A 130,626-nucleotide genomic window follows, 5' to 3' on the forward strand; every position below is an offset into this window, starting at 1 on the left:
AGGTTTCATGAGGGGGAAGTACTGCTTGTTGAATCTGATTTCCTTCTGCAACAGGGTAGTTGATCTGGAAGAGCCAGCAGATGTACACTTTTTGGGCTTCAGCAAAGCCAGTCCAGTATCCTTCTGGACAACATGTACACCCTACAACTGAATAACTGTGTTACATGATGGGTGAGCATCTGGCTCACAGGTCAGGCACAAAGAGTTATAGTGAATGGGGTAACACCAGGTTAGCAGGGTTCTGCAGGGCTCCATCTTCAACCCAGTTCTCTTCAACATCTTCATTAACAACCTGGATGCAGGACTTGAAGGAATACTAAGTTTGCTAATGACACTAACTTGGGAGGAGCTGTCAACTCCCTCAAGGGTAGAGAGGCCCTACAGAAAGACCTCAACAAATTAGAGGGCTGCGTAATCACCGACCATATGAAGTTTAACAAAGGCAAGTACCGGATTCTGTAGCTGGGGTAGGGAAACCCTGTTTGTGTGTATAGACTGGGGAACGAGGACCTGGAGAGCAGTGCTTTGGAAAGGGACCTAGAGGTACTGGTTGATGGTAAGTTGAATATGAGTCAGCAGTGTCCTGGCAGCCAGGAGGGCCAACCATGTCCTGGGGGGCATCAGGCAAAGCATCACCAGCCAGTTAAAGGAAGTGACTGACCCAATTTACTCCCCAGTGGTGCTGCCTCACCTTGAGTCCTATGTGAAGTTTTGGGCATCACAATATAAAAAAGACATAAAGCTATTAGAGAGAATCCAAAGGAGGGACACGAGGATGGTGAAGGGTCTGGATGAGAAGCTGCATGAGGAGCAGCTGAGGTCACTTGGTCTGTTCAGCCTGGAGAAGAGGAGACTGAGGGGAGAGCTCATTGCAGTCTACAACTTCCTCATGAGAGGAAGCGGAGGGGCAGGTACTGATCTCCTCACTCTTGTAACCAGTGACAGAATTCAAGGAAATAGCATGAAGCTGAGTCAGGGAAGGTTTAGGTTAGATATCAGGAAAAGGCTTTTCACCCAGAGCATGGCTGAACAGTGGAAAAAGCTCTCCAGGGAAGTGGTCACAGCACCAAACGTATCTGAGTTCAAGTGTTTGAACAATGTTCTCAGGCACATGGTGTGATTCTTGGGGTGTCCTGCACAGGCCCAGGAGATGGACTCGAAGATTCTAATGGGTCCCTTCCAACTCAGCATATTCTGTGAGTCTGTGAAGGCCCACCAAGCAAAAAAAACTGACAGAGAACAATAATCCAATTTTTAAGCAATGGGTCCAGGAATAATCCAGGGAAAAGCACATCCTAGTCTGTATAATCTCAAGATGGTTTTCAGAAGTATATGGTTCATTACAGCAGAATGTGGTAACAGTTTACCTGCATTTTTTTTTTCTTGTCTTGGTTCTTCTCACAAGGAGAAACAGAAATGGTGCTGTTGACTGCACAGAAAATAGAAGTGAATATCACAAGAGATGCTACAGCAGCTTTACATTTCTCAAAAGATTCCACAGTGCAGGAGTAACTCCTTTAGTAGTGAGTATAATTTCATGGAGAGGTGTGCAGTATTGCCCCTTAAAAGTAAAAAAGCTGACCTCCCTATCTGTCCAAACACACCTCATCCGGAGGAACTTTCCTTTTTTTCCCCCTCTCCTATGTGTTATCACGAAGCACTATATCTCATCCTGATTGACAAGGTATTAATGTACAGTCATCACTTCTGATGGATACTGGGAGCTTCAAGAGGAGCTGGAACATATGGTGCCAAAGAGAAATGTATCACTTGGCAGCTTGATTTGCCGTGTTTGACCTGCATTTTGAAGTAAATAGCAGATTCTGTACAGAGTTTTTATGATTTACTCTTTCAGAAGTATAATAAAAAAGCAAATGCTAGAGACAGTTTTCATTGGGTCTTCATTAGTATCTCTGTTAAAGTACAGTTGACAGAAGCAAAATTTTGATTTCATTCAACAGCTTTTGTAAACATTTCCACATCTCTTGTCTATATCAGCACTCCTTAGCTCTGGAACTGGGGACTTCCAGAAACATTGTGAAGTGTTAACAGAGCTGGTGTAATCTGCCACACCAGCTGCAAGAGGCACACTGAGGATCTGGTAAGTAGGAATGAACCAGAAATTTAGCTGGAATAGCTCTGTGGTTTCAGGGTCATGGTACAGACTTCGGGCTTTAAGGCATTCTGGGATCCTTTTGGTTCCAACATAAGAGGGGGAAACCAGCTACAAAGAAACAATAAGGAGCAGAGCTTGGTGAATGAAGGTTGTGCTGAGGATACCAGCACTCCCTGGATGCCCAATACAAATACAGGGAGGATGGGAAGAACACAGAAAGGATGAGCAGCGGTCTCTGGTGGCAATCTCATTGGATTTGTGCACCAAAGAGCACCATCGCCTCGTCCACATGGGAGCTACTTCCTTTGGGGGCCCCTCTGCTCTCCACCACTACAATAATTCAGAAGTTTTACCTTCCCCGTGTTCTCAGGTCTCTTTTATTCCTCATTCAGCCATCCCAGAGTTGTCACGGTTCCCAAATTCTGTCCTTTGAGGTCTCCTTAAAAATAGCAGAAGGGCCCCAAAGTATGCCACTATGACAGTCAGAGAAATCTGGACAGGAGAGTTTGTAAAAATATTTACTATGTGAACACCCTTCTGTTGGTCTTCATAGGAACTGAACCAAGTGACCAAGGGGGAAATTTGAAACCAAAGCTTCTAACTGAACCCATAATTAAATAGAAAATCAACATGCTCTGTAATGACAACTGAAAAGCCCTGTCAAAGGCAGAAGCCTTCACTGTCTTCATAGCTTTACAATTTGTTTAAGTATGCACTAACTGGACAAAAAACACAGAAAGATGCCTCTGGTGCTCTGCTGACAGCTTAAACTACCTCTGTTTAGTTCAGAGGTTTGACTAGCTACTTATTGCCAATTCTGGCTGTTAGTCACTTACTTTGATGTAGTAAAGTTGGAAAATAAGAAGTCAGTCCTTTAGTCCAACAATCCTCTCTAGCTGAGATCATAAGAATATGAAAATTTGGCTGTAATACATTTTATTTCTTCAGCCATTTCAGCATTAGGAGATAATGACTTTATTGTAGGGAAAAGGTGCACGTGATTGATTTTTCTAATAGATGGGTAATCACTTTTGAAATAAACAAGTGTGAATTGAAAAGTGTAAGTTTGATTCTTTTGACTTAGTTTTTCACACTCCTTTCTAATTTTAGATAACTGACATGGTAAGAATGATATTATGGGTGAGGCAGAGTTAGTACAGTTAGATAAAGTGATAGACAAGCTACTGTGGAGCTTTACTAATCTGTGACAGAGTCTCAGCAGTGTGGGAGAAACCCAAGAAAGTCACTGCTTGGCACCAGTGAAAGTTGCTTGGATGATACGTGAAAGCCCACTTTAGTGGTTGCAGGTACATGGAATATCCATAAAAGAAACATCCAAAATTGTTCAGAAGAGACTCCTGAGGCTATCAGATGACTTCAAAGAGAACTAACAAAGTTTTCACCAAAAACAATGAATGTCACAGATTTAAGTGGTCAGATTTAAAATGTGGAGGAGAGCAAAAAATATGGAGTATTTCCTCCTTCATTCCAAAGAGTGGAAAGTGAGGAATGCAAACAAAAAATTCTCTCATGGCAAATATTTACCCACATGTACAGGGACATGTGAATGTAGATGAGAGAGTGAGATTACGAAAGAAAATGCAGTTTTTCTAACCAGCCCATCAAAGGATATTGTCCCAAAATTTCATGGTTTTAAGCTGTTGTAAATCAGAGAGAATACAGTTTTTGAGAAATATGTAAACAGGCCAGTATGACACTCATCATATGTGAATGGATAGAGTCAAAAGCAGTAATGCAGTTACTGCTCAACTTACATGTTTAATGGTGCCAGTATCACTGAATGAAAACACAGTTTAATATATTACAATATCCAACTACTGGCTTAGTGACCACTTCAGGTCAAAGATTCAATCTGCTTTCTCCTTACAATTTAATAGAACACAGGTTTGAAGCTCAGAAAAGAAGAATTCTTTTCCTCAGCCTGCCAAGTGACCTTCAACAAATCACTTGAGTGTGCCACAATTTTCCTACAAATTAAACAGAGCACAATACTTGCAATTCTTAGCAAAGTGCTTTCAAAGCAACTGATCAAATTTCTAAAAACTGTTCAAGTGCCATTAGTTATGTATGCTTATTTGGATGCAACAGTTGGTATGATAATATTATTAAGACCATTATTCCTGTGTAAACCCATACATGTTTCATGTTCTCAGTTTAATGAGTACATTCATGTATGTTACCACAGTTGTCTTTCTGGTACGTTTTTGAAACTCATGAATGATGCAGAGTACACTGCTGTCCCCGTCACTATTTTCCAAGCAATCTCTATTTCTCAATTTAATGTTCATTTAAACTAGTTTCCTGCACACAAAGGGAAGGAGCATAACAGAGAAATACTGATGTAGCTACAACAGGCTATTTAAGATGCTAGCCCTTTCACCTATCCCTCTCACATTTCTGCTGGAAGCCTAGCAGACTTGGTAAATTGGAAGATGCATGCACTTTTCAACTACTGCTGTGCACAGTCCATCAACTCAGAACAAATTCTCCCTCGCTTCTGTTAAAGCCAAGCCTCCAGGCTGAATCTGAACAGCTAATTACTTTCTTTTTCTGTGAACTCTACAAGATGCAAAGGGAAAACTAAGGCACAACATGTAAATACTCTGGTGTTCATCAGTGAGTTTACTGGCTCATTATTTTTTATATTCATTGGATCATAGGATATTCATATTATGACAAGATATCTCAGGCTGGAATGGACCTCAGGAGATTTCTACTCCAACCTCCTGCTCAAAGCAGGATCAGCAGGATCAGACAAGATTTCTCAGGGCTTTATCTTTTCAGGCTATGGAGAAGACACAGCCCCACTAGGCAAATTGTTGCGAAGTCTTTGATTGTCCTCATGGTAAAAAACTTTTTCCTTACATCCATTCTGAACCTCTCTTGCTTCATCTTATATCTTTGTGCTCCTCCATGCAGCCCTGTGAAAGAGTCTGTCTCTGTTTTCTTTATACTTGGCCATGGCAAAGGCAAGGCTGCTGTTAGGTCTCCCCAAAGCTTTCTCTCTTGCAGGCTGAACAAGCCCAGTTCCATTTCTTCAGCCACTCTTTGCAAGGTATCCCAGCTTCTTGACCATCTGGATTGCCCTCTGCTGAGCTTGCTCAAGTTTATTCATGTCTTTCGTAAAACGGAGGGGCTTTAAACTGGAAACAGCCTTCCAGATTTCATCTCCTGAGTAGAGATCTCATGAGTACTGAGCAAAGGGGGCTAGTTACTTCTCTTGATTCTGTTAGCATAGCTCGGGAAGCTGTTGGTTTTCTTTATTGCCAGGGCATGCTGCTGGCTCACGTCCAGCTTGCTGTCTGACAATAATCCTTTTTTGTAGAGCCTTTTTGCCATCTCTGTCTAGCAGTTCCTACTGTCCAAAATGAGTCATGCTCATAAAAGCCAAAGTCCTATCAATGATGTCAGCTGTACAACGAGACATTGACCCATGAAACCTGTCTGCTCCTCTCCAAACCTTTCCTCTGCACTGGCAGGACTCAATATAACACCACCTGGGTCTCCATACCCCATTCCCATAGCTGTCCTGTCACTCCTGATATGTTCAAGGTTCCTCCTCCAGATGTATCAGTGCTGCCAATATAATTAAATAGCAAGAGAAATAGTGCACGTCAGACAAGCCCTGGCAGTTTCTTTGCAGCATGCTGTATCTGAGTTCCCAGCAAGTACCAGACTTCCTAGACAGAAAGTTGGGTCAGCATATTGGGCCTTCTGTACCTGTAGAAGTGAGTCCTATGCTACTGTCAGTCACGGCTTCCCCTTGGTGCTAATGCATGGCTCACCGGGAGGCTGTGTTGTTTCTCCAGGGATGGTTTTCTCTACCTTGCCTGCTACCAGCACACTGAGACAGTTTTGCAACAGATCTGCCATCCTCCCCTGCCTTTATACCAAGAGGAGTCACAAGATACCTGTGTTTCCCAGACTGGGATTCTCCATTTCTCCATTTAACCCCCACAACTGACTGCTGTGTCTGGCTGCTCTCCCTCTGTGCAGTTAAAGATTCAGGCTTTAGTATCTGCAGGATCTCTATGAAGATGCCATCAAGATCTTTCTTATGCTCCTTGATGCTGCACAGTTTGTCCCCTTGCTTCCACAGCTTCTTGGTAAAATATTTCCCTATTTAGCGCACACCTTGTGTGGGCAAGGACACGGTTTTCTCCTGCTCCAGCCTTTGGGAGACACATCAGCTATGCTCTGCAGTCTGAAATCTGGAGAGCTTTATGCTCCCACTGGAGCTGTGACTTGAATAGAGGCCTCTGCTGTACCACGGGTAGCTGCTCTATTTGGTGCTGGGAACTGTGTCCTGTGGTGCAACATTGCTGATGATGAGTCCCACATGGCCTTCTGCAGATTTCTGGCCCTCTTCCATGTGCCTTTCTGAGCAAACTGCTTCTTCTGAAAGCTGTGCCCTGGGACCTGTGTTTATGACAGATTTATATTTTCTACTTTCCAACAGCAGCTGGTTTTAAAGAGACTATATGGTATTGTTAGCAGGTGTTTCATTCTTAATTGCCTAAGACCTTTTGAGTGGAAAGTGAGTATAAGGGTCTAGATATTGCTAATTTTTAATAATTATTATGTTATTTAAATAAAAAGTGGACAGAAAGTTCCTTAAAATATCACTTTCCCTTTCTCTACACTTAAAAAATATCTCAGCTACCCAAACAAGAAACTATGTTATAAAAGCAGGTAAGTTTTATATATATAAGGTGTCATTCAGTGTGCACATACTGTTCCCACTTCAATGCAAATGTTGCATGTGCTCTGATGGGTTAAAAGACTGATACCCCGTTTAGACTAAAACAGATATCATCAAAAGTGATAGGGTAAAAATGTGACCAAATATTTTTTTTGTGTCTTTTTACAGTGTTCATGTAATTCTCTGGGCAAATGGGTAAAAAAAAATATAAAACTCAACGTTTCAAAGCTCTGCTAATAAAACAAAATAAATGCCAAAACTCCTAAATTGTAACAAACTACTATGAGATAGAGAAAATACTGTAAGAAAATATTTCTAATCCGGAATTCCAAATAGACTCTCATAGATGACAAGGAGGAAAAAAGATTTTAAACACAAGAATCTTCTTTAAGATAAAGTAGAATAAAATGAAAAAATAATAACAAAGCAAGTAAGGCCTAAGATTAACTAAACTATGCCATGTGAAAGGTTATGAAAAGACTGTGAAAGAGGAACAGTTTGACAGGGACATGTGCAGTTCTCATTCCTACTGATAGAATTTGTACATATATCAGAGGCAATGTGGTTCATTGTATATAGCAGAATTCATAAATAATGAGGAACACTCCACAAAAATGAAGAGCAATGATATATCATTACCACATCTTCAGCCCTCTGACTTCACTGGTAGGCATTGCCTTCTCCAGTTTACATGGGACTGAATATCTGTGTGATGAGACTGAGCTCATATTCTTTGTATACCATCAGGAGGCACGTCTGGAGTCATGAATTGCCCATGACAGATAAAACCATTGCCACAGCATTCTCTCAGGTTTCAGAATTAAACTGGAAGCTTCAATTTGCACTCAATTTCATTCGATTTCAGCTTGCATGAAAACTTCTTTCTCTAAAACAGGGGGAGTTGCCCCAGACAATAGAAGCAGTGAGTATCTGCTATATACTTCTTGCCACTAAAGGATTAAAAACTTGAATTTAAACATCCAACAGTTTTGAATTTACAGTTCTGACATATTGTGTCCAAAGCAAAGTATTTGAGGATTTTGGTGGGAGTTTAGTTCTTCACATCTGAGCACCATCTTGACATTTTGTCCCAACATGCAATGAAAAATATTTCCAAATCTTGACATTTTTCATGGAACTGAAATCAGATTTGCCAGCTTGCACTAGTTAGCACAAGAGCCATTTCAAAAGAAAATGCAACTATTTGATGTAAGTAGTGACAAGAACACATATTTTAGAACACAAAGGGCTAAAGTAAACTTCAGTTGTTGATTTTAACAACAAACAAATATTTCTGTAGTCACAGGGAGTGAGCCCAAGAGGCCTGGACACTGTTTGCACGTACTGAGCTCAGAAGTGCATTGAGATGCGGTGCTTGGAATTGCTCTTGCTTGTTCAGTACACAGGGGAAGGAAGGAAAGAAGAAAGAAGGTCTGTGAAGGCCAATGACATCTTACATCTCCAAAATCACCATCATATAAAGTGAAAACCTTTGCCCCACAGCTTATAAGAAGTTTCTCAAATTCCAAGTGTGTAAAAGATACTTTTCTATGGAAGCTGAGCTGCTTGTTGAATTTAAGTAGATTCTTGGCACAATGCTGCACACAACTGAAGTGTTTGAAACATTTCTACTTCACAACTGCATTGGCTGTTAGCCTGTCAGCACCACAACAGTTACATATTTTCTGCCTTCTGCAGCACACCTTGATTCAGCTAGCTCACACACTAACACAGAGTTTTAAGCTCAGAAGAACGAGGCGATGCCTTTGCCAGGACCCTAAATATTCTAATAGGGCTTAATGGCCTTGACCAACCTCACCTGGGGATTTCACACATCTCCTCTACCCATTGGCTCAGGAGCCCCATCTAAGTTCAGGCTGTGCCAGGTGACCTGGGCTGGCTCTGGCTGATTGATTCCTTTTTCTCTTCCCTCCCTGAAGTTGTCAGAGGGTAAGTGTTTTTAACCTCATGGTCCCTTTGTATTCTGCATATACCTGAAGGGATTCACTGTAAAACTTGAAAACGGAAGTCTTGTAATATGTCACACTCTCAGCCTTTTAGGGTGATTTTTGTCAAGAAGCATGTTATGTGTGTAATGACATATTTGTGGTGATAAAGGTCAGTATGTTAAGAGTAAGATTAATTGAGTAACACAGCACCACGAGGTTTCATTGCAATTCATGAAGTTTTCTTAGCTTGTGAGCTGTGAAGTTTCTTAGTAAGTCAGAGAATTAATATTATTACTATAAGTGGTCATTTGATATTGCTATGGTGTCTGGTTATTAAGGTACATTATAAAATATTAATGACCAGCTTTTTCATTCATCTAGTGAAACTTATTGCATGTAGCACTACTTAAATGATGAAGAAAATTTTTTTTTTAAAACAACCTTAGTAAATGGTTTTAAAGTTACTCTTTCTGTCTGAGATCCTGAGAATGGAGCAGAACAGCTTATCTGCAGAAGAAAAAATATGAAGCAAAATACTTGATGCTTTCAATTTCCTCCCCAAAATCACTGAAAATAAGTAGTAATAATTAAAAATCACAAAGTATTATTGTATCTGTTTCTTTTTCAGTTTCTAGGTTGCAATTGTATAATTACTATGGACAGAAAGACATGACTTATCTTGTGGTTTTTAAACTCTATTTGCAAGTACCAGTGGGTATAAAAAGATGACCTTCTACTTTTCTTCCGCAACAGTTATTTTTCCCATTAGCAACTCAGAGTAAGCTATATAGCTTCAAACTATAAAATCTAGTTCTTGGTGTACACAGCTAAAATTTAGCACCCACTTGTCAAATTTGAAAATGAAATTTTGCAGATAAGCAACTTGGTAACGTACGACAATAAAACACGGGGTAAGTATTAACAGCATGTACCGTCTGCTGTTTAGGTTTATTTTAAATGTGCAACACCAGAGTTCAGTTAACACAAATGTGCTCCAGAAAACCTATGGTGGTAGGAAATAATTCTGTTTTACTAGCAGTATTTATGAGAGTTCTATTGCATCATGGAAATGCGAAGAGTTAGTCTAACTTTGCTTACCAAAATCAGTACACAGTTCCTTGAGAACAAACAATCCCAAACACTACACGAAATTTTCTCTAAAAATCAGATTTAGGATATAGCTGGAGACATTCTTCCCAGTGAAGCACAGGACTGAAAAGCTAAGCTTGTTGCTAGAGCCTAGAAGACCAGGCAAGCTGGGCAAGAGGCCGGAGCTGGCAAGTGGGCTTTGGCTCACAGTTCATCTGGCATGGTGTATGGGTTGCTGGCCTGCACTTAAGGCCGGGGTTCAGGTTTGATTGTGTCAAGTTTTGAATTGATGACAGTAGGGACTGAAGACCTATGTTTATCCGGGAAATTGCAAGGAATCTGGTGCTGATGCAGGAGCAGCAATGGTGGTCACTAGGCTGTAGATAGCTATGAGTGTTATGCTTAGGATTTAAGGCAGCAGAACTCTTTTTTTGCTTGCTTTGTTGCACTACGTGAGGTTTAAATCTCTGTAGCAGTTTTCCGATTTCCTTTTAATAAAATATTTGTGATTTGGACTTTCATCTTTCACTCATAGGAATGCAAAGTAGTCCAAATATGAAGACCAAATATGGGAGCAAATACATCACTAATGCATCTTAGGAGACAGCTAAGGAGAAATATTCATAAACCTGTTTATGAAGATTTTGTAAAATCAAACAATGGATGAACTTGCACCTGGAATCTCTTTCTGATATGAAAAATTTAACAAGTAACAACAGTGGCAAGATAGCATTGGATTGATTCACCACTGTCTCCAGTATTAATGAAGACCTAGTCTCACCTCATGCTCAAAGTGGGCAGAAGCAAAGTCATTATGACTATTTTTAAGCTGAAAATATTTGATCTGTGTATTAACTCTACAATGCTTTCCCTCCTCATGGTGCTAGTTTGCCTTGGGCTGCCCCAGGACAAGAAAGGAGAGGGAAAGAAATCAACTCAATCCCAACCTAAAACCCAGAGAAAAACACAGGAAAATCAGCCAGTTTTCATCACTTCGTAGACTCTCTGCAAGCTACTCTCTATAGCATAGTGTAGAAGTCTATAAAAGAACAAAGTTCCACTTAAACTTTTATTCAACTTTTCTATTTGGTGCATTTTGAAAGTAGTAAGTGGAAATTATTATGATAATCATGAGAAAATGGGACACAAATGGGAACTCGCTAAAGTGATCAACACACTTTTGTTCAGAAAATAATAATGTAGCACTTGAGAAGGGTTGGCATTTAAACAAAAGCTGATGCATATGAAGCAATGTTTTAAATTTGTAAAAAGGTGGCAATCCTTTGCTTGATTGCCACACATAGAAGTTGGAAATAAATTGCCTTTATAAACAAAAAGGTATTGTATTTTTTAATTATTGCTCATACAAAACTCTAAGTACACAAGAGAAGCAATGTTATTTTCTTAACTTAGACTACTACCTACTACTTCTGAATAGGATCATTACTTTTATGATTTTTAGCTTCCATTCAGATTATAACATTTCGATAAAATCTATTTGCTTTTATTTCAATACATTAAAAAGATTACATTACAAAGAATACATTACTACATTTGGAGAAAAACTCAAACAGAAATGTCAAAAATAGTGTCCTTTGGATGCTCTGTTTAGAGCATCTGATTAGTTGGCAGAACCAAGATTTGAAACCAATGGAAAATTTCTTCCATGATAGAAATTGTAACCCAGTTGTTGAAAAAGCTGCACTCCCAGGCACAGCCTTCCTAAGTAAGAACTACTAATTGGAGTAGGAGTAAGAAAACACACCTCAGTGTAAATATATACTTGCATATTTCCTGTAATCATTAATCTTGGCAGTTATTTTAATAGAGATGAATTTCAACTTCTCTGTTAATGTAATGCAGTTTGTTGTCTAAAAGGCAGCTGGATAGTTCTAGACAGATCTAATACTTCATTTATCAACAAAGAAACACATGCTTACACTGGCTTTTCTGTGTAAATGAGCATGACAGGTAAGTTTTTAGAACTTTTGCACACAAGCTCATTTCACCACGTAATTTTTCTATATTATATACATTTGAGGACTAGTTATTGTATAATAATTGCACGGTAATTAAGAATGCACTTTTCTATTGGCTCTTTGTAACAAATACACGTGATCATGAATGAGAAAATGATGGAGGTAAGGGTATGCTTGTGTTAAGTGCATCTGAATCACAGCTAGTCTTATTCCAAGCATGACACCTTAGCAAAAAAGAAAATTTTACCTTCTGCTACAAGAGTTTGTGATTCTGTACATGTCAAATATACGGGCCTCAAACCAAACTTGCCCCCAGGTTCATTCTGCTCTTCTCTGTCTCACCTTGACTTTTGCTAAGCTATCATGTAGAGTATTTCCATTTTCTACGCCACAAAGAAAAAGAAAGATGAAGAAAATCATTCTATCAGTCACAGGTTAAGGAAAAAAAGCAAAATTCCCTCAGGCAGCTGGATTCTTTTACTTTTCCCTTTCTGGCTTTGAGACCAATCCAGGCTCCTGAAGCGGTAAGGAGAGAGCATGGCCTGTCTTTCAAGGCAGCACTGTCACCACAAAGATGTCCAGCAGAAGCCTGGCCTGGGGCTAAGGATGCTCTTTCAAGCAGCTTGAAGGAGACACCGAACAGGCACCACAGTTTCATCTGAAAGCCATCAATTCATTAAAACATTGTGACAGTCAGCAGTGCAGATAACAGCAGGTTAAACTGCTATCCCTTATTGGTCTTGGACCAGCATGAGGCTTGTATGATTTGAGCACGAAACCTATGAAATGTCTGACTAAGTGTGAGAATATTACCAGTTAAACCAGTTTGACACAAGGGCTCAAGACATCAATGTCTCTGTCTTCCAAGCTGCCTTGTCTCAGCTGAGTAAAACAGGTGGGGAAAAAATTAAGAAAAATAGAAATTCTTTCAAGTCCTTTAACTGAAAAGAGATAATTATGTAAAGATACAACAAAAGCAGTTTAAGGGAACAGGGTGTTTTTCAGTGAACAACCCCTCCCTCCCCTTTATTTCTAATATATTTTTTATATCTCTGTGTTACCGAAAAAAAAAAAAAAGCAGTGCATTTATTGGAAAAGTCTGACCTTTTCCACAGAGAGAAACTTAAGTCTGAAGCAAGCAAACGCTGTCAGCTGCAAACCACTTAATAATCATTTAAGTTCCACAGCATGTCTGGGTCACCGGAACAATGGTATGTACTAGGGGATAATTTAGTCCTCCTTTAGATCTAAGAAACATGGTGATATTTTGCACCAGTCTTTTTTATTTTTTTTTTTAAGAGTAAAGAGGACTGCAAAATTGAATTATCTTATCTTCAGCCATTTGGGGTCTACAGCTAATTCACTTTTACATAAGTTATCTAACAAATTTTCCTTTCAAGGTGCCTCCAAAAGACATGAAGCCAACTCTCTTCCACCACAAAGAAGGCTTTGTGTAGCTGCAGTGCAGTGGTTACAAGAAGGCAAAGTATGCTTTTGGAGTTCTTTTTCCAGCAATTATTAGACTATCAAACAGTAAAAATTAGAATAATATTCAACTCCTTCAAAAATATCTCAGCATTCAGACTTTGTGTAAGAGAAATAGTGTAGTTTAATATTACAATTAATTTAAGTCTATAATTGTGATTCAGCTATATGTAAAAATTGATACTTTTTAAGAAGGTAACATGTAAAAGACTAATTCTGTAAAACAAGCAAGAAAGTCAGTTTACTTGAACCAGCAGAATTTGACCCAAATTATTATTTGCTTCTAACGTGGATCTTGTGTTGTGAAGTGTATGAAAAGAATTTCCAAATCAGCAACCCACAACTATAATTTGCCAGTATGTGGCTTCATATCAGAGGCTGCAATGAAGTGTTTGTTTTTATTCTGTGAAATATGGATGTCTCCCACAAAACACAGAATTGCACATTAATATAAACTTGGAGTAAAATAATCACTTGTTAGTGCCAGAAAATTAAGCAAAATAGAAAATCAGAAGAAATTTTCTTAGATTATTCTTAAGCTTCATAACATTTAAGAGTTCAAAGGACCATTAAATCATCTAATCTGATCTTACCTATAGAGGTAAGGGGCCTTTAGATTTTACCCAGGTATCTGTACGTATCCCTGTACGTAAAACATTTCCATTCTCAGGTGATTAAGCTGTACGTCCCAAGCAAAGACAAGGGGTTGACTCTCAGTAGAGAAAGATGCTAGCTAAGCCAAGATGAATGGTATCAGCAGGCAAACCATACCAGTAGCTGCTAAAGGAAGCAAAAGTTCTTGCCAACCCAAGTGAGAGACAAAACTCTTTCCCATTTCCAAAGGTAAGTATTAGTATGAGCCTAGTGAACACCTCAGCCTTGAAAGTAGTTCAGCACACATACCTCATCAAAACTTTCTTTCTAATAAACAGAATTAGTCCTCCTTGTAACTCTTCTGCAGTTCTGTTTTTGTGATCCTTCTCTGAACTGTCTCTAGGAACTTCCAAGGCTGGGCAAGGACAAATATAAAAGTGTAGGGGAAAGATTAAAAGCGTTGTTTGGAAATTATCTAACCATCAGTTTAGCAGGAGCTCCCATTAAAAAAAAAAAAAAATCATGGAATGAGTACTCAAACTACATGTCAGCATGACTGACGTAACACTCATCATAGTTGTGTTGAAAACAAATTGGATTAGATCATAGTTTCTGTGAAAGAGTAACATGCTTTGAAAGGATAACACTTTTGTGCATAAGGAAGAGACAACAGATATCATACACTCATCTTTTGTAGAGTTTTTAATACTTTTTCACATCTCTGCTTATGCAAGTATTGCCTACTCCAGAGAAAACATGCACATTGAAGGTATAAAACTGGTGGAAAACCTATTCAGAAGTAGCTATCGTTAATTCACTATCATTTATCAATAAGAAAGACTGTATCAATGTGACTTTAGCAGGAGTCTGTCCTGGAGCTCATACTATTTGATGCATTAGTTCTTGAACTGGGTTGTAAAGCAAAGAGGAAGCTTTTTAAACTGGCAGTTACACCACTCTGTGAGGAACTGCAAGTGTTTTGGGCAGAAGGGCTATAATTCAAAGAGACCTTGACAAACAGGAAATAAATCTGAAAAAGGAGGCTGCAATTCAGTAAGGATGAGTGCAAGACATAGATGCACAGCAATAAGAATGCATACAAGTTGGGAAATGTTTAGCTCACAGCTGTGCTGAAAAGGATCTGAAACTACAGGGTTGACAAGCTGTGAGTCAACAGTATCAATGCCATTGGTAAAAAGCATGCATGACTATCATGCAGAAGACTGGTAAGGCTATTATTTTACCTTTTTCAACTTTAAGCCCTTACTTGAAATACTGTGTTTAATTCAGGCACATTTTAAAAGAGATTTGGACCAACTCTGGAGTCTAACAAGGAGCAACAGGCACGGCTGAAAATCTCTAACACACCATCTATGTATGAGGAAAGACCAAAAGCACTGAGATTGTTCAGGCTGGAGAAAAGATTCAGGGAAAAAATTGTTTTACTGTTCAAATTCTGAAGAATGTTCCTCTTGACTGATGCAAAGAGGAAGGCAATAATCTACTCTCTTCGCAGGGAATAGGGGTAATACGGATGGAAGCAATAGAGGCCTTATTAGCAGAGACAGACGTGTGAATGTCCCACTCTACTCAGTGCTTGCCAGGCTGCACCTGCAGTACAGTTCTGGTCCCCACAATTAAAAAAAGATGTGGACAGCCTAGAGAGATTTCAAAGAGGGGCCACAATGATGATCAAAGACTGAAGGAGTTAGGTCTTTTTCCCCGGAGAAGAGAAGGCTCAGAAGGAACTCATCACTGTGTTCCAGTACTTAAAGGGTGGCTACGCAGAGGCCAGAGATTCTCTCTTCACAAGAAGCCACATGGAGAAGAGAAAGGGCAATGGGCACAGGTTGCACTGGGAGAGGTTTAATCTCTATATAAGACAGAAATCGTGAAAGCAGTCAATCACTGGAACAGCCTCCCCAGAGACATGGTAGAAGCTCCATCAATGGGGATTTTCAAGATGTAACTGGACAGCATGGTAGACATGCCCATCTAAGTAGACTCCCTTTCACATGAAAAGTTGGACCAGATTATCTTTTGAGATATTTTCTGACATTTTTTTCTTCTTTGAACTTTCTCAGACCACAGGTAACAACACAGCAGGACACAGTGAGTGAAGTGGCTGTGGAAACTCCAGCTTTGGAAGATTTTTATTAACAGTCTATAATGATATATGTTATGGTTTGCCTTATATTAAAAAGGCAAAAGAGACTGCAGGTCACTTCAGAGTCCTGTGTTCTATGATCTGGGGCAAGCACATCAAAATAGACTTTTCTTTCCACAGCTCATTTGATTAGCACAAGTTGCTGCAACTACTAAAAGTGATAAGTAGAATTAATTCAATGAGCTAGGCCAAAAAAGGCAAGTTCTATCATCTTATTAAAAAAAAAGTTTGGGCAGTGTAAACAAAAGATGAGAGCTATGAAACATCAGAATTACACAGTAATGCAAAGTACGCTAGGAAAAGTACACAAAAAAGAATCATGAGAAATTAATTTCCTAACCATTCACTAGTAACTGGACTTATATATGCATGTACTCCAGCTTTATCTAATAATAAAGAGAAGTGAGCTGCAGTGGGGAAATGGAAAACAAAAACCATTTAGATTGGAGATGATTCAATAAACACTATATGAAAGCTTCAGAGAGGTAGGGTAATACAAAAGTAATCTTCTAATCATGTAAGGATCTACAGGCCCAAGTAAGGGAAATAATCAACAGACCAGAGACATGTAAAAGTAGAATAATTGAACCAAGAGCTGAAATGCTAAAAGGGACAATAATAGAAAAACACTGTATCTGATAAGCAGAAACAGACTATGATCTTAGGAAAAGCCTGCTAGTAACATAATGACCATAGGCACGAAACAGTTTGCAAAATCATAAAACACCTTGCAAGAAACCTTGCCTATCAAAATACCAAAGAGATGAGATAAATAAAAGTATCTAGTAAATATTTCAGGAGTAAATCAAGTAACCCTGATCCTGTTATTTTCCAATACATTGGTATTATGAAATAGATTTTCCATTTGACTGATGGATTTATTTACCTGCATCTGAGATCTTTGTCCCTGATGTGGTCAGGTTGCTGTGTCCTTGCTTTAAAAGGCCTTTTTACAGTCACAAGAAGCCAGTAGCAAAACACGTGGGTATTAAGTTCTGCATTCTGAAGCAAAAAACTTACCTCTATTCTCTTGCAGCAACAAGAAAGAGTTGCTGGCTTCAGATTACCTATCTTAGCAGCAAGAAGATACAGAAAGACCATAAGAAGCAGCTGAATCAGGAAAGAAAAAAAATATTACAAACACAGAAAAAGGAGGTAATACTATGTTAAGTACAAATTCTGACTGTGTTCCAAGAGTAGACAGAGAAAGCCTGACAGAAAAACAGAGTATAGAAGGAAAAGAAGAAGGATCAAGCACAATTCCTAGACTTCTGGTTTCAGAAACAGAAGAACTTAGTATAATGAAATGAGAAACAAGGAAAAGAAAAACCTTTTGCCAAAAATTTATTTCTAAATGATGTCATGCCTGTACCTCAGGCAGGTAACAGAATCAAGACAGGTATGTAAGTAGGAGTTAGAAAATGTAGAATTGATAAAAAGGACAGAGAAACAACGGCTAAAATAGATGCTCATTATGCATCATGACAGGAAAAAGATATATAAAAAAGACCTGTCAAGACAGGATTCTTAAAGATCCCTAGAGACAGCAATAAAAGGTTATAGAGCTAGTCAACACTGAAAACTGAATGGTAGAAAAGTATCTTCAGTCTATTCCTGCTTTCTTTCTCAACAGAAAAGGCAGAACGGAGACTTAGATCTTGTCCATATTGAATATTTGAATTGCAGGATTTTTTTTAAACTACAAGCATCTTTACAAGTAATTTGTAATTACTGTGCACAGTAAGGAGGAACGTTTTATGAAAAATAGTGTTCTGTTCATTTTCCTCTCAAGCATCAAACCATTTAGATGCTTAATTAGTAATTTTCTTCACTAAGTTTAATTTTGAGTTTGTTTTATACAGAAATCAATCTGAACATCAACTAACACTGACTTCTAAAGCATCTGTATAAACCTCATATATAACTTTGACAGAATGGTGCATTTAAGTAAGACAAATTAAAGCTGAATTTTTTATTTTTGCTGAGCAGATATCAAAACTGACTACAGCACAGTACCAGCACATCACCCTAATGGAGGCAAAATCATCAAATAACTCAGTGCTCGTCACTGTAGAAATAAACTGCACATTAGGTTGCATGCAGAATTTCAGAACAAAACTGAGATTTCTCATGCTATTTAGGTCCAGATTGTTTCATGACAAAATGACAGTCAAAACTTCTTTCATCTTTCTTAGAGTTCAAATAAATTTTAAAACTCACTGCAAGTTATCTCAACTTTGACTGATATTTATACAGCTCAAGCACAATGTCCTCTCTACAAAAACCAGCTCTTCCTATGCATTGGCCAACTGTAACACATTCAACTGGATCACCTAGAGTCCACCTAGAAAGGCAGACTCTTGGACTTCAGTAGAAATCCAAAGTTGTGTTTTCCCTTGGCTAATCACAAAAGGATGAAAAATTTTAATGGCTTTGATATAAAAAAAATAAATTTCACAACAAAACTAATGTTTTTGATAAATATGGCCTGATAATTTGTCATGAAGACAAACTCACATTGTTTCATTTACCTCTCAGATACCTTCAGAGAAGGTCTAGCAATACTCCACAACAAATCGATTAGAAACAAATAACATCAAGGATACACAATAGAATATTTGCAATGAAACTATTAAAGTATTCCCCAAGTAAAAAAATGGCAACTTTTTTGCTGACAATAGTAGTGATTCTTACTCAAGAAACCAGTGGGAACATGGAAAGAAAGGAACCTTAATACAATACTAAATAAAATATCCCAGTGAGATAAACAATAATATTTAAAAAGATAGGCTTGAAGGCTTTGAAAAAAAAAGAGCTATGAGAACCTTGTAAAGGACCATGAACTAAAATCTTCAAACTGACCTGATAAAAACCCCAACCATTTAAAAGAAAGAAAAGATACCAGATGAAGCACATCAACAATTACATTCTAAAACAAAACAAGTGCATTTTAAAGAATAAATTACTTTTCTGAAAAACATTGTGGCAACTAGTCTACAAATAATATACTCTTAATCATAGGATACAATAGGGATATTCAGTAGATTCATTACTCTTTATTAAAGCTTATTGTATAGCTAATAACACAAAAGGAAAACAATTTCATTAAAACTTATGCAAAGATGCACTAGACATACAAGCAGAACAATGGTGTTTTGAAAAATCAAAAAGCAACAATGCTGCACTTAGTTACAGACAAATTCTACTTCCAATACCCAATGTTTCCAGAACACTTCAGAAAAATTAAACTTGATGCGCTATTACACTGCCATCCTGTGGCAAGGTATCAAAAGTTTTCTGCAAACACTTTCCAAATGATAATCCACTTTCAAAAAGACCGAATTCTTGTTCTGAAGACAGGAGAACATCTGCAGAGATTTAGCTATACCACAGGAGATGTTGTGCAAAAACTACTAACTCCACTGAAAACACAATAAAACTTTCCTTCAGAGGGTTCATGACTCGTTGTCTGGAAAGACAATTTGAATGTATGGTTTCTGAAACACAGTTTTCTGGCAGTTAAACAAAAAGAGTTTATCTTACTCTTTTCCTCATGTTGTATAAACATAAAAAATATTATAAATAGATAATCTAATATGCTGAACATATTGGTACACAATCTGAGATACGAGGGAGTATTGATGTGACTCTCCTATTAACTTCCACCCATTTAAAATGAAAAATAAAATTACTTATTACATTTCCCGTTAATATGAGATCCTGGGATTGTGCCAATTCATAGGTCCAGCCTTGCTCCAAGTCTCTGCATTAAGATGACAATTAAGGCTTGATTTTCTTAAAACATTTCAAAGTCCTAAACTGTAAACATGTTCAAATAGAGGAAAAAAATTAGGTTTCTTTAAATATTTTACTGAATTTTAATGGAAGAATTTTTTTTTGCTCTTGCCTAGAAGTAAAAAATGTACTAGACTGTGAAATAAGTTTTCTGCATTACAGAATTTTAGTTTTGGAAGAGTTATCACTCACAAGAAGGCGATAGAACACAAGAAAATCCATACTCCAGAAAACACTTTGAGATGGTGACTATGACTCAATAAAGTCAGTGAGGATAAACACATGCAAAAGTTCTCTTCTAAGAAAGGACTGTTTATGTATCTACCTGAATTAAGGGTGCTCACTTCAGGATTAGAAGATAAGTCAAGGATTGAACTAACATTGAAATCTTTTCAGCTCAAAGAGTTTCAGGTCTCTGAAAAGCAGCCACAGAAAGGCAGACTGCCAAATAAACGCATACAGACGTCTATGCTGCCATATATAAAATCCACATATTTGGGGAACACCAGCTTTCCAGTTAGACCTTATGACTTCCTTTCAAAGCACTAGAAAATGACCATGCAAGATGCAATAATCTCAGGATGCAAAACATCTTGCACAATTGGTCTCTAAGTTTTTTAAAGAAATAGGTGATTGATTTAGCTTTTGTGACACTTCCTTTTCCTATCAATATCATATAATTAAAATTCTTGTTTCAGTTGCCTCATAAATTACTCAGGCTTAAACTTGTGTCAAACAATCAGACTGTTTGCTTTGAATACCCAGTACCAGAAACTCAATTACTTTTTGCTATCAAGAGAAAAATAACGCACTGATCAGTTAAACAATTAACTTCTGCCAAATACCACTGCATCTTTAGAGCTGTTACCCAACTGCAAATCTTGTTTCTATTTTGTACACTGAAGTGACACCTAGAGGTTGTCCCTGCATGTGACAGATTCTACCCTTTTGCTGAAAGTTAGGCTCTGATAAGAACCTTGATCCATTCTTCATCATTCTGAAATTTCTGCAAGATTTTCAGAATATATCTGATATCAACAAACTTTGTATCTGTACACTACAGTATGCTATCATTTCTATTTCCTACACAGACCAAATGTAAGATAATGGGAAGCATTTTTCTATGCAAGCCCCCTGCAACTGAAAAATCAGGTGAACACAGTGAGCACAAGCTTTTCAATCCATTGAAAAACTCCATGCATCCATAATTGCTGTTCTAACTTTTTCAAAAGCCTTGCTTTCCTCCTTCTAGCAGAATAGGAATTGCACACTTGTCTCTGCTTTTGGGCAGGATGTGTTGTGTTTGGAGTGTGCTTTCTTTTCTTTGGTCTGTTCCACAGGCTATCAAAGTACAGACAAAACTCATTCTATTATTCTAGGTGCTGTACAGGTTCCCAGGCTGGATTTCTTAGGTACTGCTACTGACTTCTATTCCCTTTGTAATAATGAGTGAAGTTCAAATATTGCAAAAAAATTTTCACTATCAGAAAATGGAAAAAAAAATAGATCCATGACACTGACATTGGAATACATATTGCAACATCTTCAGCTGTAATGAAAGTGTTATTAGCAACATCAAGAACTGCTTAATATCAGCAGATCAGGTTATGCACTATGTAAAGTAGATCAGAAGAACTGATGATATAGGACCTCATAAGAAGTAGCATGGGGAGAAGAGTCTTGTTTAGATAGCACATCAAACCTTGGCTTACAGTAGCTTTCTATATGGAACATTCTTAACTCCAGAACAGTGATTTTTAACTGTCCCAGGATGAAGGTACCAAATTTAACAGACTTATTGGCTTTATCACAGAATCTATTCTTTATGAATAAGAGCTGCAGTGTTTTCATCTGCCTATAGCCCAAAGAATCCAACCAACTAAACAAGTCAGCTGAAGAGGTGAGATGTATTCTCCTTTGACATGGAAAATGGGCCTGACCACTACTTGCTTATAGAACTTAGAGTGCACAAATACCTTGTGTTTTTCATAGGTGTAGTGGCCACAGAACTCTTTAAGACATTCTCATGAAACAAGTGTTCCTGGAAACTTGACATAAGTTTGTACTAGTAATAGGAAAACCTGTTGATGTCTAGTGCCAAGTTTATTTAGAAGGCTTTGTAGCCCATTACTACTGCTGACAGATCAAATATCAGACATCAAATCTGCTTTCTATGTCAGTGATTAAAAATGACTGGTTTTTTAACCAGAACTGAGCCTCCCAGCTGCCACAGGCCACTGTCATGGTTTAGGAATGGTACTCCCCAATTTACTGTTCCCACTGAAAGTGCAAAACCACACAAAGCTCAGTCAATCCTTCCCTTCCTTTTTCCTCCCCCTCCCTACCGCAGTAAATTGGAGAACTGGAGGCACAAAAGGCAAAGATCACAGGCTGAGGTAAGAAAAATTTACTGGAAACAGCAATGAGATAATAAAATGAACAGTACCAGCAATATTAATAACAAAAGTGTACAAAAGAGAGAGTGCAGAGCTTGACCTGACCACAGCCACTCCACCCTCACTGCTCCCTCTGGCTTGGGATCAACATTAACCCACCATTATGTCCACTCCGGCCTTGCTTGGCCAGAAAGGACCCCTTCTCCCTGGGAGAAGAGTCCCTTTTCCCCCTCCCCCAGCAATGATGTGAGGTGGTACAGAATAACCTCCACATCCTAGCCATGTCCCCTCCTGCCTACTGCAAAAACTACCTGTCCTAGCCTGAGCGAGGACAGCCACTCACTCTGCCAGGCTCAGCATTTATCCAAACTCTGGGGAGTTCTGGGATCTTACATTTTAACAATTTGAAAAAGTAGGATCTTTCTTCAGTCTTCCTCTCAGAAAAGCCATCTAGCAATAGCCTCAACATTTACCATCTAAGAATTACAACCCTACATACCCTGAGGCTTTATATGGTGGACACCAATCCACATCTTCGTCCTTCTTATTTAACTCCAATCCTAATCCTCGGAGGAAGCATAATTTCAAGGATGATAGCACTCTTCAGAATTTACCATGAGACACTTTTCATTTCAACCTGCCTTGCTTTCCACATTGGTTTGCCATACTCAGCAATATATTCTACTGCTGTGCCTGCTGTCCCAACTTTAATCATGATGAAGAGTTCATTGAGACAGCACTGGAGACTGTGCTAGAATATCTGTGTACATGCACAGTATGTAGGTTTGCGTTTGCTGGGGAGGAACAGTGCTTATGCATATTATACCAGTGTTGCAACCCGTCCCAGAAAGGGGCGGGGTGGGGGGGACACAGGGCTTTGCTGGGTGAGCTGCTGCTTCTTTTCAGTTTGCAAAAGTCTTATGGTGATCTCAGAATGTGTAAATCATTAACCGTCCCTTACAACGACATAACTTGCAAAACTGTGCAAGGGAGCTCTCAGGTTACTGTGCAAGCTAGTGTATTGAAAGCTTTCTGGAGTCTGTCTTCACAGTCACTGTCCTGTAACAGATTCTCAAGAAAATGTCTAGTTTTTAGTACAACTTGTCAGATTGTGGCTGACAAGTTAGGTATAAACCTTATCTGTTTCTTGACTGCTCACTTAAGAGTTGGACCCAATGATCCTTGTGGGTCCATTCCAGCTCAGAATATTCTGTGATTCTGTGATTGACTGTACTGGTGTCGTCAGGATCGGTACTGATGTTTACAAACGAAAACATTGAAGATGCAGCTTTTCTGCTGCATCCTAAACAATCTGTGGATGTAACATAAGGCTTATCAAACAGAGGTAACATATCACAATAATCAATAAATTAGTATTCTCTTGGGGAACCATTTTGTCATTTTGTCTACACTGGAAGTTGGGGCTAGGATTTGGATTAGAATTTTTCTGAACCTGCTAGGTTACAGACATACAGTGTGGCCTTTGATTAGGATGTTTAACTTATGACTAACCCTGAGACCCTTTGAAGTGTCTTGGCTACTGTGAAAACTAGCACTAGAACTGTCATCTAATTATACATCAAATATAGACATAACAAATAATGTCACAACCATACAACTTAGGAAGTAACATCTGGATTTCTGGTCCTGTTCAATATAAGGCCAACCTTAAAGTGAAATCAGGTTGTTCAAAGCCATTATTTAATGGAGTTTGGGGGACTACCAAGGATGGAGACATACAAGAATGCAGATACACCAAGGATAAAAAAGAAGTACAAGAAATTCTGAAGAGTTGGTTTTTGTTTGTATTATGCCAAGGCAACCCAGGACACCTGCCATATAAAAAAAGAAATACCCCTACCTATCACATGAAGGCATGCAAGCATTTGAGAAAGCAAAGGACAAGTAAGTACCAGAAAGAGATAACAGCATCTATCACTAGTAACACCTGAGAAACAAGGAAGCAAGGTTTCAGAATGTGCATTCTTTTGGCAGCCAGTGTAAATTCATTCACATAATCTGAAAGACACTATGGGAACTGTGTCACAACCATAGAATCACAAGCAATAGCTCACCTCTAGGTGGTAAAAATTGCTCACTGTCAACCAAAGGCTAATTCTACCCAACTTTGCTTCTGAAAATATCTGACCATATTCATTCAAAACCTTTCATTAATTTCTCAAACTTTCTATGCGCGAAAGAATGATCTACAGTTTTAACCAGATTTGGCACAGAAGAAATTTACACAGATTTCTTTCATTCCAGTAATGAGTTATTATTCCTAAGAGGAAAAAAAAAAACCAAACTCAACACTGCTTAAGTTAGCTACTAAATCAGACAAAAATAAAAGTTTCTCCAGTATCTGCATAGCTTAAGGACATTCACTCGTGCTGCCGTTTGCAGAAAGCTGATATCCATTTCAAACGCTTGACAGACGCCCTCCTGACTCCAATAGAGCTCGTTACCCTGAGACTTCATTCTTCCGCAAGCAACTTCTGTTAGTGTGAACTCAAGAGTGCTATTATGGACTTCTGACGCATTTTTCCAATGGACCATAAGGCATCCCCGAGACGGTTCCCGGTTCTAATGCTTTTTACAGTCTCTCTCTCTTTTTTTTTTTTTTTTTAAATTAAATTCCAACCTCGCGTTTCCAGAAAGGTTTTCGTAACCAACTCATGACGCATGAGAGGCAAACACCACTGTGAACAGATCCGGAACTCAGAAGACGGTACCGCTCAGCCAAGCACCGCGACTTTGTTGAGTAAAATACAACAAAACAACCCTAACCACCCTCAACAGCCCCGCCTCCGCCACTCGCACGCCCGCCCCTCCTCGCCCCGCTTCCCTCCGCGCCTGCGCCGTTTCCTTGGAAGCTGGGGTTGTTTTGGGCAGAACCACCCGCGCGGGGCTGCGGAGGGGGGACCGGGAGTGAGTTCACTGGCGGGTGGGGGAAGGCGGTGGGGGAAGGCGGGGCGGGAAGGCGGGGCACCCGCAGCTGCCGCCTCGGGAGCGGACGGGACCGACGTGAGTGATGTCGGCGGGGGCAGCGGGGCCGCGCCCCAGGCAAGGGGAGGCTGCGCGCGGCCGGGGTCCCACCGGGCGCGTGCCGCCGCTCGCCCCGGTGCGCGCCCCCCAAGGCGGGTGGGGCTGGGTCCCGCCTCCCCTCCGCTGTGCCCTCCCCCGGCTCCTCTGCCCGCCGCGGGGCGGGGGGCTCAGCCACGGGCGCGCCGTGGCGGGGAGGTTGGCGCGGGCGGGGAGCAGGAGCCGGGAGCGGGAGCGGGTTGGGCGGCGGCCAGCGCGGGCCGGTAGCGCGGGGATGCGTGGGAGGCCTCGGCGCGCTTCGGGAAGCAGCGGGAGCGCTTCCCGCTCCTTCGGACGCCGTGGTTGCTCAGGGTAACCCCGCGGGTTGACTGTCGGGGCAGGCGGCCTAGGGAGACCTGTTGCCTGCTGGTCTCGGCGCTGCGTGGTGGCACGAATCAGTGCCGCGGGAAGCCGTAATCCCTTGAGCAGTATTATTCCCCCCCGTCTTTACAAGCTTTGTAGTTCACTCGGGTAACATTGCGTGGTTAGTTTACGTCCCGCGGCACGTGAACCCCAGTGCTGCTCCGTGCCTGGCAGGTTGAGCTCCAAAGCGGGGATGCCTCCGTCCCATGAGGAATGTGCATCTTCACATCGCACGCTCATTAAATAATTCCGTTGGTTAGTCCAGTGGTGGTGTGTGTTGTGAATTTTCATTTATAGCTGTTTTATCTACCACTGTTCTTCTAGGCAAAGCAAAATGCCGCATTGGAAATTAAAATACCTGGTGAGAAAGCATTTTCATGATTATCAGATAAGGCAGAGACTTTAATAAACAGTAGAAGTCAGCTGTATTTCCTTACATAGAACTGAAGTCCGTAGTTTTGTTATCAGAGTGGACCGAGTCTGTTTGCAACTTTCTCTTGACTAAAGCTGCCAAATTTCTGGGGGAAAAAACCCCATCCCGACAGTTTCTCTGAAGCTGAAGCTTTCTGATACTACTAGAAAACTGAGAGTAGCACCAGCTTTTTAAAACATCTTTTTAAACTAGTTTGAACACAAGGTTTTTACAGGCACATCTAAACTGGAAGAAGGCTACTGCACTTCTGGTAGTAGTGTTTATTGATATGCAAGTACATAGGTGTTTATATGATAATAATAAAGCTGTCTATCAGCTTTCTGGACTTAAATACTAGATTTTCTTTAATAAAACCAGGTTGTTTTTTGGTGTCACATTTATCAATGGTGAAGAGAAACAGATTCAGTTCAATGTTATTTTGCTCTATAATTCTGAGCTGAAGGTCTTTCGGATTCAAAGTAGTGATACGTACAGGTAGCAGCATTAGAAACCTACTAGTAAAACCTAAGATTTCTAATTATGATCTAAAAGATAAGTAAACAAGGCCTGATGTTCTACTTGTTTTCAGCCACTGAAGTTTACACTCACTTTCTGTGAAAAAAGGAAAGTTGAGGATTTTAGTTTAGGAAAATCCTGAGGTATGCAATTATATTTTGTCAACTCAGTTTCCTAAATGGTCCTAACTGGGTAGGAAGTTTGTCCCGTAGCGATATGTAGTACAGATTCTGTATGTTCTACTCATTATAGTATAGGTTTGATTTATATCTTTTTTTATTGACCAATGAAAGTGGCTTTTGTGAACGGTGGCCTTTTGGGCATGTTTAGCACAGAGAATTCCTGTATTACAGGTGTAGCATATAGGAACTCAGTATTTCAAAATATTGTGAAAAGAGCAAGAATTTAATGTGCAATCACTTTTATAAATACATTCTGTATGCATTTTTAGATATAAATATATATGTATATATGTACATGTAATATTAGAAAAGAGCAAACTAGGTGATTTTTGGGAAAGTGTATAATAATTCTTGAAAGTTTGGACTTCATTAATTTGTTTCTCTGGTTATTCATGGTGGCTGGAATATGCCACTGTTCCAGGTATGTATTTTTGTCATTCCTGAATTGTCTTTTGTTTTCTAACATGGAAGAGATCCAATCTAATTAGGCAAAAATGCATTTTACAAAATTGCTGATAACTGAATTTATTCAGATTGGGGCACTGTGGTTGCTGAACTTTGATACACCATTAAATCTCTCCTATTTCAAGGTGAGATTACACTAAGTAAACAGCCTTGATCTTACCCCTGTTGATTAATGATCTATATTTACACAAGTCTAATAGTTGCTTTAATACACTATGTAAAATGTCATGAAATTCTAAATTGGAAACGTATATTAAATAATAGCACTATCAGGAGGACTTTATCTCTTAATTTTGTTGCCACAAGAGTATAGACAATTACTGAATAAATAGGCAGAATGATGGTAGCTGTGAAGTGAGCCTGGCCTTTGGAAAGGTGTTTGTTTCATTGTAAGCAAATGTATCTGCAAAATTAATTTACCTATAGGTTGGGTTTTGGGAGTGTTTCTGTAATCTGATTTATTTAACCTTTGACCATAAAATTATTTCTATACTTGGAACAGGTATGTACTTTACTCATTTTGCTATTGTGTTCTATATTATCTCTCATTTTTTATTTTAAGAGCCCTTTAGCATTTCATTTGTTCGTAATTAGTTTTCAAGGGCTGATTGTAATCACTCAACTAATCATAAGAGACTTTTCCATGTTCCTGTGGTCCTCAGTGAATGATTAAAGTGATAGAATCTGCTGTATTTATAAACATGTCTAGTTTTCTACTTTTCTAAATTATAGGAGTTTTCTAGACAATTGGGAGTTGATTACTTGAAAAGCAGCACTTAAGAACTGTAGTACTTTTAAAATGCCCGTTTGATGTTACTAAGTATAAATTGCAAAAGCAGTTTTATTTTCCAGTGGTGTTTTCTGGTACCATTTCTTGTAATAAGTGTTGCTTTTAATTGTTACTGGTTTAGTTGTGACAGTAAAGCTTTGCTTTGCGAGCCAAAACATGTTTCAGTGAGTGAAAATATTGCAACCTCATGAGTGTCGTGGTGAAACATATAACAGAACTAAACTTTTTTTTTCTTCCAATAAAGTCCCTTCTGGGACCACCACACCATCCTTGCTCATTTCAAACATCCTTAGAATGCTGGATACTTAATGTAAATGCTTTGCTTAAGATATAAAGTAATGACACCTGACTTTACTGACTAATCAGCGCTTCTAGAATCCCAAAGCAACCTGTACACTTCTTGCTTTTTTTTTCTTAATTTGGTTTGGTTTGGCTATCCAGCAGGCCACAGTACTCTAAGTAGCAAGTGTGGAATGACCTGAAGGTATGTAGCCTGTGCAAGTAACACTATGAAATAAAGGTGAGAGGGATCTGAGGGTACGGTGGTGCAGATTCTTGGGGACCCAATATAGCCTCAGCTCTTCCCTGTGCTGGTATAAGATGTGTGTGCCCAGGAGTGCATGTTGAGGCCCTGTGGTATGTTTGGCTCACTTTACTGCTATTAAACTCTCCCAGCCTCAAGTCAGAGTGGCTACATGCAAACCGCCTATTAATAATAATCCATAATAACTCCTAACCCGTATGTAGATGAGTGTTAGGTGGCTTGGACCAAAGTGGTACAAGAGTAATGCAACCATATCCTGGCAGTATTTAATGCTGTGTCTTAATTTGTTAGGATCGATGTAGTCTGGGTGCCTATTCAATTTGAGTTCCTGGTGTTTAACAGGACATGTTGCCTAGGGAGAACTTGGAGCTGTTGCTGAATGGGGTGTCAGGGAGATAGGTACAATAGTTCGTTGTATGGAAGGCTAAGGGGAATATAACACCTTCAGAAATCTAAGTTCCATTAGTTCTGCTGTTTACAAAACAGCTTTTTGTATTAAAGTTTTTTGTAAAACATTCTGAATTTTCTTGATGAAAAGATAAAGCTGTGTAATATTTTTTCTTGCCTTCAAGCTTTGTTTGGATTGCATTTCTAGGCTTTTCTCCACAACCAGTAGGGCCTAACATTTTTCTGTTTAGAGAAATGAGTTTCATGTAATTGCTTGTCTGCTTTATGAAAAATACAAATGCTTTGTGTAAACATAAATACTTAGAGATTTGTAGTAAAGTTAGATTTACTGACAGATACTAATCTTTGCTTTGGAAGTTATGAGCTGACTACAATGTGACTTCCTCAATGATGCTGTCAGGATTGGAACCTGATTAGAAAGGCTTCAATATAAATGGCTTTGTGGGTCATTATTATTTAAATAAACTGTTGGGGTTTTTTGAAGACTGTAGGACTATAGTGCTGAATTATTTGGCTATTGCCAGTTGTAGTGTTGTTATTTATTTACTCTCAAATAATAAGTATCAGATGCTGAGAATCCTGAGCTGTACTCAATATTAATCAGCACATGTTCAATTGTTAGCTTCAAGTCTGTGGACCAGTTGTGTTAATGAAAATTGTTAATTACTTTAAACAGAACGGTGAATTCTGAGGAAGAGGCAGCTGGTGTTTTGAGCCACTTCTAACTGAGGACTGAAAATGCCAGCAGGTAAGAATACTTTGTGTTTGATTTCCAGTACATATTTTATAGTTAGAACTGGATGCAAATGACAGAAGTTACTTCTGTCTTATATAAATCTGTAATGCTGCATTGGCTTCTTTTTGAATGCATGATTATAGTTGATTTTTGAAGTGTTTTTTTTTTTTTATTTTATACTTAGGGAGTCTTGTAAAAATTGTAATGGCAATGATAAATATACTGTAGCTGAGGATTCAACAGTCTTTTTCTTAACTGAATACTAAGTGAATTTTTTGGTAAACTTTCCCTGATAAATAATTCTCATCCTTTGCAATTTTAAATCATGATTATGCACTTTTTTAGCAATGGTGATTATTGAGATAGTGAATCATACTCTAGATTTCTTTTTACAGTTGAAAGTGAGGCAAAGGCAAAAACCAAAGTCCGCTTTGAGGAAATCTTCAGACGCCATGCAGGCCTAACAGATGCAAAGAAATCAAAGAAAAAGAAGTTTGACTCTCCAGAGAGTATTGTGGTGAGTTAGAACACTTGTGAGTTTTGTTTGATTGCCTTCCATAATGAAAAAAAGATCAGGAAAATGTACTGTAGAAAGGAGCTGTAAACATTAAAAAAAAATTAAGTATAAATTATGTTTCTGCACGTATCCGTTGTTTTTGATGTGGCTTTTATTTGTTGTTTGTGTACCAGCAATGCATCCTTGTAATTTGGAGGTATAGACCATAATACTGGTAAAAAGAAAGTGGCACATGCAGGCATACATTTACCTAATGCCCACCGGTTCTTTGTTTTCAATTCACATTTTTTCTAAAATTTTTAAGATTTTCAAATTCAGTATTGACTTTACTTGGAGTTAATTAGATGTTTGAGGACTAGTAGAATTATGGCTTTACAAGTATTTGATTTTGAGAGCACTACATCTGTGTAATACAAGTATGTCCATCTAATACAGCTGTGAATTGAAAACTGATGAGAAATTGTAATAATATTAGAGATAATAATTAACTTTATTCAATTTTCTACTTTTTTCTTTTGAATTTGATGTCAGTGATCAGAATATTTCTGCATGTGCTGAGCTTTGTGTCTAAGTGGTCCTGTGTTCACATGTCAACTTTTTTTAAAGATTTTGACCTTAGCTTGTGACTTGCCTTTTAGGAAGGATTTTATCCTCCTGACTTTATGGTTAAATGACATTTTCGTTTGTGGCATATCTGTCATTAAAACAGCCTCAGAAATTCCTCTGAATTATGGTTCAGATTCTAGTCTTTTTCCTGAACAGGAGAATAAATGTCTAATATGAGTCCTATATATACTTGATTATTGACTTAGAAGATTTGGAATTTAAAAAGAAAGCAATTTGCTTAAGAGACGAATGTTCTGTTTTTCTGCTTTCCTCCTGTTAGGTTTTATGTTTTCAGTATTTTTTCTTGCAATATCCTTATCAGGTGCTGGAAATGAATGTTCCTTCTTTAATATTAATTTAAGACAAAGAAGTGGTATTTTGTGTAATATCAAAATGCTACCTGTATTTATTATATATATTAAATATATTCAGAATAGTTATATTAAACTTAGTATTGCTATTTTGTCTTATATTGGCAATTTGAAGTTTAATTTTGTGTGGATTTTTTTATTTATGTTCCTTGAAGTATATTGTATTTAGTCAATAGTCTATACAAAGAATTAACATGATGTCTAAAATATATCACAGAGAGTTCAAGGGTGGGTTTTTTCCTTTTTTGCTCGCATTTGTCTAAATACAAGACTAAATTCTTCCTCAGTTAGGTTAACCTTCTTTATGAAATGTGAATTTTTAATTGTTATTTTTAAGTATTTTTAAGTACATAATTATGTGTTCATATGCAAATAGATATTACTCATAAATATTTTACACTTACTTTGGTTTTAAATTTGGTTTCCATTCCAGAAGTCTCTGACATAAAACACTAGTGTTTTGGAGTTACCTAGAAGCACTTAAAATCACAATGACCTGAATCAAAATTAGTGGTATGCAAGCAAATTAGGAAGCATTTTTAGGATCAATGTGAAACCTAAATTTATGGCTTTGTTGAAACTAGATTTTTACCAATCAAAGCAATTAAAAACCAAGAACTTTCCTTAAAGTGTGGCAAAGTTGCAAGAGCTCAGGCTGGTATTTTCCATGCTGGTTGCTTTCAAGTAGAAGTTTCTGTAAAAGCTTCAGCAAATAAACAGTCATTTCTCTGTAAGAAATAAATGTGTGTGGGAGTGGAGGGAGGAGGAGGTAGATGGAGGAGGTTTGCTGTTTTTGTTCCCGTTTTCTTCAGTTCATGTGATTTAACTATATAGAGTTTCACATATCTTGAAATAATGTGAAATTTGTCAGTGATGGTTGCCTTTATGTCACGCACTTGCCATAAATGGTATCCTAGGTTTGATCAGAAACGGGTCATGGGTTGAGAGCATATTTCAACTGGAAATGTACCAGTCTGCTTCCTTCCTTTGTCTTTGCTCTAGCCTTTCTTGGATTAATAAAACCTTTTCCCTCATAGTCCACTGTTTCTTTGAAATCTGAGTTCTGAAGCTGCAGGAGGCTGCTGTGGTTTTAAATGACAGAATTGAGGATAAGCCCGCTTGCCTGTGCTGCTCTGTGTGCCCATTGCCTGGAGACCCTGCCTGGGGAGAAGGGAAACAGCCTGGCTGGAAGAGGAAAGGTTGATGTCTGTAGGGCAGGATGAGTTTGAAGTCACAACTAATAGGAATGAGGGGCTTGTAATGGAGATGGAAATAGGCATCAGCTGTGGCCAGTGAAAGCTCTGTTTTGCTGTTCAGTAGCCACAGGTGCAGTGGTGTGAAGCCTAAAGGCATGGCTGAAGATACAAGCAATTGAGACACACTCAGAAAGTGAATTTGCTAGTATCTTTTCTAGGGCAAACAGTCACCATAATTTTTTTTACCAGTTGTTCCTCCTCTTACAAGTTGTTAGAATGAGGCAAGCTTCAGTTCAGGCAATATGCAGATTATTTTGCCCAGCTATTTTAGTCTGTCTAAGGTCAGCAGGAAAATTAAGTTTATTTGGTTCAATCTAAATTTTATGGTAGAAAAGAGCATGTTTAACTCTGAAAACGTAAGTGAATTTTTCTACCAGATGAAAAGCAAGATCCCATAATGGAGGCAAAAATTTCTTTCCTAGACTGTAGTCTGATCAGATTACAAATTGGGGTGGGCGTACATTGGTAGTAAGGTTTTATATTCAAGGCAGGACTGCAACAGATTTACCTGTTTGAAGCTTTATATTTCCTGCTTCACTGAACCTGCTCCTTCTCTTTCTTCATAAGGCCCTGAATGACAGGCTGGAGTCTGGAATTTCATGTGGGTACAGATAGTAGGAGTCCATCTTCAGGCTTGACAATTATTGTATTCTTTTGGGTAAGATGGTGGTTTTACAGGTTTCTTCTGACCAATTCAGTACTTTAGCATCTGTCTCAGATGTAAAACCTGCAGAGCTTTAAGGTTGTAGAATTTTCCCAGGTTCTGCTTTTTTTGGGTATGCTGACAGGCACTGAATAATTATGGAGATTTCTGCTGGGTTTTATCCATTTCTTTCTTGTGTTTCTTGTTTGTTTCTGCTTTGTTTCCTATGTTTCTTTGTTTCTTATCTTTAAAATAATAGAACTGCTAATAGTTGACTGTATAATGTATCTACACATTTTCTCAATGTTTTTTGTTAGAATTTGGTGAAACTTGTCCAAGCCCATCTTTTCTGTAAATTAAAGGTCTTCTAGCTTAGTGTGTCTACATTTTATAGTCTTATATGAGCAATGGCAGTAAAATTGGTCTCCTAGCACATGAAGATTTTCTTAAACTCAACAAATCAGCATCACAAGTACGTTCATTACCAATTCAGTTGTAAGTAAATGGTCTTTTACAACTGGTACATATCAGTGCTTCAATTGGCTGGCATTGTCCACCCCTAATTTTTCAAGATGTGCCTGTGTTAGGGGAAGAAGTTCAGGTACCTTTGTAAATCTGGTTATGTGAGTTTCCAGATACTCGTGACAAACTCACTCGATATGTTGCCAACTTCCACTCATGCATATTTGAGAAGCCTTTTTAAAAAGGCGTAAGATTATTAGGTGTTGTCCCTTTTGTCAGCTCTGGGACACAAGTGGCGAGTGATGTGACCTGAGGTTGGCTAATTGTGATATGAGCCTTGAGTGTTAGCCCACCTGCTTGCATCTTGGCTGGCACCCATCTCTCTCTCCTGTCAAGCCAGCAGTGCAAACAAGGCTGTTTTCAGGAAAGAGTTTTTCCTCTGTCCTGGTGTTGTCATGTAGCCATGGAGCTGTTTTGAAAAAAAGCCGCCTTATTTGTTCCAGATTTTAAGCTGAAGTCATGTTCAGGTCAGAGGCCTGTCTCTGGAGTTACTCCAGAGGGTCGATTCTCTGAGCTGCTTTTCCAGCCTAACTGCTTTCTCTAACTCAGTTCAAGTGTGTTTATGTATTGACAATTACTCTTAGTTGGTATTTCTCAGTCCTGCATTTCAGTCAGAGAATCTATACCAGTATCCCTGCCTTTGCCTGAGTCCTAATCTGATGGCTTTTACTTTATTGTTTTATGACTCCTTTGCATCTTTCCTCTCTATTTAATTACATCATACAACTACAACATGTGGAAAAAGTGACCTGAATTAAGATCATACAGGCTGTGTATCTGAGGAATTTGCGTTTGAACTGTGGAAGCAGCCTTGTGCTGCCTGCAGTGTCTATAAATGTGCTAGGAATTTGCTGTAGTTTGTGATTGTGTTTTTTTTCATTACAAGGATAATCTGTGGTGGGGTTTTTTTCCTATAAGTAAATTTGCTATAATTGTGTGCTTACTAGTTGTGACACATATTTGTGTATGTACGTTTTGTTCCTTCTCACTACAAGAAACACATTGAGGGGCTGGAGTGTATCCAGAGAAGGGCAGTGGCACTGGTGAAGAGTCTGGAGGACCTGTCTTATGAGGAGCAGTTGAGGGAGCTGGAGTTGTTTAGTCTGGTGAAAAGAAGGCTTGGGGGGGACCTTATCGCTCTCTACAACTACCTGAAAGGAGGTAGATTGAATATGAGGAAAAGCTTCTTCACTGAAAGGGTGGTCAGTCATTGGAACAGGCTGTCCAGGGAAGTGGTTGAGTCACCATTCCTGGAAGTGTTCAAAAGGCGTGTGGATGTGGCACTTGGGGACATGGTTTGATGGTGAACACAGTGGTACTGGATTAACAGTTGGACTCAATGATCTTAGTGGTTTTTTCCAACCTTAAAGATTCTATCATCTATGGTTTTTGTTTGTAGGCATAATAAATAACAAGTTCTAGTAAATATTTCAAGCCAGTTTTTGCTAGATTTCTTTAAGGAAATGATTTCTTTAAAGAAATGATTCTTGAATATCACAGTTGTTTTAGAAACTCTTGAGCAGGTCAAAGATGAGAACTGTTTGTTTAGGATTCCTTTAGGAATTCTACTTCTTGGGCTTAATGGATTAATGTTCTGTCTAAGGCAAAGCATGACCTCAGCTATTGGCCACTGTTGGGTCTTAATTGTTGGTGTGTTTTAATCTTCATTCCTCATACTCTGCAGTTAAAGCCATTCATAGAAACAAAGGTAAGGAAGTAAACTATTGGAAGTTTTTGTTTCTGGTTTGTTTGTTTGTTTTTTTTTTTAGTTTATACCAAGCTTGATGCTTTAATTGTTTTCTTTCCCTTACTTTGTTCTGTATTTCAAGTTATCTATATGTGATTTTCCACATCTTCTTGAAACATTGACTTATGAATAAATAAGATGTTACTGCTTTGTTTAATCAAGTATAAGATGAAGATACAAGGACAGTTTTTTCATTATTTGGTGTTTAAACTATTTTTAGACATATGAACTAAAAATAAAGATACCTAATGAAAAGATATATGAATGACTTTAGATTTTATGATGTCTTAGATAAGCATACTAGCATGACATTCTAGGTGCTTTTTTTGTTAAATTTATGCTTTATTTGTGGAGTGTTGTTTAATAATTAACATTAATAAATCTAGTTATTGCATTTTTAGGTCTCTAGTTGTCTATAGTTTTAGACGTCAGCTTTTACTTATGTGTTAAATTTTGTCTTTGTGTATTTTTCTTGTCGCACTGCTTTTATTTATTGATTTTCTCATACAAATAGTAAACTTCCTTGTGTTTTTTTCTTGTGCTTTTACTCATATACTTCAAATTTGCCTTTCTTTTTCCTTCATTCTCCTTCTTCAGTTCTTGTAATATTTTCCTTGCTCACCAAGTTCTCTCTTCAAGTGTCAGATGTGAATAAAACAAGATAGTGAGGAAGGTTTGCAGGCTCATATAATTAAGGGCCTAGAATATGAATGTAGATGATTTGCACATTGGATATTCTTTCTAGTCATAGAATACTGTTCTCACAGGTGGGCCTTTTTAAGTCAGGATCTATTCTCCAAAGCATGATTGCCATTGCAATTTCAGTCTCTCTGTTTTCTTATAAGCTTGTATGTTTTGGTGATCACTTATGCATATTGTCCCTCTTTACAAATATTTGAGGCAAACATGATTCTGTAACTGGGAGAAGTATCCCAACTAGAAAGGGACAGTGTCTGTGTTTATTGAGGAAGAGTCTTGGCAAATAAAAGATTGTATGCATATACATATATTTTCTCCAAACTTTTTTATTTTTAATTTGCTTTCATTGGTTTTTAAAGTCCTTTCTGATGTTTCATGATGAGTCTCTAGGGGATTTTTCTGGAAGACAACAGAGTAAATGAACCTCAGCAACTTTATAGAAGTTTTGTCGAGGATCAGAGGTCTGTGTGCTGACCTCCTTACAGAATTAGACAGTTACTTGCTGTGTTCTTTGGTGATATCACGGAATCATAGTTTGGATTGAAAGGGACTTTTAAAGGTCGTCTAGTCCAAGCCCTGTGCTGTGATTAGGAACATTTTCAACTATATCAGGTTGCTTAGATCTCCTTCCAATCCAAGGGAGGTAACATTATGACCTTTAGTAACCCGGAATAGAAACTTGAAGGGAAGAGGAAAGTTTACAATGTGTTTTCTATAAAACCTCCAAGAATTAGAAGTGGTGCACAGGCAAATGCATTAGCTGAAATTCATCTTTGCTGTTTTTACAACACTGTTCTCTAGATTAACTCTCTGCCATTCCACTAAGAATAATGTGGGGTGGTTTTTTGTTGGTTTTTTTTTTTTTTTTCCAACTTATATTGGTTTGGGCTTTTTTAGAAGTCTTAATGGAAGTCTGTTTTTCCGTTTTAGCCTTTCTTAATATGATTTCATTGATAAATTTTGAGAAGCAAAACATCTGAGCTAGAAGTCTGTCTCTTAACTTGCATTTTCAATGGATAAAAATATTTGGTTTTGTGCTGCATGTAGTCTTCAAGTCTTCCATAGTGTAAACATTGGCATCTGTTTATGGAGTAGACTTGATTTCTTTTTTTACTGGGTATACGTAAAAGTTATTTAAAAACATACGAAACATTGAGGATCAGGTGGCCAAACACCAAATGTTTTTTTCCAGTGTGAATTTTCTGTTGACTTTCAATCTGTCACTTGTAAAATCAAAACAAGAAAATAACTAAATCTTTGATTTCGTTTTACTTTGTGTAAGATTGCTGAAGGAATAACATGAAGTGCTACGTTTATCTTTAGGACGTGATTTTTAGTACAAATGTGTTTTATGTTCTTTTCATTTATAGCTTGATACCTTTAGAAATAAAATTGATCTATCTAAGGAAAGTGTGAATGATGAAGCAATTATAAACAACACATATAATCCTGAAGAACAGAGTCCGCGATTTACAAAAAATAAATTGAGAGAGAAAGCATCAATTGCAGAGAAAATAAACAATGATATTGTTAGTGGAGAGAAGAAAAAGCAACCAAAGTCAAACAGGAAGAAAAAGAAATCACTGTTACAAGAAGAATTTAATGAGGAGGAAGATTTATATGAAGCTAAATTGGGGAGTTTTGAAAAAAAGACTAATGATTTTCCAAAGAAGAAAACAAGAAGTAAATCACAAACAGATGTACTTCCTCAAGAAGCAGATAGAAAGATTAAAAATTCCTTGACTGAAGTGAGAAATGTAACTGAATTAGAAGAGGAAGAGCAGCTAATTCAAGCCTATCAGCTGCATGTGGCTGAGGATGAGGCAAATGCAATTAAAAAGAAAATGAGAAAGAAACTTAAAGAACAGATGTCTGAATCTACCTCCACTGTTCAAAGCCACGAAGTTGCATTGAACAATGAAGTGGGCAAAAAGAAAAAAAAGAAGAAAGAAATAGCAGTTTTAAGTGAAGCTGAAACAAGGTATCATGATAAACTGTACACTGTGTGTCTGTGAATCTTAAGCAAAATGTTTCATTTTAAGATAGACAGAAGCTTTCTGCTAAATTGTTCATATTTCCTAAATGATTAATTGGATGAATCTGTCATGGAAAATTATTACCAAATACTTTTTCAAAATTGTCTCATGATTAATGTTTAGCTCACAGATTGTTTTTAACTTTTTTTTTTTTTAACATCCTCCATTGCTATTTGATCTGTGTTTTCTGTGGAACTCGCTCTTAAGTAACTGAAGATAATTTTATGCATGATTTTATTTTTTTTTTGTGGTAAGTGATGGCCCTGATCCAGCAGAATAGCATTAGCTTCTCTCTAGTCACATGAGCAGTTCTGCAATTGTCTGGAAATTAGGGGGAGGTGAAGGAGGGAGAGCAGTGAGAAAGGCAAGACACTAACGTGGGGGGTGAGGAGTGTTGCATTTTCAGCATAGACAGATGATAAGTTGCAGAATTCCAAGTGGATTGGTAATGGTAATGAGCAATTGTATCAGTATATGCAGTGGAGTGCAATTGCCCTGACAGTAATTCATTACTTTGCAGTGCAATGTCCATTTCTGAGCTGCAGCATCATCCGGAAAAAGATGGCAATGAAAGTCAGTCACCTGAAAGACTATTTACATCAGAAGGACAGACACTCAAGGAAAGCATGGATAAACAGAAACCTAAAGCCAGGAAGGTTAAAAAGAAAACCAGAAAAGGTCTGCCAGCAAAATAGTGTAACAGTGTATACTTTGCTACCTGTTTTTTTTGTGCTGCTACAGAAATATTTATCCCTAGTGGTAACACAGAATTTGCTTGTTTCTCTAGTTGCTTAACTGTACTTTTGTTCTTCCAGTTCTGAGGCATATTTGTGAGGAAGTTTGATGTATCAATCACTGGTGACAGTTTATTTACTTTGTTCCTATTTCTAGAAGAAACCACAGAAGTTGCTGCAGAAAATGATGAGGAAAGGAAGAATTCAGAAATGTCAACTCAGTCTAAATTTGGTTTTGCTGATGATCTGATTTTGGGTGTTTATATCCATCGATCTGACCGACTTAAAACTGATCTCCTAGTATCTCATCCTGTAGTTAAAATCCATGTTGTTGATCAGAGAAGTGGCTTATATGTCAAGAAGGATCACAGGTGACTTTTAATAAACTGTTTCTATTATCAATGTTTACAATAAATAGGTATACTCTTCCCTATTACCTACAATAAATGATGGTGGTATTTATCTTTTCCTTCTGGCACTTTTAAATGCTCTGCACTGCTGTATTGCTCTCGAGGTCCCCATATTTGCAATGCAGTTAATTCTATATTCTTTCCAGAGAGAAAATTTCCTAAGTCCTAAAAATATGTAAAAGCCAAGGTTAGAATAAGTAAGCAAAATTTTTGCAGTAGAAATAACACCTACCTTTTTTTTTTTATTAAAGAACTTCTAAAATCCTGAAATAAAGTTTAGTTCTTCGTATTTCTAATTGCTTGAGTTACTTGTTTCCACTGTCATTATGCATGATTTTCCTGAAACCCAAATTTTAACTGTGTTTAAGCAGTAGGCTCTACCATGACCATTATGCATAAATTTGCTAACAGTAACTTAATGGTTAGGATTTTGAACTTTAGCCTACAGCATTTCTATATACATTGCAAATTGTTTTAAATTTTGGATGATTTTTTTTCTAGAATCAAACAAAATAGTTTGCTTTCAGTAATTGAAAATACTGTTTTGCTTGAGGTTTTTTTTTAAGTGCTCTAACAATTGCAATCTCTGGAAATTTTCAAACAGCAAGAGGGAAGTTTCATCTTATGAACAAGAAGAAATAGAGCACATTCTTCCTATTATGACTCAACCATATGACTTTAGACGGTCTAAATCAACAGTTCCAGAGTGGGAAGAACAAGTAATATTTAATGAGCGTTTTACTTATTTTACCCAAAACACTGAAGAAAACCCTCAGGTTATCCTGTTTTTTGAGGTAAAGTTAAATATTTTGCATCCAATTTATGCATATTCTAATTTTTGGTTTGTTTGTTCAGCAGTATATATTTGACTGATTCAGATGTTTTGTTTTAGTTAGAATGGGTCAATAGCATAGCCTTAAGATACAGAATTAAGCGGAGATACCAAAAAGTGTTTTTTCATAAAATAAAAACAACCCCTGTTTTGATAAAAATAATAAAGTAATAAAGAGTACAAAACTTATTAAATCAACTGTCAAACTTCTGGGAAAGGCTGGTAAGATATGACGGATATCACTTTTTTCTTTTCATACTCTTGAAATCTGAAAAGAAGTACCAGAAACTGAAAGGCAGAATTTGTCTGCTTGTAGCAACAGCTTATTGTACCAATGAGTAAGCTATTGCATTGTTTCCATTAACATTTTACATGTCTACTACTTCTGGCCCCATCTTCATAAAGTAGTTATTAATTTGTCCTCTATATTGTAAATTATATATTCAACATAATTTTGAGCTTAAGTATTTCAGTATTTGTACAGAGAGATTCTGTAGTACTAACCTCAAAATGGTACCCTAATACAGTAAATATTTTTTCATTCCTTGTTTTTTTTCTGTTTCAAATAGATTGAATGTAATACATTACCATGTGTTTCTTTCTGTTTTGTGATGCTTATAAATGAACATATTTATAGAATTAAGAGTCCTTAGTTGCTTGACACAAAACTAATTATATTTGTAAAGATTCTTCATGGAAATCAAACTGATGTTAGGACCAAAAGTATGATTACACTGCAAGTATGCTGTTTGACTTCAGTGTGGTTTATCAACTGAAAAATCAATTTGAAGAAAGTATGATTCTAAGGGGAGGTTTTTTTGTATACCAAGATAAACTTCCAGAAGTAGCTAAATTTGAGAAAATTCTGGTTCCTGACAGAAAAATGAAGACTCTTATGGGCATCCCTTGAAGTATTCAAGGCCAGGTTGGATGGGGCTTTGAGCAACCTGATCTAATGAAAGATGTCCCAGCCCATGAGACAGGACTCTATAGTCTTTGAAGATTCCTTCGAGCCCAAACCATTCTATGACTGATTCTATGACAAAAGTGATAAATTTAGGAAAGGAAAATTAAATTTGTGACTGCCATTTTCCATCTGGATTAGTATGCACCTAGTTTTAGCTGTCAGATTTGTGATCTCTATGACTTCTGAAGTGTATAGGATTTAAGAAAATTACATGTTATTGTTTCCTCTTTTACTGAGACAGAAGGGAAGCGAAAATAGGTTTTTTTAAGACCAGACATTCTTTTTAATGCAGGTCGTAAATAGCCATCAGGTAAATGCATAAGGATCTGCCATTTCTAATTGTGCCCTTGGATGGGAAAAATAGTGGTTTTGTAATTTCTTAAAATTGAAATCTGTTTAATTTAGTGAATTGCACCTAGCATATTTTCAGCAATTATTTTTTAATTGCCATGAAGTTCATTAGAAATACATTTATATTCCCGCTGATACTTCTAGGTCCTTGATTGTCTAAGTATGGATGAAGTGAGAGCCATCTCCAATGTACAAATTCAGGAAGGTCATTATCGAAAAATTTGTTGGGCATTTCTAAAGGTATTGTGAATATTTAATTAAAGAAGCAAAATTTATAAATATTTTTATCTGAAAATCTCTAACTGTACTTAGTGGGGAAACTTTTTTTTTTAATATTTCCAACAACAGAGATGGGGGAAAAAAATCCTTGCTTGGCTGTTCTCTCCTTTCCCTCTTCTTTCGCCCCACAAAATCAACACATTAACAAGCTTGACAATAAAAAATATGTGGTTTTTAAGAAAGTATAGAACGTGTAAGGTTTTTTTTGTTGTTGTTTATAAAGTACAGAAAAAGGTTTTCTCTTAGGGTTTTCTGTGTGGTTGTGTGATTTTGAAGAAAATGACAAATCCACTAATTTCTGTACCTCAGCTGTTCTGTATTCTAGTGGCATTTTTAGTTGTCCAATCTTTGAAAAGACTCCCTAGCCCAATTATAAATTTCCTCTCATTTTTAGTTGTGGCACTGGGAATGCTGTGACAATTGATATACAAATGAGGCAAATGTGAGATACTGATAGTTTAGCCAGCACGTGTCCCTTTTTACCCTTTTAGGAGAGACTTGAATGTGTCAGTTTGTTCTTTAAGAGCTGGCAAGCTTTAGTTTCCTTGAGGATTGTTTATTTACACCTACCCGTGTGGATGATAATCATTGACCAGTCTACAGCATGAGAAATACAGGAGAAGATAATGGACTGCAAGTTTAGGTGAAGGGAGAAGGACCTTCATATCAGTTCAATATGGAGATTCTTCTTAGCTCTGCCCAAGATGAATCTTCTGGAAATAGAAGTGTGGTATAGCATATCTGGGTGTATAGCTGTGCATCCAGGACAGCCTACTCCTGAACGGGGGAAGGGTGAATTTTCAGCATAAATATGAATAAAATGGTGGCCTGTTCTTTGGTCTTACTTGTCTGTCTGCATTATCCTTTCATCTGTATCAGTTGAAGTAATGTCCTGATAAACACTGACCAGTGTTAATGGCACTAGGTAGGCTTGTTCTTTAGTTCAGTAGAGAGAACTCTGTCTCCTCTGAAGCTGGAGATGCTGTGGCTTTGCTGTATCTTCTGCTCTGAACCAAAGCCTTAGCAATGCCCTTTGTTGCAACATTCAAAGGAAACAAATTTGGAAGAGGCTGTTTGTGGATTGGCAGTCCTTTGAGATTTGGTTGATTTTAGCAAGTAGTAATTGAAAAAAAAAGCCAAAAAACCCACTAATCCAAAAAAACAACAACAAACAAACAAACAAAACCAAAAGCAAACAAAAAAACCCAAACAAAACAAAAAACCAAAAAAACTAAACCAAAACCAAAAAAAAAAAAAAACAAAAAAAGAAAAACAAACCCAAAGTGGTACTACAGAGGTCTTCCCACTTTCGTGGTACTACTGCTGTGAAACATCTTTCAAAAGCTGCTATCTAAGCTTTAATCTTAGTGATTTGATCTTGGGGCATTTAATAATGTTAAATTCATTACCACTTCTAGGATTCATTACCACTTCTAGGATATTTCTGCAATGGATAGTGGATTTCAAGAGTTTATACTGTAGCTAAAATACTAGAAATTATCAATTACTTTTATTTCTTTTATGTTAACTTTTTCTTCTTCTTTCCTCTAATTAATCACCCTTCCAGCTTGTAGGTGCAAATGGAGTTCTAAACATTGGTGGAAAACTTCGTCTGCAATTATATTACCCACCTTCAAGGACCAAGTCACGTTCAAATGTTGTTGAGGTTTATGACTGGTGGGCAAAATGCCCTAGAAATCGTTACCCATCAACTTTATATGTAACTGTAAGAGGCATAAAACTACCAGATCATGTAAGTTAAATATATAATATACAAATATATTTACAAATATGGAGACTTTTCTGCAAGAACTAGTAACTAGCTAGAGCATGTGCATCTGTGTTTGTATGCATGGATATAAAAGCTGTGCTTGTATGCAGTATATAAAATACATTATAAGAACATTGCATCTGAAGATATGTTTCAAAGTCAACCCTTTCTAGTTATCTTTGAAAAATAGGCTTACTTTCCCATCTACAACTTTGAATATCTTGTCACTGACAGAAAACTTTCGGAGTAATTTCTTGAAGATTAAGGTTCCTTCTTATTAGGGGAAATGCCATTTTAAGTCACTGGACTCGTGCAGATGTGTAAATTCTGTGAGAGAAGACGTAAGTCACTTAACTCTATTCCCTGCACCCTCAAGCTATAGTGAGCTGTATTTTTTTTTCTCAGATAAAAACTCCTTTAAAGATAGGTTTACATTGGTGTGGACTGAGATGCACATTCAAGATAAATACAGCATTTCCTTTTCTAGTGTGCAAGTACAGTATTATTCTATTATATAATTTTCTGTTTGTGTTTAGAGCTGTAATAAGTCTTTCTTATGCTCACTGTTCGTGCAGTCAAGGGTGATGTGGAAGGCTGGTGGGATGTGCCTGGACAAAAACCGAGCTAATCTGTGCGATTAGTTCACGGGGTTTGGGACGCTCTAATTTGTGTACTGGAATGACATCTGCAGATCTCCTACTCAGTCAGCTGCTGAGGTTGTTAGGAATCCTGTGCACTTTGCTTGAGCAGCTGTGCTTCTTTTTTTCTGGAAGTCCTCTGAGCCTGTCTTTACCATGGTCTGATTGTTTTCCTGGTAGGTTTAGGTGCTGTCACTGGTTTACAGCTGTCCCTGCTTTACAGTCCTCTGTGAAATTCAGCTGATGTGGCGAATTTGTAGGCTTTCTGACTTGTAGTTGACTGGATTCATTGATTACTGGTATTATTTCATTCTTGTTCTCATAAATGCCAGATTTGCTAAGGCTGGAATTGAGCTCCAGATAAGAGCCATGGCATGGCAGTTTTCTATGCATAGATTTCTGCTTCCATTTAAGATCTGTTACAAATTCTGCCTAGTCTGCTTCTCCAGAAGGGTCCAGATCTCACATACCTCTGCATGGGCTGGTAGATGTGAAAATAGATGTCTCGGATAAAACAGGGCATTTGCATAGAAGTTGACAAACAATTTAAACTCCCAAATTGATTTCTACTTGCATAGTAAGTGTCCAGCCTTCTTTTTTAGTCACAGGAACCTAGAGAGTGAATACCTAGCTACTGTAAGCCTGGAAGAAAACAGTAATTTTGCATGGTATTCTGGTGTGTTTCTAAAGAGACTTAGTAAAACAGATCAGAACTGCATGTATGGCCTCTGTGCCTCTCAGAGGGCTGCTGGGCTGTTGCCTAGTGTTGAGGCTTCCTGTGTGTTCAAGCTTGGTGTAACTTGTAGGTGAGGTTCAGTGAGTGTACTTACAGAAATCTGGAAAGTATATATTTACCTACTATTAAAATCATAAACGTTGTCAGTCCTCCTTTCTTTGCAACTACTGGTAATGTCTTTTGATATCGAGAGTGAACAACACTGGTAATATGTTTTGATATCAAGAATGGGGTTTGTTACTGAAGCAGTATTTTGATTGCAAGGTAGTAGGTTAATGTCACTACAACTATTTACATGCTGGAATGCTTTTTTTATTTTTTTATGCAACACCCCTGCTGTAGTACAATACAGTACAATACAAGAGCATTACTAATTTTCACTGACCTGGATAGTTACTAAAAATAGAAAAGTATCAGTTATTTGATAAATCTGTGATACCATCTGATTGACACAACTTTAGAAGCTTGGATTACTTTCTGACTTCCTGGTTACTTTAAATGAAGTTTTTGCAATGCAGTTTTTATGTATTAAGCCTTTTCCAAATGCTGTGTTTCAGATGTAAAAATGCAATACATTTAAAGTTAAAATCTTTTCAGAAATTACATTGTTCACTTCAAAAATATTTTTCCTTGATACTTAACTTTGTTTGCCTTAAGGTTGCTCCTTCTTTTCGCTCTATGATCGCTGTTCAGCAGGAACAAAGTAATACAGCACTGTCTGAGCTCCAGAGAGAGGGATACGAACCTTTTCCAGAGGAGAAGAAGGAACCATTTAAATGGTCAAGATTGCCTGGACAGGTAAAGTGTTTTTCTTTTGTTTTTAAAGGAAAATAATTTAAATAGCTACTATATTTTTCTAACTGTTTTTATGGTATAATTATTATGAAGCAAGTAATTAATTAAAATTAAGAAAAATATTAAACAAAACATGAAAAAAGTCTCATAGATAGTAGAGGATACCTAATCTTAGCAAATATGGTTGATTTAACTATTTTTTTTTCCGAGAACAGTCAGGTATTTTCATCTCCAGAGTTCTCTAAGAATTTGAAAGAGTAGGGTTATTCAGATTTCAACTTGATTGTAAATATATTTTCTTGAGATTTTTTTTTTGTTTGTTTGTTAAAGTTATTTTCACAGTATAATAGAAAGAACTTATATTGAGGAACCTTCCTAAGAAGGTTTTTGCTGACTTCATCCTAACCCCTAGATCACTGTAGCTAATGAAAATTAGCAATCATAAAATGGGAATATTTTTGCAACTATATATAGAATGTCCATGCAATAATTTCATATAATTTTGTAGAATGGCGTTAGCATGGGTTCATGACTCTATACAAATTCAAAGCATAACATAAAGATTTGTTAAGAAAGAGTGATGATTTTTATTTTGGTTCCCTACTGTAATTCTTGTACGGATACTTTTGAAAAGAACACTTAAATTTACATGGATTTAATTTCCAGCACTGTTTGCTAATAATAATAAAATAGTAAGGAATAGATTAGGGTTTTTGCAATGGGAATTTTCTTACCAAAAATGGCAGGATACCTGAAAGTTGTATTTAAGTTAAGTATGTTACTTTATTAGCTCATTTATGCTTAGACTAGTCCATGGGCATATTGAAAAATGGTAACAATGATGATGCATTTTGTAATGTGCTGTCTTGTGAAAAAGTTTCAGTAAAGTTAGCATGATGTGGCATGTCTGTTTGCTAAAAAATATTTGAAATATGCACTTGTTTAAAATTTAATAATGGATCAAAATTATTATTTCCTTTTTATACATTTAAATTACTGTTTTGCAATTAAAGCTACCTTTGTAAAGATAAACAGTATGTCTGTATCTATCTCCATAGATGGATGATATGTTATTTTTCAAAAATGTTCTATAGAATTATGACTTATTTGATACATGAATTAAATATTAAATTTATTTTATATGTGAATTATAGCTACATGACCTGTAAATGAAATAAGTTTTTCTGAGCTGAATTACTGATTCAACATAATAATGTTTTATTTTAGAGCAAGTTTAAAAAACATAAGAAGCCTTAATTGCATATATAGTTTTTAACAAGATTAATAGTGTATATACAATTATTTCATGAGTAGATCTATTTGTTTGTAACAAATGTGGATAGAGCCTTTCCCAAATCTTCGTTCACGAAGCCTGGCCATGATGATGAGATCTATTTCTATACTTTTAAATGAATATAAATCTGTTCACACTCATTTTTCATTCCTAAAGGTAAATCAGGTTTAGGTTAAATAATCACATAGCTATTGTGGATATTTTACTTCACCTTAAACTTTGAATTTAGTGTTGAAGAAAAAGCCCTTGGGTGAAAAAAGAGGAAATATTTTGGGAGAAGGGAAAAGGGACTAAAATGCCTGTGCAGTGTTTTGAAATGTTTCATCTCTGGTTGTGTCTTTAAAAGTCAGGTATTTAAATACAGAGGAGGAATGCTAAAAGTGATTTGGTAGACCCAAGGTTTAAGTGCCTGTGGTTAGACTTTTGAGTTCATTAAGTCACTGAAAGTTGTACTTAGACTCCTTAAACAAGCTTGACTTACAGTCTAACTGCACAGTTTGCATCATTGATGATAAGCATTATTAAGCACTTCTTAAAATTAAGGAAATTATTTTAATTTTAAATTTTCTTAGGTTTTTAAAACTTGCTAGTGGTTTCTAATAACGGGGCAGAAACAAACATACAAACTAGATGTAGCCTGAGTTATGCTGCAGAACCATCTCTGTATATAAGGTCGAATTTTTCTTTTAAATTCCATTAAGATCTTACTAGCTTTTTAAAACTTACGGATGTCGGTAGCTAAGAATGTGTTTTCAGCGTTGGATAGTTAATATTCATACCATTTTTCCCTGAAAAGCTAGGCTTGCCGCATACCAAACAAACACCTGTTCTCACTGCGCGGTGGAGATATGGGCTGTTTCTGTGTTCGTTTCTCTCATGATGGGAAAATGCTGGCAGCAGCGTGTGCAGGAAGGAATGGCTATCCCATTGTTTGTAAGTTTAAATATGTTCCGTGTTTTTCTTGTATTTCATGTAGTTTGCAACTAAAGGTTAAAAGATGTATTTTTAAATTGTGCTTTTTTTAGAGGTTCTGTTTGATTATTGTGTTTTGCACATTCTTATGTGCATTAAAGAGCATTGAGGAAAATGCTCTTTCTGTGTTGATAGGGCTGGAACTGGCTTTTCATGCATGGTTATATGTATACAGTTTAATGATATGAAATGACACTTTCAGCCTGGAGGTCTAATGGAAATACAAAATCAGTTTGCAGAAGGAACATATTTTTTGATAACAATGTTTTAAGTGAAATAACTTTTTCAGCTCCTACCTCACAAAATTTTCATGTAAGTTTTTTCTCCTAGCCTGTCTCGAAGGTTAGATGCCCGAATGTTGTCATCATCTCCAGACGGACTACTGGAAGCTGCTGTCTTCCATGGTCCAGTTCAGTCGAAATACAAATATTCCTTATTGCTCAAATTTGGGACTGCTTCATCACAATATCTTCAATTGCATAGTTCTTAAGCCTTCCAGAAGAATTTGGAGATTTAGAGAGAACAATGTTTTAAGTTTACACAAAATACATGTTTAAATGCAAGGAACAGTAAATCTAAATTCCTTTATTACACAGCCCCAGAAAGTGATCTCAATGTTAAAATAATTCAAAGATTGGTCAAATAGCTGTCAAAATTTAAAAAAAAAATATATGTATCTAATCCTAATCTAATAATTTAAAGCAAGTAAACTGTTTCTTAAGGGTTAAGACATTGTGACATTCATGAACCACTAGATGGAAGCAGATGCTTGCTGTCCATGCATATCTAACAGCTATTTGATCTTGTTCTCTCAAAATGAGAAGATAAAGGAAAATTAGTTGATTTATGCTAGCAGAAAATCAGCCGAAGATTAGACTAAACTTTGCTCTAGTAGCTACATATATTTGACTGTAAATACTTAACAAAACTTTTATTTTTCTATTTAAACTTCACTAGTGTATGAAATTCCTTCTGGACAGTTCCTGAGAGAGTTTTATGGTCACCTTAACATAGTGTATGATCTTTGTTGGTCAAAAGACAATCAGTACCTTCTTACTGCATCCTCTGATGGCACTGTCAGGTCAGTATGATGATGATGTTCTGGCAGATAGCATCAGAAGCAGAAAAGAAAGTGGTCCAATTCAGTGTCTTACTACAAACTGTATTGTAGTGGTTTAGTTAAAGATTTAATTATGGTATGACTACAATAATATAAAAATTGTGATTGGGTTAGGCACTGACACTGTATTTACTATATTGGTTTCTAATGTATATGTATGTGAGACCAAACTTTTCAGAAAACTGTGGTGTTTAAATCTACAATGTAGTGAAAAACCAAAAGGTTTTTCAGTATTTCAAGAAGACACTGATACAGTTGTGATATTTGGTCCCTGAAGAAATTACCATGCTATGAATACAGTATTAAGTTTGCAAATTTGAACATGAAGCAATAAATTGAAAATGTAAGATTCAGGTTATGTCTATAAATTGGCCACACTGCATATATGTATGTTGGTGGGGGTTTTTTTGTTTTTGTAAACTTATTTAAATAATTCCACTTAAATTGCTGAAAATAAAATTTGATATTGTTATTTCTTAAATTGAACGTATACACATTTTCCTCTACAAATAAAGTGTTCTTCAGTGCAGTGTTAATATCAAGATACTAATCTGTTCAAGTTTTAAAAGCCAAAACCCTCAAAACTGTAGAAATACATGAAAATATGGCTGTGACACTGTACAATTTTATGATGAGCAACTTCATTGGTTTTCATGGAGCTTTTTTTTTTTTTTAGCTCCTCAGATTCCTATGTGTTGTTTCTGTTATGCAACTCAGTAATGCTACAGACAGTTGCATAACTGAAATGCCAGAAGAATTGTTAAAGGATATATCGTATATGTGGAACTGTTTTAGGTTTTTTTGTTGCTTGTATGAGGCATAAAAAGACTGTTTTGAGAACACTGCCCAATTTTTTTTTAATTTGGGAGTGGATTAAATTTTTTATATTGAGGTAAATATTAATTTGTCATTTATGTTGCCTATAAGGAGGAACAGCTGTTCCTCAATTCTTGAATTTGTGGTAGCAAGTTGAAACTGTAGTGGTCTGCCTCCTTTTCTGTGTGCTACGCATGGTCACTGTACGAGTTATTAGTTCCTGTATTTATTGTCCGTTGCCTTAAGCTCCTTAAAAAGTTTCAGCACCCCATTGCTTTAAATTCATTATGAGTTTATTACTTAGACCATCTCTTCTGAATTCTAGGGCAACTTGAAGGGGAATTTGGGAACTTCTGTGAATTCTTCTTTGTATACTCTTTTATATTATCCTCAAGCCTTTGCAAGGTTTAGTCCCACATAATTTGTGAGCAATAAATTAATTTTTATATTGTTAGAGCAAAACCATTCTAAAAGATAGGTAGATTCCTTGTGACCTTTCTGCATTAAGTTGCAAATTAATTGTACTCTAAAGAGTTGCAGGTGACTCTGAGGTCACCTCAGAGTAAGCTTAGAATTCATCAATAGCCACCAGAAGTGGTCACCTCACCTGGAAGGGTGTCACTAAAGCAATTCAATTCCATATTGTAACTGAGCACTCTGTTTAATGTGCTGCCCAACTGTATGTAATGATTCAGGTACTGTTCTATTCTTTGTGGACTTATCTTTGGGGAAGGCTCAGTGATAAAATGTATACCATCAAATAGAAAACACTGAGAAAAATCTGATCTTACACCAATGGGTGTCAAAGGATAGGAAATAGATAAATAGTAAGAAGTGAATTTATGTGATACAAATATCCTTGAGATCATGATCACTGTTTGGTTGGTAATTACTATTGTAAAATTTTCTGGAGTTTTATTTATATTTAGTGACCCTAAATGTTCCTTTGTGGGTGTTTTGTTCTAACGTTTTTTTAAATTAGTGATATCCAACAAGGTCTTAAATTGGTTATAATCCTGAAAGAAAGAAACCGATCCGTTCCATGAAATTCTTTGTGTATTTTAAAATGTATAATATATCTGTTAAATGAGTAAGTTTACTTTGAAGACAGAGTACTATATAAAGCAGTAAATGTTTCTTAATTCTTATTACAAACTACTGTATTAAAGGATTAGATATAGGTGAAACAAATTGGTAGGATAAGTGGGTGTTGTTAGGTGTTTGCAAGTATTTACCTCTAGAACCACTAGCACAAAATATGGCATCAGTTATATCTGTGTGTGTGATTGCTTTATACAGTAAATATCCTAACTTTATTTCCTTTTAAGAATGTGGAAAATAGAAATGCAGGCGGCATCTGCAGTGAGAGTTTTCCCTCATCCTTCGTTTGTTTACACTGCAAAGTACCACCCAATTGCTGACTCATTGGTTGTGACAGGATGTTATGACTCAGTGATTAGAATCTGGAATGCAAATGTGAAAGAAATCCATGGACAACTGCTACAGGAGCTTGATAGTCATAAAAGTTTCATCAACACACTTTGTTTTGATGCAGAAGGTATGTAGTTAGTATTACTTTTGGAAGTAGTTGTCTTTTTTTGTCGAAGGCCAACTTGACTGTTACTAATTTGCTTTATGTCATAGAGGCAATGTATTCTTCTTAGGAAGAGATTATTTACTGTGAGGGTAGTGGGACACTGGAACGGGTTGCCCAGAAAAATTGCAGGTGTGCCATCCCTGAAGGTGTTCAAGGGCAGGTTGGCTGGGGGTTTGGTCTAGTGGAAGGTGTCCCTGCCCAAGTCAGGGAGGTCAGAGGTAAATGATCTTCCAACCCAAACCATTCTATAATTCTTTGGTAAAGAAAATGAGGTAGTATAGTTAGATTGTGAGAATTTTAACACTAGACTGCAGAAGTGAGAAGATGATGAACTTTTTGACATTGACAGAAATAGGAAACACTGAGAGAAAAGGACAGAGATTTGACCATTGTGAGTTGTGTTAACTGGTAGATTAACTGCTGAAAGTGAGTGATGTACTGATGTGTACCAGTGAAGGAAGAGCTGAAGATGAATAATTAAAGGTACTTGGATGTGTTTGACTTTTTCTGGTATTAGTGATATCATTAGTTATCAGATGGTTCATTTTTGGAGGTAGTCACTGAATTACATACTGTGGAGAGGAAAGCTGCATTTTTATAAAGAATAAATATTTGTGCTTAAAGAACAAGTATTGGATAACGGTATTCTTGTTCCAATTAAAAATATATTCTATATCTGATTATATGGTAAATCCAAATTTATGGTATCAGCTTATATCATGCAATACGAGCAAAATGCATTTGCAAGTATAGTATATTATAGCAAAAGAGATGGAAGAACTGCCTATTCACAAAAATGATAGAATGAAATGATAGAAAAAAAAGGTGGTTTCTTGTTCATACATTGTTTTCTGTATTATTTTTTTATTGTGGTGGTATTTCACTTATAAGACATTATTTCACAGGACAGCACATGTTCTCAGGAGATAGTTCAGGATTGATAATAGTTTGGGATACACCTGTCAAAGGAAGTTCTCAACACCTGTTTCAACACTGGAGGATCAATAAGGTATACAGGTTTCCTAAACTAGCATTGTAATTTTTATGTGAACTGTTCTAAATTTAGTAATTTGTTTTGAATTCGAATTTTTTTATAAGTTACCTTTTGTTTAGCTGCAAAGGTGTATTTTCTGTAAAAACTGGTGCAAAAGAACTGAAACAATGTGCTGTGATTCAATGACTTAATTTTTTTTAATTGTTTTGCAACTTAATTGGGTTGGACACTGGAACAAGCTCCACAGGGAAGTGGTCACGGCACCAAGCTTGACAAAGTTCAAGAAGTGTTTGGACTCTCAGGCACATGTTTTGTTCTCTAGAGACAGTAATAAAACAGGCCATAACCTTTACAAATCACCTTTGTTCATACCTTAGAGGCCTAATGTTCAGTTGGCATTTCTGTCGTCAGCTGAATTTTTTTAAATTCAGTCACAACAGAATCTGCCTTGTGGTTGAGAATAGTTGATGTCTAGGATGTAATGCCTTAATATAGGAACAAACTTTTTAATCAAATAGAATGAATTGAGAAAAAAAGGGTAATGCAAGAGAAAAATTAATAATGCTGTGTAGAAAAATGAGTTTTATAACACAAGGTTATATATTTTTCTTTATTTTCCTTCTTTCGGTAGGAAATAAAAGAAAATGATATTAAAGGGACACCAATAAATCATTTGGAGGTGCATCCGAATGGAAGGCGTTTATTGATCCATGCCAAAGACAGTATCTTGAGAATTATAGATCTCAGAATGTTAGTATTTTTGGTGACAAATGTGTATTTCCTTTTTGTTTTAAAATTTACTTGGGGAAATAAAATACCATAGATGTATTAGGTGTGTAGTTGGGGAGGAGAAAGATGTCCTAATAATCAAGGATAGCAATATTAGGGTTAGGAAATGGTTTCAAAACACCACTGTATTACAGACCTTTTGTGTGATATTGGGTAAGTCTTTTAGAATAGAATATGCATAAATTACTAGATTACATGGGAGCATAAGGTCGCATGAAGAAGACAATGTTAGTCTCCTAAAGATTGAAATCCCTTTTCAAATGCAATCTAGGTGTGAAAATAACTTTGAAATGATAACGTTTATTTGTGTGTTAGTTTCTCATTGTTAAGACTCTGGGGAGGGTATTTTGATAATGAAACAGAATATGATTGTCATCATAAATACTGAAGAATGCGATGATGTATGTATTATGGTGTATAAAGCAGGCTGTGAGATATTTTTACGTAGTTTTTTGATGATTATCTCATTCTTAATAGTTATGAACATGATTCTTTAGTAATAAACTACAATAAAAAGCAAGGGGATTACAGACTCACTTGAGTCTGATGTTGGAGAGTGACCAGTTCAACCCAATAATCAAATCACAAACAGCTTGTTACTCAGAGCTTTATACAGTTGGGTTTTTAATATCTTGAAGGGTCTTTAATATCTTGGAGATTTTACAGCTTCTGACAGCAACATGTTCTAGTGTTCATTCACCCTCAAAGTAAAAGGCTTTTTTTCCTAATTTTAAGCAGAGCTTCCTCTATTTCAGTTTATGTCCATTCCCTCATGTCCTTTCGTTGGGTGAAAGTTAGAAGGGTCTCTAATCACTTAAATACATTGTTAAGATGTACCTGAACATTTTATTCTGAAAAGTCACATTAAAAATACGAACATGCTTCCTAAATGTTTTATCCTTAATTTCACAAGTGTCTTTCCTCCCATCACTATACAGAAAATCATCATTGGATATATTTAAAAGATATGTAGGTGTGGCACTTAGGTACATAGTTTAGTGCTGGACTTGGCAGTGCTGGATTAGCTGTTGGACTTAATGTTCTTGAAGGTCTTTTCCAAACTAAGCTGTTCTGTTATTCTGTTGGATTGAATGTTTGAACTAGCTGAAGGCTTTATAGTATTATAGTGCACTTTTCCTCTTTTACTATAAACGGTACATTATAATGACTGTGCAAGAAGCCTAAACTATCCACTAAATCAAAGCTTGAAATCGGTGGATTGACAGAGCAAACCTGTAGTTTTTGAGGCAGATAGTGTTCTTCTGTTGCTACGCTTTCTAAAAAGGACAGAATTTTAGTTTGAGAGGGGAAAATGGACATGCATATTACTCTTTAGGAAAGGATTGATATCCATAGGACACACCATCTCCTTGGGTCTGCCACAGCTTTGGCCATGTATTCCTAGCATTTCCTTTTTATTATCTCTAGAGGTCTTTTTATGCAGGGTGAGTCAAATCAGTGTGCTGATCTGACTGAAAATCAGCCTACAAATACAAATTATTAATTTTCATTTTCCCAAATCTTCGTTCGCGAAGCTCAGCCATGACGATGAATTTTCATTTTAATCAACTGTCTTATCCAACTTGTCTGATAGCTGCCCAAACACTAGAGAAGAAATGAGGGAGAGCCTGGGAAAACAAGGGTGGAGAGGACAGCAGCAGGACTGCTACTTTGACCACAGCCCACAGTTACATTGGCTTAAGTCTATCAATAAACCACAGGGTCAGATACCCAGCAGTGATAATTTTACACGTCAGCATTAACTGTTCATTCCCTGCATGAGAAAAGAGGGGGCGGAGGTCACAGATCTTCACAATTCACTTTGATTGATAGCTTGTTGCTCTTAACTTTCCTCTTTTAACTTGCTTTTTTGATCTTTTTGGTTAATACTGCTGTCTTGTCACTAAGGTATGTGATCAGAGATTTGGTTCAGTCCTCTCCTTAGGGTTTCAGATGCAGGTTAGTTTTACATCTTGCAGAGCTCTTCTGTTGACATCTCAGAGATACTATCTCTTTTTATTCACACAGCTAAAACTCCTTTTTGGGCTAATACAGTCTTGCACTGTGATCATTAAGGAATCCTTTTCTCTTACTTGCCAAATAGAATTGCATATGGAGTATGTTTATTCAGAATATCGTTTAAAATAATCTTCCTGTAATATGAAATGCACTGCATTTCTCCCAGCATACCTCCATTATTTCTTCAGTAACACATTTGAAAAATTACTGTCTTCTGTCTTTGAGGGATGTGGTGGACTATTGCCATTCCTCTTGCCTCAAATTCTGTGTCATAGTATTGCTGCTGTGTTAGTCTCCATGTTGAACTTTCATATTGTTTTCTAGGCCATGCCTCATGTTTGAAATAGCCTCTTAAAAGCTGACTTATGCTTCTTTCCATCCTTTTGTAGATTCACTCCCACTTGATGCCTGAAAACTGTTTGACAGTAGATCATGATTACTAAGCTGACCAGTAGTGTTTTGCTGGAAAAAGGAATAGGATACCTAAGCTGCAAAATAATATTAAAAATATTAATAGTAAATTAACATTTATGTCTTGAAATTTGTTGATTCTACTGCTGGTTTTCTAACCAAGGAGACATTAGTTTGAAGAGCTGAAGAGAGCTGCTAGATAAATTTAAGCACTCAAGCTCAAGAAGCATAATGAAAACTTTTTTGGCAAAGCTTGGAGTAATAGTGCCAATTTCCTCATTTTTCGCAAAGCCCAGGATCAAGACAGTGCAAATTACTACATCTGTATCCATTCTCTAGATCTGAGGATTTTGTTTTTCTACTGAAAGACAAGGATGTATGCTTTCATCTGTAATGTCAGGTGCATTATGAAAGTCAGGGAAAATAAAGGGTAAACACTGCATTCTGCAGAAGGTGCATATCTATTTGAGATGCAAGGTGTATTGATTTTTCTAAGGAATAGAGGGGGGAACTGATGCATAAAAAGTTAGATTGTTTATTCTGAAAGTATCTGCTACATTTGTAAACTTTCTTTTTCTTTAGCTTTGCTACGAAGAAATACATAGGTGCCACAAATTACAGAGAAAAGATTCACAGCACCTTAACACCATGTGGTACGTTCCTGTTTTCAGGAAGTGAAGATGGAAAGGCTTATGTTTGGAATCCAGAAACAGGTAACTAATTATTTTATGGTCTTAAGCCAGGTTTTCAAGGCTGAGGGGGAAATGATTTTTTAAGCTTTATTGAAACACTTTTGATACAGAGTAAAAGTTATGTAAGATGCACTTAAATCCTGAGGCTTTAGCTCCACCTTTTAAATAGCTGTTATTAATCTCTGAGATTTTATTCTCTAGAGGAAATTAATAGAGGTAGCATTTGTAATATCCAGCAGGATTGGAGCACCCGAAGCTCAGCTTTTTGTATACTGCAATTCTTTACATGAAGGTCTTAAAATGGAATGCATAAAAAATGTTTTAAGTCAGATAAGTTTTTCTGTTGTGCTGTTTAGATTTGGGAATCAGGGTTTTTTTGAGAACCACTTCATCTGTTTCCCAAGGGTGGTCAGAGACTCGATATTTTTTGCCTGTGGAATATAAGGTTTCTTTGTAAATTAGTCCTCAAGCCAAGTAGTTTCAAAATAGCTACCAAAATCTTTCTGAAAAAATGTCAAGCAAATGTAAAATAAAGAGTTTGCTATCTTCTTGTGCAGGAGCTAGAAGAGACAAAAAAGACAGTAGAAAGTAGTAGAATACCATTTTGGTTTTGATGACATAATGTTCTGTCTCTGATTATGATCTAATTAATTTTTTAAAAGGAAAAAGTAAATATTTTAAAACTGGCAGATAACTAACAGTTTTGTTTTGAATTTCTCTCCATGTTTCCAACTACATTAGCTTATATCTATGCCACTACATAATTTGCCTGAAAACTTTAAAAAGAAAATAAAAGGAGGAAGAATCATAGAATCAACTGGGTTGGAAAAGACCTCCAAGATCATCAAGTCCAACCCTTGATCCAACACTGCCGTGGTTACCAGACTATGACACTAAGTGCCACATCCAGTCTCATCTTAAAAATCTCCAGGGATGGTGAATCCACCACCTCCCTGGAGAGCCCATTCCAATGTCTTATTTTTCCTAATTTCTTCCCAATAACCAACCTAAACCTCCCCTGGCAGAGCTTAAGATCCTGCCCTCTTGTCCTACTTCAGGTTGCCTGGGAGAAGAGACCACCCAGCTACAACCTCCTTTCAGGTAGTTGTAGAGAGTGATGAGGTCTCCCCTGAGCCTCCTCCAGGCTAAGCAACCCCAGCTCCCTCAGCCTCTCCTCATAGGGCTTGTGCTCAAATCCCTTCACGAGCCTTGTTGCTCTTTTCTGGACCTGCTCCAGCACCTCAATATCCTTCCTGAACTGAGGGGCCCAGAACTGGACACAGTACTCCTGGTGTGGCCTCACCAACACTGAGTACAAGGGAAGAATCACTTCCCTGGACCTGCTGGCCACACTGTTCCTGATCCAGGCCAGGATGACAGTGGCCTTTTTGGCCACCTGGGCACACTGCTGGCTCATGTTCAGCTTCCTTTCAATCCAAACTCCAGGTCCCTTTCTGCCTAGCTGCTCTCCAACCACTCTGTCCCCAGCCTGTAGCGCTGCAGGGGGTTGTTGTGACCAAAGTGCAGGACCTGGCATCCCGTTGGAATCAGCCCAACTCTCCAGTCTGTCCAGGTCTCTCTGCAGAGCCCTCCTGCCTTCCAGCAGATCAATGCTACCCCACAACTTAGTGTCATCTGCAAATTTGCTGATGATACACTCAATCCCCTCATCCAGATCATCAGTAAAGATATTAAACAGGACTGGGCCCACCACTGATCCCTGGGGGACACCACTAGTGACTGGCTACCAACTGGATGCAGCACCGTTCACCAGCACTCTCTGGGCCCGGCCCTCCAGCCAGTTCCTAACCCAGCACAGAGTCTCCCTGTCAAAGCCGTGGGTTGCCACTTTTTCAGGAGTATGCTATGGGAGATGGTGTCAAAGGCTTTGCTGCAGTCCAGGTAGACCACATCCACAGCCTTCCCCTCATCCACTAGGTGGGTCAGGTTGGTCAGACAGGACCTACCCTTCCTAAACCCGTGCTGGCTGGGTCTGATCCCTTGTCCACCCTGTAGGTGAGCTAGGACTGTTGGTAAATGTTGGAGAGTGGCTTGGCGAGCTCTTCCACCAGCTCCCTCATCACCCTAGAATGGATCCCCTCTGTTTCCAAGACCTGTGAGGATCCAGGTGGCTTAGCAGGTTGCTAACTGTTTCCTCCTGGATTACAGGGGGGCTATTCAGCTTCCTGTCTCTGTCTTCCAGCTCTGGAGGCCAGTTGTCCTGAGGGCAACCTGAGGGCAAAGAAGGTGTTAAGTACCTCAGCCTTTTCCTCATCTTTGGTTACTATGTTCCCCTCCATGTCCAACAAAGAATGAAGGTTTTCCTTACCTCTTCTTTTGCTATTGATGTATTTGTAGAAGCACTTGTTGTTATACCTAACAGAAGAGACAAGACTGAGTTCAAATTGTGCCTTCATCTCTCTAATTTTCTTTCTACATGACCTAACTGTATTCCTAAACTCTTCATGAGTAGCCAGCCCTTTTTTCCATAGTTGGTAAGGTCTCTTTTTTCCCCTAATTTCCTTCAAAATCTCCCTGTTCAGCCAGGCTGGCTGTCTTCCCTGCCGGCTCACCTTTCACCACACTGAGACAACCTGCTCCTGTGCATTAAGGACTTCCTTCTTGAAGCATGTCCATCCCTCCTTCACCCCTTTGTTTTCAAGGGCTGTTTGCCAAGGTACCCTCTGAACCAGTCTTCTGAGTAGGCAAAAATCTGCCCTGTGGAAGTCCAGGGTAGAATTTTTATTGATGGCCCTCTTTGCATCCCTGAGTATTGAAAACTCTATTATTTCAGGGTCACTGTGCCCCAGACGGCCTCTGACCACCACATCTCCCACCAGCCCCTCTCTGTATGCGAACCGAAGGTCTAGCGGGGCCCCACCCCGGTAGGCTCATTTACCAGCTGAAGCAGGAAATTACACTCTAGGAATCTCCTAGACTGCCTCTTCTCTGCTCTGTTGAGCTCCCAGCAGACATCCAGAAGGTTAAAGTTGCCCACAAGAACAAGGGCTGGCAAGTTTAAGACATCCACTAGCTGCTTGCAGAATAATTCATCGCCCTCATCATCCTGGTTGGGTGGTCTGTAACAGACTTCCACCAGGATGTCAGCCTTGTTGGCCTTCCCCCTGATTCTGATCCACAGCTGCTCAACCTTATCATTACTTACTTCAAGTTCCACAGAGTCAAGAGACCCTCTAACATATAGAGCCACCACTCCACCTCTCCTACCTTACCTGTCCCTTCTGAAGAGCTTGTAGCCATCCATGGCAGAACTCCAGTCATGTGAGTCATCCCACCACGTTTCTGTGATGGCAAATGCATCATAACTTTCCTGCTGCACGATGGCTTCCAGCTCCTCTTGTTTGTTACCCACACTTCATGCGTTGCTGTACATGCACTTCAGCTGGGCTGCTGATTTAACTTCTAACTTGGGCTTTCCACCCTTAGGCTCATCTCTGGAGAGCCTGGATTCAACTCCTTCCCCCTTCAAACCTAGTTTAAAGCCCTCCTGATCAGCCTCGACAACTTATGGGCTAGAGTCCTTTTGCCCTTGCTAGATAGATGAAGCCCATTTGACTCTAGCAGGCTGGGTACCGTAGAATTTGCCCCATGGTCAAAAAAACCAAAATTCTGCCAGTGGCACCAGTCCTTTAGCAACCTATTGTTGAGATGGGTTTTCCTACTCCTCGTTCATCTCTGCTACTGCAGGAACTAAGGCGAACACCACCTGTGTTCCTGTCCCATTAACTAATCAACCCAGGACCCTGAAGTAATTTTTAATTAGCCTGGTACCTTTTTCATTAATGTCATCACTGCCAGCCAGGACTTTGTTACTAGTATGTTTTCATTGGATTTTGACTCATTTACACACTGTACTGGCATTCATAGCACAATCATCTGAAGAGCTAATTTTATTTATATTTTTATATTTATTTATATTTTTAATAATTCTGTGCTTCAACTTTCACTCCTGTTGTCAGTATTATATAGTTGAAATCCACAGCTAAGATGGCTATCTCTGGTACAATGCAAGCACAAACAAATACTGTGGAACGCCACCTTTCCAGAACTTGCTTATCAGAACAAGAGAACTCAGCTAACGTAGTGTATCCTCTGGGGTTTCCTGCAGCTACTGCAGGAACTTTTATGACTTATTGAATTACTTAAAAGCATGCAATATTTTTTTGTCTTATGCCAAATCCTTTTCAATAAGGAAATTGACTGAAGAATATTTATTTACAGTGTCAGACACTGTACTGTAATAATATAAGCTTTAACCAACTGTTATTTTGTTGTATCCAGTGTGTTTCAAATACATTTCTGTGGTATTAATAAACATATTTCAATTCTGTAGGAGATCAGGTGGCCATATATTCTGAACTCTCTTTCACATCTTCGCTTCGTGATGTTGCCTTTCATCCACATGAACACATGGTGTCATTTTGTGCCTTTGGTCAAAATCAGCCAATACTTATATACATTTATGATTATAAAGGTACAGTACAAATTTTCTTGATACACACCTGTAAATATTTTATTTTTAGAAGCAATTTTTTAGTATTTGTACTTCTTTTGAGGGGAAAAAGAAAGCAGTCATTTGATGACAATATATACCTTTTTCCTGGGAGATTCCAAAACAGAATTGAACATGATCCCACGCAACCTGCTCTAGGTGCTGCTGCTTTAAGCAAGGGTTTTGACCTAGGCAGTCACCAGAGGTCCTGTATAACCTAAGTTTAAATGTGCTGTTGTGTGTCATACAATGTGATTTTTGCAGCACTTTGTCTTATATAGGCAGTGTCATACAAATATTTAAAAACCCCTTTTCAATATCAAGGTGGATTATAGAGCCAGAAAGTACAGTCATTCAGAAAATTAATGAATAGTGTAATCGGAAGCTCAGTATTTTGTGCTGGCTATGTTACAAAATAATATTGAGGAGCTGTATAGAATTGAATCAGACAGTGTAGACTTTTAAAAAACAAGTGTTAAATCTGTGGTGCAATTGTATGAGAGATAGCTTTATTCCCTATGTTATATTAAAGAGAAGATAGTGATAAATGCTCATCTTGAATTTTTGGTATACAAAATAAAGTTCAGATTGTCCTTTGAAGGCTTTACTGATAGTTGTGTTTAATTAAGGACATTTGCATCTAGATAGTAGATAATGTTAATATGAATTATGCAGGAATTCTTTTGTTTGAATTATGTTTACAGGGAACATAGACGTGTAAAGCTAATCCTGTCTTTATACACTGGTTTTTTAAGTAACATGTAGTAATGAGATTACTCCTATCAAACCTTGGAGTCTAGGTTATTTTTCTGTTGAATTGGTTGACTTTTACAGGAACATTAAGTGAAATGACTTTACAATCAATATTCAGCGCTGAACTTCAATCCAGTAAGATATCTGTATTTTAGAGAGCAATGGAATTTTTGGGGGCTGAAGGATTTCTTTAAAATTTTTTGACTGTTCGGCAGACAATGAGTCTTAAAAAAATCTAATACTGTAGTTTAATATATATATATATGTGTGTACTTATATATTAGAGATCACACAGATATCACACTGGTAGTTATTTGTATCATCTGACTGCTTAACTAAGTCACTGGTGACAGTAAGATTTTGCATAGGTTGTGGTCATTTTTACATTGCCTGTTACTATCTTTTTGTCCCATTTTTGGTTAAAAGCACCCACTTTACTTTCAGAAAGTAATCTTACTGCCTTAGTGTTGAATGAGTTAATCATGTAGTAATACTAATTTTAGTCACTGACACACTTTTTAAGACTCTAAGAGTATGTTTTAGATACACCAACAGTTTTATTAATATCCTGCACAGAACTTTTGTGAAGAATTCTTTTAACCTATATTGGCTTGAGACCACAGTACAAAATATTGCAAAAGTCAGTTAATACCTTCTGTGCCTGTATAATATGTCTGATAACTTCTGAAATATTGCTCAACTATAATAAACTCACTTGAACTAGGCTAGAAAAAAATGTGAAATGTATCTAGACTTGAACTTGGTACAAGCTTTATACCTTTCTTGACTTTGAAAAATTTTTATCTTCCTGTCCCCTTGCTCTCCCCTCTTCCACTGCCAGTATTTCTGCATGAGGACCACTATGGCTCATAAGCAATACAAAAATATCAGTTCTGTGTGAGAGATTACTGAACACAGATAACAGAAGTGAGAATTGTGACCAGAAGAGTTAAGGGAAAATGGAGAAAATTTCATGTCATTTTCAGGTTTTCCCTGTAGCACTTTTAGTACAGATTGTGATGGTGTTTGACTGAAGATATGGCTGGCAAAATGGCAGCAATCATTCAATTTTGGTTTTTTTCCCATTGCAATGTAAGGCTTCACCTGACACATTAATATTGGTTATTTCTACAGTTGCACAACAGGAAGCTGAACTCATAAAAGATCTCAGTTCATCACTTACCACAGCTGCACCAAGAGGGCCACAGTTCTTTAGCAGTTTTTCTGAAATTCCTGTGCAAAAAAGCTTAGTGATGTCTCCGGCAGATCAGTTTGTCAGTGTTGCAAGAGCATCAATGAGAATGCAGAAGGTGAAACAAAAACTTGATTCTGTTTTGGTAAGTCAAATTTAATTAATTTGCAGAACTATATAATCTTCTCAGCCAAAGTTCATATTCTGGGACTGATATATGTAACAAAACATATATATATATTGTCATAAGATCTGATCTTCAGAAGTTAATATGTCTCTTGCTAATATTAATGCACCCATAAGCAGCTCTTTAGAAAAGAGTAATCATATAAAACTTTTGTTTATCAAGTATTGATGACAAGGGATGTTTTTTGCTAGTGCCATTGCCATTCAGACAATTCAGAAATATGATTTATTTCATAGATCATTATGGCCGAGCTTCAGAATGTTCTCTCTCTTTTGTTTGTTTGGTTTTTTTTTCCCTATTCGCCTTTAAACTTGTATGTGGCATAAATGGCAGGGGTTTTATAGTGTAGAGGGCTGCAGGGCTGACCTCTGTGGGAGATCATGGTCTTTTGTGTCCTGGGCACAGCTGTTTCAAGCCAGCTCTGCAAAGGGCAGTATAGAGCCACTGCACAACTGAAACTGGAGCAAAAAAACCAGCATATGGGACCCCCAAGAAAACATACTGAAGAGAGGTCTGTATCTAGTGGGGACAGGAGAGACCACAGCAGAGGAGAAACACAAAGGAAAACATGTCAGAAGGCACAAGTGGAGATACAGGAAGAGAGATAGGAGGCATGAAAGAAGACACAGCAGGAGTCACGAAGGTGATGCAAGAGACACAAAATGATGCAGAAATGGAGATAAAGGGGAGACAACAAAGTAGGCGTGAAGGGAAACACGGGAGATACAAGAGAACACCCGAAAGAAAACACAGGAGATGATACATCTCTGAAGGGGCTGCAACCTATGGAAGAATCTGTGCTGGACAGGTACAATCCCCAAGAGTATTTTATCTGGTGGAGGTTCCATACTAAAGCATTTGAAAAGAGTGAGAAACAAGAAGAGTCAAAAAGAGCAAACCACTATACACTTAAGACCACTCTCCTGCAGCACCATACCAAAGGGACTGAGTGTAACCTAGCGGCAAATGCAAGGAGCCTGGGGGCTAGAAATGAGGAAAAAGAGGTGCCTAAAGCAAAACTAGGACAGACAAAAACGGATAAAAAGTTTTTTCTTTGGGTGGGTGCTTGACTATTTGTCTTGTTTCTCAATACCTGCATTAGTAATTAAAGCCTTTGTAATTGGCAATAAATTTCATTGATATTCCCCAACTCGAGACAATTTTGCATGCAGCAAGAGTTTATAATGGACCTGAGTAGCACTATGAAGTTATAATTACTTTTCACAATGACATGAACTGCCTTTGTGTTTGCATTTTTTATTTTTTGGTTTTAAGTACTTTTGAATACGTGTAGATTTTTTCATGTAGTTTTAGGTTTTGTCTTTATTAATAAGTGAATCACAAAAGAAGCAGGTGAGTAGATGAAAGCAGTTGTTGCTGAGTTTGCTGTAGCTACTCTTATCATGCTTTAGGGGTTTTGCTTTGGATTAGATCTGGTCTTGTTCCCTGGATTTGACATCCCATTAGGCCTGAGCTTTGAAACTGTCCAGAAGAAAGCTATCTCACAGTCCTTTGATTTTTGGACTGTGAACTCCCAGTGGACTCCTTTCTAAACCCCACATTGTAGTCCACGTGGATAACAGTAGCAGGTTGCTTCTACCTTTGAATTAAACAAGGTCTCAGACAAGGAAGGAAGCCTTGTTTCTGATTTCTGCTTATTTTTTTCCTACTCGTCTACAAAGTGAACACTGGTGCCTTCAAGTTGTTTATCAGAGAAGGGCACAATATGGAGAGAATGGACCATGTGTTTAGGACAAGTGTTCCTGGAAGATACTCCAGAAGAAATTTTAATCTTCTGGATGTCTCATGAGGAAAAAGATGGGGCTAATGAATTTATGAGAGTCTTCGTCATTGCATCTGTTTAGTCTCAGATTAGCCAGGGGTTCTGGACTGTGGGAAATAAATCTGGTTTAGCAGAACCACATAGATGTTCCATGGAACCATGTAGCTAGATGAAATAGATATGCCTACAGTTGTGTTTGAGAGAATAACTTTCATCCACTGAAGTTTTGTAACCCTAGATTTCAATTTCACAATGACCAGTTTGGGATGAGTAAGTTCATTGTGAGCAGAGTCATGATCAACATTTTTGACAGCATCCTCCAAATCCTCTCCTATGTGGAAGATGTCAAAAAGGTCATCTGAGTCTTCTCACCATGTGGGTTTCCAAACAGTAGAGGATGGCGATTGAAGGAGTCCACATGCATTTTGATACCTGTCACATGCAGTGGTGATTATAAACACTGTGAGAGTGCTTCCTGGCAGAGCTTTATGAACCACTGAGATATCTCAGAGGAGATTTCTTTGAAAGGACTCTTGATACTAATCTTTTCAGTGATCCAACATGAGATTCAGGAGACAGTGATAACGCCTTTTCAAGCAGGGATAGGATCATTTCTTGCATGTGGATGCAGTCTTGCCTGCCTGCATTATCACGTTCTGGACACACCAGAGTAAAATATAGCAACACTAAAACTGAAAATTTCTACTGATTTGTAATTGGGAATTACAGTTTTGGATGTCTGTGAAAATGTGAAAAATGACACATGTATGTCAGTGCAGGCTTTGCTGGAAGGCTTATTAGAAAGCACACTTGCATAAATAGTTTGCTAAAGTGTTTGTCAAAGTAAATAAAAATTGCAACACAGCTACATGCATGAGAATGTGCTTATGTTTCTGGGAACAGACAAGTAAAAATAAAAAAAGGAGACTTTATGAAGCCACACATAGGGTGGCTAGCTGCCCTGTGGTAGGGTTGGAAAATGAAAATCCAGACGAGAACACCTCATATGTATTTGTCTGATGGGAAAAACAGTAGGGAACTGGAAACTATGTAGACTTTGTACTGGTCTTTAGTTCATGTTTGCATACCAAAAGCTTGTCATAGATATGTAGGAAATACCATGTTGGGGAAAGCATGGTGGCAGCGTACCTTGTAGACAGTAAACCTGGCCTAAGGTTTACTGGAGTCACGTTTTATGAGGCAAAGGTGCTGGAACACCCAAACAGCAAATCTGCCTACACAGGGGTCTGTGATTTTAACATGTGAACTTAAAAGTTACTTTCATAGCTGTTAAGTGCAAAGTTTGGAGTTCTGTGACTTAGGTATATGATTTGAAAATGTAATGTCAATACATTAAGATTTGGTTTAAGCTAGATAGAAACAGAGAATACTCTGATCCTGTATGAGCTTGGGTTTTTTGTGTTGTGACCAGTGCCTCTTTTCCAGGTACCTTTAGAACCAATCTTTGGGGTTTTTTTCTGTTTTTCTTCTTTGCTACCTGAACAGGAACTTTAATGAATGATAGATGAAGTTTCTTTTCTTTTCCTCTGCAACATTACCATTCTTGTTAGACCAGAAAATGTGTAATTAGAAGCAAGACTTGACTATTGTGTTTAAGCTTTAACAATTCACAAAAGCTGAGACATTTTGTTACAAAAGGTAAAAATTAATTTCTGTATGAAACCAGAATGCAGAATTGGCTTCTTTACCACAGAGAGAAATTACAGTGTAGTGAATCTTGGCAGCAATTATTATTTATCTCTGCCTCAGGGAATGTATGATTCTATTCACAGAAGTTTTTGATAGGAAAGCACTTATCTCTGGTCCTTGAAAGAACTCATAAGTGCTTTTCATTCAGCGTTACTATTTATGTTTTTAAAATTTCACTTCCATCTAGCAGTGAAAATACCTGTTTATAACTTTGCATAACAAGAGGATGATATATGTTATCTAGGTATGGGGAGAAGGGCTTTCTTTAAAGGTTAGTATTCTACCTCTGAAATTGTGATTTTTAGATGCCTAACTCCTTTTTAGCACTTACGAATAGCATCTATATATACTCTGTAGTACTAATCTTGGAATCAATTAAATGTTGGCTACCTCATCCCTCAACATGTGAATGCTTGTAAATTAAAGTATGATGAGCTTTTCCAGTCTTTACTTCATGCTATATTTATGAAAAGTGTTATTAAAAGGTTATCAAAGTGGTTACCAAAATTCTGATATTTGGAGTGTATTAAGTATAACATGAGACAAGTAGAATGTGAAAGTATTCTTTCCTGTATACAGAAATACTTAAAACTGGTGGGATTTTTTTGTCCTTTGAGTATATTTATTACTATGGCATAATTCATAAAAGGAGTAGCTACTGTGAGAGAATCCAAAAGCTTATGCCTCGGTTTCCATCAAATGTACTGAACATTCATCATTAAGCTATATGACTACAAAGTAGGCTCATAAATGGTGCTTTGGTGTAGTATACATCAGATAGTATACTTTGTAGTCCTTTCAGATGGTCTTCTTTAAGAATTTAATTGAGATGCAAAATATATCTTTTTGCATTAGAATAGAATTTAAAGCCACTACTTTTCAGAAAAAAAAACGTGCAACCTTTTTGTTGAACACATAACCATGATATTGATAGTATCTAAACCATCAGGTGGAAGAAGACAGAAACTTGTGCTCTTGTCTGCGACAAAGACCTAGACACAGAGCTAGGTGCCCAAGTGGTGTTGTTTTGGGTTTTTTTGCAGTCTTGTGAGGATCTGTCCTCTGGTTCATCTTGATTTTGGTAGATTCTGAAATACCGTGCTTGACTTCTGGGCTTTAGCACAAATCTGGAGTTCTGTAGAAACTTACTACGGCTTCTACCTGAAGATGGAAAACTGGAGAGTCATAATATACTAAGTACTGAGGACTCTTTTGAAAGCATTGACAGTTCTGTGAATGTTTTTTGCCAAGTACAGGACAATGCTGCAGTGTTTCTGCAGGCTGAAATAACTCCATCATGTGTGCAACACAAATTTTTTATCTACAAGCTTTCAGGGGAGGTACTGATATCCTGTATTCTTAACATATGTGTAAGAAATTTGCAGTATGTTTAAAACTTTTTGTTTACTTTCTTATATTAGTGGAGAACGTGATCCTGTAACACAGGCCATCATTTTCCTGATGACCTGCACAATACATCTCACTGGAATGAGGGCTTTTAAATTAAATAGATGTTTTTTAATAGCGATGTGTACTTTTTCCTATTCCTGTATTCCTCTTCAGAATGCTAGGAAATGCTCTTCTTACTCTAGGAAATTCTTTTACAATTATTACTTTGCACATACCTACTCCCAGCTGCAGACTGGTAAAGGATGTATTTTATAAGCCATGGTGGATCTGAAATCCTACAACCGTTTCATTTACTATGTAATGATAATTTTTATAAGCCTCTTCTTCATTTGCCAAGCAGAATGTTAAATCATTGTGATTGTGTAAACTGATGGCTGATATGAAATGGCTGAACTATTACTAGAAGCTTTATATAGGTAAAATACTTAATAGCTTATGAAAGTTTTGCCAGAATTTTACTTTGTATGTTTTTAAGAAATATTTTATTATAAAGTAAGGTTTTAGAAATTGTGATGAATTTTCCTTGTCAATTCATTAACTTTGCCAGTTTTAACCAAGTTGCCTGTGTAAGAAAAAGTTGAACAAATAGAAGTTTTTTTCTGTGATTTGTTTTTCGTTTGATTCATTCCCCCCTGCCCTCTGACAATTTTATAAAGCAGGTCAGGTTCTTCAAGTCTGTCATATTTTCGTATGTTAGAAGATTCTTTGCTTAGAAAGAATTTTTTTATGCATTCCTCATTTTAAGCAGGTAAATTTTAAAACAACATACTCAAAATAGATGTATGTCCTGGTTTTATCTGGAATAGATTTAAACAATGACGTTTTTCAGCATTTTATGTCTCTCAGTGGCTTACGTTTTATATAACGTAATATATGCCAGACAGTCCTGAAAGGAGGTTGTAGCAAGGTGGGGTTGGGCTCTGCTCTCAGGCAACAAGTGACCGGACAAGAGGAAGTGACCTTAAGCTGCACGAGGAGCGGTTCAGATTGGACATCAGCAAGAATTTCTTCACTTGAAAGGGTGGTTAAGCATTGCAACGGGCTGCCCAGGAGGTAGTCGAGTCACCATTCCTGGAAATGTTCAAGGAATGACTGGACGTGGCACTCAGTGCTGTGGTTTAGTTGGCAAGGTTTGGTCAAAGGCTGGACTCCGTGATCTTGGAGGTCTTTTCCAACCTAAATGATTTTATGTTGGGTGCAGAAAGGAACACTGATCATGGCTCAAATATTAAGATACTATAAATTGAGAGTTAAGGATATACAAGATTAAACCTTTAAGAATTTTGTTATAAGGTTTCAGAGATTCCTTTTATTTTTTGTTAGTTGTGGGATTTTTTCATTCACATAAAAGATATGGAAAATAGCTATTTTCTTTTTTTTTCTTAGCATCCAAAAGTGCTGCTTATTGTTGGGAAATCTAGTCAGAGTTTGTTTGGGTTTTTTTACCTTTCTGTGTTTATGGTTACATTACAGTTAATCTCTGGAATAATCAAATGAAGGCTTGTCAACATAACAAATTAGTTTACATGTTTTGTTTAAGTGCATAATTATAAAAATGATTTAATGAAGTGCAAGTCTGATTATTTTTATTTTTTAAAAAATAATATGAATAATAATTACATTTTCACAGAATACATCTTTTTTAACATCTCTGTGGGAAAAAAAAAATCTATCAAAAAGGTATTTTATATATGATAGGAAAACCCTAAAGTATAACCAAATACATGGGCAGTGGGGGGATAGGTGGGGTGGGGTTACAAACTTCTGAGTGGTTACCTGAAGCTGTATAGTGTATTTATAGTCATGTCCTAATGTCTTTTACCAGCAGGTCCAAAGGAATAGGTTTGTGTATATATATATTTGAGAAGATGTGAGTCAGAAAAATTTCTGGTGTCTATTTTCTGTAATAGGAAGAGAAATAAAATCATAGGACAAGTATCTTTGGGTGTGTTTTTTATGTGGAACAGGTTACATCTGTTTTTCATTTGCACGAAAAAGAAGACATCTTAAAAATTAACTACAAAAGTAATGGATTTTTTTTTTCCCCAATCAGATGTTTTTTGATAGCATAATCATAACATGAGGTCACAGTTTACATAGTAACCTACTTACCTCTTAATAAACAAGACAAATCTACTTTTTACTGTTATTGGTGGTACTTCTACTAAGATGTGTATATCTAGGCATGTTCTTAAGTTGAAATGCTGTTTTTATCCAATCCAGGAAAGGTTGTTCTCTTTGTGTTTAATGGCTGAGTGAGTCTACAGTTCCTGTGTATAACTGAACCTGTATTTAACTGTTTTGTGTCCTGTACAAAGAAGTTGGTATGCCTTGTGGCTAAATGAAAGAAGCATACTATTCCAAATGTTTATAGAAATCTTAATTTCTTCTTAATATTTTTTTTAAGACAAAAGAAAGAAAAAGGAAGACAGCTTTTGAAGTAACCTGTAATTGAAATGCCAGAACTTTCTGGCAGAACTAAGGAACTGAGTATACATAATTACTGTGTGATGAGACAGCATCTGTAGACAATGACTAAACAGTAGGAGCAAGCATCTCTTTGTGTCAATTTTCATTTGTATGCCCTGGTCACCTCTGGGCTTCTATGGGGAAAAACATTCATGCACTTAAGTTATGGGGAACCTATATTGCCATTTAGATGAGTTCCTGATCAGTGTAGTCAGAATAAGAGGACTGTAGGAAGCATCAGGGGAACGTACTTGATTCAGACAAGTAAATCTGTCTAAGTTTTGCCTGTCTTTGGAATAATACCTTATTTTAGCTGTGGGGGTTTTTTTTCCACTTAGTCTAAAAGTACATAAGAGCAAAATAGTTTAGTCTCCAAGTGATTGCAGGACACCTAATATAATAGAATCCCAGTGTTCACTGGAGTCCTTCCAGCCCTACTGTCATAGAAATTGCACTTTTATATAGATGTAAACTTGACTCAAACATACATTACAAATTTAAAAGCTGTATTGCTGTATTCCTACTTTAAGCATTATTGCTTATGTATTTTCTTCTAACGTGGAGAAAAATATCAGAATTTGTATTTTGGTTTTATTTCAAATTCAGCTTTTAAATTCTGCAGTATCATGGTTTTAATAATGCTTTTAAACTGTCTTTAAAAGTGTCCTAGAGACCTAAAGTTTCAGAAGGGAAACCTGAAACTAAAAGATTGAGAAGTAATATAGAGCTGACCAACATGATTTGGCTTGCGACTATATATGGAAATGTTGATTTTATTGATTGCAAAGGTCATAAAATTGCATTCTTAGGAAAAAGAGAAATAACTTTTGTCAGCTTGTCAAATCTTAGAGTATTCTGTTTTCTGTCTCATCTAACTCACTTTTAATGTCAAAAATAGTTCCACTGAAAATGTGTATTTGTGTAATTTGCATAAAGTTGCCCTAACAAAAAAGAAAATGCAAACCAGCTTTGTTTAAACTTGGCAAAAATTATGTAGGTATCTTTTTTGCTACAAAAAGTGACATGAATGTTATAAGTCTTAGTTTTACTCAATTCAGGACAGTAGTAAACTGTATCTTTGGTAAAGCTGTGGTTTGTGCATGAAGCAAGCAGAGCATGTTGTGAAAAATAACTAAGTTGATGGTTGGCTATCTTAGCCAACTTTGCTCGTTGTAGAGGTATTTAGCAATGCCTTCCCACAGCGTGCATTTCAAAAAAAAAAAGATTGCTTCACTCTGTTCCATAAGGTAGTCTTACGTCTGCCTGTTGTAGGAGAATTAATTATTTTTCATAGGATAGTGCACTTCACCTGGAAGCAGCTTTGCTTGAACCACTAGTCCTCATTTATTAGCTGAGTGGTTCCCGTTTCTGTTGTAATGTGGCATGTTTTTTTCCTCTTTGGGCCTCTTAGAGGTTTAAATAGTACTTATGAGATAGTGGCAGAAAGGTCATTAAAACTCTGATTTTGTCTGTACTTTGGAGGGGCAGGCTTTTATAGCTCACCTTCATTCAGCTTCATTGCCATTAAGGGGAGGAATGAATCACTCCTTTGATTTAAAACTTTATTTTTAATATCTCTTTTATTAAAAAGGTTTTTATCTTGTTTTTAAGGCCCTGGAGAGGAAGGAAGAATTGTAAGAGAATTTATGCTGCATTTTAGAATGGGTGATTTTCTTAACTCTTCGGTACTGTACTCAATCTTCTGTTGTGTGTTTCTGTTGCATTTGATTGCAAAGCATGGCTGTTTGTCCTGTATAATGAGACTATTTGTGTGATACAGCAGGAAAATAAAGAGAAGTGAATTATATGTTGTACAGAAATAATTTACATAGTGTTTCATATCTTCTGTGTAATTCATTCGAACACCACAATCAAGACAAGTCTATTTTCATAATTTTTCCTTCCAGGATGAACTGGGGTTCATCTGTTAAGTGCTAGTTTTCAATAATTTGCTCTGCCATGTTTAGTTTGATTTCCAAAGACCAATATATTCAACCTATCTTCATTCCCTGGTATTGTCTGAAACCTACTTTATGATAGCAAATTTGAAAGAGAATTCCATGAGGCTATTTGGCTGAAAAACATATGTTTGTGTGATGGCGTAGTGTCCACTCAGCAAGAAATTCATGCAAAGGGGAGTCTTCTCATTTATCTAGAGAGAAAGACTCTTTAGAGCCTACAGTGGATTAAAGAAGATGCAACACTGGGAAGCTGAGCTCAAAACATTTGCAGAACAGATTATTTTTCTGTATTTGAATAAATACATAAGCTAGTGGCTTTCCACCATATTTTTTGTATCGGAGAAAACTTTATGTCAATGAAGCTTACTTGCTTGCATATGTAAATGTAAGAAAAGCAGGTTGATTTTGTTGTAGTTGTTGTTCAGACAAGCAGGCCTCCGCTCTGCTTATGTTTCACAACTACTGTTTACTAACATTCATTTAAATTTGTACATTGCAGTAAAATCTAGCAGGTTTAATGCTTTTTTAAAATCATGTTCAATGATTAATCTGATTTTCTATCTTGTTTTCTTTCTGTCAGTTTTGGAGTACAGTCCTTACAATCGTGCGCAGTTGCTACAAGAGTTCTTGGCTAATCAGAGGTGGATACATTAAGATAGAGGTCTAGTATAGTGGTATAGAGGAGATGGTTGCAGATGTCCTCTATAGCCCAGTCAAGTCATTCAACACACATTTTTAGTGCTATATTACCTGCATTCCAATACAACTACCAGTGCCCGAATATTACACATTCTTGAATTGATTAGTATTTATTAAATTACAGAAGTAATAGTTGTATAAAATATATAATTTCTGAAATGATCCACCAATTCACTTTCCTTTAGCCGTCTCCGTTCTTTAAACAGAATTGACAAGCCAATAGATGAAAATTTGCAAAATATCACTGACCCACAAGTGAAGTTTAAGGTTCTGATCTAGAGTTTACTGAGGCCAAAGGAAATACTCCACTGAGTATGGGCTTCTAGTTGGATTAAGCGATCATATGCATTTTATCTATATGATGAAATAGGCTGAACTTTTGAAAGGATCAAGAATTATGTTGCCTTATGTAAAAAACTCAAGAATTCTAGCACACTAATCTATTTTGCTTGAAGAAAGTTACAAATATTTTATTTAAGGCCTGTTTTTTGTCTCTTTCCGTTGTATTATTAAGGCAGCCAATGAACATATATTTAACAAACAGTAAAATTCTCAATTGGATCAAGTGAAAACCTGAGATTGTTCATTTTTTTCATAGTGTTGTATTGGATAATATGTCAAGAGTAAAATTTGGGGAAGGGCTTTTGCATTTTAATAGTTGTATGTATATCAAGAAACTCCATAGGAAAACAAATTTTCATTACATTATCTTTGTTACTGTGGAAATTAGGATTGGCGATATTTTTTGTGTAACTTACATGTAGGAAGTGTCTGGGGTTTTGGTCTAAAGTATGCTTTATTGATTTGCAGAAATTGGTTTTATGTTAGGTCTGGGTTAAGATTTTTTTTTTCTCTAATCGTGAGTAATCTCTTCAGAAATATAGTGTAGTTAGGAATTCTCAGAAATGAGAATTTATAAGTTTATGACCATATATAAATGTCTTTTTATATACAAAGATGCAGCAAGATGGTGGTTGAAAGAATTCTGTTTCATTGTTTGCATTCCTTGAGAGGTAGTGTCCATATATAAACACACAATTCAGCTTATAGCTGTGCCAGTAATTTTTCCAAGTCTGTACCTCCAAATATTGAAAAAAAAAAAGAAATTGAAATTGCTAGTCATTGTCAACTTGAGTCTTTTTTTTTTTTTTACTGATACATAATAGTTATTTAAAGTAAGCAAATATTTCTCTTCTAGCTATTGCATCAGTAAATGACCCAGGAAATTACACTTCACTTTCTGATTTGTCTTCCTATTACAGGCGAGCTCAAATCTCTTGCTTCCTGCGCCATCATCACTGTCACCACACTCCAAGCTAAGACTGCCAGGCACTCTCAGCGCTCCACTGAATCCTCTGTATTCTTTCACTACTGAAAGTGGTAGGTTTCTTTATTTCTTCACTCTTTGTAGGGAACGGGTAATAACTTTACGAGGATGTTTTTTCTACCTTTTTAAATTTTGTTGTGTAGCTCTTTCAGGAAGTGTCCTGGTTTTGTTATATGTGATATTGTTTATAAAGTGCAGTGTGATACAGTCCAATACTGATGCGTGTTCCCTTGTAATGCTTTTTTTTTCCTTAAACCGTAAACTTATTTCATTGTGATATCAGTTCCTAAAAGACTATGAGATGGCCAGATTTTCTTCATTTAATATTTTAGTAATATTTTAATGCTTACTAAATGATCTTAAATATGGACACTCAAAAATAATAGAATTTAAAAGCATATATACTTATATAAGAACCATAGCTCTTGGTAGTTCATTTGCAGTTGTATTTAATTACTTTTAGGGGTTTTTCTTCTAAAGACATTTTGTATTGAAAGAATTTGAGAAAAAGGCAAGTAGTGCAAATATGCACATTTGTGATGCTTACTTTGCTAATAATATCTGTTTCATTGCTAATCACAGTTTTTAATAATAAAATTTATGATTTTATGTCTTTCTCTTTTTTTGGGGGCACTTGTAAAATAAGTCAGAAAATTGGTACCTTAATTTTGAAGTGTTTTTGTTTTGTATCCTTGAGAAGGGTAAAAAGAATTCCAGGGGGAGGGTGGAATATATAATGAACTAAAAACAAGTAATAGAGATTTAAAATTTAGATAGTAAAGATAGGAATAATCTCTATAATTATATAGAATTATATCCTAAAGGCAGGCAATTTTTTTTGCAAATCAGGTTATGATTACTTTTTCTGAGCAGCCAGGGAAAGGGTCCTTAGCATGGTCTAAGAGATTGACCACTAGTCTCAAAATTACTCTTAGTCACTAGTTCACAATGCAAATGGCCGTACACCAATTAACTTCTGTATTTCCATTTTCTACCTTAACAAAAGAGCTTAGAGCCTAATACTATTCATCTTTTGCTCAACAGATGCATGTTATTGCCAGAGTGTGTAAATCTTACAAAAACTGTAGAATATGTATTCTGTCTTACATACTGTGAATATTTAAAATAAGTGGACAAAGAACATTAACATATACTTAAAGTTGTTCTAAATGGCTATTCCTAATATTGCTCAAACTGAGTAATTCTGTTTTCTTGAATTTTACTTTATGCAGAAGCACAGCTAAATGTGTTGATAGAGACTTCCTAAATAGCATGAGCAAATATAGATGTTATATACGTTATAGCTGTTCACATACGCTCCCACCGTAGCTGTGTCCAAAACTGACTAATACTTCAAGATGATCCACTGGTACAGAATATTATTTACACAAGGAAAATATAGTAAAAAGAAAGTAAAAAAAGGAAATATAGTAAAGAAGAAGCCACGAGAACATCAAGATTTTTAAGCTAAGACAACCATAAAAATACTAGTGGGTCACAGTTGAAATAGACTTTTCTGTAAGAAAATATTTTAAAATTGTAAATTACTTCTTGTCATTTTGGGGGCCTCCAAGTTGTTCTACTGTGGTAGAGTTGTTTTCAAACATGTGAGGAAGATTTACTCATCTTTCATCTTTCCCCATTGGTTATAAACTATAAGGTAAGTGCTTGTGTTCATAGCTCCTAACTGCCAGTTGAATTTTGCTTTTGAATAATAGAAAATCTGTACTTAAACAGATTTATTAATTAGGGATTGTGCTGGAAGGACAGAACTTTTCTTTCCTGTATTGATTTTATATACACAATAGATATGCTTTTTATACTTACTGGGATATTGCATTTAGTACAGTTGCCTGTACTATAGATCCTTCATTTTTGCCCAGCAGATGGTTATATATTCCTGAGGGTTATATTGACGGTTCAGTCCTGTCACCTTTTGCTGTATATTTAGTGCTTCTTAAAGCAAAATGCGTAATTCCCCTTTATATGTGTAAGCCTCTCTTAGCAATGTTTCTCACTGTGTAACTGGTGTATGTGAGTGCTTTAGTAATTTGGTAAGGTGGTAGCTGATGTCTTGTAATATGGACAGTGCAGCCTGAATATATGCAGCCCTTTCTTTTTAAGATAGTTTAATTGTCTAGGTCTTGTGTTAGGTAGGAAACAGTGGGGTAACGGTGAAACCATCTTTGTGATTTATGAACACTAGCAGTAATACAGCAGGTCTTCCCTGACTTTTAAATCTTTTTGTGTCCAGATACATTTGCAGAATTAGCTGTATGTGCAATATTCACTACTATTTCTTTTAAATGTCTCTTTGTTTTGACAAATGGGTTCTGTAGACTCTCAAACATACAGTGTGTTTTGGCTTTTCTTCAGGTGCTTACTTTCACTGGTTTATAGGCTTTTATGAAGACCCAGTCCTTTTTCTGCTGTTTACCTTCCCCGTTTTCTTCAAGATCAGTTATCTCGAGGATGCTGAGACAGAGGATCGCCTTTGTTTCCAACTAGATTGCTCTAAATTGAATAATTCATTGTTTAATCATCTAATAGAGAGCTTCAGCATCTTTCTCAAGGACAGAACATTTTTTATATGAGTTGAGTTGAGACAAGATCATTGACCATGTAGCCTAACCCTCCTGATCAAAGCAGATTCACCTAGAATTCAGGACTATGTCCATTTGGGTTTTTAATGGTTCTAAGGAAGAAAACTCCAAAACATCTCTGGACAACCTATTACAATGTTTGACTGTTCTCACAGTAAAGGGTTTTTTATTATCTTTAAATGATATTTTGTGTATTTCAGTCTGCATTGGTACATGGGATTATTCCTCCCCTAGTGCAGGACTTTGCATTTCCCCTTGTTCCAGTTACATTTCACGAGAGTGGTTACAAACTTCTGAACTCTTCAGCTCAGCCAGCTTTCAGTCTGCTGCACTGTCTGTTTACACAGTCCATGCTTGAGACGTTTGTGGGAGTGTTGTGGGGGACAGTGTTGAAAGTCTTGCTAAATTCAAGGTTAACAACATCTGCTGCTTTCCCATTGATGCTAGAGAGTGGTGTGCAAGAGATAAGGTTTTGTCAAGAGCATGGCTAGAATTTCTAGAAAAAAAGTAATGAATTTTGTCAAATAGTAATGAGTAAAGTAGGAACCGCAAAGCAAATACAAGACATGGATGAACTTCTTTATACGTGTTATGTTTAAACATTTCATTAGAGAGATTTCATAAGCTTTAACAAAATAAATTTAAATTTAAGAAAATGTATGTTTTGTGGCTTCCTCTCAAAAATATTATGTTACATTTGAGAGGAAGGCATGGAACTTAGGTTTTCTTACTGTCCATTGTGATAGGCTGTCAGATGAAATTTGTCACTGAGACTTTGACTCATTTTACCATATCAGGGTAAGTTTTGCATCTGCCTCAGTAAAGCTGCAGCTGTGCTGATAGCTATTTCAATAATTTGAAAAGTTTGCTAGATGTTTGTCTTTGGAGAAAGTCAGTTTTATATTTGTAATTTAGCTTCACAAAGTCTTATGGCTGGTCCTGTTTTTCATTCTACTTAAATTTCTCTTGTTTTATATGTAGCAGAATTACTTTATTCTTGCTTGATTATTGTTTAGTACTCTTTAAGGAATCTGTCCCTGAAGGTATGTAAAATTTCAGCTTGCTGAACTTCTTTTCTTCTTTCTTTCATTTTCTTTTTTTTTTCTTGGTCATAAAATTTAAGACCTGTCTTTGATAGTCAGAATTGAGCTTTTACCTTCCTTTTGCTGCATAGTTCTATCATATCCATCCTGTAGCGTTATTCTGCAACACTGCACTATAGCATTATGCAGGGCTTTGTCTTAGACATTCCTATCTTTTCCTCGTACCTTCTTCCAGGATAACACATTTCCTAGTTGTTATTTTTCAAACAAATAAGAGAGTAGCAAAAGCTCCAGATTTCAATTACCCATTCTCTGACACAGAGATCAAAATCCCATATGGTCTTGTTTGCCTTTCCTCCTTAAGACTATGAGCATCTTTGCACAGTGAAATCACGTTCTTATGAGGCGGTTTTGCAGGTCCATGGCATGCCATGAAAGAAATGGCCAGTGTTTTTAGGCTTTATTCCACAGTGACTCTTCAGTAACTCCCACTATGTTCAAGACATGCTTTCTAAAATAAGTTTGAGATCTCAAGTTAGCAGTGACCCTAATTGTTACTTATGTGGGAGATTGAAGCTCGACTATAAATACTGCACAGATCTTTTCACTAAAATTTGGACTTCAATACAACCAGTTAATTAAACTTGCTCTTAAAAATTAATTACGTTATGCGCTAATAACGTGATGGTTCTTGTATCTTTAAAGAAAATCTCAAAAACAAAAAACACAACACTTTGGCAGGGTTGAGAACAATTAGAAAGTTTCTCTCCATTAACACAACTGACAGTCAAAGGTGTTTTCCACCTACATAAAGTGAAAGCTTCAAAGCACTCTTTCTCACTCTCTGAAGATATTAGCAAAACTGACTTTGCATTTAAGTCCTCCGTTATATTTGATAGACTATTTAAAACTTCTTTTTTCAGTCTCAAGCAAACAGTGAAAAATAGATTTCTACATCAAAGATATAAAGAATATTTATGCATCAATTAAATATTCTTAAAATACTGTTTTTATTCTCGGAGGGGTGTTAGAATCAGAAGAAGGTACATCAAGTAGCAAAATTCACATTTTTGCAGAGATACTGCAGAAACACTATCAAAAGTTGCATTCTCATGCTTATGTTACTGGCATCCAGTCCATGCAGGCAAATTGAATGGCACACAGATCACTGAAGACATAATTTTTTTTTTATTCTAGCATATTACTGTAAATACTGTCTTATATCAAACTTTAACGTAGGGGTGAAATCTCTTCCTATTCGCTTTTCAGGAGAACTATCTTGATTGTGTGTAAAACGTGTCTTGCCAAGAATATAAACATTAGAAAAAAAATTCAATTTCGTTTTGAAAGAATCAGGATATATCTGTTCCCCGTTAAACTGTAATGTGTGCTGCCTCATTAGCTCACCAACAGCTTCATTTAGATTTGCCGTGATGGTGAACGCAATTACGCCTGCAGGGCAGCACAGATCAGAGCTATGGAAATGATGTAGCAATTTGCCACGTCTAAGTAGCATTGAGATTTTTCTTTTTAGCCCCACATCTTCTTAAAATTGGGGCAGGAGCATGTTGTGGTAAAGAGCAGCAAATACATACCTAAAAGTGGTTCAGTATCCACACTATTAGTTCAAAGTAGTTTGAGTGTAATACAAGCTGCTAAGAGGAGCAGGTAATGATGGAAACTAATTTTCCTTTATTTTATATTTTCTCAATTCCATTGGCATTGGTGAATCTGCTGGGCTTTTTTGTGATATTGATTAAACAAATAATGAAGTGATACTATGAGACCTGTGCAAAAGGATTGTAGTAGTCTTTTCCCTAGTGGCCTGATACATTTATCTTTTCTATTTTTTCTTATGACTATGGAGGGAGAAATGCAAGTTTCCTGTTCACTAAGGGATAGTCACAATGGCCTCAGGATGATCAGGCAATCCAGTGGGGGAAGTATCTTTGCTTAGTAGTCTTCTACCAATTGTTTTTAAGTCTAGAACTGGATAGAAATACAGAACAATATTAGTATATCCTATAGAGGTGCTGTCAACATAGGAAGTGATACACAAGAATAAATGCTTGCAGGCTTCCTGCAAGCTACAATCTGCTCCTAGTAGATTATGTCATGTGTTTGAAAAGAGTGCCTAATACTTGTCTCTTACTCCTCAGTTATTTTTCTATATTTTTGTGCAGTACGTATTTGAAGAACTGATCCTGCCTGACACATTTTTTCAGAAATTTAAACTTTAAAAAATTCTTGAGAGAATTCTTCTAATATTTTTTATGAGAATGGATTTTTTTTTACATTTGGCCGTTTCATTTAATTATTCTAATGGGACAGTAGTGCCAAAAAGTAGAAAATTTTACCTATTATTTTCTTTTGCATTCCTAAATGTAGAAATGTGAATTGCTTTCTGTTATTATAACAAGTATTGAATTGCAACTTCACAGAATTCTCACATTTTCTGTATATTGTAGGACATAACTTCTTCTAACATTGTGGTTGGATCAAGTATGTATGTTTTCTTTCTTTTGGAAACTGATTTACTGAAACACCCCCACCACCCCATGCCCTGGATAACAATAATGTTTTAAAACTCTTAGGAGAAAGTGCAGAATACTAACACTTTTTAAGTGAGTAAACTTGACTTATTTTAGTCCCTAGTTTTTTGAGTGTATTATTCTGTTCTGTTTTTTTTCCTCCTATTAACCAAATATAAAAATATCTTTACAGTCATTACAAGGCTTTGTTTTAACTAAAAAGCACTGCATAGTCACAGAGAATTTATTATAATGATTAAGTTTTAGATCTAATTGGAAGATTTTCTTTTTATTTTTAAAGAAATGGTAAGAGAACTCAGTAGAGAGAAATTACCAGCTCAACACCACAGATCAGCTCTCAGCAAGTGTCAACTGATGTAACTACACTGAAGTTAGGTACAAGTATTTTTACCATAAGCAGAAGAGCATTAAGTCTAAAGTGCTTTTTTTATATGTCTGTGTGTTAATTTGAATCGGAACTTCCCAGGGAAATGTGATCATTCATTTAAAGATAGTCATATCTCTCACTTTGACTTAGGGTAAAAGTGTAAGAGAGAAGGGAGAAAGAAAATAAAACTTTTTTTGTTATTATTTGCTTACGGCACAATGGAAGAACTGAAAAATACAACTTACAAATATTTTTCTCAAAGTTAATTTTCTTATTAAAAAAAAAAATCTATCACAAGCTTTTTTAGATAATTTTTTATACCTGGTTCTTTTAGAAGTTATTTTGCTGTACCATTTACATTTTGAAGTAGCAAATAGGTTACAAAGGCTCATGATGTTCCAGCTTACAGCTGACTTCGGCAGCAAATAAAAATTAAGAGTACGAGGACACACCTGTGCCCTCGTCATGGCTTACAGGCGTCTCAGGCAATTCTGCAAGGGAAAGAACTTCCTCAGAGCTCTGTGAGCCTGCTGTCCTGCCCACATCACTGGACATCATCAGAGTTTTGGCTTAAGGCACAAATACAGGATGTTGTTTTAAGGTGGAAGAGCTGAATGTTTATATTTATAAAATGAATAGTAAAAATTATTTTTTGCTTTCAAAACATAAGTTGTATAAATAAATACATCTAACCACAAAAATGTTCCAACAGAGTAGTAAGGACACAGAGACATATCCATTAACAATAATGACAGTCTACTATTCTAAAAGGTTGCTTATCCAGTTTCTTCTGTCTGATTGATAAGATGTTATAAATGTCAGAAGAGTTTGTATTTTCTAGTTAAACTTGCTAGAATTGTTTATACTGAGATCAAAGATACATGTGTTCCTTTATTAGATGTTCATGTTTCTTCTTTTTCATGTTTCTCCTAGGCAAGTTAATTAAAATATTTCACTAAAAATTACACTAAATACAGAACACAATAACAGCAATCTTTGAAGATTCCAAAAACTTTATCAAAAGAACACCATTTATATTTACTTGAAATTGGTGTATGTTAGGGTAATTACTGCTGAGCCTTCAGGCTAAAGGAAGTACTCTCAGCCAAATTATACAAGGGTGTGGATTAAATGAAGCATTACTCTCTGTTTGGCAGCAGTGGATATAGATTGCAAAATCAGGGTGTGACGTAGTACTGTGGAAAGTCTCTGCCAAAAGTGATTTGGCCTAAGTGTGCCCTTACTTTCTCAATTATGTGGATCCTAAAACAACTGAATCTAATTAATTCCTAAGTAGAGAGGTCCTGTTAACTGTTTTCACTCTGAACTTGTCTGTAATTTTGAGCTATTGAGCCATGAGACAACATGCTTAAATGCAATTTTAGCTGGTCGCAGAGGTGGAAACAGTCCTTTTGCCAAGGACTGTGCAGTAAAGTATCAGTTCTCTTGTCCAGCAGAAAACCCAGATCATCAAGAATGCTGTCTGTACAGCAATAAGCATGAGTGAATAAGATGAGGAAATTGATCCCTCCTTGTAGTGCTTCAATCCTTCTGTTTATGTCATTTCCAGAGGAGTTGGGAGGTGCAAAAAACCCAGTAGCAACCATGGTGCACAGGAGGGAGAGGTCTCCATCTCCCAAGAGGAGACCTAGGCACTTTGACTTCAATGCTGGTTTTGACAAGTTAACAGAACCTAAGTACATTAAAAAAAATAAAAGAATCCAGGTTTTAAACAAACAGTATCCATCCCATTTTGGTGTACATGCAAACTTTTTCAAGTGTTTTAAAAAGCCTTTGCTAATTTTATTAATAGATTTTTATGCGTGAAACAACTCAGCTTTCATGGATTCATATGCAACTTGTTATCCTTGTTGCTGAAGCACCAGTTTCAGTGAGAGCAAGCTTCCCTCACAATTCATTTTACTAATATAACACCTTTTAAGTAAATTTTGGGCATGTGGTGTACATTATGCTCCACAATAGTCTGTGGTACCAATGTAGTCTGATCATTGTAGTTTGATACTGATCATGTTGGTTCTGTAGAAACTAATGATAGAGGATGGTGGCTTGGGAAAGCGTTAAGAAAGCAGAAGGCACGTACAGAGAAGTGAAGGCCTCTGTGGGTTTGTAACTTAGACGTTGCTGTTGTCACACCACCGAGTAGCTTGAGGTTATTTACAGAGCTGGCCTAAATGTGCTGCCTTGATCCAGATGAAATGAGAGCTTCACAGTGAGCTTTCTTGCTCACTGGAGGTTGTAAGGAAAAGTGACTCATTGCTTGTTGGCTTCAAATGGCATATTAGAATTCTTTTAAAACTCTACTTCTGAAAACTTGTGTTTGGGAGTTTTCTGCAACCTTAAAGCACACAGTGAAGGAACAGATTGCAGAGGTTCCTTTCTCATGTTTTCCCCTCAGAATTAGGACTCAGTTTCTTCAGTTTTTACTTCCTCAGTCAGAGAAAAAAGATTGAAGTGACAAACAGGCAAATTCAAAAAACCTCTTTAGAGTCTCCCATGCTCACTTGACCCCAGGCCTTGTTGTGGCATGCCAGACAGTCTTTTGGCAGAAGACTCTGTATATATATGCGACTGTATAACAGATAATATTTGAGACTCTGTATCTCATCTAAAGATTCATTCCATCATACTGCATCCCCATATGCATCACATCCGCTTTTCCTATCCTCTACTCCAGCTGTAGGCTAGCTGCTAGTGCCTCATTGATCAGGTTTTTTTACAGAGTAACTGAAGGGTGTTGCAGTGGCATATGCTGATACAGGTCTTTCTGGAATCCATTCAGAGCCTGACTGGTCAAATGAAGCAGACTGCTGCAGTTAATATGCCAAATAATAAAATACAGAAAATTACAGCTTCCTTCAAAAGATATACTGAGCATATTTTGCTGTGATAAATTACCTAGTAGCAGAAAATGTTTTGAGAATTCAGTTACCAAACTTCAGGTTGTCACTATGCACCTGTAGAGCATGAGAAACAATTCCTCTAACCTCTTTTTTTTTTTTCCTAGCAGTGACTGTAACTCTAAGATTCACTTTGTAAGATTTTCAGGGGAAGACTCTAAATAGGCTGTTATCCTACTCCTTGCTTCTTTGAATTTTTCTTATGGATAATCACATTTAAGCAGAGCTCACCTCTCTACTAAAAAAGGATGATCCTGTCCTTGAAATAGATTTTTTTTGAGACTTTATCAATTTAGAAGAGGTTAGGTGTGTCACCTCCTCTACTTGTTCAGGAGAATGTTGTAACGGAGTTCTGCATGTTGCTAGTTGAAGAACTTCTCCTGTGAGCCAGGTACTAGCTAAAACCAAGTTAGTATTTATCTCCTACAAGGACTCCAAGCGCATTCTTGGAATTTTTCATTTTAGAAATAGTTCAAAACACAAATTCTGAATATGTATCTAGATTAATTGTTGGTAACTTTGTGCCCAGCAGTTCAATCTGCCGTAGGGTATCTTCTGCCCAATTATATTTCCCTCAGATTTGGCTACTTCTGCATAAAAAGCAGCACCAAGAGAGGAAAGGCTATTGTTCTATTGTTATTTGCAAAATCTGGAATCCAGTGCCTACTTAATGTACATCTATAATATACCACATCGTGTGTACCTTGATATCAGTATTTATTGGAAATTTGTTTTCCTTCTAGTAAAAAACATGAAGGAAATTTCCATCTTTTTTTTTCTATTCACATGTGTAAAGGATCTTCAGCAGTTGAAACTGTGGTTTGAATTAAGAATCTTCCTGCAAATCAGCTTTTCTTACCAAAACAAATGATTTTCAGAGTACGTTCCAAGAATCACTCAAAGAGAACAAGGTGTGTCCAGGATTGTCTGTATCACCAGCTCTTGAGTTAATAATTGGCATATAAGTGTGTGCAAAACCCATCTAGGAAGGTTTAGTGAACAAGGTTATTAAGACATAATCTTTGAGACTTCCAAAGTTAGAGTCTTACTAGATAATTTTCTGTGGTTTTCAGTTGTTTGGTCCTTTTGATGAAACAAATATTTGTAGCACTTGGCAATTAAGTCAATTTTAAAGAAACTGAGATATCATTCACAATGTCTAATGTATAGAAAGGGGTGGTTATTTTCAGAATTAGGTTTGGAGAAGAATTTCCTTTCCTTGAATATTCAGACTTTAAGAATCCCCTTCCTCTTATTGATGATTGTGAGAACTTAACATTTTTTGCTTTCTTGAGGATTTTGGGTTATTGGAGATGCTGTATGAGTCAGTAGTGAATTTAGCTATTAATGATAGTCAAACCAGAGAGGACTGGTTATATAATTAAGCTTATATGTTTAAGTACTGCAATTTCTAGCAGTTTGGCACTACCTGTGTGATGATGTAGAAAAAGCTATTATGTTATTATATTAAGTACTTAATCAAATTGTTTTTCATGATACTATAGAAAATATTTAGTCAAATGGTATTTCTTTATTCATTCTGAATTTAATTTTCATTAATATTTTTTGTTTATGCCTTTGGACCTGCTCTGCAAATAATCTTGCTTGCAAAATTTCTATAAAAACAAGATAAAAATTCACTGGATAGGATTGTAACTTCTACTGTGTGGCTTGACACTGAGATACTGTAAAGTCTTTCTGTCTTCTAATACCAGCTGCAGTGATTTGTGTTGCTGTTTGAACCTTGGAGAGAAGTCTGTTCTCTCCAGCATATCCAGAATTTTAGAAATGTGGTCTTAGCCCAAAGCTGAGCACAGCCCTTCTTTATGAACCTGCCTGTCTTTATTCTCTTTCTTTTACCTCTCCTCAGATCAGGTACCGCTTTGTAAATGAAATGTAGTATTGCCTCTTAATTCTGTTCTTTGCAAACAGTTTCCTTTCCATGCTTTTTTTTTTAATGCATCTTCCACCTAAGACCCAAGGAAAAATCTGTGTAGAAAAAATTGCTTTTCAGCTCTTTGCCAAGTGATAATTCAAGCTTTCTATCAGTAGTAGAACATGGCCTTTAATGGCGAAGTCATCTTCTTTTACTTTCAGCAAAGTAGCATTTGGTATCCACATATTTGTATAACCAGTGTAACTTCTAGAGTTGTTGCATAGTGGCTGAAGACTGAGAGTACAGAAGTGGTGATACTTTCTAAGAAGGCATTCTAAAAATCCACTGTTGTAAAAGCAGTAGCAGGTTGTTGGTGCATTTTAGAAAACTTCGCAGACCTTGTAGATGAAGGAAACTGAAAAATCATTATCATTGAAATCTGTGCCCAACTGGAACTGCAATATGTTGCTTTAATGTAGGACTTAGCATTTCAGTATATTTTCCTCTGTAATAGATGATACCAATATTAGTCTCAAGCACTTTGTCATGTGTTATTCACAAGGAAGTATATTCAGATTTTATTACCAAAGTTGCTACAGGCCATTATTTTATTTCCCTATACAATTGGAAACTAATAAGAAAGGACTTAGTTATTCATACATATTCTAATCACTGATATGTAGAAAAACTCCTTCTTAGAGTAGTTTGTTCATAAATAATCTGAAAACTCAAAAGTGTGGATATGGAAAAATTCTCATGTGTAGGTTGGTTTCACCACACGTATTTTCATGAATTATGTGACCAATCTAGTTTCTGAACTACAAAATGGAAAATAAACTCGGGAATGTATTTTAAAGACATGGCCTTCTATTTCGGAAAGAAGCGTGTCTGCTGTGAACTTTTTTCCTTACTCTTTTGGTTTGATACCATATTAAAAATCTTATATAGTTGTTTCGTGATTTGGTATCTGCCAATGGTCTTAAATTTTTCAGGTTTAATAATGTATTAATTGTTCAGCAATTTCTTGGAATTTTCTGGTACTATTTTGTCATAATTAATATTCAGTACTGGCTGAAAGTGCTGATGTAGTACAAAAAGTAGTAGTTATTCTGGTCATGATAAAGACCTGAAATATCAAGCTGAATCCAGCATATTTCATATGATGTTGCTGATACTATTTTTCCTTGAATGCAAGTATTAGGAAAATGCTACATAAGTTCTTCAAGCAGTTACAAGATTTTAATTTTTTTTAGGTTTTTTTTTTTCAGTCAAGACTTGATTTGACATTGTGAGGCTTACTGGGTAATGTAGGAACTCAGTAGTTTATGCAGTAACTGGCTGTTTTTACTTAGCTGACAAGACTTTGCATTGCAAAAATATTAATGGTTGATTTTGAAAAGTATCTCTGGTATTCTAAGCATATTTTCTTACAGCTTTCCATTTGTAGAACAGCAGACTAATTTAGTTTAAGTAACTGTGAATAACTAGCCATTGCTGAATTTCTGTTGTGGGAGGAACCATGTGAAGTAAATTAATTTGTTTTCCTTCCTTGCATAATTTTCATTCTTTTTCTTTTATCTATAGGCAACTATGTTTTTTTTAAAGACAGGAGTAGACTCTTGAGGTCAGTAGAGACTTGACTTTGATGGTTGCAGATAGAGTTAAATTCTATTTAAGCGTATTACATATAAATTAACTGTATTAATAAATAAAATTTAACCCTACTACATATTTTTAGGAAACAGATGAGCATAAATCCTGCATAAGAACTCCATTTCCTCTGATTGAAGGAGGGAAAGTAAATGCAGAAGCAAAAAAATTACTAAACCAAAAAGTGAAGGTTGCTACTTCAGTGTTGGGCATCCACAGCTCTAAGGGACTGCAGTTTCTGTATTTCATGATGTATTTTTTCATAGGGTAACACTGCAAGCTGTATTTAATAAAATACAAAATAAGTTTGTTTTCAAATTTACTTTAGCTTGTTTGCTTTTAAGTAGTCCAGGGGAGCTTAGCAAAATTAATAATGACTTTCTCAGGATATCTGCAGCACTAGAAGAAAAATAATTCTTATTAATACAAAGTATGCATCAGAGTCTGCATTTTCCTTACATCTTTTTTATCTGCTATCTAGAACGTGTAAATAATACTGCCAATCTGATTTAAGAATGCTGATGGTATCTGTGCAGGCTTATTGATGTTTGCTGTAGAATCATTTTCTGTTCTCTACATTGTAGAAAGAAACAACTGGATACTATAGTCTCTGCTTATTTTCAGTGGTATCTACTGCCATTGTGATGTAATGTTCGAAGTTGTCATAAATTAGCACATTCCTGATTAGCATGAATTCAATAAATGTTCTTTACTTCAAAAGAATGCTTGAGACATGTGCTACTACTTGCATTGTTTATATATGGTACTGTAGAAACTTAACATTTGCAAGAAAAATGTAAGATGATGGTTTGATAAGATTACTCAGAAATAATTAGGTGGGTGTGTAGGCTGCTAATGTATTTGATTTTAATCTCTAATTAAAAAGTTGGATTTTTTAATTGTTTTTGTGATGCAATAGTTTTTACTTTATTATGCTTTTTGTAAATAGGGGCCAAATTCTGCTGTTCATTGTGCCTAAGTACAGATTAAATGTTTTCAAATGAAACTGTATTCTCCTCAAATCCAGTGACAATCTCCATAGTTCCTCCTGGAGAATTATTCTCAGAACAAATACTTGTTTGTGCCCTTGTACACCTTGAACCAGGAACGAAAATGATGGCTAAGCTTGAATGAATATCTCTATGCATTCTTTTGGCTGATGAGAGATATAATTATGTTGTGGGATCTGGCACTGCCAGAAGCATAGTGTTTTCATGTTAGTGCTGTCTAATTCTGAGGTCTCTTATATGAGGATTGGAATTAGTTGGTGTTACAGGAAAGGTATCTCTCTGTGGATCTCCAGGTGTGAATTTAAGCCTTGCTCTACTCTGCTGGTCCGGTAATCACCTCACTGTGCTGCAAGGACACACTACTTTGTCATTTGGGCTGGGGAATCAGAGACTGCCAGATGCAGTAACTTGACCTAACTGCATCAGTCCTTGGATAAGGAAGTTACTGTATTAAAGCACACTAGCTAGGCCAGTTGTCTTTCTTAGTTTAGGACAACTGTGACTCATTTGAGAATATAAGGTTCTCCTAATACCTGGAGTTGGGGCATCTACTGGAAAATCACATTCCCTATAAAAGAAACTGCAGCAATATGTACAGAACTGCATGGTCCTGAATTCTCTCCCTAGAGTTACTTTACTAGATAACTGTTTTTAATACCAGTATTTAGTAAATGGTTAGAAAGGTAAATATTGCTTACTTTTCTATTGAAAGCTTATCCTTCTGTGCAGACTTTTCTATATAGTATAGTATTTCAAACAGCAACCAAAACCTGATCTATTGACATAATTTCCCAAGTTTATTTTCTTAGTTTGCAAGTTTTCATTGTATTAATGGGGATGGGGAAGGGAAACAAAAATGCTATGCTTTTCTACCTATCAGTACAGCTCTGTTTTAGCTTAACTGAGAGGGGCTAGAGGTGGTGTGGGTTTGGTATTTTGTTAAGTTTTGGGGGTTTTGTCATTGCCGTCTAGATCAATCTGCACTAATTGGAGGAGAGACATCTGGCAGCAGAAGACTAAGGTTTCTCTCTCTTTTTTTTTAAGTGTATATAACATGCAAACAACTCTCATATCCAACTGACTAAAGAAATTAACAGAACTTTATTACTATAAAAAGTGAGACAGTAAACAGAGAGGGATTCCATTTGTCCTATAGATTTGGGGTTTTGGTTTTAAGTGGATAGGTTTAGGTTAATAAATTGCAACACCACTTGGAAAATGAGAACAACGTTGAGGAGATAGTTCGGTCTTTTCCAGATGCTCTCATCAAAGAAAAAAGTAGGGGAAAGACAAGGAGAATGCTAGTAATGGCTGACAGTGAATAGATTTCTATCAGTGCAGCATACACTACTAGAATTCTATGGGTGTTTGTAGAAGACCTTTGCATTTGATAATGTTGCAATCACAGCACTTTTGTATATGCGCTTAAATATGACATGTGAGAACTGCCTATTTTGAGTATATACATTTTAAGTGGTTTGCAAGATCACAGAATCACAGCATAATTTTTATTGGAAAATACCTCCAAGATCATCAAGTCCAACCTTTGGCCAATCACGATCGTGTCAATTAGATCATGTCACTAAGTGCCACATCCAATGGTTTCTTGAACCACCTCCAGGGATGGTGGCTCCACTACCTTCCCAGACAGTCCATTCCAATGCTTTAACAACCCTTTCTTTCCATGAAGAAATTCTTCCTAATGTCCAATGTGAACCTCCCGTGGCGCAGCTTGAGACTGCGTCCTCTTGTCCTGTCACTAGCTGCCTGGGAGAAGAGGCCAGCCTCCACCTGGCTACATCCTCCTTTCAGGCAGTTGCAGAGTGATAAGGTCACCCCTGAGCCTTCCCTTCTCCAGGCTAAACAACCCCAGCTCCCTCAGACGTTTCTCTTAGGAGCTCCACACCCTTCGCCAGCTCCACTGCCCTTCTTGATACAGGCTCTCAAGAGAATTAACCATTTCCTTTGGCGTCGTATTAGTTACAAGGAGTATGCTGTTTTAGAAAGAATGCTAAAAATACTCTGTTGCTTGTCTCACTTGTATTTGCTTTTGAATGTAGTTTTTTTAATCTACTTTCAGCCAAATGCATCCAAAGTAGTTTTAAAAACTATGATACAGTTTTCAATGTACTTTGATCCTGTCAATTCTCCTCTTCAGTGTAGAATCTCTTCAAAATCATAGGTGCTAAACTAAGTTATGTAGAGCAGAATTGGAAGTGGGTTTTCACCTGCAACAAGGAATATTAGCAAAACGTCTATTTAGTTGGTAAAACAAAAGGTGTTCTTGTTAAGTGGATGCATCCATTCCTTTCATTTTATGTGAACTGCATCTGAAAATGTCTGTGGTGGGTTTCTTAAGTATTTGTGATCCTGTGTTTAAAAAAAGGAAAATAGGTTCTCATCCAATATATAAACAATCTTTTTATTTAATGAATTCTGTTTGATCTGTTAAAGCATAATTGGTTTGAGGATTAAGCCTTTGAGGGAAGCTTAACATATATTTAGAACATTACAAAATTATCATATTTCTCTTATATTATACCTAGCTTGAATAATGAAAATGCTGAAAACTTTAACTTAAAAAAACAAACAAACAAAAAATCTAAACCAAAAAAAAAACCAACAAGAAAACCCACCTTGGAACTTTCCTTTAAAACCTTTGAAAGCTAAAGTAGAGATTATACTGCATACTAAAAGACCCTTCGGTCACAAAGGCCATACTTTTGAATTAATGGCTGTGCTGAAAATAATTGTTTGCTGAAAAATAGTTTTAAAGCCACAGAAGATGAGTAAGAAAAGGACTGAGCTGATATACACAAATTCATCTCATATCTGAGTTGACTTTTTCCCCACTTTTTGTTGTTTACTTCGCTGTACTATGTTGCAAGAGGCCACGATATAATGTCTGCAATAAGAAATACCTTTTCCTAGAGGCATTGTTTTCATGTCTTTCAGGACTTGTTTGTGGGTTTTTAGACATTAGCAATTAGTATAAACTTAAAGTAAAACTCAATTAAAAACAGAATAATGTGGAATTGGAGTAGGTAAGATTTTTTTTTTTTCTCTCTACATGTTTTACAGTCGTTCATCACAGAAATGTCTGAATATTAACTTTTTTCAATTTTATTAGATATGTCTTTTTTCTTTGATGTTCTGTGATTTTATGAGAATTTTCCAGGATGAAATTTTGGATGATTTCATTAACTGTAGATTCCATGTGACTGGAATCCTTAGGGATTTGTGATGCTAAAATACCTTTAGTAATTAAAAAATTAATTTATCAAGAACATTTCAGAAAGCGAGAAAAAACTTTCTTTTGAAAAGTTAATTAAAACATGAATTCTGTAATGAATGTTCTCTCAGCGTCTCTTAGAAGAGCATTTTTTCACATAAACATTTAACATTGGGTGGTTGTAGACAACCCAGTAGGATAATAGTGGATTTATGTGACTTCCTAGAAGGAATTTTTTTCCCTATTCTGGCTCTTATGCTATTAATTTAAAATAAATGAAATAGCTAAAGATCCTATTATTTAAAGGGAAATTTTCTTAGTAATTACAAGTACTACTTTGGGGGGCACCATTGCTGTTATCGTACCAACTCATAGGTGTGTTTTGGACAGGACAACTACTTGGTTTCTGTCTTCCTTTTTCTTTAGTTGCTGTTTTACTGGCAGAGAATATATTGCCCGAAGTGACCTGGGAGGAACTGAGGATAGACTTTCAGTTCACTGTTCAAATTATGCAGGAAACTAACAGGGTTTCAGACTCCTCTCAAGGCAAACAGCTACATTGTTTTTCAAAAGATACCCTTTCTTTGGTAGTCATTTCCCGAAAGCCAGCACATGCTTGGACTCACAAGGTAATTGTAACAGTAGGATTATGTGGACCCTAAAGAGGAGCTGTCTTGCTGTTAAATTGTGTTGATATGAAAATTCTGGTCATTTGAGAAAAAGCATTAGCATCTGTCATTTTGAGACATCTAATGTTTCATTTAGACATTAACAGTAAGTTTTTCTAGAAATAATCTATTCTTCTCATGTAAAATTCCATAGAAAGGAAACCACTGAAGAATCAATGTAGAGTAATAAGAAATGCAGTAATTCAAATGTTGATACTTTAGTAGGGAAAATTAGCTTCTCAAGATGTACATGATTTTGAAGGTGAAGACAGATGATGCTGTTAAGAAAGAAGATTATTGAAGAGTTCAAGTAAACCCTCTCTATCAACAGAGATGCTTTTCCATTACTGCTTATGAAGCATCCTTAAGATAGGACAATCTAGATTAACCTGATGGTGTTGGGGTTTTTTTCAGGCTCAACCGTACAAGGGATTTAATGACCTTTCTGTTAACTCAGACTAAGTGAGAGTCCCAACAGGTCGTGGTGTCCTGTAAACTTCATTTTCAGGTTAAGTGAAAATGTCGTTCTGCAGTCTTGACCTCAGTTTCAGTACCTCACTATACTAGTTGAAAAGTGTGCAGCCTGGATCAGAGATAACCAAAGAAAGCACTGCTGAGGCTGTTAGTCACACCTGCTTGATGTCATTTACATGCTTCATCAAGCATGGAACCATATCAAGCCAGTAGCTGTATAACATTGCTTTAAAATTCTTCTGCATCATTTGAGAAAGAAGGGATGGATATTCCCTTGCTTGCTGAACGGACCTTGTTTTGGGAATGATGAAGCTTTGGACAGGGTTTTTTGTTGGTTTTGTTTTGTTTACTTGAGTTTTGTTAATATGACTGTTCTGAATGTAGGGGCTACTAAAGGAATACTTAATAACTAATGAATAATGCTAAAAACTAGTTTGGGGTAACCAATAGCCATGATCATAGAGTATTTGGATCCAAGCGTGCTGTGGTCTGTTTACACCTCAAGCGAAGTAGTGAGAATTTTCTGTTTGTTTTGGCTCTAGTCATGGAAAATGCTGTATAAACCAGTGCCAGCTTCTAGAATTCAGTACAGCACACTGCCTGTATCTTTAAGTTACACATCTATCTCTATCCTATACTTGCAGCATAACGGGTCTGCACTGCTTTTTATTGAATCTTAATTGGGAATATCAGACTAACCATAAAGTTTTCACTTGACAAGCAGCTAAATAGACAGACTGCACAAGAGTACTCACATGCATAAACATACAGTCCAGAGGTAATGCGTATTTTCCTTAGGAAAACAAGAAAGTCAATTATATTACTGATAAAAATACAGATTAATTTTGTTTTTAATTAAAACTTGATTTTTCCAAACAATTTTTTATCAAATATTTTATAAATCTTGTATCTTAGTATGCGTTTGTGTGAATTGGCACAACACTGCAATGCTCAAATTCATTATTCTATGGTAGAATACTTAGCTGTCTAAAGAAAAATTTATTTTTTATCATGTAGACATTTTATTGGTTCTGAGTTTGGGGTTTTTTATTCAAAGAGTTGATGTGACACTTGTATGCAACAGTATATCCAATATGTAGTGTCACCTCTGTAGCATCTGGGTTTGTATGAGTATGTAGATAATAATATCAGTAGAAGTAATATCCCCAGTGACTTTTGGTGTTAGTGCTGAGCAGATGTTTTAACAAATAGCTTGTTTGAAAAAATGTTAGCTTCGGGTCTACCGTCTTGAGCATGGGTTAAATTCAGAAAATGGTTTCTCTTCTCTTCTCTTTCTTCTTCTTAAAAGAGATGGGGTAAAGTAATAAGAAGCAAAGCCTTTCAAAATAAAGTATTTCAGAATTTATACAAGCTTTTTTGAAGTTATTAAGATCAGAAATCTTTTAATTCATACACAAAGTTGAATAATGTATTATTGGACATGTTTAGGATTTTTCACAAGTACAAAATTAGTCATATGCAGAAGATCTGCAGGAGCATGGTTTAACTATGACTATTTGATCTTGCAGCTTTTATTCTAGCTAGAAATATATAAATATCTTAATGATTAAGCATTTATGAGTAAATCTCCTGTGAAAGTCAAAACCACTAGGCTTTAGAAAGGATACTGTAGGTGAAGTTGTGCAAGCTTCCTTGTGGAGTTGTGCCAGTGCATGGGAATCTGAATCTGAAAAGTACTCTTTATTCAGATACTCGACAGCAGGCTTTTGGTGTGGCAAATGAAAATGAGTTTTCAGAATTTATTCCGCTTTGAAAACAAAACTTGTTTGAAAGCTAGTGTCTCACAGAGAAAATCCAGTGAGCTTAACTCTGTGTTGCCTGGCATTTCTGTACTTGAGAAACGATTCTCCAGTGAAGCAGTAGCATATTTCACAGTCATGTTCAACGATTTTCAGATTTTTTTGTATCTTTTCTTTTTAAGATGTTTTCTTAAGTATACAGCTGAGGAGACCAATAACAAAAAGATAAATCCATAGATGATGAAAGGATTTTCTTGAGCTTAGTAGTTAACATAATAGTTTGAAAAGAATTTACAAGTACTTGTTCAAGTGTGCTCTGTAGAGAGTGAATAAAATAAACAGCAAGATGTGTTGTGATAGGAACTCAGATGATCAAAAGGAACTACTGAATAGACATAGTTATTCTTTCAGATAAAATAAGGAAGTAATTCCTTTGTGAGTTTTTGTGATCATTTCTGTTGGAAAACTTTGTATGCATTACTCAGAAATTCAATGAAGAGTAAAGCAATACAGCCTAGATAATAGTGTCAGCTTTGAGCATGAGATGGCATGTGGACATAGCTTGAGCTACTTCTCCAAATCATTTGAATGGAAATATTGGATTAGTTAACCTTGTGTCAGGTCTGTTAGTTAAATAAATCCTCCAACTGTTCCTGACTGAAGGTTGCATAGTTGTGACTGAAAGATGCTGCTGCTTTTCATTAGAATTTTGTCAAACATATCCTGCTAACATAATGATTTTAAAATAAAATGGTTTATTCGATGGAAAAGGATAACAAGCAGAAAATTCACAGCCTTTTCTTTTCACAGGGTGTTTCAGCCCAGTAGGAAATCCTCTTAGCCGAACACTATTGGGTAGACTACAGATGGTATGGAATTCTCTTTTTGCATTTTTTTTAAATTGATGTTTAACTATAAAATGTCATTATTCACAATTTCTCATTGTAGAGAGGTGGTTTTTTTATCCTGTCTTTATTAAAAAAAGAGATATCTTCAAGCCAGTTGTCTACATAGGCAAATTAGCTTATGCTGCAGCCAGCTGGTAGGAAGATCAGATATCTGAAAATCAAAAACTTTATATTTTTTTCATTATTTACTTTTTGTTGTTTAGAAATAAATAAGCTAAAATCACACTCGAGTTTTTTATTATTACTGAGAAAGAAGGCATTCATAAACAGCAACAGAAAGCTGAGACAGTTACTGGGAATGAAATTCTATTTGTAGCACCATGTTTTCGTTGTTTACTGTTTCATACTTTATCTTTCTGTAACAAGTGAAATCACAGATATTCTCTTGCTTATTTAACTGCTTATCTATTAAATATTGATTGTAAACTTCTACTGATTATATTTGTTCCTTTGTTTATTTCTGGTTTCCTGACCACCATAATAAAAATCCAACAGAATCTGTAAATGCCAACTTTACATTTGATAAACCTGTATTAAACACAAAATGTATGGAGGAACTAGTGACAGAAGAACAAGCGGTGCTTCTGAATACTGAATGCATTTGTATCTCTATGAAGCTGAGCCTCTTGTACTAGAGATGTTAATCCTTCTGCACTCATGAACAGAATGCCATGGTTTATTATTCTGTTGTAATTGCACTGCTTGTAATTTTTGAGAGAAATATTATAAATGGACACAATTTCACTTTGATCATTTATAACTGTTTTACAATTTGGATTTGGGGTTTTGGTTTGGATTGGTTTAGGATTTTTTTGATCCTACCTTATTTAACAGAATCTGTTAATACAGTTGTGGAAGGCTTGTAAACTAAGTAGGATTCACCAAGGAATTTGAAAGTGTGGTTTTACATTGCTGTTTTGTTAGTGGTTAAATGGTTCTTGTTTTCACACTTTAAATTTTTTGCCATCAATATATATATTTTTAGGGAAAAGTATAAATTGTTCAACCAGTACGTTAGTGCTCTCCACCACAGCAAGCTTGATAAACATTTACAGGATCAGCTCTTTTGTGAGGTGCTAAATAGCAGCTAATTTAAAATAGTTTTTTCTGAGAGGGCTAAATTAGGGGTTATATTTGAACATTGAATATTGAATATATTTGTTGTTTCTCCTATTATAAATGCAGTAATATATATGTAACTGCAGGTTAACCAAGTAATTAATACCAAAAAAGTAGCGTATTTAGAAATGGTGAAATAGTTGAAGAGGTTTTAAATAATTTCAGGAGCTGGAGTATTTCACATGCTTCTGAATTGATCTTTTCTTCCTTTTCCTTTTTTCTTTTTTTATCCCTGTGGACTTTACTGCAGCAGCTGTGTTTGCATTTCTTATTTCTGTTTGTATGTTGCAGGTTTCAATGAAGTGCAGTCTGCTGCAGGTTCTTTTTTCCTCAAGGCAGATTATAGATTCCCATGCTTATTAAATATTAAAAGGCTGTGATCAAATCAGGATTGTAGTCATCTGAAGTGTAAGGAAGTAACTTTAAAGTTTCTATGGACAGATTAATTACAACCGAAGAAGAATATATAATTCTTAGCAATTGATACTTTTGGAAAAATTTTAATTTACCTATTAATACAAATACTTGTACTTCCGTTTCCCATAGACTAAATTTGTAGTTAGGTGTCACTAATGGGAAAAAGAATGCATTGGACCAGAGAACAAGAACAGAAATATGATAGTGCTGACAGTATTCGTCTGTTTTCTTCTAAGTCTTAGCTTATTTAGCATTTAATTTAAAACTTCAATTACTGCAGTAAAGAGATTACATGGCATTTTTAGGAGAGGAGATAATTAAGTAAAATTCTAACTCTTTGAATTTCTAACCCTTCTTAAGAAAAAAGGAAGACAATGTAGCAACAGTAAAATCTCAGGTCTATTCTGTAAGATTTTTAAATGTTTTAAATATTATCTTTTAAGCTAACCAAGAGTTTTCAATCAAGTTGTATAAGTTAATTTCTCATTTTGTCTTCTTTAAAAAAAAACCCAAATCAAGTAGCCACCATAAACCAAAAGCAGCAACAAAAAAACCTGGAAAGGTAACAGTCTTAGAACCTGGACTATTACACACTGAGGCACAGATTTACTGGATAGGCAAGAGAAGCTGTAACACACATTCTTTGTGTGTTTACTGGACTGTTTGTATAAGTAATATTCCCAGTTTCTCTTCCATTCTGGCAGATGGCAGGTATAGGGAGGTGGAGTGAAGTAGTGGTGCTGTGCAACATTCAGGAAATAGATGTTTGTCCTTCTTCATGTCACTGAGTCTGTCACTAATGGGAAAAGGAGAGAGGGTGGCTTTGGCCCTGTATGCATAAACGTTACGGTTCCCATTGGTATATGTAGTGTCGCCTAAAATTAGTCTTAGAAAAGCTTATTTTTGAAGTGTTGTTATTAAGAGGTAATGACTAACTCTTAGAAGTGGGACTTAATCTATATGTTTATTCTTTTACAATAAAGAATATGTTTACCTATAAGGTAAAAACATGGAAACATCATTAGACTTTACATTTTTCCGTATTTTTTCTTTAAACTTTGATAATGTGGTGATTGAAATATATTGGTTCAGTAGGACAAATGAAATGCTGAGACTTTTACTGAAAAGACAGTAACAACTGATCACTTGTTCTTACTCAGTGCTCCTTCTCCTAAGAGGATGAGAGATACCTAATGCCCAAATCCTGCTGGCTGCTATACATCTGCATCAAGAAAGCAAAACCTCCATTAGCACAATCACTGAAAGTGCCCAATTAAAAAGAAGCCATGAACATTTTAATTAGCGTATTATCAGAAATTGATAACACTTGATACAACAGTGCAACGTTCTCTTTTGTATTAGTGTCTTGAAACATTTTTGTTTGGTTTTGAGTTAGAAATTTCAAGGGTATCTAAGTGGGTTAGTCATGGATAACCAGTGTGATACTCCATGGTCTAGAACTCTGCATGAATGACTGGATCTGTTTATCTTCCTCTGAGGATGTTCCTTTAATGCTGAAAGCTCCTAACAGCTTTGTTCAACCAAAATCAGTGTGACATGGCAGACTTTTTCAGCAAGGATTTCGTTTCTGTTTCTCACAGATGTCTGCCTCCCAAAAAGACCAACTCCTTGGAAGATGGCTATAGCCCCACATCTGTTCCAATGCAAAAAAAGGATTATCTAGTTTCCATCCTGCATGAAAAAAAAGGAGACATTAATATTGTATTAAGAATTATGTATTCATACGTTATAGTATGTCTGTTGCTTTTTTGGAATCCTGAAAATGTGCCTTAATCTTGTGACACAACATGTAAAAAATTATGTTTCTAAGCTGAAAGGCCAGTAGTTTTAGTTGGGTGATTCTTGCAGTGTAACTGGTAGTTGGCACTATTTGAGGAATGGCATGGCGTGGAAGAGGCAGCTCTTCTGCCTTGCAGTAGCTACATTTGTGGTAGGCAGCTGAAAAGGGGTCATATAATGATAATTGAGTTTGATTTCTTTGAATCACAACTGTGGCAATTGCCAGGTGGAGGTAGAGCTGTGTGTAGCCAGTGACATACTCAGAGTATCTATCTCTTTAAGAGGCACCTCTATGGATTGTTGTTGCTTAAAAGTTTAAGGCAGTGTCTGAGAATATTCAGCGTCATCACAGGGTGACTCATGGATTTTAGCTTGTTATTTCCAAACAGCTCACTCTCTTCAAGCTCTTCTTGAGTTGAGTGTTTGAGAGCCACATAAATACTTTATTAAAAAGAGAGAAAGAGAGAGACACAGATTGAGACACAATAATGGGGCAATATGAATACCTGAACTAGATATCTAAATAATACTCCTAATAATTCTGATGAATCATTTTTGAGCAACAGGAGGCACTCCCATCCCACAGGCTAAGCACATTGCCTGTACAGTTCTTCTAACCTTGAGAATAGAAAATGAGAATTAGCTGAAACCTGTACAGCAGTGCTAACTACCAGTAGACCACTGAACAAGCCACATACTCTGAACTGCAGCTCCACCAGTCTTTGTTCAAAATTTGTTTATCAAATCAGGCAGTTACACTTTTTTTCTTCCTTCTGTGCATGTACATAATTACTCAGAACTCTTTGGGTGGTAGGTTTAGATGTTCTGGTAGATGATGAGAATTGAGTACAACTGTTCACTTTTACACTGTGTTCATCTGTATATACTGTATGTGTCTGTAACTACTGTGGCAGCTCTGAAACAACCTGGAGACTGGATGGAACCTCAGGATAGTCAGTGATTTATTTTCCATATAGGATAAACCTAACTAAGTTATGAAGACAACATTGAGGGCAAGGATCTCTGTTCTTGAGAATGCCATTTATTCTACTGAGGATTTGCAGTGGTTTTCTTTGTAATATGTAATGACATTCCTTGAACCATGCTGATGAAAAATAAAAAACCCTACTGAAAATAAAAGGAGCACTATATTTTCGATACATTTTTTTAAAAAGCAAGAGAAGAGAAAGAAGTTCATGTAAAAGATAGTTAAAGGAGTGGCTGTAAAATATGAAAAAGGTGAAGTATAGTGGATAAAAGTTTTCAAATTTAAGTATTTATGAAGTGGTATAACTGTTAGAGGTAGAAATGTTTACTTCACAAATCTCACATTTGATTTTTCTCTTCTAAAATGTCTTAATTGCTCTGTAATATTTCTATTCTGTACTGTAGTGTATATCCTTTGACACATACAAAATCTAGGGGAAACTGGCTTCCCCTTTGTGAAGATCGACCACTGAAAAAAATTAATACCAGCAAAGGACTACCAGCTCTTCCTTTTTTTTTCTAGTTTGTTGTTACTCTTCTAATTTTCTTAATTTTTCTATAATATATCTCCTTTCAACTGAAGCATTCTGTTGTTTGACAGAAATAAATTTTTTTGGTACAGGCATATCCTGATTATTGCATTATATATCTACTATTCTTTTGAATTTGTTGGAAGTCTGAAGAGTGAGTGGTAAAGACAGAACAACTAGAATGAAATGGAAAGTTTTGGTTGTTAAGACCAACCTGAAATTTCCATTATATAGCAGTGACATCTTTTACGTCCTGGTTCAGAGGTAAAGTTCACTGCAACAACTTCTTAAATATCTACTGTATTTGCAATGCAAACAAGATGGGACTGCATAGTCACCAGTCCAGTTGTCTTTAGTGCAGTTTACATACTTGAAAAACTTGGTATCTTTTTTAAATATCTACCAAGCAATTGCCAATATTACTCAGTGTCGCTTAACATCACTTCTGCTTTTTCTTTTTTAAAAAGAGCATTTTATTACAGATAATTCTTATCATCTTAGTAGACATGAAAATACTCATAGTTTAGCAAGATACTTCATATTAAAGTTTCAACATAATTTATTCTTCTAGAATGATGACAGCCTGACAGCATTGGGAGTGGGAGGAGGAAGCAGTTGTCCACTCGTGCAAGAGACAGTAAGTATTATGTAATTTTTTGCAGTATTTTCTATACCTGTTATACTGTATCTGTGCTTTTGAAAGCATGTTCCCTTTTTTGTAGCATGAAATCCCAAGGATTTTTTTTGCTCCCATAGATTTTGTAATTCTTGCAAAGATGTTCATAACTGGCATAACTACATTAATGCTGGGTTTATATCGCTCTTGAAGAACAATCTTGTAAAATTTTGTTGAACATAGAAATTTTTATTTTTCACTTGGACTCGGACACAGGCAGAACTTGACAAATGTTTGAATGTCACACTAGAAGAAAGTCCAATGCTTTAGGCATAATTGTAAGTGGTTTACATTCTTCTTTGGTTCTGAGGTGCATTTCCTCTATCCCGTCATGGTCATTTTTCTGATCACATGTCTCCAGAGAATATAATGGCAATTTCCACATTTCATTTAAATTGTCAGGCCTACTAAACCATTTGTATTACAGGACACATTGGTTTATTAATTTCTTATTTCTGAGAGACAGACAGTGGGACTTGATTGGTTTGAACTGTTTGTAGCAGTGAATTTTTGTAATATTTTCCAAAAAACATAACATTTACACCAGAACTATCTTAAAAAAGACACTACAAGATGAAGTAATTGTAGCTCTGCCTTTTATTGTTTTTCATGCTACCAAGTAATTAGTGTTACATTCCTATGTTCTTTTTTGGTTTTGGTTTTTGGTGTTTGGGTTTTTTTTTTACCTTAAGTGACCTCATGGTTTTCATGAGGTCATCACTTAATTGAAGTGGGCACTATTAGAGCACCTCTTACTGGACATGATCACGGTGCTCATTAGTATGGTTTAGTTTGCTTCTGTGCTACAGTTCATATTTCTATGTTGTCAACACCACCTATAATTACTGTATCAGCTTTCCTAATGCAGGGAGGAGAGTTATGATAAGGGTTATTTCATTGTTTAACTTCTTTATGTAAGTTCAGGACATTTGAATTCATATTTAGATAAATTTCCTGTTTAGTGAGAACTATGCTGATACTAATTTTTGATACTGACCAGCTCAAAAATTGCCACATAAAATTTAAAATGGCATCATGGAATCAGTGGAATCATTTCCATCTTTTCCCATTTATAACTGATTTAATCTGTTTAATTGATGACATGGAATTATGAAAATACAAGTGACATTGTCTATATTTTTACACATATAACTCACAGGTGATCGTACTCTAAGTAGAAATACAAATATAAAAGCATTGTGCAGTTCAGCAGTCTTAAGATTTAAATGCATGCATGAGTAATAAAAAGGGTTTTTTTCCTTCAAATCCCTATCGTCATACTTTGCTATCTCCTTCAATCCCCTTAAACCTCCTGTTGCTCCTAACAATCCCTGTCTTTGACCTCTTTACTTACAATTTTGTAGAGGAATCTGAGATGAAAATTATAGGTAGGGAAGCACCATTCTGTGTCTAAAATAGGTCATAATTTTGCTCCTCACTTATGATGAGGAAAGTGAGCAATTCCCCTATTGTTTCGGTTCATTTGTTTTCTTTTCAAGCTTTTCTGCTTGGAGTTCACCAGGACAGATTTTTGTTCATAGGGTATAGGAAATAAATAAGAAATTGTACTTGATATTTTCATATTCAGGGTAGAAAGCAGGCTTCTGGTAATGTATTTTATGTAGTATGCATGATGCTGATGACTATTAGTATTCTTTTTCATAAAAGTGTAGGTGCACTGTATGTCAAATGGATTTATTATGTGAAATGGAATTTAAATGTATTTTTAAAATATTTAAAAGATATTTGTGTAAGCAAAACAAAGAAAAAAAGAAAGAAAAAAAATTGAGTGATCAAAGCAAAACTTTGCAATCTCTTTTTGTATTAAATTTTTCCTTCGATAAAACTGTCATACTGTTGGAGTATTTATTCAAACACATATGCTTCATGAGCACACAGAGAATGGGATCTGAAGGTGGTGTAACAATTCTGAGAAACTGAATGTATGAAGTTTTTTTTCCTTTTGCTTCACAAGCAAATTGCTTATAAAACTAACAGCTGCTGTTTTGAAGCTAATCTTAGTGAATTGAATGTTCTTAACCATTTCTGCAATCCCACAGTCCTTTATCTTGCCTCTCCTGCTGCTTTCCCACCACCCCTGATCCCATTAGCAAAACTTGAGGCAGCCTCAGCTTTTACCAAAGTGCAGCTTTGGTTTCAGCTGCTTTTCTGCAAGAGGAAGTGAATGTTGCGCTTTTTTCTCTGTGGCATGGTTGTGATAAAGCTGTGGTGCTCTTATCTCTCTTTTAGGTAGTGGCTCTTTATGACTACACAGCGCATCGATCAGATGAGCTAACCATCCATCGCAGTGACATTATCCAAGTGTTATACAAAGATAATGATAACTGGTGGTTTGGCAGCCTAGCAAATGGACAGCAAGGCTATTTTCCAGCTAATTATGTGGCTGGTGAAAGTAAGTTTACTGATGTCTTCCTGGTATACCGGTGTGGGTTTAACTGATGGTCCAAGATTTTACTGTGCTGTACTGCTATTGTTCTGAAGATAGGAATTCGTGCAGTACACACATGGCATAATGATGACTTACTGTGGTGCAAAAACTGTATAGCTAACCACTTAGCAAGTTGACATACCTGACTTAGGAAGGTATGCTCTCGGTTAAACATTCCAGCTAATGCAGTACTGACTTAATTATCTGTCAGCTGGATTGATTCCTTGTCTCTTCTTACATATAGCAGCCTGGTTCGTGCCCTACCTTGATAACGATTTAGGACACATCAAAGCATTCTACAAACATCTTAGTTTTTTCTTAGGCAATCTCCACTAGATCTAGCTTTTGTAAAACCTCTTAATTTTCCCCCTTCCGTACTGGAGAATGTTCAGTTCCCAAATAAGTGGATTTCAGTATGAAGTTTTAAAAGAACAGTCATGGTTAAATCTCGTATCTGAGCATTGAACTTGCAACCAGGTATTTGTTATTAAAACAGTTTTGACTAAACTGATACAGACAAACCTAAATGAATCTGAACAAATAATATAGGAAGCATCCTACTTAGTCAACTGCTCTAAAGATGCTCGGTGTGTTGATAGTTGTTAGTATTCAGCTTGTGGACACAGCATGTGGTTGCATAGTGCAAGTAATTCATTTGCCATCCTAAACTATCAAACTATCAGTTATACTGATGTTTAGAAATCCTTTGACTCAACATTTCTCAAGATGTTTTCCCCCATCTTCTAGTTCCTCCCTCTGTCTTTCGAGTGAAATCTAGTATTTAAGCCTCTTTCCTAAAAAAGACTTGGATATAACACTGTACTCACTTGAGGATAATTAGATTTACTACTGCCTTTGTGCTCTCCTTGCATATCCTGTGGATTTTCTCCAGCCTTTCTTCCTTGCAAAATAACCCAGAGAGAAGTCTGTAGGAAGAGTCTTCAGTGATGGCCTTAAAAATATGTTGTTAAAAAAAAAAAAAAACCAAACAAAATTTTGGAGGCAGTTGTCCAGCTGTGCAAAAAAATCTCTGGTAGATGTGTTATTTTAGTTGGTGATCAAATCATCTTATTATTGAATCAGAAGAAATGCATATGATACATTTATTAAGTGTCAGCTGCATTGCTGTCAGTATGGACTTGGTTCTTAGGTAAATGTTTGAATGCTTTTATTTTATATAATAACCATTTAAATCTAAGCTTACTAATATGAATAAAAGTTTACGGGAAAAATTTAATAAATTCTCATACAATGTTTGGCTTCAAACATTTTTCACCTGTTTTCAGTTTACATCTGTTTTTGGCTAGATCGTAATGTCATGGTGGTTCACATAAATTCTTTCATGTCTCTCATAATGGCGAATTATGGTTCCTCTTTTCAGAAGAGTATGAAGAACAACCTTCAGAATTAGTATCAGATTCTGCTCCTCTCCTACCAGAAGGACCAAGAGAAGCAGAGGAAGGTTCTCTGACATTAGATAAGGTAACAATTTGAGAAGGAAAGATTCTGTAAGTAGTGTTATATTGAATCTCTTGTGTACACATGGACTGTATTAATTTTTGATCTTTTTTGTAAGAATTTCTTATGTGTAGACCTCGTTCTAGGCAAGCAGGTAGATTTTCAGCAGCAGTCTAATGTTTGTCTTGTGTGGAATCAGCTGTTCTGTCATTTGGCAATTAAATATTCTGCTTACTTACACCATTGTAATGAGGGGCAAATCTCCATTGACTCCAAGGTTTTCAGAAGTATCTCTTACAGCTACCTGATGTAAATCATGGTTGAGGGAACAATATGGATTTTTCAAAACCTGACATAATTTCAGGTGCTTGACTGTCATTCTTGGAATATGCATTGCCCACATATTCTTCAGATTTTCAACCATGAAATTTCCTTATCTATGGGGTTGCTTAGGAAAGAACTGGGATGTTTTTCTCTTGGGAGTTTTCTAGTTCTTGTAATATCTTAATTAAAGATACGCAATGTGATCATGGAGCCTTTTTACCATATGAGGAGATATGCTGCATCTAAATGTGCTTACTTGTCGGTGGCTCTTTCTGTTTAAAAGCTGCTGATGGGTCTCTCATATGAGTGGCTGCACCTCTCCTGTATGTTGCTTAGGAGGGTGAACTATAGAGACTTTGTAGTTTGGAGGAGCAAAGGTAATAAAGGCTTTTGCCTCGACACTCTCTACTATCTCTCCACTTCCACCATATGCTTATACTGGGTTGCAATTGCATATGGCATTATGTTGTTGCTTACATACCACACACTATACCGTGTGCATAAACATTCCTGTTTCTGTGATTTTAGTTAAAATACAATATGTGCAGAAGAACAAAGAAGCAGGACCTGGTTTTTAGTCCAAGAAAAATTGAGCGTTTGATTTTTATTAGGGTTTTCTTTTCTGAGCTTTAGAGATTCCACTGTGTGCAAAGCAGGCCAGTTGATTCTCACTTCACTAGAAGGAGATTAGAAACTTTGCATAGCTTGTATCCCTTCTGTGAAATAAGACTGATGTTTGTTTTACAACATGGGATAATTTGTAAGCAAAAAAAAAAAAAAAGATAAAAATTAGGTCAATAACTCTTAAAATTTAAGGAATTTTTATTTCAAAATGTTTGTATCCTTAATAAGTGTACTTTTCACAACTATTCATTTATTTGTGTTACTAACATAACTACTTAAAAGTGAGTTTTGTTCAGATTTCTTTCAGATTATTTGACTTTTCCACGTACTTCTCTAAAATTGAATCTAATATTTTATGTCTGATTTGCAGGACTCAAAACTCCTCTGTGTTACTTTGTTACAATTTTGGGGATTTTTTTTTTTCAGATGATCTAAGTATAGGACTGTTTAGGTTGGAAAAGACATTGCAGTGTTCAAGGTTAAAATACTCAATGCAGTTTCTATTAACCTTTTTTGTGTAGCTTCTGTTTTTAGTGGGTGAATAGAGAGAGGTAGCATTTAATAAATTATTGAGTACAGATTACTCACTTGGCAGTTTTCTTGAAGCCAACTGCTATAAATCGAATTACTAAGTGTTTTGTCTCTAACTATACTTGAAAAATGGAATTAATCACTGCACCGAGTAGTAATAATTTATCTGAAGTATCTTTTACGTCTTTATAGCTGAGAAACTCATAGCCAAACCATTGTCCTGGAGAGACAAGGGTGCATTATTTCCAGGTACTGGCAGTAAAGGCAGACTCTAACAAATATGGGAAAAATTACATTACTGAAGATTTCTTTCATTTGTTGTCTGTGTTGCTAGAGGCAAGGAAGGTATCCCAGAGGGAATATGTTGCTATAATCATCCAGTTTCACTTGTACTCAGATTAGAAAAGAGAAAAGTGCTAAGACACCTGTTGTTATTAGACTTGATCATTGTTATCCACATCTTTTTTTCTGTTTTTATCTAGTAGAAATCTAGTCAATTTACTGCATAAAAACACTTTTATGTGCACTGTTACTAACATTTGCAACTAGTATTTGTTATTCAGCTTTGTGAGAAGCAATGTTTGATTAGTTCTGATTGCTTATAATTTTTCAAGTGTCTGTGGTTGACATTTTTCTAACACTAGTTTTTGTATTACTAGAGTACTTTTTTACTAACACTCGGTTTTAGTAATATTTAATTGAAATACTCTTTGTACTTGTACTACTTGTACTTTGAGTTAAATTGACTACATATTTAATAATTAGTTGGAATTTTGTAGCAGTCTATATAGTACATATAGAAATTCAAAAGATACAATGAAGCAAATGTACAGTGACTGTCCAGAACAAAGCAAATACGTTACTTTTTATCTTGCGCAGCAGCTGAGGGCACTACAAAATCGTGAAGAGCCCAGAGGAAAGTTATGAAACATTTACAAGTCCTGGAACAAATTATATAAGAGGATATACTTACAAGTGGATTTTTCTTTTCCTTCTGCTGTTAAACAAGATCAGGGAACATTAATCTGGAATGGAGCACATCTAATTGCTAGAAGGAAATTTTTGTTTATGCCGTGTGTAGTTACCTTGATAAACCTACTACAAGACACTATTAAATGTATGTGCTTAGGGATTAATTGCTTTAATAACGCATTTTAGGCTGAGGTAATGGCTGAAATTCCAAAAAGCATCTGAATGAATGGGAAATGCAAATCTGACCGATTTTTAAATTTCAAGTCACATCAACACCAAATAAATCATCAAAAAGATAAGACAGTTGAATCAAATTATGAATCTGACCACAGTAAAACTTGTGATGCCTTGAAGGTGTAGTGGGTTTACAAAAGCAACAGTTCTGCTTAGAAGAAACAAATTGTCGTAAATGTTTGTCAGCATGAATGGAAGTTCTACAGTGCTTTGGCTTTAGGCAATACTGGATACTTCTGAGACAAAGCTGCTAAGGTGACCACTGAGGGGGCTGATCAGTTATGGCAGTTCCTGTCTTGCAGTAGTGACACAGCAACTTTTCTTCCTATTCCTTATATTTTATTTTCAGTATAAGACCTGATAAAAGGAAATACCAATTTCTTTTACACGGGAAATAAGAAAAATCATTACTTTGTAATACCTATGTGTTTTGTTTGGTTGGGGTTTTTCGTTTCTTTTTTAATCCAAATATATTTTAATTAATAATTAAGTTTTTGTTTAAGTAGTTACCACAATTGGGAAAATATAATTAATTCCTTGGTTGTGTTTTGGTTTTGTCCACAAGCATGTTTTCCCTAATATTTAGTTATACCTAGGTCTGCTATATTATTCTTTCTGGGTTTTTTGAAGGATTGCTCAAATATTTAGCTCTGTTAAGCCTACAAAACAGTTACTGTGAAAATCATTATAGAAATTACCTGTGAGATTTTGCTACCCCAGAAGACTAAATAGGGCACTTAAAATGTTGAATATGACTATGGTTTTAATTACTGAGAATACCAGATAGTCTAATTAAAAATAGTTTTCCAACTGCAGATATAACAAATGCATATCTAGCTAATCATCAGAGCTTTATGAGTGAATAAAGTGGAATTATTAACATTAGAAGAGGGTGTAATACTCAAGATCCAATATTAGTCTTTGCAAATAATTAAAAAAAAGGCTGTAGTTCAAAGGACTTGCTTTCAAAATTCTTTCTACCATCAGCTTTGCATTCGTAACATAATAATTTTATGCAAACCTTGTTTTCCTGCCTTATGAGTTACTTAACTCCTGTGCCACAAAATTAGGTCATAATCATCTTTAATTACAACATACCTCTAAACTGCCAATAGAAATTTCATGGAGTGAAGGTGTCGCTGCACTGATGAAGAATTCCAAGAAATAAAGACAGACTTATCATCTGACTGCTCCAGTAAATGTGCTGTTTCCAGGTTCCTTAAGATGAAAGTGGAAAGGACAGGAATTCAGATAGGGTTCTATTAGAAACAAGAATGTGGGTTTTACAAGATTTTGGCAAATTAGAAGCATTTCAAAGTTGATAGTATGGGGGGTTTTTAACTAGAAATTTTCTGTTGTCTATAAAATCTTGGGAATATGTTTCATAATTTTCAGGTGGCCTACCACTCACTACATAAAATGCATTCTAAATATTAAGTATGCAATTCCACATTACATGAAAATAGTAGGAAGTAATAATAGACAAAAACAAAATTTAATTTAATTTAAAATTTTCATTAAAAGTGTAAGAAAATAGTCTTTCTAGTGTATTTATCTTTGAAAAATGATACCAAGATGTAAAATAATGGTCATAAGCATCAAAAGGGTTGCTGTCAAAAACCACATTATTGCACGATTTGGATAATCTGCCCAAAGATCATCACAACTTGATTCCGTGTATATTTAAATAAAGTTTGGGATTATCACTGTTCGCATAAATAATTCATGCTCTCACTCTTCTTCCCCTAGAGAAGGTTGTTGTCAGACTTTGTATTTAGCCCACTATGTCTGAAACTAACTTGCCAAGCAATTGATGCTTTTCCCCTGGGCTTGAGCTCCTTCTGTATGTATGTTTTTGTGGGCTCAAAATTTTTTTATTAAATCTAAAACTTTAAAAAGCATAGAAAATCTGCTCTTCCTTTCCAAAAATAGTAGCTAGAAATTTTTCTATTAGCGTAATCAAAAACTTTTATTTTAGAGTTTGTGCGGTTTCTGTTTTCTCTAATGGTGCCTTTCTTCAATTTACTGGGAAACACTTCAGTGACTGATTATCTTTTAGGAAGAGGAGGAGAGAATAGGAAGATGTGATTATGATAATGAGGGAAACACTGTGAAATTAATACAATGAAACTCTTGCAGTGAATAGAGCTGAAGACTTTCGACACATCGCGAAGTGTGTTCATTTTCAAGGTTCAGAGAAGTTGCAGCTATTAAAAAAGCGATTTTCAATTCAATTAGAATGTATTATAGTGAAGTTTGTAAGTCTGGGCTTCATTCATTGCTAATATGATTACAGATCTCTCTGAAAGTATTGATGTCTAGGATGAAAGAAACTATGCTTTTCTAGAATTGGTCTGCAAAGCTGCTGCGTAGTCTTCCACATAAATTGTTGAATGGCATTATGAAATAGATATATCTTTACAAATCCTACTTTCAAAGTAGTAATGACTTTGATTATTCTTTAAGAAATCCTTCTTTTGAAGGAAATGTTACTGTGGCACCATCTTATGAGGAATGGGCCATTTTTCTGAAAGGTTACCCAACATTAACATATTTCAGCTTTTGAGTTCTGTAGTTTCCTGTTTCTTGGTGTTCTGTTTCCCCTTTAAATTGCAGTTTTTACTGTTCAAATTAGAGTTATAGAATCATAGAATGCTAAGGGGTTGGAATAGAGCAGAGTAGAGGGGGAGAATCACCTCTTTGAACCTACTGGCTATGTTCCTTTTGATGCAGCCCGGGACACGGCTTTCTGGGCTGTGAGCACACACTGACTGCCAGCTCATGTTGAGTTTTTCATCAACCATCACCCCCAAGTCTTTCTCTGCAGGGCTGCTCTCAATCCACCTCTCCACTCAACATGTAGGTGTGTCGAGGATTTACCATGACCTCTTTATAGGACCTAGACTTCTCTCTGTTGAACTTCATGAGGTTTGCATCAGCCCACCTCTTAAGGTCCCTCTGGATGGCATCCCTTCCCTCCAGTGTGTTGACTGCACCTGCAAGATGAATTAGCCTTTCTTAAGCATGTGTGTTACTACTTTGTTTGTAAGCTGGTAGCTATGTGTTGTGTCTCAAAAAATGTTTATGCCTCTGTCTATAGTATTTAAGAAAGAGAAGGTATCTGGTTTATAAGCAAATAATTATCTGTTAGGAGGTAAAAAAGAAGAGATTAAATAGTCATTTACTGTAAGTGCCCAGTCTGTTTAAAGGTAGGAAGAATCAGGCTGAGCCACTGAACTGGTCAAACAGAATCAAAAATACTGTTGAGGGACACATATTACTAAGATAGCTCTCACTAGCAAGCTAACTTCTCTCTTCCCCACATTTTCTCCTTGGGTCCTCATAGCCTCTTTCTGAAGAGAATTAAACTATTTTTATGCAAATTTCAGGCAAAGCTGTGACCACAGATAAATTCCCAAAGGCCAAGACTTCAAGACTGAAAACAGCTGCTCTAAACCATACTGCTTCAGTCTGAAGTATCTTGTCTCCACCCTTCCTCCTCCTTCTTTTGTTGTCCCTCAAATACTCATCTTGTGGATTTGATTTCTGACATACAGTGTTCATCAAGCCATGTTTACAGTTTTCACCCACCAGATTTTTGCTTTTGTGCAGAAGATAGAAATCCATGGCAATGTCTGTGGTATACAGAGCCATTGTTCCACTAGATGATCACAACTAGGTTAATACTGTTAGACATAAGGGTTAGAACACGGTCAATCTGATTTAGATAGAATTGTTCTTAAAAATGCTAGAAAGGGGAAAAAAGCAATTATAAGTTAATTACATTTTAAATAGGAAAGTCTTGGCAAAAGAAATATATGTAATTTTGCTAGCAAAGATCCCTGCCAGTTGTTCATTTAATCGGGAAGTGTGTGGACGGGTGCAGAATAGCAAGAAAGAAAATAATGAGTGTGGTGTCACCACATCTCTCTGGTTACAACAGTTTTGTCAGGAGGCATCAGCAGAGTTCTGAGGAGTTAAACACACGACTATGAGTCTTTTATCCATGGACTGTGTAATAGAAAAGAAAATAAAAACTGAATACTGAGTCTGAAAGACTAGTCTGAAAAGGCAGAGAGACATGTTCTTTCTTGCCAGCTCTGATCCAGTGATTCTTTTATTAGATCAAGTTCTATAGAAACAGCTTTTATGGGAGAGTTCCTCTCTGCAGAGTAGGCTATATAGAGCAAGCTCATTTGCTGTCATGGCTTGGATCACCTGAATAGATCTTCTGCACCACTCCATTCTGTCCATCTACCTCTTAGTCTGTCAGAGAACCTCTGCAGACCATCAGTCTTAGTGACAGCTCTGCACAGCCTAGAGGAAAGTACTGCCAAAGATGTAAACTTGGGATGAGACTTTGTCACTGGTATTTCCTTTAGATGTCCTCTGCTGCAGGTTCTATTAGGAAGTATGTTCTGATGTATCTGATTGTTTCCATGAGTTGCACAGGGAGGGTTTAGTGCTTGACTTACTGGTGTGGATTCTACAGCAGGGTTTAGGAACTTGATATACTTTTGTGTATTTTGCCTTTACTTGTATTGCCTTGGTTGCTTCTTGTGTGGCATCACAGAGAATAGTAAGTATAAAAAGAAAATGTGCTGTAAAGCGAGCAAGCCTTTTAGAAAAGGAAAATATGTATTGTGTTACAATTTTTATGATCATAAACAAAGCAAAGGAAACTTCAGAAAATCCAAGCTTCTGCAGTTGATATTATGTTCTCTTCTCCTGGTGAACTGTATCTCTCAAAGTATAGAGAATTAGAACATGGCAACAAAATAGAACACCTTTAGTGGCACTCTACAAAGGAGCTAATTTTTTGTACTATGTTTAGTATTTGTTCTTGCGAACAGAAAAATATGCATAAGTATCAAATATTAGGGTGTTTCTCTTTAAAACAAACACTACCCTAATAATTCTGTATTAATATTTAAGATCTGCAATTTGGATGAATGTAATAACTAATACCATATCTGGTCCAATGCTAGGTTTACTGAATCTTAGTATAGACATACTGACAATAGTGCAGAGCTGTTTGGAGCTTCCTTGGAGATCTGCCTGTGTATAACAAGTGGTCGAGAGGTTTCAAAATGGACAAAGATGAGATCAACAGCCTCTTCAGCTCCTCCAAACTCTAGCCTTCTCTGGCTTGCTCCTTATGTTGATGTGTCCTCAATGAATTCTCAGCATGTAAATGTTACCACCACCTCCTGAGCCAAATACCTCCTGCCTATTTTTCCAGCCTCCATTTACTCTGCTGTGCTCCTCTGGCTGCTTCATCCCCTTATTTCACCAGCTCCTGCACCAGCTCCTTGGATCTGCTGCTGATCCCTCTTGTTCCTTCAGTAGTTACTTCTTACATCCCTAGGATGGGAAAAGTAGTTCAAGGAATAGGTTAAGAGGGACACAAAAGTATGTGGTGTAGACAAAAGAAGGTAGCAGCAGTGAGATCTGCTTCAAAAAGATCTAGTACCTAGTTCCTGCTTCATTACATGCTTTAAAGTTTGTAGGAATGAGGTAAGAAACCTATCATACTCAAACACTGCTGTGGAGAATTGGGAGTCATTCTCTACAGACCCTAGGAATTCTCATTAGTTGCCATGTGTGGAGAACACAGCTAGTGGAATGTCTCCAGTTGTGTGCTTTTCTTTCCTTGATACTTATACTAAAGAGCTGTGCTTTAATATGTAAAGCCTATGTGATGAGGTTTTTTTGATCGTAAGAATTTTCACTTAGGCACATTAATTTAGTGGATACTTTAATCTTCTAACTGTAAAACAGGTATAATTTTCTGTGTTTATGTGTCTGAAAGTGTTAAAAATCTTAGTCTAGTTTTATAAGAGGTCAGTCTTCTATAGTAGCACTAAAGGGAATTCTACCTTACTGTTCTTTGGAATGGTTTATATTTGATTATAGTATTAGTACAGTGAGGAGATTCTGTAATATTTACTCAAAAAAGAGGGTTAAAAAATGGTCCAACATCATTCACACAGGATTTTCAGAAAAAGATTTTGTTTTGACTGCAAGTGAAGTGAATTCACAATTGTGTATGGCAGGGAACCACAAGGCTGTAAGTGCTGAAGGAAGTATTAATTACTTGGAGTCATTCCCTTTACAACACTCCTTTGTATTTTCATATCAGTGGCATTATATTTCCTTCTTTTGTGTTTACTTTTACCATTGACTTAGTCTCAAGTTTATTACTGTATTAACAAGGATTTTGTGTGTGAAGTACATGATTTTTCTTCCTAGCTCAGCTAGTTATTGTATTCTAATAGACTGACTTTTGTCTAAACTATTCCAGCAATCTGTGTTTTTTCAGCAGACTAATTCCAATGACTAACCTTTGAACATGGTTGTTGTGGGCAGTGTGCTTATATGAATTCAGTTAGTCAATGAGAGCTTGATCCTGTTTATTCCCAGTCAGCAGAAAAATATTAAACCAATAAAATAATCTGTCCCTGAAGACTCAGGAAGGGCACTCTCATTTCCTTATGGGAATTCTTGCAGTAATTGTGAGACCTGTTAGAATTAGAAGAGGTTTGTTTGTAGAGGGAGCAAGTTGTATAGAGACCCACTAATTAGGGTGGAAATGAGAGAATTCAGTTAAACTTTTCCAGGTTTGGGGAGTCTTCCTAGCCCTGAATTATAAAGTAACCTGAAGTGATTTCAGCTGCTTTTGAGTTAAACTTGCAGGCTTAAAAAACCCCACAGGTTTATCCTGTTAAAACTCTGCAATAAGGTGTCTTTTTAGCATTGTGCTTTTAATCTTGTAGGAGCAGAAATAACTTCATTCTTTACAGACCATGTGTATTTTAAGCTGATTTCAAGCAGATTCATAACCATCTGTTTCTACACATACCTGAAAACTGTCTTTTATTTGCAAGTAGCTTTTTTTTTTTTATAGCAGGGTACTGTTTCCTTGTTTTTAACCACATAGGAGTTAACATTTTATGGCTGATAGACATTCTTTTTCAAACGAGGTATATTCTCTCCTTATTCAGGAAGCTGGTGGGTTTTCTATGCACATGTGTTGGCCCTCTTGTCTGTCTTCTTTTTACCTTCCTGCCTTTTTTTTTTTCTTTCACAGATGTCACCAGTCATCAGTAAGTCAGGGGACCTAAAATTTGTCTCCAAGTGTGACACGGATAGAGACTCACCTGCAACACAGTAAGCAAGAAATAACTTAAAACAATTTGCAGTGTTTGTTCTACAACTGCTGTTTGAAAACTATGAAAACGTCAGAAGGCTTATTTTGTTTTATCAAGCAAAACAAGAATTAACTTTAGGATTATCAGTGAGAGCGTGTTTCACACTCGAAATGTGAAATAAGTTACAGTTCATGTATATCTGCACACACAGATGTGCATACACACTCTATCCCCAAAAGAGCAAGGGCTATAATGTATATGACAGTCAAAACTCAGGGATATGACTCAGGATATGGGGCTATCCGCTGGCATGCCTTAGCTATGTATTAGGATTTATTGCTACAAACTTTAAACTGTTTTTGCACCTTCTAAAAATTAATTAATGTGAATTGCGAGAGATTGTCACATTCTAAGAAGGTGCAAACCAGCGTCTTTGATGGTGACACTTGTATTTTTTAAAAATCGTATCTGTTCATTGCGTGAAAGCTGTAAGCAGATAAGATCTCAGTGTTTTAAATAAGAACTTCCACAATATCTTTAGCTGTTATAACCATTTGTACTTCAAAAGTGTATTTGAAAATACTTCCTGTGTTTCCCATTATATCTGTCACCTAAGAAAAGTTATTTCACTGATTGTTTTCCAGACTGGTCCACTCCCCATATAAATAATCTGTGCATATATGCTGAAGATGCAGATACATATCTGATTTTAACCTGCTTTTAAATTTTAATTTTATATCTCTGTCTGTATCTAGGTTTGAAAATAAGGTGTGAGTGGAAAGTTTAACCCTCATGTATGATGAGGAATGGGCTGTATAACTACACATTGACAGAATTCAGTGTTGAATTTTGGGCATAACTATTCTGATAGTATATACGTTAAGGAAGGAAATGCCTTAAAAGCATAGTTACTGTGATGGTTAATGCAGTCTGTTAGAAGTCAGTATCAAAAATTTGGTATGACTCAACTCCATAGTAGAACTTCAGGAAACAACTATTTTGAGTGAACTTTCCAGGGCATCCACTGAAAAATGTGCCATTGCAGATTAATCATAGAATCATAGAATCAGCTGGATTGGAAGGGACCTTCGAGATCATCAAGTCCAACCCTTGATCCACTACCGCTGTGGTTACTAAATTAAAATGTGGAATCACAAATAATTTAAGCAAATTCAAGAATTTTGAGTCATAACAAATGTGAAATGTTCATTTTAGTGGAAACTAAGACTGTCCTGACAAAGAGGTCACACTGAAGAAACAGAGCCCCAAAACCACTTCAGTTACATTTAGAAAAGATGAGAGAAGGCACCTACATGCCTCAGTCACTGAAATGTGCTCCCTCCTCCTGAACTATAGTCTGAATTTATGCATGCTCCATGTCACAGTACTTCATAGCAGTGACTGTGTGTACCAAGTTTCTTTCAGAAAAGACCACAAGCTTTTGCCTTATTTTGAGAGCTAAAAGAGAGAAGGATCCTCTGACATTGCTGGTGCTACTAGTTTGACAGATCTCACATATTTCTGTTTATACAGGACAGATCCGATAATAAAACATCTCAGAAACATGGCTGCCTATTTTTCATGAAAACTCTCACTTCATTGTTATCAAAAACATGGCCTGCAGGGGCTGTGACAGAGCTGTAGTTTTCCTGCTTACTGCAGTTGATGTGTCTGAAATATCCTTAAAAAATCACATGCGTGCTAGTATTGCCATCTTAACTGGAAAAGTTTTCTATTTTAGCATCTAACAGCAGTATCAACATGACTTGAGGTCCAGTCCAACCTGTATTTAAATAGTTGCTCCACCTAAAACATACTGTTATTCTTCTGTTTTCTGTGAAAATACCTTAATATCCATGTCACATCTATGTATATGATAGGAATTATGTAGTAAATAAATTTCATAAGAATCAAGTGAGATGTGATTGCCAAGTACATGCTTTCAGTATGGAGAAGTGAAACTGTAAACACCTGCACAACTCAGTATGCTGAATGAATGATTGTTGTTTTGCCTCATTAGAGCAGTATTCATTTTGGCCATGATACCTGCTGTAAAAGAAAATGAATGGAAAGTGCTTAAGACATGTCTGTCTTTGAAAATTTCTGGATGGGAATTAAGGTTTTGCAGTAGGAAAGCTAAATTTTATACAAGATGGTAGTAGACTTTTATCTTAGCCAAGCAGTTAACCTATCTTCTGCAGACTCTGGAAGATACAGAGAAATGTCCATATAATAGATGCTCAGTGGTTTCAATCTAAGTGTCTTGTTTTGATACATCATCACATCTGATCAAATAATAAAAAGATGAAAACTGCTTCTCAAAATTAGAGTAGCTTTACATTGGAAACCAGCATAGTAACCTCACCCTTTGAATATTAATGATTAGATACTACTTGTCAATACAGACATTATCTCCTTAGATATATTCCTATTATACAGTTCTGTTGAGCTGCACAGTTTTGTAGTGCTCTCTGCATGAATTTACACAAGACCCAGCTGAACACTCAGTTTGGTACACTGGTACTTATATTACTGAAAAATTATGATTTTTATTCCGCAGTTTCCTTATGCTGCAGTACTTCTCAAATTATTCTAGAAATCATAACACAGAAGGTCTTAAACTCCAGAACCTTTTCTTTAAGATGTTCCAGTACTAGAGCTGCAGCAATCCACTTATTCATAAATATACAATTTAGTTTTTAAAAAAATTCAAACTATAGGCAGATAGTCATCAGTTCATTAGCAAGGTTGATGTGTAAACATTTTCATGTATAAAATCTGATTACATTAGGACAGTAACACCAACAGTAGAGCACTTGCGGCACCCTTTTTGGGGTAACAGCACACATTACATTCCTCAGTCTTGATTCATCCATTTGCTTTTGTGTTTCAGAAGCATTCAACATAACAGTTCAGGTCATACCAAGACCTCTTTTGCTAGACGCAATACAGATTTTGAACAAAGACAGTACCTGCCCTTGGAAGGTTATAGTTGAAGTATTGTTATGTATTTACAGCTAAATAAAGTTACAACTTCTGCCAAGAGTGGAAATTCATAGTAGAAGTGGTGTGACATTGTAAAATCCCTGGCATCATGCACAAGACTAGTTAAAGGCATTAACTGGGAAAGATACAGGAGCTTGGTTGATGCTTTTGGCATTGTATGAAGTCTGATAAGCATAAATAGACATTAAAGTTATTTTTGATTCTGTAAATCTGTCCTCATTCAAGTAAATTAAAATGCAAAAAACTAATCTTATGCACTTTGCCTGCCTGTCTTATTCTTGTTGAATAAATAAGCCAGGAATCTCTCTTTAATTACAAGTATTTTGATGTCTGAGCTTAGGAAAGTAAAAAAAAAATAAAAGTCCAATTGCTTTTATGAGAGGAGGAGACGAGTAATTTGTATTTTTTAATTACATCTGTTTACTATTGATCAAGGCAAGCTGATTTTTAAGATCACGAGGAGTTCTTTTCAAGGCAATGCTATGATAAAGTAGACTGGTGGACTGCTCTCGTATTTTGTCTTCATGGTTTTTCTTTCTTTGTTCTGCTGTGGAGCAGTAGTTTTTGTAGTTGTTTCAGCATTGTGCTCAAGGGGACAGGCAGACAATTGCTCTAACACATCAGCTGTGGGTGGAAAAAGCTCTAAATTTGGGCTAACTTTGTGTTTCTTTTACTCTTTTTATATCCACCTTCCTCTAGAGGTACAAAGAAAAAGAAGAAAAGGATACAGAGGAATGAGAGAGAAAATCAGCACAACTTAATGAGTCTCGATACTCCTCTATCATCAGTTACAGCTAATGGTGTTGAAAATGAACCTACATCCCATGGGGTGGAATTGAAGAAGAAGAAGAAAAAGGCAGTGAGAGGCTCAAACTTAAGCACAAATGGAAAGACAAATACTGCCTTTGAGCCTGAATGCCAGGACGTATAGTCATAATTTATTTCTGAATACTGTGTGTATTTCATTACACACATTGAAGGCTCCAATTACGGTCTCTCTTCTAGGATTAACAACAAACAAAGAAATTAAAATACTTAAATATGCAAAATGCCACCTGTTGTGACTTACTGATGGTGTTAACCTGCTTTGAGTGACTTTTTTCCTTGAAATCAACAGTGAGGTTCAGCTCCTCACTGGGCTGGAAAAAAACTGAAACTGTCAAATACAACATTTCCTAATTTAATATCTGATGAAACTTTCACTTAGGCATTTCTTTAGGCTGTAGATCAATCCACTGTGAGCAGAGAATCAAGTGAAAAAGTGTGATCTAGAGCAAAACAAGCTCAACCACTACATATGTTATTAAATTAGCATTCTAAAATGTGTTGTAAGTAAAATAGAAGAGTGTTCAGAACGGTAAAATTCCAAAGAAGTGCTGACATTAAGGTGTACCTGAAAACGTAAGCTTTTTAAAAATATTTTTCTGACATCAAATACTCACTTGGACTGCATTTTGCAGCTCTGAAGGGAATTAACCTATGTAACTACACTGTCTTCAGTAGGACTACTCATTCTTATCAAAGGAAATAAGTGTTGCAAATTCCAGGCAGTTACAGTTTTCAGATGAGGTTTTCTGCACATAGTGAAGATTCATTGGAGTTTTGTCAGAGTTCCTGACTGCTTTGGCAGCAGTCTTGCCAAAGATACTTTGTTTTTGTCTGAATGAAATATTTCATATCCAGCTATGCTGTTTGTTTTACTAGTAATCCTTATTCACTTGTGTCATTAATCTATTTTTTTACTTGAGTATTATTTTGTGAACTTTTACTGATGACTTCACTAATTATCTATGGTATTAAATAATTTATGTTTTATATTAAATGAAATACTTTCTAGCAGTTAGTGTTGGTATTTTTTCTGGCTGATGATGTCCAGTTTATTTTTACTCTGCTAGGAAATTCTTCCTCCTCTCTCTCTGAAGCAATAAATAACATAAAATTAGAAAGTCCTTATTTAGTAGGCAGGGCACTTGATTCCATTAAAAAAAGAAGTGAGAATAACAATGTTGGGCACTGATGTGTGAAATGCACCCAGATGCAGAGGACTAGTTGCTGTGTATTGTAATAACTTTCTTGCACATTTGAAAGCCAGAAAAATCTATAAACTTTTTTCTTTTGAGTAAAGCACAGCAGCAAATACTCTTTTTTCTCCCCACTAGTAGTTGATATTTGCTAGCAGTCCTAACTTTGCTTTGCCTACAGTATGTGTATGGAGTCCACTCCTAAATGGAGCTTGCTCATATGGTACTGGAAACTTAGTAATGTCTCTTTCCTCAGTCAGAGATAGTGTAAAATTATGTTAATCCTGGGACTACCTGCTTCTAGCAGGGCTCTTTGCCTCTTATCTCTCAGCCTTTGCAATGTATTTCAACTCACCATTCTGTGTGATGTGTGGGATTTAAAGATTTTATAAAGGAGAAAAATCTCAACATTTTACATTTCTTAAAATGTCCTGGGTCACGTTTAAAATAAGGGCAGAGTGACATCAGGCTCCACGTCAGGGAGAGCTGAGCAGCAGCCAAGATCTGGGAGCTCATTGGAAAGCATTGTAAAATGTTAATTTGGCATTGTCAACACTGAAGACAGAAATAACACTTCAGATAAACACCACAGAGAAATGGTAGTTCTAATCAAAGGCACAGCACCTCCTTTCATGCTTGCGAACTAGGGCTCCAATTATGTTCACTGCTCTGAAGCTGAATAGAGCTGCTTTGCCACACTTTCCAAATTGAGAGGAGAAGCAGCAGTAGTGCCTTCCAAGGCACAGTTCCAAATAACAATTAAGCAGAAGGAATCAGATAAGAGCCAAACATGAAAATGCAAGAGTTGAAAATAAACTTTTCATGATGTTTACTTGTAATTGCAATAGCTTTTGTTTTGCTTTTATAGTTTTTTTTCCTCACTACGACATGGTTGGTTAGGGACTTCTCTTCCTTTTTACCATGTCACTGTGGTGTTATTCTTCTGCATTCATTTAACAGAAAAGGAACAAAAATATCTGAAATTTTAAAAAAGTCTATGATTCTTCAATATTAAAATTAGAACCTTCAGCCTAAAATCTAACAAAGTATTAGCATGGCACAATGGCAAAGGCAGTTTTTAACTTTCATTCAGAAATATGGCTGATACATTCACTTTAAGAAAAACTGCTTTTTGATGTTAGTAGATTCTTTATTCTTAAGACATTGCTATTGGGATTTTAAACTTACAAAAGAGGATACAACTTTTAAAAATTTTGGATTAGGGTAGTGGTTTAAAAATAGATTTTTAATTTAAAAACTTTATACAATGCTTCTTGTTTCTCTGTTAATGCAGTCTACATATTTCTTAAAATCACTTTACAGTTAATATCATGTACATATGCTGAATATTGTCCAAGTATTTAAAGGACTTAAATTTCAGTGAAGAAAAGAATTCCAGAGGGATTTAGATTGCCTACTGAAAATTTTCCTTTTTTTTTTTAGATTAAGAACTGTATGAGTGCCCTGTAAAATTGTTCCCTCAACCATGATGTGTGAATTAAAATACTAGAGTTCTAAAAGTCTCTGTGATACATTCTTAGAGGGTTACCCAAGTTCATTACTGGAGCGAAAGAGATAATATGTTCTTTAAAAAAGGCTAAATATTAGATATTTTTAACTGTCTAGTAGGTCTTTCATTGTTGTGGTGTTTCTAGGTTTTGTGTGTGTGGTTACAACATACAGTTGCTGTTACATTTTTATGATATGGCAGAGACATCGAGAACAACGCATAAATCAGCAAAACAGAAGCAAATGGAGGACACGTTTTTCCTGTGTTTCCCAATAGCCATCAAATTGCATTTAGTTTTTTCCTTAAAATAATTTGAGGAACAGACATCATAAAACACAGTAAGTGTATTTGTAGCATCACTTAATTCAGAAGGCAGTAGGGGATGGATCACAGTCAAACAAGGGCTAATGAGAACACAGAGAAACATGACAACCGAAAGTCTCTGTTGACTAGTGAACTAAATCTGCCGGCTGGACGCGATTGTCTGATGGAGAATTGAATGTCAGGATCATTTAGGGTTAACAATGGCCCATTACAAGCAAAAGCAGACAGCTATGAAAAATAGCCGGCATGGTAGCCATTCTGCAGAGACTGTGGATACAAACTTGATAATGAGGCACTTCATTCACTACATCCTTCTGCTCTAATTACTCAGGTGAATAGGAAATACTTTGTTTAAGGCGGGAACAGACTAAAGCAAAAACACTTGTTTGGTAAACACAAAGAGTGGTGAGGTTTTTTAATGATCTTTTTCTAGCACGTATGAAATTAGTATGTATGCAGTGCAACCTATTTTATAGATGTGGAGATTGGGAGGAGATAGACGTATTTTATGAATAGTGGAGGGAGGCCAGGAAGATTCATGTCCAGAGGCTGGTACTCTGGAGTTTTTCCCTTAGTATTTTGTCCAGTGGCCAAAGAGAATATTTTTTACAAATTATTTTGTGGATGTACACCTGCACTTCTAAAACTATGCTGTGTTAGTTCCAGGAGTTTTATTGCTTGGAGTTTAGAATACGTGCATTAGGAACAAAACTGCTATGCATAGGGAATAGAAACAGGAGGAGTTCTGAGAGAGGGAAATAAGCAATTTGAGAAGAAAGGTGCTGCCTGAGGAAGACTTGCAAAAATGTAGCAATTAGAAATTGGAACTCAAGAAGAAGGAACAGAAGATAATGTATAGGTACATTATAGCAGAGCTTGGGTTGCTTCAGTCATGTTTTTTAGGCTTTAGAAATTAGGATATTTAACCACTTCACTTTTTTAAACACTTGTTTTGTACCATTAACAGAAGCTTTTTGGATGAACTCTCAGAACCCATGAGGAATATTCTATGTCTCTCCGGTAACTCTTACCTCAGCAGTGTTTTAACTCTGAGCTACAGCCCAAAAGGTCCATATAGTCTATGGCTTGAAGAGCTGTTGGGATAGATGAAGCTTTCATTCCCTAACTTCTGGCATAGGTCTTCAGAGGGCACCTTTTTAGTTGTTGTCTGTTGCAATAGGCACCTCTGCCTTGATTCAGACCTCTCCAGCTTTTTCGTCTGGTGCAGAACAGCTAGAGCAGAGGTTGGAACTTCACACCAAGCATCAAGCTGCTGTTTTAAACATTAAATATCGTACAATCCTTTTGTTAAGTGTGGAAGTATTCCGCTCACAGTGTTTTTGGCAAAAGTTTTGTCTTTTGTTGAGTCTGTTGTATGCTTGTCACTTGCTCCCTTCCTCTTCAGAAGAGTCTGTTTTTCAGCAGTGTGATGTATATGTTGAGTCCCAGTCCTGCAAGCTGCTGGGGTAGATGGACCCCTATACTCAAAGCTCCAGCAATGTCAGCAAGGATTAGGCTTTGAGTGGCAACATCGTAGCTACAATTTATACATTAGTTTACACTAACTTTAAAGGCTGGAAAAATATTTTCTATCTTCCACCCATAGGGGAAAATGTTAGCTCTGCATTTCAGGTAAAACTACGTGCATCTCATTTTTTTTTTTGAGAACTTTGTCAAGCCAAATGAATTTGCACTGTGTTTGACTGTGGAAAACAAGTTTACAAGTCCTGTGTAATGCTCAAATGCAAATAATCAACACAAACTGCAGATGTCACTTTTAGCGGAAAAATGTTTCCACACCGGTAAAACAATATCAGTAAAATCTATGCTCTGAGCAGACGTCAAATTTTTATTGCACTTACATAGCCTGCAAAGGCAGGGAGTATAATAAACTTGTGTGTAGCAGCTGTAAATTTTCTGAGGATTTATCTAACCACAAATACATCGAAATGGGGAAATAGGTCTATATTAAACTGTGCAAGATGCTGCTGGAACTCAGCCACTTCTGCAACATCCTGTATTTAATTTATTATGACAGGTCTGGCAAACTGAAATACCCAATACACTTGCGACAGACTGTTATGATATAGCTGTTTGAAAACTCTGTAGTCACATAAAATGCAGGCATTAAAAAAAAAAAAAAAAAAAGAAAAGAAAAGGTAGGCATATATTACCATTATTTCTCTATTATCTAGAAATTTTTCACCAGACTCACTCTCACCAGCATCCTGGAGTGTACATGACAGAGTCGGTGCAGGCAGAGGTACTAGCTGGAAAGGAAATTGTTGCAGAATATATTGGCTTAGATCCTACTGTTCTGGGATCAGAAGGAGAGTTAATGAAGTTCTGTGGACATGTTCAACTGAGGAACCTCTTTTCACACATTTTGTGACTCAGTGCAGGCCCTAGCCATGCGTTTTGGTGATGAAGTTAATAAGTGGAGCTGAGGCACTCAGTGCCAGTTTAACTTTCTTCTTGGTTGGTCCATATTTTTGTTTCTCTGCCCATGTTAAAGACACTCAGTTTTGTTTAGTAATAGTGAAATAGTTCCAATGAAATTGTCTGTGAGTCAAAAAGAGAATTAGTACAAATTTCTCACAAATCAGTTTTTTAATGTCTCTTACTGCTCTCATTCTTACAAAGGTGACTAGAAAAGGCTGTCCTTGCATTCAGCTACTTTTCCTAAGTTCACTGCCTCAGCTCTCAGTTAAAATGAAGAAGTACTGAATTTCATCTTTTTCTGGGTATATCTTCAGTATTGAATACCCTGCTATTAATCCACAGCTAAACATAGCTAATTCAGCACTGCACAACTGTATAATTTGAAGGAAACCCTCTTTCTTCCCTCACAAATTTTTGATAAGTAGAATATGTTGTTTTGCTGCTTTGCTTGTACTGTGTGTCTTTATGTGCATGAGTTAAGCCTTTGCATATCCATTGCTGCAGGTGAGCTGTGCAGAGTAAATGAAAGTAGTTTTCCTCACCAAGTGTTACTCACTTGGCAGGGCCTTTTTATTATGGACTGTAATTATTCCCTTAGTTCCACCTCAACATTTTTATTTTGCCATTGTGTAATCAGCCAGCTTTTTTTCTGTGTATGTCATCAGGATTTTGACACCTTTGTATAGACACTGTATAAGGTAACTTAATATTATATTCTGTGTTCATTTTAGTGCTTAATGGGGATATACAATCATGGGTGTAATAGTGACATCAGCTCATTAAAATAAATGCCATCCAAAGCCAAGCTCTAGCAGCCTGCATAAGCCTATAATAAGCTTATACGGGGGTGGTTAATCCTCATTGTGATTTGGTATAATGTCATAATAAAAAAGTGACATCAGGGAAAAGGTAGAAGGGACAATAAATGTGCTCTGCAAGTGTGGCCAAAGGCCCCTGCCATCCCTCCTCCTCAACCAACAGCAGGACCAGAGCTGAGCAGGTTCAGGTTACAACTTAGGGCAACTGAAAAGGGCTTTTCTGTTAACTGAGGCAGAACACTGCAGAGCAATAAATATCTTGGGGTGGCTTTCCTTGGTGATGCATCATGGACATGGACAGACAGACAGAAGGTGTGGAGCAACATGTGGCCATCTACTGGCTTGCTTCCCAGTGGAGTGTATGGCCTTGCAGGTCCTGTTCACCGAAGGAAGCATCCCAGAATCAGGATTCCCAGTTTAGACCCCAAAGTTCCTAATTTGTTGCCTGTGTGCAAGGGTTTGGATGAGAAGCAAGTGGGCTGCCCCCAGCATTATCAGGCAGCAGGGCACCCTCACTCCCCAGAGAGGGGGTCACAGGTAGGTACTGAGCAGGGCCAGGGCTCAGGATTCCTGCTCCCCAGTGGTGTGCTGGTCACTGAGCCAGCATAAGGAAGGAGGGTGGAAGCTCTAGACGGCGCTTTTGCCTCACACTTGGTTGAAGTGGTAGCTATAGTTGGTTTTTCTTGGTGTTCTTTCAGTCGGGGTTAGGTTTCCTCTGAAAGCAGAAAAAGCCCTCAATGGTAGCTCTTTGAGTTCATTGTCTTTGGCATTTTGCCTTTTATGCTCTTCAGCAACACAATAGTATGGGTTTTCAAGTCACATTTGGAAACCTGGGTACCTGGCTCTTGCTGAGACTTACTTGAGGCAGTGTTTTTGACAACAGGTTCATAGGACAAGGGGTGCAGACTTGGCTGCCTCCAGTTAGATCCCTGACTAGCCTGAATTCATAGGGATAAAGATGTCTGATAATTCTCAGGTTCTGATTTTTGTTCAGATTCTGTGTTGAAGGACAGAGACCTGTGTAGATGTGGTCTAAGATATGATTTCTTGGTGGTTTGTGCTATCTAGCAACAGCTTGATTCAGTTTGCTTCATCAGGGGAGCTAATATTTTTGACAATGCTTAGCCTTCACTGATATTTTTTCATGCCAGTGAAACAGGAAGCAGTACAGGACTAGTAATGCTGACAGCCACTACCAATACCACTACCAACAAAGATTTCTCCTGAGCCATGAAAAACTAGGAACAGAAAGCTGTTAAGACACAAATCTCTTTCAGCCTAAATGTACTTATGGGGCCTACCACCAAAGATGATGAACCTAATATTTAGCTCAAGTTGCTTGTTCTAAGAACACATTTTGTAAGGAGAGGAAAGAGTGGCTAGTTCAGCACATTGGGGCTGACACACTGGTCAAACACTGTCAAGGTTCAGTCTTTTTGTAGGCTGAGGTTGCTTCACCAAGTTGTTTGAACTCTGCCAGTTTCCCACACTAAGATCAGTGCTGTAACATCTGTGAATGTTTTGGAGTATCTTTTTTTTTCTGGCTTTGTTTTTTTTTTTTTTTTAATGTGTGGTATTACATATTGGAAATTTATCTCTGTATCATTGGAGAAACCTGTTTCCAATCCATTTGAACTGTTGGTGTATTTTTCTGGAGCGCTGCCATCTTTTCCTAGAGCTAGAATCAGCTAAATTTAGATATCTGCTTTCTCAGGACCTAGCAATGGACTGCCACAGCTTCCAAATTTGAAGATGCATGTCTTTGTGCCTGAAACCATAGCTGAATGCTGGTTAAACTCACTTGCAGAGTTCTTGTGTGAATGGGAGTTTCTTGCTATGAATACGTTTTACAGGGTCAGGTTGAATCCTGCGAGTTGAGTAAGAACTCAGTCAGAAAGAGAAGAGGAGAATTTGCTTGTGATTTGAACCTGTGCAATACCAGCAGAGAAGTGCAATACTGCTTGAGCAGTGCGCTGGTAGTCTCTCTGCATAGTGCAGCAGTGTGGAAAACAGGCCTGGTTATACGCGGATTTGTAAGCAGTGGCACATGTCACATGGGATTAAGGACTCCTGGAAGGACACACAATTTGTGGTGCTGCTCCCATTCTCCCTCCCAGCCGCCCTCAGTTCCCTGCTGGCCTCCTGCCTCCTCTGTAAAACTCCAGCTGAAATGGAGAAATGGGATGGGTGGCAGCATGCCAGATGCCCGGGCATCAAACACCGCTTATATCTCTGACGGACACCCTGCCGTCCATCCCTGGGGTGACTCACTTCTTTATGCCTCATGTAGCTCAAAGAACTTATTCACTCCTGGACAAATTTGTGCAAATATTGATATAGCTGCCTTGTTTTGCATTGGCCCTTTTGAAGGTTGGCTTTTTTGTTTAGGTTGGCTGGCTGGTGATTTGCCACTACCATTATAACTTTCTTTGACTAGAAAGGTGTAAGTAGAACTAGTTTTTGCTACTTCTGACCTAAGAAAAGCATGTGGAAATGCTTTGGAAAGTTAAATTGAAAGTTGTGATCTGGAAACTTAGTGCTCTCTGAAAACCAAGAAAATGCTTTGTCAAAAGATGTTGAAATTATTATTTTTTCCCACTTTGTTGGGTTTAATTTACAGCTGGTTTTGTGACTTTCAACTGAAAGCAGATTAGTTAACTTTAATCTGAAACTATTGTCTAAATACTCAATGACCTAATTCATTAGCCTGAGCTATGTTTTATCAGTATTTACTAAAAAATACCAGCAGTGATTTTACAATAATTTTGAAAAAAAATAGGACTACATTGTCAGTGGAAATGTTGACAGTACTGACAGTTTTTCACAAAGAACTTCTGTGCTTATTTAAAGACCATTTTTTTTGAAAAATATTTATATGAAAAATACTGATGTTGAATACTTGAATGAATTTGCTTCTTTGATGGTAAAACTGGTGTAAGTGAATGAGAGTGCGTAATAAGTGTGACAAATATTGATTTCAGTAAGATTTTTGATAATGTCTTATATGATATTTTTTATAACCAAAGGGGAGGAAATATGGTCTAGATGAAACTGTTACAAGGAGTTGATGCATAACTAATTAAAAAAGAAAAGCTGCATTCAAAAAAGAGTTATCCAAGTTTAGTTATCATACCAGGGAGATATTGCAAGTGAGGTCCCTGAGGTCAGTTCTCTGTCACTTCTATTCACTATTTCCATTAATGAGCTGGACAATGTAGTAATATTTATAAAATGTGTGCGTGACACCAGGAGTTTGCAGGCTGTTTGTAGGACGTGATCAGAGTTAAAAATTAGGTTGGAAAATGGAAGTAATGTTGCAAATTGGTAAAATAGCAGCCAATAAGGTTTGTGTTAGAGGACAAAGAAACCAAAGGCAAAATATAAAATGGCTTTTCAGTTTTATTGCAGAAAAGTGTGAAAGATGACAAACCTAAGTGAACCAGCTAAGTATTTCTGGGTCCATTTAAATTAGACGATCATATGTTTCCTTTCTTTCTCTACGTTATGCTTACTATTATTAGTTACCTTTTTCTTCTGCTAAAACAGCACCTGTAAGACTCACTAGATCAGTGTTGGTGCATAACAGCCATTCTTTGAGAAGAACATTATGGTGAAAATGTTTTATTCATTATCTCTTCTGTCATAAATCTCTATCTGGAGCAAAAATCCTGACTCTGAATCTTTCTCCAGAACTCATGAGCCTATGGCTATTCAGTTTTAATTGTGCTGTTCCAATGATTTATGGCATGGCCTTGGGTAAATTGAACCTCCACATCAATTTCCCTGGAGATACTAATATTTCTCCTGTGGACAACCTGAGAGTTAATCTGTGTAAGACTGTCTTGACAATGTACAGTCCTCAAGCACTTGTCTAGCAGAATCTTCAAAGTTTAGCTGTCACATACCTATGACACAGTAAGTAGTTGGAAAATAGTCCATATTTATGTTGGGACTAAGTTTTGAGGTTGATTTTTTTTTTTAAGTACTTGTGTAAACTCATGGTTTTCAGTCTTATGGCTTGGATATATCAATTTTTACTATTTTATTTTTGAGACTGGCAGCATCAGGCATGAGAGGAAAGAGCTCTGGAAAAGGCCTTTGTTTGTAAAGGTGGATTATTCAGCTGTAGTTGGACACTATAACTTATTACAATACACGCTCTGGTGGCAGCTATAATAGTAGAGCAAGCCCCACCGATGCTCCACAAATCTGGAATGGGAGTCTGGCCAGAAAAACTGAAAGCCTTGAAGTATGTTCCATGGCAAGGAAAGAGAGGTTACATTTCCCCTCAGGTGTCTTACATTTAAAAGTGATAATTACCATCAAAACAGATAGAGAAGATAAATGCTGGATAAGCTGGCAAGGAAAGGACCCAAGTTGCTGTCCGCCACAAACAGGAATACCTGCCCAGCATATATGATGGTGTGTTGATTTGGTAACAAAACACAAATGTATTAAGAAGTAGTTGAGGAGACTCTGTTTATTTTACAGTACATGAGATAATAAAGTCATATCAATAGACTGGAAGATAATGCTGCAATTCCAGTATTTATCTTAGTTGTAAGCAGTCTCTCATTAAGGAGTGGAAGTGTCTTTACTTTGAAATGGGACTAATAAAGGCTGTGACCCCTTCAGCTTTTAAAAAATATGCAGCCTGATATGATGATAGTAGGTAGAGGAGGATATTTCTGGTGGGTCCTAACTATGCACCTTCGTTTCATTAATTCATTGAGCAATATGTTTAAACTAAAATAAATACCACAGTCCAGTTGGAAACATATCACTGTTGAAGAATTTGGCCTTTTTCATGTCCATTTTTCTTCTTTTATGATCTCAGTCAGTAAATGGTTTGTAATTTTCTCACATTTTTTCTCAATGGGGGACTCGTTCTCTGCAACTCAGAATTAACAGACTTTTGTTCAGGAAATTGTATAATCAGTGAATGCAACCATTTGGTGGAAAGGAGGGAAATAATAGTCCGGAAATCAACTACACCATGTTTTGATTCAGTTATTTTCCCTACCCTTTCCCATTCCCACAAACTCTCTGAAAGCACCAAATCTACTCCAAGTATTAGTCTGAGAAATCACTTTTTGCTTGCAAGTAAAATGTATTTGCTCCAGCAGTTTTAGTTTCATGCTACAAAGCACATGTGGATTTTATGGCACATACATTGAATGATGGCATTGAATAATCACACTAGCCATTCAAATAAATTTGATTTTGGTGTCAAATGACAGAAGCTGGACATTTCTTCTAAAGAGGCTGCTGATGTACAGCTGAATGCACACAATCAAAGTATTTAATTGCCCGTAGTGTACTGCACACTTTTCCCCGAGAAGGTTCCTTTACTATCTGCTCCAAAGTGCTCAAGCAGCTTTAGGGGCAACTTCCATCCCAGCCCTCTTACCCAGGCCAAGCCCCTGACAACTTCAAAATGCGAAAGTTCTGCAAAGGTAGATGTTTATATGCTTCATTGCTGGGCAAGCCTTGCTGAAATCCATGGAAACTGCTGGGCTTCACCGCTCTAGAATACCCTAACGAGGACTCTGATTCACCTCTGCCTGAGTTTTAGCAGCTGGACTTCAGAGGGTTTAAATCAGAAAGAGGAGCCTCAAGAGGCTGGGCCTGAGCAGCGCTGGCCCCTTGCCCTGCTCTCTGCATGCACAGCCCTTCCTGGGTTCCCCTGGGGCACTGCCCTTGCCCACGGTGGCAGAGGGAAAGTGTAACTTCAGAGTCTGGCTTCAGTCACTGGTACCTCGTG

The 130,626-nt window shown here is 36.6% G+C and overlaps 1 protein-coding gene across 10 annotated transcripts; it reads left to right on the top strand.

Moving 5' to 3' along the window:
* The first annotated feature begins 25,264 nt into the window (after positions 1 to 25,264).
* Positions 25,265 to 119,586, top strand: AHI1 (Abelson helper integration site 1). Of its 10 annotated transcripts, XR_004356095.1 has the most exons (27): positions 26,831 to 28,586; positions 29,731 to 29,802; positions 30,186 to 30,307; positions 37,522 to 38,132; positions 38,708 to 38,865; positions 39,079 to 39,292; positions 39,933 to 40,125; positions 41,626 to 41,721; positions 43,328 to 43,513; positions 45,563 to 45,703; positions 47,795 to 47,927; positions 48,924 to 49,047; positions 51,231 to 51,460; positions 52,405 to 52,508; positions 53,125 to 53,243; positions 56,295 to 56,425; positions 60,759 to 60,899; positions 62,805 to 63,007; positions 74,344 to 74,461; positions 95,372 to 95,430; positions 100,894 to 100,959; positions 103,249 to 103,411; positions 104,829 to 104,929; positions 105,513 to 105,606; positions 106,577 to 106,633; positions 114,681 to 114,760; positions 118,447 to 118,561. XR_004356095.1 is itself a non-coding variant. In XM_032683180.1 (26 exons), the coding sequence occupies exons 3-26, from the start codon at positions 29,793 to 29,795 to the stop codon at positions 118,676 to 118,678; spliced, it is 3,735 nt and encodes a 1,244-aa protein (XP_032539071.1). In that variant the 5' UTR covers positions 25,617 to 26,098; positions 26,528 to 26,808; positions 29,731 to 29,792; the 3' UTR covers positions 118,679 to 119,586. The 10 variants fall into 10 exon arrangements, 9 of the variants coding, with proteins under 9 accessions (XP_032539069.1, XP_032539071.1, XP_032539073.1 ...); XM_032683180.1 differs by lacking the exons at positions 26,831 to 28,586; positions 105,513 to 105,606; positions 106,577 to 106,633 and adding exons at positions 25,617 to 26,098; positions 26,528 to 26,808 and having other exon boundaries at positions 118,447 to 119,586; XM_032683182.1 differs by lacking the exons at positions 26,831 to 28,586; positions 105,513 to 105,606; positions 106,577 to 106,633 and adding exons at positions 25,617 to 26,098; positions 26,739 to 26,808 and having other exon boundaries at positions 118,447 to 119,586.
* Positions 119,587 to 130,626: the final 11,040 nt, after the last annotated feature.

The sequence above is a fragment of the Chiroxiphia lanceolata genome, chromosome 3, assembly GCF_009829145.1.
Source record: "Chiroxiphia lanceolata isolate bChiLan1 chromosome 3, bChiLan1.pri, whole genome shotgun sequence".
NCBI classification, from domain to species: Eukaryota; Metazoa; Chordata; class Aves; order Passeriformes; family Pipridae; genus Chiroxiphia; species Chiroxiphia lanceolata.

What these genes read in the sequence shown, in the direction of transcription:
- AHI1 (XM_032683178.1), top strand. An exon ending in AGAATTATAGATCTCAGAAT is followed by an intron (nt 53,244 to 56,294) that starts GTTAGTATTTTT and finishes CTTTTTCTTTAG; the next exon opens with CTTTGCTACGAAGAAATACA. An exon ending in AAAAACTTGATTCTGTTTTG is followed by an intron (nt 63,008 to 74,343) that starts GTAAGTCAAATT and finishes TTCCTATTACAG; the next exon opens with GCGAGCTCAAATCTCTTGCT.